Source organism: Rutilus rutilus (assembly GCF_951802725.1).
Source record: "Rutilus rutilus genome assembly, chromosome: 19".
Taxonomy (NCBI): Eukaryota; Metazoa; Chordata; class Actinopteri; order Cypriniformes; family Leuciscidae; genus Rutilus; species Rutilus rutilus.
Genome location: NC_140232.1, coordinates 15,545,007 through 15,656,135, shown reverse-complemented (window position 1 = coordinate 15,656,135; position 111,129 = coordinate 15,545,007). Strand labels below are relative to the sequence as shown.

The 111,129-nt window shown below is 38.3% G+C and overlaps 1 protein-coding gene across 3 annotated transcripts; it reads right to left on the bottom strand.

Moving 5' to 3' along the window:
• Window positions 1-4,829: 4,829 nt before the first annotated feature.
• kcnip3a (Kv channel interacting protein 3a, calsenilin) lies at window positions 4,830-67,869 on the bottom strand. Of its 3 annotated transcripts, XM_084390030.1 has the most exons (9): window positions 67,709-67,869; window positions 45,410-45,584; window positions 14,076-14,200; window positions 9,422-9,491; window positions 9,241-9,311; window positions 7,802-7,909; window positions 7,376-7,480; window positions 7,216-7,278; window positions 4,830-6,303 (listed from the first exon to the last, which is right to left on the bottom strand). In XM_084390030.1, exons 1-9 carry the CDS (start codon window positions 67,712-67,714, stop codon window positions 6,256-6,258), a joined length of 771 nt encoding a protein of 256 aa, XP_084246156.1. In that variant the 5' UTR covers window positions 67,715-67,869; the 3' UTR covers window positions 4,830-6,255. The 3 variants fall into 3 exon arrangements, with proteins under 3 accessions (XP_084246156.1, XP_084246157.1, XP_084246155.1); XM_084390031.1 differs by lacking the exons at window positions 45,410-45,584; window positions 67,709-67,869 and adding an exon at window positions 23,957-25,266; XM_084390029.1 differs by lacking the exons at window positions 45,410-45,584; window positions 67,709-67,869 and having other exon boundaries at window positions 14,076-14,757.
• Between the last annotated feature and the right edge of the window lie 43,260 nt (window positions 67,870-111,129).

The window sequence follows — 111,129 nt, the reverse complement described above, 5'->3', positions numbered from 1 at the left end:
CAAAACAAAATTTTGATGCGCTAAGAGACGGAAAATATATGTAAACATATATATAAATGACATAAACATACCTCTAACGTTATTAAATAGAAATAACGATATGTTAATGAAAGAAGCACACAGTTTCACTCAAGGCCATCCGTGGTGTTCCTTGACGCCCCCTGTCGGTCTTCAGACTGCACTGCGTCATTACTTAATTGACCTACATTCGGTCAACTACATAATGACAAGGCACCAATGATATGAGCCGCATTTCACATTATAAAATTAGTAGGAAAGCATCTCTTAGTTTTAAAACTTCGAGCTATATGAGTGCAGTTTTGAAAATAACAACACGTGACCTGTTTTTCATTATCATCATTATAAAACATTTTAATTATAAAAGAAATGATATAATTAGTGACCAACCCACTAAAAGAACATGTAACGCAGACACAAAGGGAGGTCACTGAGGGACTGTTTTTCTGTTCTTTCTTTTTTTTGCTCAACAGAGGGCCATTGAAGAAGCAGATGAAGAGTTTGTTGTGTAATTCATTCATTGTGTTTTTGCTAAGCTTTTAATGAAGGGTTTAAGAGAGCAGCACAGCAGTGACTAAGCTCACTGACCAAGCTCACTGACCATCTAATCTGAACACATACAATAGCACCACTGAATAAATACAAAACTTGTTTTATGTGCTTTTATTATATATGTTTACTTTATCATGGTAATACAGAGCAAAGTTACTCTAAATGAAAAAAAAAAACTTGGTATAGGTATTGTCTAAATGTAATAAGGGTTTTGAAGCCTAATAATTTTGTTACAATGGCATGTCTGTGATGCACTTAAAATAAAATAAAATAAAATAGATTAGGCTAGTCCTCAAATATGAGCGGACCCAATACACTTGAGTACGGTCTAAAAAAATTCAACATGACTAACTTTGTACTGCCCCCTGATGGTGTGAATAGGCAGTGTTATATAAAATGAAAGAAATTTGGTTTGCAATGAATCCCCCTTTTTCAAATGGTTTTTCCCTAATAAAAGTGTATTGTTCATCACATCCCAAAATGTAAGCCTGAAAATAAAAAGCACATCAAATACATAGCCTCCTTTCATACACCGCTTTGGTAATCGACTAAGGCTACTACTTTTTTTCTTTCAGTACAGTTAAAAAAAAGTTAATTCCCATGGATACAAAAAAGGGCTTTATTATATTCCAATTTGCTTTAAGCAGCAGAGGAGGGGAACAAAAGCATCATCACTTTCTCTTGAACGATCTTTTCTCAGATTGACCAGAGTGACACTGAATTTTGACCATAACTGGAACGGCTTTATAGAAGAAAGAGTAGGCTAACCATGTAGGCCTACATAATTTATAGGTCATGTAACATACTGTACTGTAGCTTATCTTAAAACCTCATGCCTGTAATTTGTATAAATAAATTTACAGTCAATAAGTAAATTGTTAAAAAGTTAATTTAGTTATTTCGGTTTAAACAATTATGTCTGCATTTTACTGCTTATTTTATATGAGTTCCATTGTATTTCTACATTGTCTAAAGCTATACCTTAAAATTTCAACGATGACATCCTCGCTCAAATACTTTTTTGGAAACACTTTATATTACAGTGTCCTTGTTACACGAAGTTACTGCAGTAATAACTATAAATTACATGCGACTAACCCTAAACCAAACCCTAATGATCCTAACCCTAACCCAATAGTAAGTACATGTAGTTAACTGTTATTACTCAGTACTTTAATGTACAGTATAACTACACTATAACACAGACTCAAACTTGAAATAAAGAGTAACCACATTTGTTTGTATAAATCTCACCTGGCTGGCTGTAAATGGCATGAATGCTCAGAAATACACATACGGGAAGTGATGTCACTCCTGGAAATAGCTGCAGGTGAGAGGCAGACCTGAACTGATGCGGAAAGAATCGGAAGTATGTTGTCATAATACACGGAGAAGAGCTAGACAGTGTTGACTCCGTCGTCTTCCTGGTTATTTAAGAGTTCAACGGCCTGAATCAGTAGCTTATCTATGGGTTTAATTGATAGATGTAGGTCAGTGGGTCTAAAGGCCTCACTCAGATTCTACATGTTAACTGATTTCAGGAATCACATAGGCGGTGTCATAAGATAGAAACAAGTTTGAACATATATTATGGGAAATGTGAAGATGAACAGCCAATAGAAAAGATATAAAGTGAAAAGTACAGAGGTTAGAGAAGAGAGATTATATTCCCTAGTTAGACACCCAAAGCAAACAAAATGGAGACGTGTCTCCAGCATGAACCAAAACACACACAGATTTGCATAAACACTGAAAATGGGGATAAACGTTTCTGTAAGGACATGATATTCTATATAAACACATTCTCCTGTTTTGGAAGGCAAATCACACACGTGGAGAGGTGTAATCTGATTTCCCATTTCTGTTTTGCTTGGGTGAATTTTGTATTGTTATAATATATGGGATTTAATGGTTTTATAACTGACACATTTTTGATCACACACACCTTGAAGGTTCAACCCTTTTTAGGCATTGTAGGTGAACACACCAACAAAATTGTGGACATGATTTGTGAATGCTAAATGATCTTGAAAAAGTTGTCAACTTGTAATGTTAGCTGTAAAAAAAAGAAAGAAAAGATTGTCATAAATCAGGAATCTATGGTTTATTGTTAAAGTTGAAGTTAGTTCTAATATTTTTTTAAATATTACTATTTCTCTCTCTCTCTCTCTCTCTCTCTCTCTCTCTCTCTTTCTCTGACATTGACAATGACATTGACATTGATTCTGGGTCCGTATGGATTGCCATCTCGTTCAGTTTGTTTTTTTGTAGCATCATCTTTAGAGTCCCATACTTACATTATATGGACTCACAGAGATGGATTATTAAAAAAGAATTGTTTTGTTCATCTGAAGAAAGAAAATTCTATACATCTGGGCCGGCATTAGAGTGAGTAAATGTACCTTAAACCCTTGTGTGACCTTATGGACATTTTTGTCTTTTTCAGGGTTAAACATTTTTTATTTTTTTATTTATCATTTTGCCTGTGTTAATGCCAACTGCATAAATTTTGGAACAAGTGTGTATTTTTATTGGAATTTTACTATTTACTTTAACCCTCTGGGGTCCTTCGTTTAACAGTCACACTCAGGACCTTCGGGTCCAAATGGACCCGGAGGGCGGGATTAATATATATATTAAAAAAAAAAATGATTTTTTTTTTTTTACTTGTTTTTTTATAATATTTTTTCTTTTCTTTTTTGGTGTTTTGAGATAATTTTATGATTTTAATTAATATTTATGCAATAATTATGACCCATTTTTTCCCATTGAATATAATAGACATTTTTTATATATGTATTTTTTTATTTTATTTTTATAAAAAAAAATGTGTGTGTGTGTGTGGTTTTTTTTGTACTCTTGATGTTTTAGAGATTCACCCCTTCACTGTTGAGTCCTTTTTTTCTGCATCCTGGCTGATTTGTAGATTGTATGCACAAAAAAATTCTGTGTTTTCATATTTTTGACAATTTCCCATTCATTTCCTATGGGGGTCATTTTTGACCAAAGAACAGAAGTGTGACGTGCTTGGATCATGACCCCAATATTTTTTGTGTGTTCACATACCTAATACCATAAAAGTAACAAATTTTCAAAAAATTCAAAACAGATTTTTGTAATCTGAATTTATTAGTGTGTATGTGTATAAAAGTGTGTTTGTGTGTGTGTGTGTGTGTGTGTGTGTGTGTGTGTGTGTGTGTGTGTGTGTGTGTGTGTGTGGATGTGTCTGTTTTGCACTCTTGATGTTTTATAGATTAACCCCTTCACTGTTGTGTGCTTTTTTTCTGGATCGTGGCTGATTTGTAGATTGTACGCACAAAAAAACTCTGCATTTTCACATTTTTGCCAATTTCCCATTCATTTCCTATGGTGGGTCCATTTGGACCCGAAGGTCCTGAGTGTGACAATTTTTTTACAACCACTTAGACTATTCAAATCCTGTCCCCAATTTTTTTGGGTGTTCATATACCAAGTACCAACAAAGTCACCAAATTTCGGACCATTCTGATGAAGCTATGATTTTTTACATTTTTTTATTTAAACGCTTCGGGTCCATTTGGACCCGAAGGACCCCAGAGGGTTAATAAATCTATTTTACACTAGTAACACAAAATAGTTACACTTGGGATCGTAAGGACAACAATGTCCCCATTGAAACCCATTAAAACTGTTTGGCAAGGCTTCAAAATTGAAACTTTTACTATTTCTTTACCAGATGGTGCCATTTTCTCAGGGTTGGCCTTTATCACATATACTCGCTTTAGTCCTGTTTTAAAAAAAATAGGATAAAACAGTGTGTGTGTAATATTTGAGAGAGAAAAACTCTACAGTACTGCAAATCACAAATCCAAGCACTGTGTGAACCAGTGGAGTTTTGCTGGCATCTAATGGGGAAAATATGGTACTTATATTGTTCATAAATCATTTTCATAAATTAAAACCTCTATATATATATTTTTTTTGTACACTTTTTAAACGGTTTTCTGTCAAGAAAGAAATCTACCAAGGGTCTTCTTTAAAATGAGACCAAGCTTCAAATTTTTATGACAGGTTTTTTGACATTTTTGTCCTCTATGACTCTATGAACCGGTGGGTTTTTTTTTTTTAAATTGACGCACAAGGGTTAAGAATGGCCTGTTTAAAGAAAAGCACTAAGAAGAATAACCACTGTCATTGGCTAAATGACACAACTTCCTGTCTTTCTTTAGAGTGAGTCTATCATTAAAAGCATCCGTAACATTAACAGAAACACACTGGTTTTGATCAAGAGTAGTGCATCTTTTATTCATTAGATCTACATGAATCTGCATCTGTTCCAACCAAATAAACAAAAAAAATAAAACAATAATAGCTTTTACAATTTAGTGTACTAAAAACAGACTTTTAATTTACTCCGAACTTTTAACTTCACGTTAGTTGTAGTATTTGTTCTTCTATAGGTGTGGAATAGTTATAAAAGGGGATTGTTGCGTAAAATTACAATAACTGCCCCATATTCCTGATAATACAACTGTCTAATAAGCAGGAGATGCTCAAAGTTGTCCATCGTGTTCTGTACATGATAAAATTATAATAATATATAACCTTTACAAAACAATATGTAGGCAAAAGAAAAAAATAAAGATAAACAAGACTCTCATACAGTATATTTATATCAGTCTGTTTCAAATATATATATATATATAGCAAAATCCAAATTATTATTATTTTTTTAAATAAGCATAATAACATTTGTAAACCACATGTTTAATAACCTGGACATGTCCGTTCATGCCCAAACCCTGCATTCCATTAAACACTGCCTGACAAATAAATACATTCCTGAAAATAAAACACATACTTCAATACTTCTAAATCGCCTATACTGTAAATATAATTTGTATATACCTCATTTCTGTGCAAGAATCAAATGTGACCAAACATATGATCCTGGCCCCACTGATATGTGCAATACAGGTTTGAGCAGAACTTATAAACACTGGCACACTATCTAACTCCACGCATACAGTTGCTTTAGTTTGCTTACAGTTTTCTGTGGGACCTACTGGCTTACAAGGAAGAAAATGTACAACTTTTGTCAGTCTCCATGCAAGAAAAATCACAAATATCTCACATATCTGGACAGGCATGCTTCAGGTTGTTCTTCATCACATTTATTTTGCTCTTTTGGTGAGTATTACGTGGAGTCTCATGTGCTTCAAATCGTCATTGGTGCTAGACGCTCCTTTGGGTCCCTTGAAATCCATAGTTGCTTTACTCTCCTTCAAACTATGGTGTCTTGGAAGGTTGAGATTGAGTCTTGTAATGTCCCTCATTCATAAGGCAGAAGGAAGCAGTCCGGAGTGTTGGAGACTCCATTGGAATCCATTAACCAGTGATGCAAAATGTGGCTTTGCTTCTTTATTCAGATCAGAAAGTTCCGCCAGTATTTAGCAACAGGAAGGATCCCAGCCGTCCAGGCTTTTCTTATTAAAAGTAGTCCTGCTGTGAAGTACAAACTGTGAAGCCATACCGTAGGCTATGTGTTGGTCTATATACGATTCTACGGAGTGTAGCAGGCATGGGAGTAGTGCTACAGGACAAGACAGAGAGTGACTGCTGTGCTAGTTTGGTATATAGACATGTGGAGAGAACTGGTTTGGGACATTGAGGGCTGTATTAGCTTTAGATTGCTCCACACCCGTCCTATATCACGTTTTCAAAGAGCTGCATTGAGTTCATGATGTTTTCGTCCTGGAAAGCAGAAAGAAACATTTATGACCGTTTGTAATGGTTGGCTGGCATCAACCCTAAACATTTCCCTGCCATTGACGTCATTTTCCGGCTTTCACTGTTATACAGTAGGGGGCATACTTACATTCAAGTGTTGATAAAAAAAAAGAATGCACGAAGAATAACATGTTTTTGTTTGTTGGTTTAAAAGCAGAGGGCCTGTTTTTTCTTTTGACATATTGCATGTTTAGATATTCATTCATTCATATCAACAAAATATTCTGGAGGCCATATAAGTTTTGTGAAAATGATCAAAAATGCTGGTGGTGGCTGGCAACTATTTACATACATTTGAATTGAATGTGATCATTTACATAAAAAATGGTTATAATATACAATTTTGCACTAAATAATGCAAACATTGATATCTGAAGGGATTTAGGAATATTTACATATTTTTTTCGCACTGAACTGAATGTGATAATTCATTTTGACATTGAATGGAATTTGATAATTTTCATAAAATGGATTTACAAATATTATTTTAAAATTGAAATGAATGTGATGATATAAAAAAGATTTAAGAAACATTTTACGTACATTTTCACATTGAATTGGAAGCAATAATTTACGTATTAAACTGTTAACACATTTTTGCACTGAATTAAATGTGATCGTTCACAAAGAAATAGTTATATGAACAATGTACTGTACGCAAAAACTTAAATGTGATCATTTACATAAGCATTTTACGAGCAATTCACATGAATTTTCCATTGAACTGAAAGCGATCATTAACATGACACTGGTTTTACTAAATTTTCGCGTCAAATTGAATGTGATAATTTAAAGAATACATTTTTTTTTTTTATGTAAGAATGGTTACACACATTTCAAGCCAAAATTTGTGAGTAAATACTAATATCAACTTACTTTCTGACAGGTCTCAATAAACTCCTCAATGGTGACCACACCATCTCGATTTCTGTCCATTTTCTATAAGAAAGTTATAAAGTGTAGACGATCTTAATGCTCTAGTAAGATTGTGCGTGTTGAGTGTCTTCATATGCATAAATGTGCTTGTTATTGGTACCTGGAAGAACTTTTCCACATGTTCAGATGGAGCTTCATCTCGCACACTGGGGTATGTGTACCTGCCCATCATGTCGTAGATTGACTTCATGATTAACAGCATCTCCTACATGCACACAAACACACACATGCCACTTATTACTCTTTGAGTCCGCTTGACACACTGTAAAAAAAAAATACATCCCCAAGTCAAAAATTTCAAGTGACCGATAACATCTAAATTTTTCAATTAGTCTGACGTATTATTTCTCATTGAGCCAAAGTTAACAGACTATTGCAACAAGAATTTCACTTGGGCCAATTGAAAAATTTAGATGTTATCGGTCACTTGAAATTTTTGATTTGGGAGGGTTAGAAATTTTTTACAGTGCAAAAGTATCAGTGATAGAACCTCTGGAGCATTACAGCATAGAGGTTTGGTGAGCACCTCTTTAGTGATGTAACCATCCTTGTTGATGTCGTAAAGGTTGAAAGCCCAGTTGAGCTTTTCGGTGACAGATCCTCTCAGCAACACGGACAGACCAATCACAAAGTCCTGCCAATGAGAGCAGCCGAGTCAGGGAAAAGGTAATGAAAGGTAATAAAGAAACACTATAGCCCCTTTCACACAGAGCGTTGATCCCAGAAAATTGCTGTAGAAGTGCCTTCTGTGTGAACGTGAACACGTCCCAGAATTGATCCCAGGATGGGGACCTAGTAACATTGCTGGGATTAGTCCCAGAATGCGCCGTGTGTGAACAAAAGGCAGGACCAATGCCGTAATGTCGTAGTGATGACGCAGAAGCTGAGATTGTTTGCCAACCTATGTAACGATACGCTATTATATGATCGAATCAGAAAAAAAAATGCACAAGCGTGAAATCGCAGATAATAGGCAAACTTAAAGTCCCCATGAAATCAGAATTTAAGTTTTTGGGCTTTTAGTATGAATATGTTAGCCTTACTGTTATCTATAAGCTAGTGTGCTTCCAAAACAATGACAAAATTCACATTTACAAGATATAAGCATTCAACACTTACAGTCTCACTTCCGCCAATATGAATCAATGATTTTGATGACATCACTCTGCACTTCAGCTTCTCATCAGACTTTCTGTCCAATCAAAATCTCTCTAGAATCTGAAGAGTCCCGCCCACTCCATTATAAATAGACGCTGAAGCTGCGGCTGAAATCGGTCACTTGTTTGCACATTTACTATTTTCTACATGATGAATGGCACATAGTACACTATATAGGGGATAGGGAACGATTCAGACAGTGTAAATATGCTTTCCATAGGGGCGAATGAAGTCTGGTTTCACGTTAGTGTCACACGAAACGCCGCAGCACACACAGTCTGCTCTGGTTCAGAGACACGATAGCACAGAGTGGATCATATTATCAAGTCGGCGCAGACCAGAAAACCCATTTGAATTCTGCTCAGAATGCTATACTTTAAAAGTGATTTGGAGATTAGGATAAATGGTTAGAGATTAGGAGGAAACTGCGGTTTTACCGAGTTTAACGGCTCCGGCCGAGCAGTGATTGGCCATTTTAAAAAAAGGGGAGGAGTTTTTCGATATGTCCCGCCCTGTTTTCCTGTTTCAGTTGAAATTACGTCAATACATTGAATAATGCTGTGACATTCAAAGCAATTCAGCAGGCCTTTAAGCTGCTTCGGAGACATTACACATCACACCCTGATGTCATGTGTCTTTACGGGATCTTTACGGGATGTGTGTGAACGCATAAACAGATTCCAGAAAATCTCTGGCAGTGTGAATTAACCAAAATCAAACGATCCTGGGACAACTCCCGGGACACATTAGCAGTGTATTTTCCGGAATCTCTGTGTGAAAGGGGCTTATGAGTGAAGAAATTCTTACCTCAAAACGAATGGAGCCATTTCTGTCAAGATCAAATGCATTAAACAGGAAATGGGCGTATGTGGTAGCATCTGAGGGAATAATGAAAAATAGATCAGTAAGATATAAAACTTCAAATTAGTCTCCAATCTGAATTCATGCTAACCAATATACTGATTTAGTGAAAAACATTTGTATTTACCCCCTTGGGGAAAGAACTGAGAGTAGATGGTCTTGAAAGTTTCCTCATCAACCAAACCACTTGGGCACTCCTTAAATGGAAAGAGAGGCACATCTAATTAAACATCTAATTAAACAGATAATGGACTAATTCTCACTGTGCCACATCGGAAGCTCATGAAGGCTTTAAATAAGAGCATTGTGCTAATTTTCTGCCCTATATTGTACACATCTGCTTATGCAAACAGAAAGAACAACATTTTCAATCCCAAAGCTTTTCTTTAAAGATGAACTGTCATTTTTTTTAAATTAATTATACAATTTGTGCTGCAGACATGAATGATAACTAAATCGTGCTGCTTGTTGAGGACAGGTGTGCTAATACTTTTTAAACAACCTGGTTGAGTTATCACCTGCTGGACATGTTAAGGGAGGAACTCAAGTCCATAATATTTTGGTGTAGATTCTTTTGACTTGATGGGTCAGTGAGAAACCACCTAGCAAGCAACCATCCAGAATACTTGGGAAACAACCTAGCAGCCTAGCAACAAACCAACAACCACCCACAGTACCCTAGAAAATACTTGCCCTGGCAAAACCCCAGAATATGCAAGAAAGAAACCACCTAGCGATTCCCTTGCAACCGCATAACAAACTAACAACGATCCAACACAAACACCCTAGAATTGTGGTCGCGAGTTGAGTGGTTAAATGTGAAAAATCTGGATTTTTTGCAGTTCTGTTCAGAGTTAGTCATACAAAAATGAAATCCTTTTTCTTTAAACTTAGTGCTTTGTTAAAATATAGAGCTAAACACATCACTTTTTCCATATCATCGATTTTATTCCCAGCTAACTGGGTGTTTCTCAAAACTTTGGCTAATGTTCTGGCAAGGTTCTCTCAAAGTGATAGCAAACATTCTTCCAGTAACATTAATAGAACATTCGTTCAGAGTTATCTGATATCTTTAATAATATTTTCAAAACGTTAGCAAAAAAATTAAAATAAAAACCATTAATCATGGAACATTTCTTTTCTGAAACGTTTTAGTTGGACATTCATCGAATGTTTTTTTAAATGTTACTTCTGTAATGGTTACTGTTTTATTATTGAAATTGCAAAATGGCCTATAACTAAATAAACTGCAAAATTGTAAGTTTTCTAATACATTTATTTCATGCATGGATTTGACGGCGCTTTACGAGCTTGCAGCGTCATCTGCGGGACAGTTTGCCAGGGTTCAAAGCGCCAAATTCGAGTAAAATTTGTCATTGAAATGTGTTACTCGCCAGTTGCCCGGTAAAGCCAAAGCACAGCATTGTGTTTATTTTCAGTTTCAATTCACAGTAAATGCTAGTACTTCTCTGCAAGTGTTGTGTGTTTGAGTCACTTATAATTTGCTTTTGGGAACCCAACATGCACCAACAATCTTCCCAAATTCATAATGTCAACAAAGAGAAGTGTTAAGGTCTCCCAGCGGGTTTCTGCCAAAATAAAAGCTCAATGGTTTAACGTTTGAAAGCAAATAAATTAAGACAACCATACATTTTAGTATTATCATTTTACTGTTCTGTAAAATAACTCAAATATCAAATAATGATAATAATTATTTTTATTGTTATAAAAAACTACAATAATAATAACAAATCCACTAATACTTTTAATTCTTGATTTCACAGACAGAGCTTAGATTAAGCCAGGATTAGGCCTTAGTTCAATTAGGGCATCTAAGTAGTTTTTATAAACATGCCTTAGAAAAAAAACATTACTGGTGTGCATCTTGAGACAAAACAATGGCAGTGACATATTTTAAGATATTTCAGTGTAAATTGCTTTCAGTTAAAACAGCTCAAACATGCATTTTAGTCTGGGACTAGGCTTAAAGGGGTCATATAATGGCACATGCACTTTTACAAGTTGATTGTACTGAAATGTGTGTTGGCAGTGCCTGTACACAACCATCATAAAATGATAAAAATCCATCCAGTGTTTTTTTTTTAATCGTCTTATGTTTTCCCCTGTCTCAAATCAAGTTGTTCGATTTTGTGACGTCACACGGTCGGACGCCCCTCCCACGATTGTTGATTGACAGCAGCGTTTCAACACAGACCCGCCCTCGCTCGTAAGCGAGCTGTCAATCATAGTCCGCGCGGACTGGCGCGGTCATTGTTGATACGCTGGAGCAGAATGGCGTCTAAGCGATTGAGGTGTTCTGTTCTTGGGTGTAATAAGGAACACAGCAGTCATTTTGATGTTCCTAAATCCGAACCGCTGAAGACACAGTGGCTGAGTTTGTTTTCGAGGGGAATATTCCCCACGATCAACGTCAATACTTTCATGTTTGCGCGAATCATTTCACACACCAGACTGCTTTACAAACGAGGGTCAGTATAAAGCTGGTTTTGCTAAGAAGCTGCTCCTGAAAAAAGGATCGGTACCAACTATTCATGTTCCTGCTGCACCTCCAGAAGAACTGAAGTGAGTGTAACGTTTTATTAACCTTTATATTCATATTTATATTAATCTTTGCAAATCGCTAGCACGCTTCACGATGAATGCGGCTGTTTACACTCAGAGTACATTACGGCATGTTTTCTATATACGACGTTCTCAATATAATTCATAATCCCACGTTTATAATGAACAACGCGTTATGGTTGTGTTATTGTGTTATGGTGTACACACAGAACAGAGGGGCGGGGTGAGCAAAGCTCATTATCATTTAAAGACACATGCACTTAAACGGCGTGCTGAAAACAGAGCTGTTTTTGACCAGGTAAAATTAGTGTTTTCTTACAATACTAATGAGAATTTTTAATTAAAGTATATTACAAACTTTTAATTTAGACCCTAAAGAATCATATTAGCTTGTACAAAAATGGCATTATATGACCCCTTTAAGGCCGCATGTCCACTTCTGCTGAAAACGCCTAGCTGTGGGCACTTGAGAGAATTTGTGGAGCGTTTTTTTCAGTTGAGACCCTTTCTTGCTATGATACGGAATATCCGTGGAAGTGTTACTAATTTCTCATTGCACAGATAGTTTGTTTCTGTGTTTCTATATAGTGTTTCTATATAAAAATGTCTATACAATGATATGGGTCTAAAATCATTTCAGAACATTAAAGCTCAATATAATTTACAAGGTACATCTTTTTATATTGCGAATAAGATCGGCCCTTCGGGCATTTGGGGTGCCTTGGGACTCCCATTTACCTATTCACCCACTGCACAAATTAATCCTTCCTTCTGAGAGATCTCCCTCTTCTGTTTCGGTTATTTATCGGTATCTTCTTGAGCATTCTTACAAACCCTTATCTGTTACAACTGTTTGGGCCAAGGATCTTAATGAAGATGTGCATGTTTTATTTTCGGATCAGGTATGGAGGATGTTTAAGCGGTCTTCAAAGAACCCCAATCATCAAATGATACACTGGAAATTACTATATAGGGTTTACTTGACTCCTATGAAACGTTTCTATGTGAATCTATCCTCCTCTCCCAAGTGTGATCTTTGTTCTCAAGGATCTCTAGGCACGTACTTGCACTTCTTTTGGTGACTCTCACCTTTTTGGACCCAGCTCTCACAGGATTTATCATATCTGTTGGACACTGATATTTGTTTGACCCCACACCATTTTTTTTAAACGATTTTAGGGACCTTACCTTTTCCATTCAACAAAGATATTTACTGTTAGCTGCTCTCACAGCGGCAAAAAATTTTTTAGTTAACCGCTGGAATCCGTCGAATTGGACAGCGTCTTTGCTGGACATTATATCGATGGAACTCTCAACTTTTCGCATGCAATGTTAAGACTGTGAATTCATAGCATGCTGCTTTTGATATTGTGTCAACTTTTTTTAATTTGTAAAAAAATTTTTTTTTGGGTCTACATTCTATGTTTGTATTTTTTTTTTTTTTTTTTTTTAAGTCTGTCAGGGGTGGGATGGGGTGAGTTCTAGAAGCTTTTAACACAATCACAATTGTTGGCACATTTGCGACATCTGGTGTTCAGACTTGTTTTGTCCACCATATGATGTTTTATTAACAAAGTTCGGGAGGAGCACGTTCAAATAATAGATCCAATTATCACATCATTCCAACCAGCTGTCAACAATCAGTAATCAACATGTCTATCCAATCAGCATGAGTGGAGACCTATATATACTCATTTGACTCACCAATGTTTCTCGACAGTTTTTCAGCATCCCTCCACCCACCCTGTCTCCTCACACTCGCCTGGTTACTTCCTAACCAGCAATACGGGGGGGGTACTCTGAGTTTGGGCCCAATATCCGAGCTCGGAGCCCTCTCCCCGGACAGCACGCCAAATATACCATTTATTTGATCTAACTTATTTGTAAGTGTGAACTCGTGAAATCTAACAACTCATTTCAGCACCAATTTTTTTCAAATCAGCTGTTCAGACCTTCCGATACCGCATGACATTCAAAGCTTCAAATGTCATTAATCACGTGGTATTGTAAATTCGATACAAGCCTCGGTACAGTTTGTGATTCAATAGTTCTTTGAAAACTGTGTCGGAGCCCAGGTATCAACCGTCCCATCACTATTTGCAACAGTCTTGATAGTTTGACCGCTGACCAAACACAGTAAATACTGAACTACCTCAACATTAACCCTTATTTTCCCCCTCTCCTTCACAGACACTTACATTTTTGAAGCCTCTATAAAGGGACTGCAGCTCCTTCTTGGTGAATTTGGTCTGAGCCTGCAGCTGCTCCAGACCCTCAGGCTGATGTCTCACCGTGGACAGCTCTAGGTCACTGTCACTGCTGTCTATGGGAGAGAAAGAGGAAAAAAGAGAGAGAGGAAGAAGGGGAAAGCAGAGAGAAAAAGAGGGAAGGGGTCGGGAAGGGGGTGAGTGTATGGGATGCAGGGTGGGATGGGGTGAGAGAGCATTTAAAAGTGGTTGCGAGGAGAGAGAGAAGAGGAAGAGGGGTGAAAGCAAAAGAGTTAGCATAAAAGTCAAAGACAGGCAGGAAGAGGAAAGAGATGGAGGTTTGAAAGGGTAGCACTTTATTTTTCAATGTGATTGACTGCTGATGTCAATGTGAATTACTTTATTTTAAGTGTTTCCATTCTATGGCACTAAAGCAATTATAATGGGTGGATTTATAATTGGTGGGTTTAACTATTTGTTTCTTCTCAGCTCTGCTAGTGTCTGGATATGAGTTAGCATATAGTCATCAATCACATAATAAAGAAAGAGCTAAAGAAAAGAAGGTAGATAACTTAAATAATAGGCCGATGCTTACACTCACCGTCTTAACAAAAACAGACAAAAAGTGAGATAGGGTGGTAAGAGAAGGACAGAAAGGGAGAGAAAGAGAGAGAAACAGAAAATTAAGAATTAAAATAAAAAATTAGAACAAAAATCACACAAAAAAAAGGTCTTCAAATAATCAGTGTTGTTATTGTTAACTAAAACTAAAAATCTATGATCAATAAGTTATGACAACAATCATCAAAATAAGTTAAGCAATTTTCAACTTTTTTTTTGTTATACAAGATTTAACAACATTTTTAAGCCAGCTTAATGTAATTTAAGTTCAAATGATTTAAATATCCAAGTTGATTGTACTTAATGTAAGGCAGCAACTTTTTTTACAGTGAAAATGACTAAATTCATTCAAAATATTAATAAATACTATAAAGTATATAAATAATACTACATACTAAAATAATACTAATACTAAAATATCACTGCAAATAATGAAGCTATAGGGAACAAAAGTAATTAAATTACACCAAAATATTCGCTTTTTAAGCTTCAATCTAACAACAAATTGTGAGATTTATGCTTATTACAAGAAAAAAATGTGTTATGGGGTAAGAAAAATCAACTAAATTCAAAACAAATTCTCTGAATATTATATGCAATTTTGCCTCTCAAAGTAATTCTGTTTTAAGGAAGTTTCGATATTTTGATAAAATGCCAAATTTAATCAAATTTAACCCAGAATATTCTTTCAAGGTCATGTTTATGACATATAAACAATATCAAAAGGCTCCATTTTCAACCAACCCCTGAAATGACGTTTGCTAGCGACTCTCTCTCTCTTACCTGTCTCAGTTATGTCTATGAGTCCGAGCAGATGCATGAGTTTGAGAAACATTAAGACCAGGCAGACGATGCCCACGGTCTGTAACCCCTCTGTCTCCCACCTCACACTCATCCTGACACTCTGTCCCTCAACACTCTTTCACTGCACGTCTTCCAACACTTGTTCTTCCAGGTTAGTCCTGTTTTAGACTGTTAATTCCACAAGCTTCATGAATGAATCATAAAAATCCTGTAAAGCCGATAACATATTTGAGGTACGAAGACGGGCAGAAGTCCCGTGGTCCGCTTTTCCAAAAAGTCAATAAAACATGGATGAAACAAAAATATGACACTTATGGTGTCATTTTGTCTTAGCCTTGTGTCCAAAATTACTCTGAAGTCCAGATATATGCTGGTAACTCTCATCTCTCATTATTTCTTTGCCTCTACTCTTCTCACGTCTATTTAAAAGTTCACTCTGACACAATTTTCAGAGGGAATTGAGAAAACTCCCACTCAGGAGACAAGTTTGTCCCAATTAGATTTAGACACAACCCTAACATGAATCTTGAACTTTGACATGATGATAAAAAATATGCTTTAAATGAATAAATAGACTACACATGGTAAATCTTTCAAATGAATGTTCCCTGACACAAGTAAAAAGGTTTTATGCTTTTGATAGGCTTTTATTCTGGAATGGAATTTAATATTATGCCCTTTTACAAAGTCTTGATTTTGATTTGGGGTCTACTAGAATAGTATACCCTGCTTTCATGCTTGAATGTTCAAAAAACACATTATTTTTCACATATTTTACACTGTTGCAGCACCTCTGATCCCTGTCTGTCTGAAATGCTCTGGGATGCATTTCCCAAAACAAAGAATCCTTAGCCAACTATGATTGCAAGTTCTTTCATTACCAATATTCTGTCATTAACAATATATCAATGATTTGGTGTTTCCTGAATCCATAGTTCCAATGAACGCAAACAGCATCACAAACTTACATGGTTGGAACTACAGCTCTTAAGCTGTGGTTAGAAGCATATTTCTTGTTAAAATGACATATGGACTTAAATAGACCATAATCTTGGACACTAAGTAAGCAAGTCGTACTATGTTGGTTAGGCAGTGAGTTACGTGGTTGTATGGGAAACGTAGCCCTGTTTAGTTCCTGTTACTATGAAGCCCCTCCTTTTGAAAAGCGCAGTGTGCTCTGATTGGTGGGCTGGATCAGTGTTGTGATTTGGTCTTTGGTTTTGGAAATGTCACGCCCCTAACCATTACCACAAGACACTACTACCACAACTCAACCAGGCCTTGTTCCCTTTATTTTGCATATTCCTTGGGCTGGAATTATTTAAATGAGGAATATTGTGAAACTGACGTTCCCGGAAGAAAACTCAACAGGCGAGGCATTTCAGGGAGTTCAGAATCAGAAGCAGTGCTTACTGATATAGAGAATAACTCCCTTTGTAACTTTGCAGACCTTTTTCATGCTCACACAGTAACATTACAGTAAAGGAAGTTGAAAATGTAGCTCTTTAATATTTGAAGTTGTTGGAATAGATACACACTCATAAGGTGCCCTAAATCCTGCTTCCCTTGCCTTGTGAACCAGTTTCCCACAACTAATTGTTCGCTCTGCATTTCAGCCTTTGTGATATGACGGAGATCTACAGAGACCGTTCTTCATTTATCCTCCTACTCGCAGCCTTATTCACTGCTCACTTGCCAAGTGTGATCTTTAAGATTTTGTATTGCACAACTAATTTATGACAGCAGTGCAGAAAATGTCAATTTTCAGAGGGAATTGAAAAATACAGCTTTTAAAGTTTTCAGTTTTGTAAGCTCATGAACAGTGTAAATGTATTTTAGAGGTCAAAGTTCAATGAATGTTTACCATTAAGGCCCATTAACACAGAGAATGATAACTATAAAGATAACAATATTAGCGTCTACACCAGCTGATGATTTCGTTCTGTTTATTCTAAGCGCAAGCTTGTCTTCCGCTTTAAATGCTTGAGCTAGTTATAGCAAGATTGATTCTGATTGACTGCCAGTTTTCATTGTTCATCAGCTGGATGAAATCGTTCTGAAAGTGATTCCAACGAAATCGTTTCTCTGTGCCGTTATCGTTATAGCTGTGGTGTGAACTCTGCTATTCTTTAATATTGAGAATGATTTTTAGAACTATATCTTTATCATTATCTTTACAATTATCGTCCTTGAACGGGCCTTTAGAGTGCAAATATGGTCCAGATGGGTCTTGAACTGAGCCCTTCAAGTAATGTCATCAACTATGATATAGGGGTCTTTCTAAACAGAAGGGCTTACAACCATGAAAACCAAAATATATTTTGAAAGCATGAAAATAAAAATAAAATGAATTCAAAATAATTCAAAAATAACGCTATATATTACATTTGTAATAATAAATATAGCCGCAAGCGGCAATAATCAGAGTCCAAGCACTAATGGTCTACAACTCCATTTCCAGAAAAGTTGGGATATTTTGTAAAATGCATTAAAATCAAGAAACTGATTTGTTAATTCTGTTTAAACTTTATTTAACCCACAAAAGTACAAAGAATAGATTTTCTATATTTTCACTGGTCAACTTAATTGTATTTTGTAAATATAAACAAATTTTAATTTTGATGGCTGCAACACACTTCAAAAAAGTTAGGACAGAGGCATGTTTACAACTGTGTCACCACCTTTCCTATACTTTTTAATTGTTCGGGAATTTAGGATACTATATGTAGCAGTTTTGCTAGTGACATTTTTGGCCAATCTCGTCTGCTATAAGACATCTGTTCAACAGTCCGTGGTCATCGTTGTCTGTTTATCTTTTTTATGATGGGCCATACATTTTCAACAGGAGACAGAAATGGATTTAAGCCAGGCCAGTCAAGCACATCCATTCTATGGTGTAGAGTGTCTAAGAAACCACATGCAGAATGAGGCCTGGCATTATCTTGCCTCCCAGGAAAGATGTCATCTTGATGGCAGTGTATGTCTCTGCACAATCCCAATATATACCTCCACGTCAATGATACCTTCACACATACGCAAATCACCCATGCCGTTTGCAATGATGCATCCCCATACCATGGCAGATGTTTGCTTTTGCACCAGTCGCTGAAGAAAGTCTGGATGGTTCCTTTCGTCTTTGGGAAGATACACCCAGAACTATTCTAGATTCTAGATCTATTGTATTCTGCTTATGATGAAGTCAAAGAGTGCTGCAATTTGTGATCCCTATACTATAAATCCCATTTGCCATCAATAGAGACATTTTCTAACCATTCTTAATCAGCCGAACTTTAACCCCGTGGTTTCAACTCATAACTTGCAAATTTTCCTCGTCTGAGTTTGAGATCATTTAAAGAAATATCGGTCTGATGGCTGATGCTTTAAATCTGCGGTGCACTATTTGCATTATATACTATGAACAGACACAAGGAAGTTGAACAAATAAGAGTTGACAGATCAAATTCCTCTCAGAGCCGGCACATATTGATCATTAAGCACGCTTCCCTTCACAAGTAATGCTTCACCGTCTCTGATTGCGTATTAGATTCACACAACCAGAAACCCAATCAGAAACCCAAAATAAACTTCACCCTCCTGAAACACGGCGTTCAGGAATAGTCAGAGCTGTAGTAAGTGATGCCACAGAGCTAAAAATAGTCCCCTGCTGATCCGTTGGGTGGTCCGGCTCAAGGGCCAATAATGGACAAAAGATTTATGTATTGATTACATGAGGCACTCAGACCCTTCCAGCTGATGAAGTGTTTATTTGCATAAAAATCAGGCGACATGTTGTATCACTGGACGAATATATGACCTTCCTAGTGCCTATCCTGTATATCCCTGCAGAAAAACGGCAGAAACCAGCCTAAATTGGTTTGCTGGTCTCAGCTGGTATTATCTGGGCTAACCTGATTTCCCAACCTGACAGCTGACCAGTCGCCAAACCCCCTTGAAAATGGGCAAACCATTCCAGCCTGATATGGTTTGGAGAAAAGATAAAACCAACAAACCAGCTTAAAGGATTAGTTTACTTCAGAATTGAAAATTCCTGATAATTTACACAATTTACTGACTTTCTTTAGTCGAAGGTTTTTGAGGAAAACATTCCAGGATTTTTCTCCATATAATGGACTTCAACAGTTATCAACAGGTTGAAGGTCCAAATTGCAGCTTCAAATGGCTCTACACGATCCCAGCCGAGAAATAAGGGTCATATCTAGCGAAAATACTTTTTTTTTTGCAACGCAGGGTGAACTCAAGAAACGAAGGGAGAGCTGGATCCAAATGCAAAGTTTAATAAGAAAATAAACATAATACCATAACAGAGACCAGGGAACCGAGAACAGAATGAGACACACCAAAGTACATGTAGGACAAGACCTGACAAAGAACCCAGCAAACACAGAACGTTGGCACAATGTACCCAACCTTCTAACAATGCTTTAACAACATGGCCAAAAGGTTTATATAACTACGTTGTTGTGGTGAAGGTTGTTACAGCTTTGTCATTGAACCACCGTTCAGGGCCATTGCTTAAAGTTGTGCCGAGGGTGTCTGGACAACCACTGGACGACATATGTACTCGTCACTGCCCCGAAGCGCAAAAATCAGCCTTTTAAATTTCAATCGACCGTTGGGCTCATTGTGTTGTGTCATTCTTCAACAAGCAAGGATACAAGAGAATTGCATTTAATTTACCTCAGCAAAATAAGATACGTAATTATACAAACACAACCTACAACTTCCTTGTCTAATGTGACATTTATTTGTTCAGTCTAACTGAAGGGACAGAATAACGTTAGCTGATAATTCATGGAGTTTGCGATCTTGTGTTTACAGTAGCTACTAGTGTGTGCTAGCTATATTTCTTTAAGTATTCATCCTTTAAAGGCACACTATGCAAGATTTGTACCTTAATATAACAGCTTCGAAATCATTTCGATGGTAAACAAACTTGTAGTAGGGCGAATCATCCCGATAGAAAAGCAGGGCAATGCAAGTTTGAGAGGTGGCGCCCCGCCAAATGGCACATACAGAGTCGATGAAGAAAACACGGTCGGAAGAGTGCAGAGACGGCTCTGCGTGAGTGGTATTTACGACAGTAACGTTAAATACAAGTACTCCACAGCGACTCTAGGGGGCTCTGTTTGAGAAAAAACGAAACTGCATAGTGTGCCTTTAATTCTTACCGTTAGGAAAAGAGTTGAACATCTTCTGGTCAGGTATGACAAATATTTAAACTTTATGCCAAAAGTTATAAGCCACAATGAAACCAAAATTACTTTAATGATGAGTAATTGACATTTCAGCACTCCTTGAATAGACAGCGACTTTTATTTTATTTTTTGAAAACGAGAAAAAATTGTTTGTAACCGCTGGCAAACCTGTTTATTTTTTCCTTTGATTTGTCTGCTATTTATGCTAGCCTTTCATGTCTAATAAATCATGTTTTAATAAAGTTGAATTAGCTAACCTTCTATGTCATTTTTACTTTTCAAAGTGTACACTTGCAGGTGTTGATTATAATTAATTTACTGTTAGGCCCATTAATAATAATAAGGATTAACAATATTTAAAATGTGTATAATTATCGAACTAATTAAAAATGAACCGCAAAACATAACATGATAAATGGGGGATATCTATATCTAGCATAAAAAAATGTAATTGTCAGAGTGTCGTCTCTCAGTTGCTGAATGTCGCGCAACAACGTTGCTACAGCCCTGTCGCGTCTTACAATTCTACGTTGTTACAATTTTGCACGCACATAGACAGCGACGTTGCCATAACAGAAATGCAACGTAAATGTGTTTGCTGGGAACACAGGAAACACAGGGGTTTAAATACACAGGCACAAACAAGCTTAAGAAGTTAACAAGACACACCTGGGGAAGACTAATCAACATGAAAAACTACAAAGAACTACAAAACGTGGCACAAGACAGGAACTAACAAAAGGTCCACACAAGACAAGGATGAACACAAGACAGGAATCATGACATTTTTAACGCACGTCCCCGACTTCACGCATTGCGTAATCACGTTGGAAAGGTCAGGCGGTAACCTGACGTAGACGGAAAAAGGTATAGGGTAGAGCGAAAAACTCCATCTCATTTTCTCCTCCAACTTCAACATTGTCCGACATCGATGTTTTACCTTTTATTTATGTATTCTTTTTGTAAATGCCGTTTGACTTTATCTTTGCACATTCGCTTTGTAAATACTAGGACAGTAATTACGCCTACGTCATCGTGTGAACACGATTATGTAATGTGTGGCGCGTCACAGCTAGTGCAAGAAGAGCATTTGTGGTTAAAAAGTAAATAAATGTTTTTATTTTTTTATAAAATGACCAATTGTTTCGCTGGATTAGACCCTTATTCCTCGGCTGGGATCGTGTAGAGCCCTTGGAAGCTGCATTGAAACTACAATTTGTATTGAAACTACTGAAGGGAGCTAATCCTTTAAGCCACAGACAGTGATCAAAATAATTATTGCAAAATTATGTATGAAATTAATCTAGTTTTATTTTTATCAGTACACTGATAAGACTGAATTGTTCTGATACGAATGTTCATGATTTTAATCAAAAGTGCAATTCAATGCACATTTCAATAATGCCGTTGATTTCATTTGTAATTCTTTTTAAAGAAAAGAAATTACTGAGCGTATCTTTAATAATTAAAATTGTAAATAAGTTTAGATTGATGATTGTCAATAACAGTGACCAATTACTTATTTTCCTGAAAGTCAAACAGAAGAGACACAAATGTCAAGACCATTTAGGGATATCGATCAAAAATAAACAACTGTACCAACAGATCAACCAGCCAATAATATGAATGTTAAAATATGACACACAGATGCTAAATATTGCACATCGTACTAGGCCAATCTTTTCATTACTCTTTATGTCTTGATAGTTTGAAGTAATTCAAGACAACAAAAATGCGACATGACACAAAGCACGTCCACCAGACAACAGAAAAAATGTGGAAAACTGGAGAAGATAAAAATATCTCCAATATCAAACTTTGTGACTCCAGAGCAAGTGCATCTATATGAAGGCGCTGACTCTGATCTGTACTTTTAGAAATGTATGATTGGGTATGATCTTGTGATGAAGCGAGGGGTGAGAGGGAAATGGACAGTGCCCTTCAGGACCAGAGACCAACGGACCCATTTTTAGGTAACCGTAAAGAAAGCCTGTTCGATAAAGCATACATAATGAATGAAGGGTAATGTTAGACTGGGGTTTGATTCAAAGAGAGAGAGAAAGTGTGTGTGTGTGTGTGTGTGTGTGTGTGTGTGTGTGTGTGTGTGTGTGTGTGTGTGTGTGTGTGTGTGTGTGAGAGAGAGAGAGAGTATAGTATTTCTTAACCAATATAACAGTCTCAATAAGTTCCTTGTCTTTGAGTATGTTGTAAATAAGAAAAACATACTAGCACATCATAAACCTAAACAGTAAAAGTGTCCTAAAACACGTGTCATTAATAACAGACACACCCAAACATGTATAATCAGCTATTTGTTATTAGCACATACATGTCCATGAATACATTTTCAAGATTTTAGTTTAAATTTTAACAAATGTATAAAGGGAAATCTGTATTTCTTATATATATTTTTTCTTATTTAACTGGGCACCATCTCACAGTTTTTCCACCATTTTAATCACCATTTGGCCATCCTTATTTTACATTTTACATTTTAAATGCAGTTTAAATGGTCAAGTGCAACATTTTAAGCACAAATAAGGCCATACAAACAGCAAGCATGTTAATTATGAAAGAATAGACAAAATACTGTTAAATTTTTTTTTTAGATGTGTAGCATTTTCACTTTTAAAGTCAACTACTAAAACAACATACTACTTAAGTGAGGACATGTGGCCTTCAGGTGTTTTATAAATACAATAATCTAATTAATAAGCAAATAATACACGTCAATTATGATTAATTAAAAAAATATATATTATGAATTTACCTTTTATTAGCATTTAGGAATTATTTGTGCATTTGAGAACATCCCAAACGGGAGGTTGTCAGATTTTAACACATTTAGGACAGTTTTGTTCCCACCCGGTGCTGCAGTCCCACTTTAACACATGATGTAACAGGTATGTGTTGTGCTCATATTTGCCCACAGTAGAGCGAAAATTGTCATAAAATGCTTCAAACTTCAATAGATCGCCTACCAGCCAAATAAGACCCAGTGACCTTCAAAACTCACAAGCAGGAAAAACTCATCAGGAACAATCTATTATTGCATTCTGTGAGAGTGCAATACCTTTCCTTCACTTTAACACAAACATCACAACATCAGATTTGTTAACGCTATCTATCATCAGGGTGCACCTGACGCAACCCCGGCCCCAAGGGCCTCATTGGTCAAGCATATCACCATGACAACAAAGGGGAGGACCTCAGTTCTAGAATGCTCCTTACCTTCCAGCGACATGGGCTCCAGAATGCCGAACTGTTTGAGAACAGCCACAAACAGAATGATGACCACTCCGATGGCAAACAGCTCCATTCCCTGAATACCCATGGCTGCAATGAATTACGATTCTTGGCACAAGAACTTCTAGAACTACTGGAAGTGAAAGTATTAATCTCTGTACTAACACGGGACAAAGCCAACTGGCCGTTATAGCATGGCGCCAGATGCAGGACGTCTCAAAAGGAAAGATTAATTTCAGTAGTTCCTCTGAAGAATATTTAAAAGAAAAACCAGGGGATATTTTTGGCAGAACGTCAAGCTAGCAGTGTGCATGGGAAAAAGAGTCCGGTCTAGTTACACTTATTTTGGAGGTGAGAGGAGAAGTCAGTGTTTCCATGTTAGGTCATTTTTTTCTTGAAAGCCCCATCGCATAAATAAAGAGCTGGATTGCAGTTTTCGTACACAGTCCAGATGTGTAAAAGCCATCCTTGGCCGCAAATGTTATTTGTAAGTGTCAACAACAGACAAGAGCATTTTAAACTCTGTCGTGACGAAGTGCTGTGGCGACGCTGTGATATTCAAGATTGTTGATCCAAAGGTGTAGGTTGCGGTGTAAAGCAAGAGGCACAAGAGAACGGAGATTCATTCCACAGATCCAGACGAGTGCAACGTGGAATTGCGACTTGGAAGCAATGGACTCATTTAGCTGTTAAAACGATCATATTTCAGTTCAAGTCCTAAGTGGCTCTTAAATCCGCATTTTGTAGATGCTGACATGGAAATATGAGACTAATGGGTACCCTACTGCATCAAACATGAATAATAGTCCATGCAGAATTAATTAAAGAAAAATCCGTTTAGTTATATGCAGGATCAACATCTGGCACTGCCTCGGTCACTGCGACAAGAACTGAGGTGGCATTTCGAATCCTGGTCCAAAGCATTCGGCGGTCTCCTGCGTGTTACACCAGGCTGGTGCAAAATCAGCAAAAAAACTAAAAAACAAAGAAGAGAAAAGAAAAGCTCTAAGTTGCTTCCTGTGGCAGCAGTAAAAATACCCCAATACTTTGCAGATTGGGTGGATCTGTCTTTAACTAGGTGCAAATCCAGTGAAGTTCACAATTCTTGACCCCATCAAACCTTTCAAATGGCCCATTAAGTTCGTGATATGTCTTGGGAGTGGTCCCGAAGAATGCGGTTTCTCGTCTCTCCTCCTTCTCGGGGGTTCTGCCGTCAGTCAAGCGCCCTCATCTTTTCCATCATCTGTTTCCTCAGAGTCAGCATCAAGTGCTTTTGTCTCTTCTTTCAACTTGCACTGTACAGTTCAGGTTCTTCCTCCCTCCCTCCCTCCCTCCCTTGCTTCTCTTGCCCTCTCTTGTCCCGTAATAATCTGCAATGGGCAGTTTATCTTCACCTCTCTGTCCATCCCACCCCTCCTTCCGTGTCTCTTCCTCTCTGCTCATCTATGACCACTCCATCCCTTCTTTTATCCATCGCTCACTTTCCTACCCTTACTAACCCTGACTGCAAAGTCAAACCCCTGTGACTACTGGTCCTTTTTCTCTGACCACAACTCCCTCTCTCACTCTTTTCCTTCCTTGCCTTCTGTCTGGGGACTTGGGGAAAAGTCACATTTCCAAACAGGGCAGAAAGCCGAAGAGAGGGAGAGATACTAGGGGGATCAGATTCCAGGGACGCCCTCCCCTGCCGATTTCCCAGCCTCCATCCACCCACATATCTGTTCCATCTGGAGCACTTTCCCTCTCTCTCTCCTTCCTCTCGAGTGAAGCAGGGCAAGGCCTCTGCATGGAATGGGACAACCAGAGAAGACAACATTAGCTCACAGGTTTTCCTGTTTATAGCATAGCGGGAGAGAAGAGGAGAGAGCTATAATGGCTCAGTTAGATAAAGGAATCAATAAAGTCTTAATGGTAGCTTTAAGTCAACCAAACACAATGTGAGATCAAACACTGTTTCTACTGCCAGCATCAACTCATCTCTCACACCTCCCCCTCCATTTTTTTATTATCAAATAGCTGTTTTTCTAGTTAAAAGAGCCATACAAAGATTATAAATGTCAGACATGACAACAGGACCAGACAAAAAATAGAAACAGTGCTACAATGTAGATATTTAAAATGTAATGGTAATCTCTGGGGAACATCTAAATGTCTGAAATGTCATCTTCAAATTATAATGAATGTTACACCTCAAACCGAAATACACCCTCCAGAATACAAAATTCATAAAAATCCTAAAGGAATGCCAATGAATCATGATTTGGAAACAATAATATGAGACCAACCAACCAACAACAAATAAACATGAATTTACTTCATCCAGTAGAATCCTAGTGGATTATTATTTGATCCATTTTTATTTTTGGATTAGTTCCAAATTATGATAGAAATGACATTAAGATTTTGATAAGAGGTTACCCACATAAAAATAAATAAAATAAAACATTACATTTCTATCATAATTTGGAAACAATAACCTGAATTAGTGAATGAATTAGTGAATGAATGAATGAATGAAATAGTGAATTAATGAATGAATGATTCACAACAGAAATGTTACTTTATTTATCAGAATCCCAACGGACTCTTACTTGTTCCATTTTTACATTTAAATTTATCCAAAGCGACTTACAAATGAGAACAATAGAAGAAGTTAAACTAACAATAGGACAACAATATGCAAGTGCTATGACCCTTCCCAGTTTAATCTAATGCAGTACGTGTAGTTAAAAAAAAAAAAAATATATATATATATATATATTATTTTTTTTATAACGATAATAGATATAGAATAGAAGATAAAGTGTTAGTATTAATAGAGCAAATGTTGCCGAAAAAGATGCGTCTTCAGCCGTTTCTTGAAAATGGCCACGGACTCAGCAGCTCTGGTTGAGTTGGGTAGGTCATTCCACCACCATGGAACCAGAACCATGAAGGACCAGAAAAAGGTCAGAGAAAGAGATTTTGTGCCTCTTTGAGATTGCACCACAAGACGGCGTTCACTTGCAGAGCGCAAGTTTCTGGATGGCATGTAAGTCTGAAGATTTGATGCCAGCGGCAACTGGCAACCAGTGCAATTTTGTGAGTAGAGGAGTGATGTGTGCTCTCTTCAGCTCTTTAAAGACCACTCTAGCTGCAGCATTTTGGATCAGTTGCAGAGGTTTGACAGTGCAAGCTGGTACACCTGCTAGGAGAGCATTACAATAGTCCAGTCTGGATAGAACAAGTGCTTGGACAAGGAGTTGTGTAGCATGCTCTGATAGGAAGGGCCTGATTCTCCTAATGTTGTAAAAGGCAAATCTGCAGGACCGGGCAGTTCTAGCAATGTTCCAAGGTTCCTGGCTGACCTTTATGGAGTTATGGATGACGAACCTAGCTGAATGGAGAAGTTGTGGTGTAGTGTTGGGTTGGCAGGGACCACAAGCAACTCTGTCTTCGCAAGGTTTAGTTGAAGGTGGTGGTCCTTCATCCAGCCAGAAATGTCTGTCAGGCAGGCTGAGATGCGAGCAGCAACCGTCGGATCATCAGGCTGGTATGAGAGGTAGAGTTGTGTGTCATCAGCGTAGCAGGGATAGGAAGCCATGTTTCTGAATCACAGATCCTAGTGATGTCATGTAGATGGAGAAGAGAAGTGGTCCAAGCACTGAGCCCTGAGGCACCCCAGTAGCTAGATGTAGGGTCTTGGACTAGTGATGCGCGGGTCGGCTTTTTTTCCAACCCGCGGGTCCCGCTTTTATGAAATTATTTGGCCCGCCTCAGCCCGCCCCGCACCACTGTATCTATTTTTACAACCCGCCCCGCCCCGCACCCGCGACCATTAAATAGACAAACTAGGCATTGTAATGTAAAAGAAAACAGCCTTTATTTCAGCCTGAAAGTGCTTGGAAACATCGCCCTGTAAACTGGCAATAACAGACGATTCTGAATATGAACCATAAATCAGGTCATATTAATAAGATAATGATTTAAACATTTTCAATATTTACAAAGCAGCGTTTGTATTCATCTAATTCATCATTCACCTTTTTTTCTTTTAATTATGTAAAATCCCGACCTCAATTTCTCCCGCACCTCATATTCCATCTTCACTTTTATTTCTCCGTCTTTGTTGTTGTGGCTGGCGGCGGGAGCTACTTGGCGCGAGCTGCTTTGCGCGAGCTGTGTCACGTGACGCCAAAGGTTTGGGGAAATCACGCAAGTTGCATTGCTACGGCCTTATCAAATAACCTACTAAAATATGATTAGATTGATATTCCCAAATATTTAATATAGGCTGGACATTGCATGCAACATATGGATTTTTATTTTATTTTGTTTAATGACCCGCCCCAACCCGCCCCGCAAATAAAGTGACAATTTTTTGACCCGCCCCAACCCGACCCGCGGGCTACCCGCGGGGCCCGCGGGTTATGAGACGACCCGCGCATCACTATCTTGGACACCTCACCCCTCCACGACACCCTGAAGGTCCTACCTGAGAGGTAAGACTTAAACCATTGTAGTGCGGTTCACGAGATGCCCTTCGTCTTTAACATTAACAGGAGGATCTGGTGGTTAACTGTGTCAAAGGCGGCAGACAGATCCAGCAGGATGAGAACTGAGGATTTGGTAGCTGCTCTTGCCAGTCTCAGTGAAGAGAGGTGTTTATGATGTGCGTATGTGAGGGTAACACTGAGGAAGAAATGGCTAGAAGTAGATGGTAGTAGCGGACAGGTAGTAGGGCATACTACCTTTCCAGTAGATTGGAAAGGAGTAGTTTGGAGACTTCTGCCTCTGAAAGCAGAGAGAAGGAGGGTAGAATGTGTGTGTTAGCTGGTAAGATGTGTGTGTCAGTTTGTGGTTTGGTAAATTGGCTGCTAATGGTTCTTTTTTTTTTTTTATGAAGAATGTGGCGAAATCGTCTCCTGTTAGGGTTGATGAAGGAGGAGAAGGAGGAGGGTTGAGAAGAGAGGAGAAGGTTTTGAAAAGAATGCGAGAGTCAGAAGAATTGTTAATTTTGTTGTGATAGTAAGTCATTTTAGCAGTAGAGATATTAGCAGAGAAGGAAGAGAGGACGGATTGACAAAGACCAAGGTCAGTAGGATCTTTCGATTTCGCCACTTCCTCTCTGCACCCCTGAGTTTAGAACGATGTTCGCGGAGAACATCAGATAACCAGGGGGCAGAAGTTGTCCAAGCAGGATGTTAAAGTGGAGAAAAGGGTATCAGTTGCACTGTTAGCATCTAGTGTTGAGAGCTGATCAGGTGGAGGAAGTGTGGATGAGACCAAAGAGGATAGGCGAGAGGGTGAGAGGTTTCGCCGAAAGGTGACCTGTTGTCACACAGAGGTGGTAAAGGATAAAATTTCCAATCGTTTGAGATGAGAAGACCAGTACCTCCACCCCTTCCGGTCAAGCGAGGGGTGTGTGAGAAAGTGAAGTTAGTGGAGAGGGCAGCAGGTGTGGCAGTGTCCTCTGGCTTGATCCAGGTCTCAGTCAGGGCCAATTGGCTGAGACCTGAATGACTAGAAATAGATGTAATGAAATCAGATTTGTGTACAGCGGACTGGCAATTTTATTTAAACATTTTAAACTTTGAATTAGTTCCAGATTAAGATAGAAATAAGGATTTTAGATAAGAGGATAAAAAATATTCAGTAAAATCCAATAGGACTCTTATTTGACCCATTTTGATCTTGAAATTCGGAAATAATAGATAAAATCAGATAAAAATCATCCAATCTAAAAATTCTACCAAAAACAAATAAACATATTTTTTTCCACCTGTATTAATGGCTGGCGTGAGTGCTTGTTGTTTAGAAATTAATGTTGAGCTTTTAGGAGGACGGGGCAGGTTCCAGTAATGCCATTAGAAGATGAACACTTCTTAACAAGAGCAAAAGCAGGAGGCTTTTGCTGACAACACACTACGTACTAACATAGCTCATAATTGAACCTAATCATGGAAATCAGGAAAACAATGGTACAATCTGAAATCTTGGCACAGACACTTGGAAAAAAACATATATTTTCTTTTAAAATCTAATTTGAACAAATCCATCCATCTCTTTTAATTTCATGCATTAAAAGAAGGCGTGCTTTCGAGTATTAATCCAATGCACTCCGATTACAAATGGCAAAATCTGGATTTATCCATCAGTGCTGTTCATTCACAGCAAACAAACCAGCATAAGGCTATTACTACGGAGGAATAGTCTGGCAAAGCGATCCGTCAATGTATACAAACACTGCACTTCCCTTCTACATGTTCAGTAACTCTGCACGTACAGAAATGAAACCTGATATAAGGCAGCCGGCCCTCTATCTAATACATAAGCACTCTGAAGCCAAACCCAGCCCTGCTCTTTGAGTCCTCAGACTCGACAGAAGTGCTCTCTCTGTCTCTCCCTCTCTCTCTTAATGAGGTGTGATGGATCGACTTTTTAATGATAAAAACACCCTGGAATGCACTGACGAAATAGGGTGAATTCAGGTTGATCGGGACACTTTTCCCCAGTCATCTCAATGACAACAAAAAATAAATTTCAGGAATAGGGGATGGACTCCCATTGGTTGGAGGAAATTACTAATCACTACAGATAAGCCAAAGATTCATCCATTTCCAGTGACATTTTTCATTTCAATTTGAAGGATCATCGGAAGCTAGACCTTCATTCAACGAATTTTGAAGGATGCATCAAGTGTATTCTTCGCATCCTTCAATCACCCAGAATCCTTTGCACACATACCAATTCTCAGAAAAGAACTGATGGAAAATTAGTCGGCACTGAGTTCATCTGAGTTCATTATGAAAGCAAGACAAGGTAAGATCGGAGATGAATGTTATCTTTTGTTTAGATGAAAATGAATCACTAAAAAAAACACTGATAAAAATGATTCTGTGGTAAAGTAAATACTACAGGAAAAAAACCAAATTTAATTTCTGTATACAGGAAAAAGTTAGTTCGGGTAAGAATTTAAAACAACAAAGTAAATTCTATATTAGTACTCACTTTAAGCTTGTAGAAATGAAAGCGTAGAAAATTAAGTTTAATAAAGTCAAATCTACTCAACTTTCTGATACTGGAGTTCCTGCACTGGGGCATGAATAATTCATAAGGTTGCATTTGTTACTGTTTTCTAGCTGTATTGACACGATTTTATCATTGCGTTTGTTGTTAGGTTTAGTAACTTGCTGTTTTGTGACATCTGGAGTTGACATCTCTCAAAATGACACGTTCATACTTTCATACGTTCATACACGTTCATACTTCAAGTTTTCTCAACTTAAATTATCACGTTTTTCACAATAAAACGTGATAATTTAAGTTGAGAAAAATTAATTTCTTTAGGTGTTACCAATTGAAGTAATTTTTTAAAGTTGATCCAACTGTTCACTTTTTATCTACTGTATTAATAACTTAGATTTTTTTTTAAGTAAAGCATGTACTTTAAAAGCATGATTTAATTAAGTTATATTGTTTGAGGTTAATGTGCTTGAAACTGAGAATTGCAAAGTAAACTTCAACTAAGTAGAAATTACTTTACTTATTTAAAGTAGCCAAATTAGTTACTTATTTTCTTTGTTAATTTTACTCAACTTAGCTAAGTAGATTTGACTTAATTCCATATGTGGAATTTACTTAAAAATATGAGTGCAAATTATAGATTTTTTCATTGAATAATGTTAGCCACTGGGAGACAGCAGATGGTTGTCATTCACTGTATTGCATTAACAAAGCCAGTTATTATAATGATTTTTAATACAAGGTATTTTTCCAAAATTAAGTTTTGATAGCATTTTTGTGCCGTGACCATGGGGCCATGCACACATAGACCGTCTCATAGTGTTTAATTCTGAGGAGGACTGGACTAAGGGCGCAGCCTCAGCCTTCCATTTGAGAAGAACCTCACTTCAGATGACTGCGTATGCACAGGGCCCTCTGCTGGACAATACACTTCACTGTGCAAACCTTATCTGTCTGTCTCCCTGTCTGTCTGTCTGTATTCAGTGAGTGCTTTAAGGAGGAGTCTCTTTTTGCCCAAGGGCAAAAAGCCCCTTTGAAGCTCGTAAGAAGCATTGTCAGCATTACCTAAATTTCCATTCGCAAGTGAGTAGCCATTATTTTTGTTCAATAATTGTTTTTTTTCTTCTTCTAAATATCTTCCAATGAAGCTCTAGTCCCAAAGTATGAAATGCTGCATGTATGCTTGTTCTTATGGTTGGTTATGCTGATATACTTGCTTCCGTATAATTTCATAGATTGCAATCTGCAGAAATATCCAGAGGATTTCTTACGTTTCAAGAAATGAACACCTAAAAATACTATTTACTCACCTTTATTTTGTTTCAAACCTGCCTTTCTTTCATCTGCGAAACACAAAATTAAATATTTTAAAGAACGTCAGTGTCCAAATGATATTGACTTTCAACAGCAAGGGGGAAAAAAGAACAACATTGTTTTTCAAAATATCCTATTTGTTCAAGAAAAAAAAAAAAAATGTCATACAGGTTTGGAACAACAGTAGGGTGAGTAAGTGACGACATAATTTGTATTTTTGGGTGAATTATTTATTGTTCTCAAAACGTGATATTTGCTTGATTATCACTTTAAAAACGGTGCATTTAATTTTTGTTTATCTTAATTTTTTGCATATCTGCTGCTTTTCCTCAAGTGCTTTGGACAAGAGAGGCACCAGCATTTTACATCAAACTCAAGAATCAAACTCCATCTGCACACAATGATGCTTTATTAGGGATACGTACGTACATACTCATATCACCTGTCATTCTCAGCTCAAAATACTTTATAAGCGCTCTGCAGTATTTTAAGAGCCACAGTCTTTTGAAATAACACTGAACTATGGTGAAGATGTTGATGCACTAGTAGGGTACAAAAGGCCTACTTATTCATTGACATCATAATGCTTCTTTGTTTGACTTTTTAACGATTAAAATACGGTATATTGATTGTATAACAAGGCCATGAGGTTAAAATCACGGCTGCAATAATAATCAGTTTTATGAATTATTATTTTCAGAGTGGATGAATTATGTGCTATACTGCATCTGTGCTGTGGTGGTGATTGTGTTTTTGTATCATTGCTTTCATGGATTCTACAAGAAATGCAGGCAAACAGGTATAATATTATTATAATAATTACGATGATTAACGTAAACCTTAACACAATATAGTAAATAACTATTCTTTCGAACAGCAGAAGTCACATGGCAGGTGGGTGGCACTTCTAATCCAGACTGCAGCACAGAAAACACGAAGGCAAGAGTCTTTAACTTCAAACTCATATAAACTAGAGTCTGTGGGATTGATCGGTTCTCTTGTGTTTAGGATCGGCGCCACTCATCGTCAGCCGTACCCCAAGAAAATAACAGTGTCAGGATGAGCTCGGTCTACCAGAGCCTCATCCCCTCCTCCTCTGAGAGACAGTCAATCTATGAGTGTCTTGATCAAAACGAAACTCCATTTACAGACATTTATGAGAATTTTGAGTAATGGCAATGCACAGACCCAAATGGCTTATTGCTTTCATAAAACTGAAGCAACAGCAAACATAGATAAAAGACATCAATGTTCAACTAATAGCCAAATGTATCATAAAGAATTATCAGAATAAACTTTTCTTCTGAAAGTTAGCAAGAGTCCAATGTATAATGTGCTGTCATGTGTGCGTTTAGTCATTTTACAATTGACTGTGGCTCAAAACGACCAGTTTTACAGCTAAATACGCATGCAGACCATTTTTAATACATCGTTTTATATTTATACAGTAATTGTACTAAATTAAAGTGTTAAATTAACAGCCTAGTTATGGCCCATAAATATATTTCTAGAAAATGCTACTTCTATTTGGGTGGTAGACAAATAAATCCCGGATTTTTTATTTTTCCTTTTCCACATCAAGAAAGTATTTCATTTACATTTTTTAAATCATCTTTTTGCATGTGTGAAGGAATTTTTTTTAATGAATTATAACTAACTTTCCTTTTTCTTGCAGGATTAAAATGTATATGCTTTTCTAAATTTGCACTGAGAAAGGTCACATGATGTGACCGAAACGTTTGCCATTAGAACAGTGGTTTTACCTCCAAATTTGTTAGTCATTTTCTTCATTGATAGAGTGATAGAGGCGCTTTTTTTAATAATTTCCCTTTTTTGGTCTACGCACCTCACATGGACAGTTTTTAAGGAGCGGTGAGTTTTTGGCCCTTTTTTTCAGTTATGCTTAATTATAACTAAATGTCCCCAACAATCAGCAATAATCTGATGAGTGTCTTATTAAAAAAGGTCTGTATTCCAAAGCATTCATGAATTACAAACATTTAAGTTAAGATCTATGATTTAAAAATGGTGACAATTAACTAAATAACCCAGTGGTGCATGTGACAAATATTTTTTTCTCAATGAATAATTCTCTCTATTAATACTAGTTCAAACAGCTACATGCATAATAATAATATTAATAATAATAACTGTTATCGCAACTTATTTTCTTGTGTCAAATCAACTTAAATGATTAATGTGGTTCAGATAACATAATATTTTGAGTTTCTATTCATTAAGCCAATCTCCTTCATTGGATTAACTCAAATTTGTAATTAAGGCAACCAGGTAACTTACATTTTTAAGTTAAACCAAAAAATTTTTTTTTTTTACAGTGAGCAAGCATGATAAGCTGCAGGACGCTGCTTGACTCCATGTCAGCTATGTATCTGCATTTCATCTATATTTATTCTATGTAATAACCTGTATACATTTACAATAACCACCAGAAAAAAATAAAGTTTTCTAATAACTTTACAATGGAAGTAACACTAATGGGTCTTTAACATGCCAAACTGAACGGGTTTTGGGTATCAAACGATTAAAAGTGAAAAAACACAGACGGCTCAAAGACAGAGTGTTGTTTTGATAAGCGTTACCTGAGCGATGATAGCGAGCCGTACTGTGGCGACAGTCAGCCAGGAAGCTGGGTCGAGAGAAACGCCGACGCGCTTCTAAAGAAAGCGTAGCCATCACGCTCCCCATTATAGACTGATATAGAAACCACACTAGATATGCTAAAAACAGGAACCACAATGAGCATGAACCAACAGCTGTTCTCCAAGAAACCAGATGACAACCTGTGTGTGTGTGTGTATAGTGTGTGTCTGGTGCAAAAGCACATTGAGCAGTCTGTTTGGTGACTATGGGTCAGACACTTCAAAGACTAAGTGCTACAATGACCTTTCACTTAAAACATAACACACTCTTTCTCTCCTGTGGCCTGTGTTTGAATTTTTTTCCCTCTCACACCGTGACCACCCCACAGAGGTGAAAATATTAATATGAGTTTATTAATAAAACAGATACGCTTCAAGACCCCTGCGTTGAGCACAGACCAAAGCGTATTTAAAAATGTGCATAGGCGGTCCTCAACAAGTGATCTGCATTGCAGTGGTAGCCCATACCATATACTGTATACTATCCATACAATGGATAATATTCTGAATGTTTCAATCCAATCTGCCTGAATCATAACCATACACTATTCGTTCGTTGACCAGAGGAGAACTGCCCCCAGAGGAGAGCTTGGGTTCTCCCAAGGTTTTTTTCTCCATTCTGTCACCTGATGGAGTTTTGGTTCCTTCCCACTGTCGTCTTTTCCACTTTTGTTGCCATTGGCTTTTGGCTTGCTTAGTTGGGGATATTTAATTTAATATTCAACAATAATATTGATCTACCTGCATTGACACCATGAAAACTGAACTGAGCTGGATGATGACATCACGGTTTTCTCCAGAGTAGCTATAGGCCTATATAAATGTATATAAACTTTTTTACAACAAAAATTAAATATCACTGAACTTACAGTATATATAGGGTAGAGTGGGGGAAAACGCCCCCCTTAAGGAAAGTGTGACGTTACAGTGAAACAAAACATAAATGTGACTAGAATTGCCATCCCGGTTTTGAGTGACTATGGCAGGAGTTATTCACCAAATATTAAAATTGCTCAGCCTTCATAATTAATTAGTATTTTCACTGAAAATATTTTTGTACAAAGGGGGCGTTTTGCCCCAGCGGTGGGGTAAAACGCCCCCCAAGGTGGGGTAAAATGCCCCCTTTCTTACCAACCAGTTTGCTTCATAGATCAACAGCAAAATTAACAGACAATAGTTTTTAATCTCTAAAAGTAAAAGGCAAGTAATGTATCAACATGTATATATATTAATATTTATTTCAGCAATGTCCAAAATAGCCAAATTTAACTACCTTCCATCAGTGAGCTAACTTTGCTAGCAAGCTAGCTAGTTAATGCTCACTTGAGGTAATTTTTTCATGTTTTGTTCAAATATTTAGATTTTACCACCTAGTTATACTGCATTAAGTGTAAAACAAAGGATTTGATAGACATAAATATTTTATTATAGTAATTATGATAGAGAGAAACTATGCCCCCAGGGGGGCGTTTTACCCCACAAGCTATGACTTTTTAAAAAAATGTTTAATTTTTTAAATATAATTATATTCCTTATAAATACCATATGATCTCAAACTACAGACTTCACTGTTCATCTATCATACATCACTGCGATATCCTGCAGAACAATATTCTCTTAAACACTTGTTTACTAATATCTGAAAATTATAGCATTTACCATGTAATCCTCTTATCTTCAAATGTGTCGCTGGTGTCAGCTTCTCCATAGAGATTTGTATATCCCCGTTATCAACGTAGTGCATAGCAACAGTAAAAATGTATCTCGACTACTTTTAGTGATCATTTTGGGAAAAACAGGTGGGGGGCGTTTTACCCCAGGGGGGCGTTTTCCCCCACTCTACCCTATTTGTATTTCTTGTTAGCTTTGTTATTTCTATTTACTTTTACTAATTTTTTTTTTGTGCACTAGCGCTGGAATATTTTTCAGTCTTTTAATAATATACAAAAATTCAAAAGTATGGGGTCAGCAAGGTTTGATTAATGTTTTAAAAAGTTTTTCCCCCCAAAATGTTCAGCATCATTCCTCCAGTCTTTGGTGTCACATGATCCTTCAGAAATTGTTCTAATATGCTGATTTGGTTCTTAAGAAACATTTCTTAATATTATCAATGTTAAAAATAATTGTGCTACTTCCCTGCTAACAATTTTTGGTTCCAGGAATGTTCTGGGAATCCAAAACGTTCCCCTAACCTTCCCATAACGTTCCCTTAATGTTCTATTAACCCTTTTTTCACCATATTTATTTTACATATTCTCCCACGTCCCATAGGTATAAACCAGTGGCATGAAAGACGGATGAATTGACGTCAATAATCAGTACTACAAACCATGTCTTGTTTTGAACAATTGTAATAGAAAAAATCTGAGCACATAAACCATCATGGAGGATTAAATAAGATTGATTTTGGCCTGGTTTCACACACAGGGTTTAGATTAAGCCAGGATTAGGCCTTAATATTTTAGTGGAAACCAAGATATTTTTTTTTAGGATTCTTTGATGAATAGATAGTTAAAAATAACAGCATTTATTTGAATTTTATAACATTGTAAATGTCTTTACTGTCACTTTTGATCAATTTAATGCATTCATGCAGAGTAAAAGTACTAACTTCTTCTAATTAAATCTTACTGACTCCAAACTTTTGAATGGCAGTAAACTCTTGACAGAAATAGTGTAGTGTAATGGATTGCACTGTCCACTGTGAGGCGCTAGTGGATGCTGGTTTGTGATACATTTACGACAGTCACAAGTCTCTTTCCTGTCTTGTGTGTCCTCATTGGCTGACCTGGCTGAAGGCCACAGAAACATGAGACAACAGATTGAGTCGATCTGACTATTTAAGGCACATATAAATGCTTAATTAGCAAGACTTATGATCATATTCCGTTACTAAACCTGCACTGCCCCTGCTGATGTTGCAATTTATTTTCCTGTCGCAGTCTTTTTTTAAAAGTTGACTTGCAAGCAGTCAAGAGAATATAGCTTATATCAAACAGATATTTGTTAAAAATTAAAATATTATCAAACAGATTCTTTCTAAGATTGTCCATGACTCTATTATCTTTCCATCTTGTAAAAACCAGACCCTTTTTATGCGAACAGAAAATGTATTAATAAAATTTTCAGTCAAATAGTCATGGGATTTTAATGGAACGTTCACAGAACTTTGGCTAACGTTCAGGCAAGGTTCTCTCAATGTTCTTCCAGTTACGTTAATAGAACGTTCCTTCAAAGTTATCTGATCTTTATAATGTTATTAAAACTTAGCACAAAACATTATTTACACGTCAATCATGGAACTTTTCTTTCTGAAACTTTTTTAGTTGGACGTTCATCTAACACTTTTTAATGTTACAGCTTTATGCAGAACGTTTGCATAATCAAGAAAAATGACTTTTAAAAAACTGGATGTTTTGAATGTGCAGAGAACATTCAGAATGAATGTTTTCATGACTTCATGATAATGCTGGCAAAACATTCTTAGAACATATTTTTGTTTGTTAGCTAGGCCTGATCTATACAGAGCTTAAGGACACCAAAGTGGAAGATTTGTGAAATGTGGCTAACATTTTCTGAAGATTTATAATAATAAGGCCCAATATCATTCATCACCATTTTAACACATTGTACCATCCAAAATCCATTCCACAGTCTTCTGCAGATTTTCCAACACAAAATCAGAGAAGAAATGACCAGTTTCTGTCTTGGCTTGGAAATGATTCATTCCCTCCTGACCCTGGAGTTCACGTCTCTATACGAATGTGCAAAATGGAAATGAAATAGATGGATTGTTTAACATAATGAGTTTTCTCTGAGCTGGTTTTCATTGGAAAATAGTAACGAGAACACTATTAGCCAAAATGTATCTTTTTGTATTCCTCAGAAGAAAGAAAGGAACCGGTTTGGAAGAACATGAGGTTGAGTGAGTCTCAGTAGTGTCAAAGGAAAAGACAGGACAAATTGAACAGGACTAATTCAATTATTCACCTGGAAGACTAGAGCATCTGTCCTTTGACCAGCAGTGAGACAGAACAATGTTTTGGTACTTAGTGAAAGTTAAAGGGCTTGTATTACACACACACACACACACACACACACACACACACACACACACACACACACACACACACACACACACACACACACACACACACACACACACACACACACACACACACACACACACAGTGTAACACTGCAACAGCATAACTGGCAGACTGAGACTGTTTTACACTGAATCAGAGTCCAGTAGAAGAATGGACCAGCACAATTACTCCATTAGCAGATAAAAACATCCAATAAAGTGATTATAGACCTGCCTGTCCAGAAATAATGTGTTCATTTTATCTCATGCAACTACACCCACCCTAAATGAAAAGTCCTGATTAGTATGTTTTCCACTTAAAAACAAAAAAAATGTTTTGGCAAGAGGGTAAAAAACGATTTTTTTTTTTCTCAAGTAAATGTATCTCAAGGATGTTTAGACATTTTCACTCAAAAAAAGAAAAGAAAAACAAGATTAAACATGGCCTCTGATCTGTTAAGGAGAAACAATTGATAGCTACCAAACAACATAAAACTTCACTTCTGCAGCAACTTCATAAAGTTCAGTATAAAAGATTGAGGAGTCAAATCATTTTAAAAGAATGTAAAAAGACAGATCACAGCAAAGGAAGTACCTTGGGCAAAAGAGCCGGTGATCAAGCCGAAAAAGCAGCTCAGCATGCTGGTCAACTCCCTCTGACAGTCATTCTTAAAGTCGTTCACCGCATCCATGTCTCTTGTCCTTCAGTAACGTTTCTCGAATGTCTCAACAGCTGATCGAACAGTCACTGTTAAACTACTGTAACTCACACAATGGAAAAAGTCCATTAAACCATCACCAGAAGATCTCTAATCTCTAAAACCTTCACCTCAAAAACAATATGACATCAAACTTCTTCCTGACTTAAAAGAGAGTTCCCAGATCACAGGTTTTTCACAGTCAAGATCAAATTTAGAAGAGGAGTTTCCTTTGGGCTGCTGTGATTGTCAAATTAGTCTTTATCCATTTCTTTCTTAATGAATCAACAAATCCATACTAACTGAGATCCAGTACTGGAGGGTTTTGCTGCGAAGTGCAGAAAAGTCTCAATGTGACCCTATGTAGAACACACTGCTGATTTGCTATCTGGATAACGTTACACCTCCAAATCCAGACGTGGACAGTAATCCAAACCAAACAGCTAGTGAGGTCTTCAGTGTCCTGACAGAGTTCTTCTGTATATATCTGAACATATCCTGGACTGTAGGAATTAAAGCTATGAACAGGAAGTGTCACTGATCAGAGAGAGAGAGAGAGAGAGAGAGAGAAAGAGAGAGAGAGAGGGGGATGATAAGCAGAATGCTCAAGTTTCGCAGGAAGCATGTACAGTATGCTGTACAGTCAGAAGACATCAAATAATCTAACAAAGTGGATGATGCGAAAACCTACTTTTAAGTCAATTTCCCTGAAGTTCAAACAGGTGTCCTAGCAGAGTTCACATTGAAAATGAATTTGATCCACAGAATGTTGGAATTTTCCACATACCAAATACTTATATATACACAAACATTAATCTTACTTTAAAGGGGTCCTATAATGCCCTTTTACGAAATCTTGTTTTAGGGTTGTCCCTGGATATATTTTCATGCTTGATTGTGCAAAAAACGCATCATTTTTTCACATATTTTACATTATTACAGCTCCTCACTCCCCAGTCTGTTTTTTTCGATGAAGCCCCTCTTTCCGAAATACGAAATGTGCTTTGATTGGTTAGCTGGCCGAGTGTGCCGTGCTTCAGCACATGTTCGGGAAATGTCACGCCCCTTCTTAACCGTGAGCTCTACTCAGATGTAAATATTAACAATGGTATCAATTTCAAACCATTTCGAGCCCAATTCAGACCCTGACAATGTTAACAAACAAGAGGATTGTGCTGAACGGATTTCAAGTCCATGGACTTTGCAAGCACGGATTTCACAGGACGTTTCAGAGTAGTATGTTTTTTTGTAGTATTTTCTTATAGATATGTTGTTTTCCACCATTTCATCATATTTGTCAGAAAACTATGGTAATACAAACAGTAATCGATCACAAAATCATGGATAATTTTCCTAGGGTGGCGGTGAACAGCATTGAACCTTGAGCATCGTAACTTTGCAGATGTTGTTTATGCTCAAACAGCAACATTACACTCTAACTTAAGTAAAAAAAAAAAAAAATTATTATATCATAATCAAGGACCCATTTAATACTTTATTACGTTCCCTTGCTTTATTATGTTGCTATTTCATGATCTGATGTATTGATACATTTTTAAGTGTGGTTTAAGCGTCCAAATAGTTTTTAGGGCTACTGTAGATACAAGGCCACTAGTTTTATTCTGAGACACATCTCATCCTTCGTCTCTTATTTCACTCTTCCTATAGCCCTCTCTGATTTCCCCATTTGCAAGCCAATCTCTGATTTCCTGATTCTGCTAATAGAGAGCCAATTTTTTTAATGGTGCCACAAACTGTTTAAGTGTCTCTTTCAACACTCTTAATCACTTGAGTGATTCTCTCAGCTCTTTCAGCAATCTTGAGAGCTAAAAAAACGAATAAATCATTATAGCATAATGACAAACACTTACTACTTATATATCACATATTAACACTTCATTAAATATTCATAAGCATTCATAAAAGCATTGTCTTCAAAAAACGATGTGTACAACATGATTTGTTTCAAATGAGCTAATGCATTACACAAATTTGTTTCCCCACATAACCACTAGACGGCACCAGCCGAGCACAGTGAAGAACATAATGATATGCAAAGTCTGGCACTGGGCATGCCACCTTTAGTGTGGAAAAATAAAGGACACCCTTGATTTTAATTCATTTTAAAGTTCACATTTAATGACTCTGAAAATGTAAACATAAACGTGAAATCGTACTCATTTTTAAAAATGTTTTTTTTTAAATAGTTTTTTCAATGTAAGTTTTTTTTATATCATGAATAAGTCATATGTATTCAAATTATCTGATATTATCTAATACAAAACTTTGTATTAATATATATTATTTCTAAGAAATGCCAACACTAGTGGAAAAAAAACTTTACCAAAATGTATTTAAAATACATTTATTTCATACTAAGTATACTACAAAACTATTAACATATTTACTGACATATCACTTGAGACTTATACAATATTATAATTAAACTTTATTTGGAGTATTTCTTTATTGCACAATGTACATTTGTTAATATTAAGCCTAAAATGTGTTTTAATATCACTATTAGTAAGAATAGTATGACCACTGTATAATATCAGTCTTTAAATGCAAGATATTTTAAGTGTGCCTAAAGTATACTTGCAATAGTTCAACTTTAGCACAATCAAATATACTTAAGTATAACTTTAGTTGAACTTCAGCACTATTTTCGGATAACTAAAGTGCATAAAGTACAACATTAGTTGTTCCAATTTAGCAGACTTTAAGTATACCAAAAGTACAATAGTAGGGTATTTTTATTAAGTACATAAATATGTAAATGTAGTATACTTGCATTTCAAATACTTTTTAGTATATTTATTTTTCACTATAGGTAAACCATTTAAATTACATGTTTGTCTTTCTTATGATATCAGGACATGTTTGACTTTATGTCCCAAAAAATATTAAATTATGTTTTATTAAAATTCGGGAGGAGCCCGTTGAGATAATCTACCCAATCAGCAAGAAGAGGCCAATATACAGCATATATCGCCGACTCACCTCTGTCCCTCGACAGTTCTCCAGCATCCCTCCACCACCCCAACTTCCTATCCCAGCCAGGGATATCGGGGTAGTACTCTGGATTCGGGCTAAAATTCTGAGCCCAGACAGTATGCCAAATGTGCTTTACTCTATTCGATTATATGTACTCGTGAACTTGTGCAAATGACATAGAAGAGGTTACAATAGTCACTGTAGAACTGCATGCCATTGATCCATAATTTAAAATAGAACAACACATTCACATTAAACAGATTGAAAAACAGAACTATAACCCCTATACAATACAAACATACAATATCTAAACACACAAAAATACAAAAACTGTATACAAACCCTACTGTCAATCATGAAAATCAGCTCCAGATTATTGGAACCATCAAGAAATGTAAGATATCCAAACCTGAACTTGTAGTATTACTGTATAGAAGCTAGACAACTGCTCTGCATTCAGAGCTGAAACTGCTAATAAAATCACCAAAGTTTGAACAAGCAGTACTTTTTAGAAGGTTGGCTTTAACCTCTATTTTGATACAATCTCATTTATGGCCCACAGAGGGCTAGCTTACGTGAAGAGAGTGGCAACACAGATCGATCAAAACCGAATCAACCTGAATCCATTCCCTGTGCCATGTTCAACAGAGACACTTCTGCTGAGGTCTGTTTGATCAATGTCACCCTCTTGAGGTCAAGGCTCAACATCTGTGGTTACAAGCTGCCTCGGGACTCATTTACTAATGGAGATGAAGTGATTAGCAGGTGGAGGATGTCATATATAAAGATTGCATGTATTTGCATTCTCTGCTGGTAACGATAAAAACGCACCATAAAAGTATAATTAAAGTGGTTCGTATGACTCATTTTCCAAGTATTTTGATGCTTGAGGGACAGACTGAAATGAAGTTTGTACTGAAATGAAGCCCCACCTTGGCTTGATATGCTTTTGGGAAACACGGACCTGAATGATTTGTTCATGAATCAGATTGATATGGTTCTTGAGTTCACAGCAGTTCTCGAGTTAATATCTCACTGGAAAGGACGATTTTGAGTGAATTTCAGCTAAATGTTGGTTTGCTAATCAAAGATAGCTATTGTTTCTCAATTGACAGTCTCGTATCTTAGGCATGGACATTTCTCTTTCCATTCAGGTCTAAATGGATGACGTTTCTGGTTCTTTACAGGTGAAGCAACGTGATCAAAAGGCTTGCGCCCACTGTTTAAAAAATGACGTTATTTAAAGGCACAATATGTAACTTTTTTGCTTTAAAAATAGCAAAAATCACTATATCTATGTTATATATATTTTTTTAGTTGTGTACTTACATTATCCCGACAACAACTTTCAAACCAGGAGAAATTTGTAATTTAATTCGAAGACACGTCACGTTTCTTTATTTCCATAGCAACCAGAGCCCTCTGATAGTAACCAAGGCGACTGACGTGGACAACTGTGTAGTTCGCAATGTCTATTTGCACGCTGTTGTTGTTTCGTTCAAACATTATGGACCATGGCAAGCAGACTTTGGATAAAAAAGGAGAACTAAAACGAGAATCAATATCAGCGCGGTGTTTTCGAGATGCCGAGAGCTCCACGTCCAAGACTTCGACCGCTCCTACATGTACTTTATTAAACAGGTGAGCACATTTACATAAAACTAATCAATGTTATATAGTTCAACAATGATAAAATGTTAGAATATGATCTGTATGTTATTCTAATGTTGATCTAGCTTACTGCTAGTCTCATACAGACAAACTAATACATTTCAACACATTCAAATGCAGTTTAGTGTGCTAGTGTAATGTTAGACCAAGTGAAACAGCGCTGCGTTACCTCACAAGTTTAATTTGTCTAATAAACTGACCTGTGAGTTGTAATTCTGCACTTGCGTGTAGTTCGGTAGAATGAAATGTCCATATTCCTTTTATATCCGCGGGACTCGCGTCGTGTGTGGAGCTGATAGCTGTCTCTTAGCAATCCCGACCTGCTTCATATCACAGTCATGATAAAAGCATCGATGTATTCAGTCATCCATAAACATTATTAGATCGGTCGGCTTGACGTTGACGACAAGATCCATAATTCTTAGCAAATGTTGCATCATCAAACTACGCCTTTGTTATTGTAAGAGGTTAGCGACCCCTAGCGGCGAAAAATTCCATACTGTACGTTTAATTAGAAATTGTTGTATGTCCCACGCAAGCTAGGAACTACGTATCAAGGATGTAATAGCGAACCAATCGGAGCACGTTACAGGAAAACCCTGAAAAGAATTTTGCATAGCCAGGTCTAAAGTATGTCATCTTTGTATTAACATTACACTGACAGTTTTTGATTTTATCAGACACTTAATGTTCTTAAAGGCTGAATGCTTCAGTCATCATTCATAGCAACTGCATTGAAAAGAGCAGTACAAAAGTTCAAAATTGTGATCATCTAGTAATTAAAAGGATGTGCTCAAAAGTTATTGTGCAGAAGCTTAAAATATGCCATCAATTTCTCTGCATTTCTCTTGTAGTAATTCAATTTATGTTCTTTTTTGGACCGCATGTGTCCAGCGTGTCCAGCATGTGACGTGTCACACCGTCAAATATGCAGAAACACTCCATCAGCAGGCCTTCCTAAAACCTAATTTCCTCCTGTGCCTTTTCCGCCACTTCCCTGTCTCACCTTGCTCTTTGGGTCCGGTGCTGGCGATGATCCATTTGACCAGGCAACACCTCATGAGGGCTTTCCGTGTGAAGCGAGGCCTCTGCCATTTGCCACTCTCCTTCTGTCGGCCTGTGCCAGGCTCCAGCCCATTGGCATCACCCAGCAGACTGCCATCCCCCAACTTGCCATCCTCCTGGGAGAGAAAGACAATGACAAAGAGCCTATATTTCTTCTCACTCAGCTGATCCAATCTTGCAAGATGTGTGTATGTGTTAAATTAAATTCTACTCAGCACGAGAACAGCAAATGGTAGAATGTGTCTTGCTTATATAACAACGTGGTCTTTGACTAAGTGTTGAAAGTACATCGGAGAAGACATAATTGTCCTCAGGGGTGTGAATATTGCATATGTAAACAGATGGTATTGCTGCGTTCAGAGGACAGATTTTGAAGATGACATCACTCAAACATGAATCGCTTTATTCGCTTTTGAGTTCCCTGTTTTTTTTATCACAACTGCCAACAAAACAAATAAACAAAACTAGATTTTCATTTGCTAAAGAAAATACTAGTGCTTGCAAGGCAGCCAAAGCATAAGGGAAGATTTTAAGGTTTTAAAGATGTTTTTTTGTAACCTAAAACACAATAAGCCTACATTTTTCTTCAGGAGGTTGTCATGTTGTTGCAATGGAGATGTGAATAAATGAGGTTTATGTCAGTCTATGAATCTAAAATGAGCTTTTATTATCCTCCGGTTGTAAATAAAAGCGAAATGACAAATTATCATGGGACATGTGCATATGGCAAACATATATAGGCTACATGTTTCATATCAGCCTCTGAATCTAAACTTAGTCTGCTGCAAATATACAGGCATGAACCATAAAATATGAAAAAGGTCATGCAAAACTCTGTGACCTGCCTGACTATGACATAATCAGAAATTATGTCACAAGATTATCTGTCATTAGAGATTATATCATGCCTTCCTAGAATCCTGTCATTAATAAGAACTAGAGTTAACATTCAAATCGATTTTTTTAAATATCTGTTTTAAGCCTGTAACATTTTGAACTATAATAAAATATTAAATGATCATTTGAGCTCTGTAAAAATGACAAAACTGCATCATAGCAAACTTCTGTCAAAAATATCTTAGTTATTATTTACAATAAAACTGTAGTAACTTGGTATCAGCCACAATCATCATATAGTTAGACAGTTTACAGGTGATCCCATTTTAGTTTAATATTTTATATAGTAGGCCTAGTAACAATTATTACAGTAACTATGGAGAAGGAAAATATGGTTACACTATAATTCAGTTTATGTTTCCTTCTTGCACAGCCTCTATTTCATCACTAATACCAACTCAAGCCAAGACTCATTTCAAACATCTCGACAAGTGATGAAAACCAGTTGTTTCTGAAACCATATCAGCATTGCTTTGAACAATGATTTCATAAAGCATATTATTGGGTCACATGGCCCTGGTGGAGGCCATGATTACATTTCCCACTGACAGAGGAAATATCTTATGACAGTCCCCAATCCCCCATACATACTTGTGAGCATACTAGTTTCTACACAATGATAAGATCCACAAATTCAACTGTCAAGCTGACCATTATCTTCACACTGTTGTTGCCTGTTTATCTAGGATTGGACAATCAAAAATTAATCACACTTTTCCACTGTTGAAGATCTGCTCTACGTCTTGTTTTGAAAGAACTGATGCTGTTTTCTCTCATGCTGTGGGTGCTGTGTGAAGATGTCTTATTTTGTTATCAATCACGACTCATTGCTTTGTGTTTGCACGCATAATGCACTTTTCGTGCTGCTCACTCTTATTGATGGTTTGTGTAAAGCTGAGAGAAAGAAATGTAGCATATCGCTGCATATTATGTCATGTTTGACTACTCGGCTTAGTTACTGAATATGTTTTGGTTTTATTGTTTTGAGAGAATGGATCATCATTTTAGGAAAAGTACTCCCATTTTCCGTGTTCATTAGTTTATGATCTGTCTAACAGTCCTAGCTAACACGTTATTAAATAGAACTGTTATCCATAGAAAGTAGACAGTATATGAAATTATATTAGCATATGCCGTGTGGTTGATGTCCAATGTCGCTAGCTGAGAAGAAAATGTTTTGCGTGCGTTTGGCCAATCAGCATACAGTAATGTCACTGGTAATTCCTATAGTGCTAGTTTAGACCCTACTCTGAAGTACGAGCTAAATTAGTTCCTCCAAAAGGAGTTCCTAGAACTAAAATCGTTCCTAGTTCCAAAAAGCGGGTACTTCCGCCAATAGTTCTAGAAACTATGAAAAGGTTCCTCCGGTGCGAAAGCCCCTATTGTAACAAACAAAGCGGAGACATGATGTAAATAAAAGATTCATTGTGCAGTTATGACAGATTCATTGATTAATGAGTTTGTGGCGAACTGACTGACAGCTTCAGGGATGGAAGCGCTCTTTACTCCGGTCTAAATTCATTCACAATTTGAAGAAATATTTAATTTTTTCATTAGACTGTGACTTTCCCTACATTAAATTAGTTAATATTTAGACGTTTGAGTTTGAAGTGCTGTAAAAAGTTGGAATGTAAAGTAAAATTGGATGATGTCATCAGAGTCTACCATACCTTGGCTTTTGGTGAATTGACGCCACTGACAGTAAAGTCACAGGAGTAAATTACACTTTAAAATATAGTAAAATAGAAGACTTTTTAATTTTTCATCAAATAAATGCAGCCTTGGTGAGCATAAGATACAGCATTTTGAATGGTAGTGTAACAGCAGGGTGAACTGAATTAAATAGCAATGTGTGCCTCTTGTACAGTCAGTATAATATTTCTTATTGAAGAATAGTGACCGGAAGAACCTGTACTTGGGCCATATAATACGGAACACAGCGCTTGGTTTCAGAATGACCTTTGCCAAGTGAAGAAATATGGAGAAAGTTGAAAAATGCCAACATTTGAGCAACTTATTGGGACAATGTGGCATTTCACTGCTCCCATGAGTTATTTCAGGCCATCGCAGGATCACCTGTATGGGAACCAACAAAACCTGGACTGGAGCAAACTCATATGGAATAGACTGTGTAAACAAACTGCCAATAATTGTAATTTGGTGGCGGAAGCATTTCTGGATCTTTCCAGGTCATTTAAACATCTGCCTTATCTGTCAACACCAAACTTTAAAAACCAGGAGGGGTCTTGTTTACTAAAGGAGTCCCCCTGACACGCACTGTACCATACCTCGTTCCTGCACAGCACAGCTCCGCTCATTCGTCTTTCAGCACTCATTTATTCAGACTCTAACTCTATAAAAACCCCATCAATAAAAGATCGGCAGAGAGAGAGCGAGCCTCTTTTACGAGCACACACAAAAGCATGGCAGGTAGAGGTTTGGAGAGCCGCCTCGCTCTTCATAAACTCACAAAGGAGCCCGTCATCATCCTGAGAGGGCTTTTATAGAGATAAACACAGACATTGATTAGGCTCTCAGGGAGAGGTTGGTTTAGGCCAAGCTGTAAATGCTGAGCAGCATGAGCCGGGTCGAAACACAATCGCTAGAAACGGAGCTAAATGCCAGGTGAGAGAGGGACTGTCAAAGAATATGACACATCAGAGGGGGGGCTCAATCCTGACAGTGAGTGTAATCGGCTGAATTAAAAATGGAAGAGCCGCTGCTCTTGCCGCATAAAGTCTAAGGAGACTGAATTAAAAGTATGGTTGGGATTAATGACTGGGTGTGTGATAAAAATGGCAAATTAGGTATTAGAACGACTTTGAATTAGGATAAAGAGACACATTTGCATCATATTTGTTCTGCTGAATTAACACATTTAATGATTCAGACATTTCCCATCTGAGACAGCAACGTTTTTACTGATTTTAGTGTACTTAATTTTTCACTTTGTTCTTTCTTTTTACCCTGTCTTCTGTTTGCCATTTTTGTGCACTAGAGCTGTGCAAAAATACCCCAATCTCAACATTTTTCAGTCTTTTGATCAACACACTCTGGGTTGCTGGGTTCAGCCTGTTGGGTTATTTTAAATATTTTTACCCAGCTAGTTTGCTGGGTAGTTTAACTGTAACTCAAGTTGATGGGTCATTTTTACTGTCAATAAAATGATGAACCCCCTTACATTCCTACCCAGCGCTGGATCAGTGTAACCCAATTCCGGGTAGTCTGTGCCAAACAGGTTAAAACTGGATAGATTTGTCAACAGTCATTTTGTGTCCTGTTCTGAGAGAAAACTTCCAGAGGGGAAACGTCCTGAATGAAATTAAGGTTTGTACATTGTATTCCTATCAAAATATTACTGTACAAATAGGAAACCGTCTGTAGTCTCACCTTTTACTTTTTTTACATGTAAGTCGTAACGTCTGCTTGGAATACTAGCCCTCTACAAACGCAGCATATACCTAAACTACACTCAAAATAAACATTTTGCTACCTCCCATTAAAACAGTAGGTAGCACAATTCGACAGAGAAAAATGTTACCTGTCAGATTGTGCTACCAGCATCATATTCATGAGGTTTGAGGCTTTATTATTAACGTCGGTAGCCAAATAACAGTCACAATTTTTTTTTTTTTTTTTTTTTGAGTTTAGAGTGTTTGGTCTTACTGTTCAAAAGTTTTGGGTCTTTAATTTTTTTTTACATTTTTATGTTTACTAAGGCTGCATTTATTTGATCGAAAATATAGTAAAACAGTAATATCGTGAAATATTATTATTAATAAATCAAATATTACTATTATACATTTTAAAATGTAATTTATCCATGTCGTGACAAAGCTGAATTTTCAGCAGTCCAGTCTTCAGTGTCACTCGACCCTTTTGCTGATTTGAAATTTGCTTATTTGATACACAATAGCCTAAATATTTATTTGGTTCCACTTTATTTCGATAGTCCACTTTAGACATTCTACAAACTATAAGTAACTTTGCAACTAAATGTCATTTAACTCTCAAGAGTATTAGACTGTAGTAGTGTCAGGGTTCTGTCACTTCTGTCTAGTGTATTTCTTGGTTCTGTGACAGAGCTCTGACAGTCCTGTTTTGTCATGACTTTGTGTGGGCGCGCGGCTTTGAGCTTGTCTGTATGCCTTGTTACATGTGCGGGGCGCAGTGTTTGGATCCCAGCACATCTGTCTAGTTTGGTTTCGGTTCTGTGTCGGGATTCGGACATTCATGCTCCGCGTGCCGTGTTTGTCCTCTGTTGTGAGCACACAGGATGAGCTTTCTCTCGTTCTCGTGCGCTCTGTCTTCTCGTGTGAGCGTGTGGTTTCGAGTTCGCTCGGACCGTACTCCTGTCCGCATCTGTTGTTGTGTTCAGTGTAGCACGCGGTTCATGTTTTCATCGGCCGCGTGCTTTCATGTCATGTTTTGTCTTGTACTGTGTAGCACGCAGCTTGTGTTTTTCACTAGCTGTGTGCTTTCATGTTGTCATGCTTTGTGTGAACAAGTGGCTTGAGTGTTCTCATTGGCTGCGTGTTCATGTCTCGTTTTGTGTGAGCACATGGCTTGTGATTTGTTTTACTGGCCATGTGCTTGTGTTTTTTGTCATGTTTGGTGTGAGCACATGGCTTGTCATGTGTTTCCTTGTGCCATGTGCTCTCCAGTCGATTGTCTAACCCCGCCCACCTTGTTATCTGATTATTGATTAATTTGCCCCACCTGTCCTCCCTTGTTACCTGCTTTGTTTGCTCTCCCTTTTTATTCTCCCTGTGTTTGCAGTCCTGTGCTGGTTTGTTGTTATATGTACGTCATTTGTTTACCCTTGTGTGGTCTTCGTCAAGTCTTCGTCAAGTCTTCGTCAAGTCTTCGTCAAGTCTTCGTCAAGTCTTCGTCAAGTCTTCGTCAAGTCTTCGTCAAGTCTTCGTCAAGTCTTCGTCAAGTCTTCGTCAAGTCTTCGTCAAGTCTTCGTCAAGTCTTCGTCAAGTCTTCGTCAACCCCCTCGGGGTAGTTTTGTTTGTATTTTGTTCTTTGCTTAATAAAAGCCTTTATTTCTTCTGCGTTTGAGTCCTCGCCTCATCTCCTCAACCCCCAACCGTGACAAGTAGACTGTTAGGTAATGGTTAGGTGTTTGAGTTAGTAGAATAAATTGACTTGTAGTTGCCAACTTACTTATAGTCAGTTGAATGTCTGTTGGGGGAGCATCACAATAAAGTGTTAGCAGATATTAAGAAGACAGTCTGCTAATACTCTAATGACAGTTAGTTGACATGTAGTTGCAAAGTTACTTATAGATAGTACAATGTCTAAAGTGGACTCGAAATAGTGTCACTATTTATTTTTATCAATTGTGCTGCTTAATATTTTTGTGGAAACTGATACATTTTTTTTCAGTAATATTTGGTAAATGGAAAAACAGTGTTTATTTGAAATTTAAATCTTACAATTACAAACTTACAGCACATTCAACATATACAATTTGTATCTGCATGCGTGTCAAGTCACCTTTTTTTATGCAGCGCTTTATACAATACAGATTGTTTCAAAGCAGCTTTACAGTGATAACAGGAAAATTATGCAATTTGGCTGTTGTTCAGCTGAAGTCAGTTCAGTGTTGATTCAGTTCCGTTGTAAAGATAATCAAATATTAAATGATTTCATCTATAAAGCAGTTCTGCAAAAAAAAAGAAAGAAAAAGATCATCGCCCAGCTCAGTTCTCATACAACAGCGTCAGTACAGTCGGATCAATAATATTGTTGAAAATTGACTTGACACTTGCATGTGTCATTATTATATTATTAACATTTTACCAAAATCAAGCTCAAATGGAGTTGCAAGGTTTTTGACCAGCAAATGTGGGATAGTATGTGTGTTTTGTTCGTCATTAGAACGGCCACATCTGAGGCAGCAAGTGCATCACATTATGTTTTCATCAACTTACATGTAATAAAGTTTACTGTAGCTATGGGGACTCAATTTCTCTTTGAGTCTTATTAAATCTTATTTGGCCAAAATCTCATGTTATAAAAGATGAAGTGCTTCACACAGGCAATTTAGGACAGTATTGGTAATTGACAAAACACTAATTTCTGCTCCTCAAATATATAAAACATTAGCCTTTATATATATATATATATATATATATATATATGAAATTTTCTTCAAGAATGATCATTTTTATCAAGCTTGTATATTTAAGTTCAGTAATTACACTTAAATGACAACTAATAGGTAATTTTCATTGTCATTTAAGTGAAATTACTGAATTTAAATATACAAGCTTGATAAAAATGATCATTCTAGAAGAAAATTTCAGATGGTACTTAGAGGCTTTTGCATCTGAACTCTTCATATATATATATATATATATATATATATATATATATATATATATATATATATTGTATGGTGTTTGTTGAGTAAAGAAAATGTTGTACATATTTAGACAGCCAGTTCTTTATTTACCCTTGCATTGCAACCAAACAGTCATGCCAAAAAAGCTCATTTGTATTTGATATGAGACAAATCGTCAAGAGAGGCGAACCCATGAAAAATGTGTGGGCCATTCAGAGCTTATTGTAGCTCCATCCACTCAGTTATTTTTTTCCTAAACCTTCCCATGATGCCTCAGTCATGGAATAATCACAGAACTACTTGCCAATGATAATCTCTCTCGATCCCTCTAATTGACCCAGCACTGTCTGACTCGCTCCCCCCCCCCCCCCCCACACACACACACCCACCCACCCACACACTATTCAGTTCATCCATGCTGTCATGCTGTCAACCACAGACATGCATATGGGCACGTTTGCACACAAACACACACACGTACGCTTTAATTCCACACAGAATATTGATCAGCATTTGACATCTCCGGCGACCACCGGAAACGGATGGAATGCAGAATACACTCGTGTAAACGAGAGGACAAAATGAAAGAGCAATCCAGGTTTGTTTTTTATAAGGGACAGGAATGAAGGATGAGAAATACAGAGAAAGAGAGGAGGCAAATAGAGTAGTGTAAACGTTCTAACCAAACACTCCCACCACGCTGAGATATAAATAGAAAAGGAGAGAGAGAGAGAGAGAGAGAGAGAGAGAGAGAGAGAGAGAGAGAGAGAGAGAGAAGCAGCATAACAGATATAGAGTAAAATAAAGAAAGAAAAAAACCACTGGATTTTGTTCTTAGATACACTGACGCCAATTAGCATTAATGAGCACAGAAATACAATAAAAGAAAGGGAAGACAGAGCGGAGGAGTGAAGAAAACAGATAAGAGGGGAAATGAAGGCAAGAATGGAGGGTTATTAGAAGATATAGAGACGATATGAAATCATTTTGGAAGGGGGAAAATCTGCATAGCTATTTCTGTGCATTTCATTGGGGAGGGAGAGAAAGAAAGAGACAGAGACAAATAGAGAGCAGGGAAAGAAAAGGAGAGAGAAAGAAAGAGCAATGGATTCACTGAGGGATAAAATAAATCTAGAAATTCGTCAAAAGGTAATTTAATGCAAACTAAAGCAAACAGAAAGAAAAGGTGTGAAGTTCACAATGTACTTTACTCTTCTATTATGCCTTTATTTGAGAACATTCGTCCTTTTTTCGCTATAAAAAGTAACAGCCATTTAATGTGTTTTAATATGTTTGTCTTTCCCAAGGTTACATAATTGCAGTGATAGGTTACCCTGGAAATCCAGAGTTCTCGCGAGAGCACAATTTGAATTTGCTCAGCGAGTTACTCTGGCATTGAGTAATGATGCTCATTAACTATGCCCTTGTAGCCAAGCTGCACCAATCACATCGGTGTATCTAATATAGGCGGGCCATAGGCGAGCTAAACAGATGACGACAGCGCTAGTGACAGCGCAATCACGACAGTGATTGGTCATAGTGTTATCCAATTGCGTGCAGTGAGATTTTGCATGCTTGTTGCCGCCCTTCGAGTTGGGCGATTTTCATTACTCAATGCCAGACCCTTAATCTTTCAGATTTGGGTCTGGATTTCCAGGCTAGTAATAGGTAGCAACAAGGAACTCTTTTGTGCGTTATAAGGTAGAGACTGCATTATTTAATTAAATAGTTTGTTAAAATACGTTGTTGGTAACAACCTAAACAAGTCTTTTTATCCTTTATTAAAATGTTTTGACCAAAAAAAAGTCCATCAACACCGACAAAGTTAGCACAGTCGTTTACCTCTTTGTGGTTCTGACATTTCATTCGGTAAAATTAGGCAATTTTGATTTATATGCTGTTGAATGTTTGGTTATCACGTTAGCTTGTGCATAAATAGCTACTATCCACCCCTTGTTGTTTTCAGAGATTTGTTTTTGAATTTTGCGAAGCTGTACTATTTTAGAAGTTCTGTAACAGCGCCCCCTACCATATAAGATTGAAAACATGGATTGCCAGAAAGACTCGACAATGGCAAGGAAGCGTTGTGTCATAAATGACGGGAAATCTTGTCAATGGCAGGGCAAAAGGCAAGAACTGTTCACCGAAATGTTTTTTTCGGAACCCAAAGTGGATCTTCTATGACTTCACTGCAAAAACTTTAAGACCCTTTATTTTTAACAATATGCATATCTATTTTTTCTTCCGTTTTGTTCAACTGCAGGACATGGTATGGAAAAATTCAACTGGTTCATGATCAACAGTCAGTTAGTTATGATGCCATATTCATTCACTAATGAAATGCTCTTTTCACAGCCTGCACTCGAATGCTATTTGCTCACACATTGAACATGTTGTTCACTTAATGAACAGGTTGTTCACTTAAAGGTTCACTCAAAAGCTCTGATTCATTCATAAACAAAACTACACTAATAGCACTGAGCTGGAAACCACCGACAACACCTCATCTCAGTTTCTTACTTACATACTTTCACTCAACAAATACACACTAATTCCAGCCACTCTTCCATTCAGTAATTTTACGAATATATAAAACATGTCCTTGTTTAGCATTTAATGCCAGAGAAGCAGACAGAGCTGTATAATTAAAGCCTGAGGGAAATTATTTATTTTCAGATGGAAGGGAAGATCCATGTGTTAGATCAGGTACAGAGTCACAATTATAAAACATGAACTGAACAAACTAAATCCGCTCACGATCCCACACACAAAGACACATTTAAAAACAATGTTTCTAGAAACACCAAGGTCATGGGTTTGATTCCAAAGGAATATAAGTTAATTTAAAAATATAAAATCTTCTGACAAATGCATAATGTAAAAGACTCAATCCACCAAGCACATAGAGACTACTGCATGTTGTGTTCAGAATAGGATACTGAATACTGTGCAGTATACAGTACAGCCTACTATTGTTAACAATAATATGTTAAACAGAATGTATTGTGCAATAAAAATGGTTAATACTTCTAATTGAAAATGAAAGGTGAAGTCGAGCGCATGACATTGTCAGAGTTACTGCACATTTGGTATTCTAAGCATACAGAATATTAACAATATTAGCATGGTAGTATGCTACTCTAAACAAAAACCCAAGACACTGCTGTTTAACCTCGTGTTATAACCAGTGCTTAGTATTGATCACAGATAGATTAAATGCTGTGAAAGCTGCATAATTAATGAGAGTGGAGCCACACGTGTTCTGGGGAGGAGTACCAAAACGCTAGATAAGACCGTGTTCTCCATTAAAACACCATCAAACATGTATAACGCTCTCTGCCCTTGAGTCTGCTTCCATGAGCAGAACGACAGCAAGACTAAGAGCATGTGATAGGTTTCCTTTTCCTTTCTCCTATGATATAATCAAATATAATATCGTTATAATCAGTGTCCCTTGGCCCAACATTGCTGTATAGGAAAGATTAGCTTTAAGGAAGCAATTCAAACATTCATTTTCTGCAAATATAGATTGATAACCTATAGTGTAAACCTATATAATTTTTTTTTAGTTCAGATTTAATATTCAATTTCCAGGTGATAAAACTATATTACCCATAATTCTAAAAAGACCTCCATCAATCAGACTTCTTGTTGTCTGCATCCAAAATCGCATACTTCCCTAATATAGTAGGCGGAAAACTGTATGTGACAAAAGAAGTACGTCTGAATTCACAGTACTCATAAAAGAGGAAGCAAAATGTACCCGGATGACCTACTACTTCCGCCCGGGATTCTGAAGTGCATATGATGGACACTTTACAATCCCAGAGGATTTATGAATGGCAGTGAAGCGACGTAGCTGTGGTTGAGTCACGTTATAATGACAACATGGCAGATGTAGTACGTCCGGATTACACTCATACTAAACACAGTCATACTATATAATATACTTTTTAGTGATTGTAAAGTTATTACTTATTCAAAATAAGTACCTACTCAAGAGAGTATGCGATTTCGGACACAGCCACTGTTACCATGGAAACGTCCACCCACTTCCATGAAGCTCCATAAATGACTGAGGTCACTGGCACACTGCAGCTAAATTCAGTTGTCAATTCATCCTTTAGTGCTTAATCCTGTTCTGTACACACAAAGTTCAGAAATGTACAGGAGTGACAGCAGCATTTAGAAAAATCCGTATTTACAACAGCATTAACAAAGTTCTATGCAGTGTGTTACAGAACCAAAGTAATCAACTAGTTGTTAAAGGGGTGGTATAATGCCCTTTTCACAAGATGTAAAATAAATCTCTGATGTCCCCAGAGTGTGTATGTGAAGTATAAGCTCAAAATACCCCACAGATATTTTTATATAGCATGTTAAAATTGTCAATTTTTGAGGGTGAGCAAAAACGCACCATTTTGTGTCTGTTCCTTTAAATGCAAATGAGCTGCTGCTCCCAGCACAGGGGGCGGAGCTTCAACAGCTTGCACTCACACAGACATGCACTGAAAATTTCAAAAACTTTTAGCCTTTTATGTTTAAACCGGATTCAGAAAATGATGGAGAGACTCAAGAAGAAGTGACAACATGTAGAATGCAACAGGACATTTCTGAATGGTTAGTTGATGAATTTATGTAGCTTAACATAACATCTTGATAATGCATAAATCGTGTTCTGGGGGCGGGGTTTATGTAAATTTTAGGGTTGGTGATGTCACTAACCCGGGAGGAATGTCCTGTAGTCCCTACCAGCCGTTTGTTGTAGTCCTTAAAAAGCGATTTCTTTAAAAGCAAATCTCCCTTTGTTTTGATCTTTGAGTATTGAAGCAGCCTTCCAGTCATAAACAAAGCACAACGCTTCTGTGAATGGTGGTTTTGGTGGTCAATGGAGTCTTTGGTCGCTGTAATACTAGTTTGGTCAAAAATAGTAAATGCGCGAGATTCCAGAACGTTGCTTTACAGTATACAGTATATCAGTGCCACAGTGTCAATCATCATTGTCTTTTCATTTAAGGAGTGAGTCAAGTTCCATACACACAAAACACAAATTTAGGCGAGTCACTCCCATATTTAAATGCAGTTTTCACTCCTGAAACAAACCTGAAAAAAGTGAATAGTGTGTGTGTGTGTGTGTGTGTGTGTGTGTGTGTGTGTGTGTTAAAAGCGATTCATATACACTGTAGAACATGAAAAAAATAATGGAGACCTTCAGAAGACATTACTGTAAGATGTGGCATCAAATGTAATCATGCATGGTGAACCATGTCCTTGAGAGGAAAGACAAGCCCTTATGTAACCACTTGTCAGTTTGTTTATATTTGTACAGCAAAAAAACAAAACAAAGATGGGCAGAGGAGGGTAAATAATACAGTGGTGAGGGAGATAAAGAGATAGCTCTACTCTGCCAGGCATTATCAGTCAATGTAGCTCGTAAGAAGAGGTTGGCTTTTATGTTCTGTCTTAACACACCACAGCCCCTTGACTCAAGACAAGCCTAAAGGCTTCAGTCTTCAAAGAGATGCTATGACTTTTACCTATAAACTACTGAGGAGGAGAGAGAGAGAAAAAGTGAGGAAGGAATGTTGCTAGATGAATCAATTATTCAGTACAAGTCAAGGGACCTGTGATATACAGTAAGTGCTTCTTCAGATAATGCATGAGATATTCACCACCACCCCCCACATAAACACGCGCAACCATACTACAACACACTATTCCTCATACTGCACTATAAGAGCTAACCTTTTTTAAAGTTGGCATGAAACAGAAGTTGCAATATACTTTTCTTCTCAATTGTGAAGTATATCAGAGTGAAACAGCTTCTCAAACAATAAAAAATGGAGAGCGGGACTTGATTTTGTCCACCGGGAATTGATTGGATTGTTGGATCATTGTGGTTTTGCTATTGCTGTGACCGCACTGTAAACCCTAACGCTCAAAATAATTAATTGGTTTGAGTTGAGCAAACTTAGATTAAACAAAATAGTTCAAACAAAGGAACTTTTATGAGTATTTAGAACTTTCTTTTGATTTTGAGTTCACGAAACTGACACATTATAAGTAATAATCAGAATTTTCTGTTATGTTGGGTTTTTGGGGGGCTTCCATCATGGTGACAAGTGGAGCATGAGCTTAAATGCTAAATGTTCTATATTGTCTTACTCATTCAGCAATTGCAATGCAAAATCAAAAGCTGTGCCAAATTAAAGCATTGTGTTACCAATTAGAGCATGTTAGCATTTACGGAATTAGCTAGTTATTGCGTAAGACGGCACGCCCACAGACCGTTGGCTGAACGTCTGATGCATAAGGCACACAAAATAGGAAACATTTCAGGAGTTTCGAAGTCGTCATCTGATTGGTTGAATTGTACAGTATTTCCGGGAGATGTGTGTCGCGTTCTTGAACGATCATGCCAAACCCCCTCATGGAAGAAGAAACTAAATGCTGTATTTTCAAAAGTATGTGAATTATGTGAAGTTCTCATCATATACTTTTTAAAATATGTCCAAGAGTTTTACACACTCTGTTAGGGACACAGGCGTTATATTTTCACGCCCCTAAACATGATGCTGAACAAAACAAACTGTGATTTGTTGATTTACATGTCACTCAAACGTCTTTCTTGGGCGGTCCTCGGCCAATGAAAGCAGTGTTGGAGTCCAGACCTTCTGTCGTCAGCGAGACTAAGCTAGTTATAGCTAGTTATGTTTCCACTACTAAAGATATTTAAGTTGAGATTACATGATAATTCTAAGTTATGTATGAGCTTACTCAAATACTTTAAAGCAGCATTTCACCCGTGGGAACATTGATCTTTATTGAAAGTGGGTCATATATGTAGTCGAAATGTAAAATAAATTTCGAATTTGGTGCCTTCTTGACCGAAGAAAGACAGAAAGTAACTTTAGGGCGCATTTGTATGAAAGACAACAACTCTCACAATGCACCACATTGCACAGCTCCGCAAGCCACTCCCACTAATCCAGAACAGCATATGAGGTATCCGCCTATAAGAGAAATCACTCTTCCGTCTACAAGGCTAGCTACCACCAGAGCTTGAAATTCATTTCACACAAAATGTCTAGTTAGTTGGCGAACTCATTAGTGAATAACTCCTCTTCTTTCGAAATGGTGAATTATTGCATGGTACCGGGATGTTCAGTCAGAACATATGCGGTGCGAAACTAGGATGGTTCACAACACAAACGTCCGTGTCCTCATCTGATTCAGAGATTTCGTCCAGGAAAAATTGCCATCGTTGAAATTCTTTGCAGCAGACGGACTCTATCTCTGTGTCCGTAGGCGCACAGTGAGAGCACAGGCACCACCAGTCCGCCCCAGCTCGAGCCAGTCCGGGCTCCTCGTCCGCGACAGGCAGGTCTTCTGCCTCCTGTTCCTTCATCAGCCTCCGCTGCTCTTCGCTATATTGCGAAGTAAGAGTAGCCACGAACATCTGATTCGAGCATCAGACTTTCGAAATCATATTGAGTACCCTCTGCTATTGTCGTAACTTCACATCTGGCTCCATATCGCCTGTGAGCTTAGCTTCCAAACAAGATGGAGGATATTGCTTTTAATTTCTGCAAGTGAAGTCCCACCCACTGATCTGTCATAGGTCTGTAGCGTGAGCGGGTCCCACCCCTGGGAAAGATGAGGAACGAGTGTTTGTAGTCTCAACCCCTCTACAAAGATATGGGACTTCCTGCTTAGAATGACGCAAAATTACGATTTTTGCGTCATTGTAAGCAGGAACTGCAACACTGAAATCCTTATTTCTCCCATCTCAGGGGAAAATGAGGGAATAATGCACGACCATTCAAAAATATGACTGGGTTTCTAACGATACAAGGCTTGATGCCAGTGGGTGAAGTGTCCCTTTAAGTTAAGAGCAATTAACATGTATAGTAAAACATAAAAATCTGCTAGTTCTGCTTAAACTTTGTATTTCTTAACTTAAAAAATTTGAGGTAACTGATTACCTGAATTTTTGAGTTTTGCCAACTTATTTGGAGCTTATTTACAGTGGGGTGAGCACGCTATCAGAGAATAGAAAAGATGTCGCTGCAAGAGGGTGGGGAAATTATTTTGATTAAAGATTAAGAGGGCACATAAATGTTTAAAAATAATGATGTGCATGGATAAAGAATTTATAATCAATCCTGTAATAGTCCATTAAAAATTAAAGAATGGTCAATTTTGATTTCATGGTGACTTTAAAGGATACATGGTGATCAAGTGATAAAATGACATACGGACTAATTTGTTAGGTTATTAGTAAACCAATAATTTTTGACTGGCCAATGGCTGTAACTACGCAACATCACACAAGCAAGCTGCGCTAACATTCAGACCAACAGCACAACTGCCAGTGAGATATAACTGTCAATAATTTATAAAAACAATAAGTTAATATTGTTAATAAGGTAATAATATAATTGAGTAGCTTATATTTTAGACATAATATTGCGTTATCTTTGTTTCATCAACGGATTAGCTCCAAACTTTAACAGCGCGGTTTCAAGAAACCAGTGACATTTCGTTCCGAATGATTCTGTGTTTTTGAACGAATCGCTTGGGTGAATTATTCAATGACCCACTTTTAAAACACTTTAATTCCTGAATGATTTAGCTTTTTTTATTTTATTCATTGCTTGAATGAATCCCTTTACTGACTCACTCATTACTGTCTCCACATATTGGCGTAACAATGTAACCTGCAGAAAGATTCATTGAAAAAGTCCCAAATGCTGTTAAACTAATGCTGACTTCACATGCTATCGGAAAGCTGGCATGGGTATCAGCCAATTTTTTTCCCTTAAATTAGCTAAAAACAGGCCTTGCTGATAAATCAGTCTATCACTACTAGCTCTGACTGGCATCTGGTCCTGACTTGTTGCAGCTTTCAGTGAGAGGCCTTTGAGCTGCAGAATGAGTCCCAAAGACACGGAGGAGTTTATTTTTAGCTGACACCACCCTGTGCACATTCTCCCCTGAGACGGAGAGACGAAAGAAAGGCCCCGCAATCAGCTCACACACCTGCTGCTCCTCCATCCCTCCGTCAGTCTCCGTACTGTAAATGATACACTACGCTCATCTTCTTCCCGCAGAGACAAACACTCACATACAAAAATATAGCTGAAAGTAACGCATAATCTTCCCCTATCTATTTCTCTCTCCTTTATTCCTCCTGATACTGCTCCAACTCCATCTGCCTTTCCCGCTCAATATCTTTTGCTGTCAATCTCTCCCTTCCCATAGCTTCCTGTCCTCCCACGCCTGATGTCAGATACCATATCTCTCTATCTTCCCCTCTTCATCCCTCTCCAGTAGTTTCCCTTTGTATTGCCTTTCCTAAAAACCTTCTCCTTTCCTTTGTTACAAAAAAAAAAAAACCTCCCTGTCTCCTTTCCCTTGTTACGAAATGAGAGCAACACAGTGTTTCTTGAAATATCAAAAGCAGAATGTGTGTTGACTTGTTACATCCCGTCTCTTATATAATCCCTATGATCTACCACAAGCACGCTGCCCTGTCAATCATCCCGGCTCAGGACTGCCCAACCAGTAACATATATATCAAAATAAAGCAAAAAACTCCTTTCTGAGATTAAAAATGAAATCGCGAGATCTTCAAGAGAAATGCACTAGAATCAGTTTCCCAGAATTCCCTAAACCAATTAGGGATAAAAAAAGACAGTTGCTGAGCATTTTCATCATGGCTTTTGCAACCTGTAAAATCCCCTTACGAAACATTCGCTCCGTTATACAGCGCAAGTCTATTTCACCCTGCCTCTGTCCTTCAGGATTAGACCAAATTAATCGACATGGAAAGCCTCTAAGTCCTGGTGGTGGACTTTACTGATCTTAACCGATCACTGATAGATTGGACTGAGAGATGTCTGGCATTGTTTCACAAGCCTAAATGAGAGACTGATTGAAAAGTTGGACAGAAACCAGAGAAAACAGGCTCTGCTGATCACAAGGTGAAGATTCAGAGGCACACAGATGGGGACAAAGGCTAGAAAACAGGATTGATTTCAAAGCTTCCTCTCCTCTTTCAGGAAATTCAAACATTCGGATGCCTCTGCGTGCCCCTGCCTCTGGAGAAATGCCTCGTCCATGATTCCACACAATGGGACTAATGACCTTTTCGGAGAGGATCCATCTTGACGTTCCTCCGCTCTTGTTATAATGGACTGGTGTGTCTACAGCAACCCTTGATAGTCAGCAGGAGGGGCGTTGTGTTGCCTCTGTGCGTTAAGGTGCCGGAGATACTATTTGTGGCTGTGTGTCTCTGTGAGGGAAAGGAGAGAGCGCATGCTTCTCAGTGCTTTATGGAGCTGGTTCAACTGTGAGTGGGTGTATGGCGGCTCCATATGCATGTCTGGGTAGGCTGGCAGGTCTGCTAGGGGAGCACATCTATTTAATACAGTGTGTGTGTGTGAGTGTGTGACTGACTGTGTGTTGCTGCAGGGAACAGTGGGGGGCAGTGAAAGCAATTGTTCTGGGCAGTGTACCTTGTTTGTATGCACAAATGGCTCTGAGCGATTTCATCCATTCGTGCATGCATGTAATCCTCCAGCATGTTTCAGCTTCTCATTTATGTCTTTTAGAGAACGACAATATAGTGCAAAACAAATTCAATGCGCATGTGTGACCTGCGCGTACAAAAATCGGGTGGCGCATGTACAGTAGCAATGGGTTATCGTATGATATTGGACTGTTTTTCATTAATCGTGTCGGTTTTATATTTACCTTTGCCATCATAACACTCACTTAAAATTACCCTTTAGTAACACTTATTGTTGGTTTTACCCCTATTTGTTTTAATTTTGTAATTTTATTACTCAGATTATTATTATCTAAAAACCGATACTTACCTAAACATTAGTTTATAGAATCGAGAATTCAGACAGACCGTGGTTAAACACCTCTAATTGGCCTTTGCGTTAAAGGAAATCATTAGATATGTTTGGGATTGTCTACATTACTCAATGCTGCAAATAGAAACATTTGACGCTCTCCAGAGCGCAAACACAGATACAGTACGCACTGGATCACTTGCCAAAACTGTTTTGCCAATATGCTAATATATTGCAGAGAAAACTGATCCTAAACCAGCAGTTATGGTTAGCTTTTCTCTTTAAAATTAGAAGCAGCAGAAGGCAGGGGATGGCTAAAGCCCAAAGGATACTTTGAACAGTATGAGCGTACTGTACGTGCGTCACCCGAATTTTGTACGCGCAGGTCACACATGCGCATTGAATTTGTTTTCCACTAATCAACAGTTCCTCAAGGTGGCAACACTGCCCCGGGCCGTTGTTTCACAGTGGCAAACTAAAGACACGGAAGAATACAGAAAACAAAGACATATTTATCGGTCATCATAACTTCTGGAGAAAAATAGCACAAAAACTAGACAAAGATGAGACTTTCTAGAGCGCATGTGTCGACCTCCTGCCTTCAAATATATCAAATGGAGTATACTTTGAGTTTACTTTGGGCTTAAGCCTTTCCCAGCCTTACACACGCTCCGACTATGCTTGCACATGTAAATCGGTTTTATTTTATTTGAGTTGTTCTTATTGCTTTTGTGCAATAGATGAATAACAATTTATTTGTTTTTATATATTTTAGTTTTAATTATTTCTATTTTGCATTGGAATATTTCTAAGTCGGGTCCCATGGAAGTGGTATGTGTGTGTGTGTGTGTGTGTGTGTGTGTGTGTGTGAAATTGATAATGTGTGTGAACAGATAGATAGATAGATGGATAGATCGATAGATAGATAGATGCCATCAACTAACATTCACTTATTTTGCTTATTGGCTTAAAGTATTAATATACAAGGCAGAATTTTAATATTAGTGCATCCTGAACGTCAGTCATATTTGATCACAAATAAGTCAGAGCACACATTTTTACATGAAGAATGCAAAATGTGCACATCAATTTGAACTCTATGCATGTTTGATGCAAAGCAAATGGTGCATCTCTGAGGAATGCATTTTATTGAATAACAGTACAAAAAAAACCTGTTTTAATAATGCTTTTGGCTTGCTGTCTCTGGCTAGCTGTACGCGCAGGTCTGTTGATAATGGGTCTACAGGGACAGGTTAAAATCAATGGAGAACGAGCACCATTTCTCCTCTGCTGCTAACAGCCGGCAGGTTGGTGCTCCCACATTAAAAGACTACAGACTATGGAGATTTTTATGTAACTTGAAAATATGAGACATTTGATTTGTTTGATCCAAGTACAGTAGCAATTTTTCATCATTAGTGACACATGGCTCATAAAGCTTCACTCACTGTCAGACCATCTGGATAGCAAAGGAGTAATGTAGTTGTAATATTAACTTGAGCATATACCGCATATATTTGCCATATGCATGCTCTGGCTGTGCAATAAGCACATTGTCATCATTACTGTCAATTAACGGTGTGTTGCATCTTTACTGAGTTACTCTACAGTATTTCACATTGAATAAAACATAATTAATTCATGAGGCCCTCCGGACTACACTGCACAAGGTGATAATACTTTTAGTATTCCGTCTACATTCTTCCAATTTATGTTTCTTGTTTAATTCAGGACGGTGTGTATCGCTGTTCCAGGTTCTAGGCTTACACTGACTTAAAATTCAGAACCACAGCCTGATTAAAACTCAGAGAAGCGATGCCAAACAGTGCACTGCAGCCAGCCAACTCAGTTACGGGTGAAGCAGGCCAAAGGAAAGTTCTCTTTCAGTTTAATCAAAGGACTACAATATTGCTCTCCTACTTCGTGACTCTCAAATAGCAGACTGCGATCTTTTTTGCTGCTGCTACCTCATGACCACATGCTCTTGCTTGTAAACAGAAGGAAAAGCACTGACCTCGCACTGAACACTTTCAATCACGCTCATCAGAAGATAAATGAGCCCTGCCGGTGTCGGTAGCACCAGCTCTGGTTCACTGCAGCACTGTGTTATTCTGTTCCCCCTTTCCAGGCATTTCCTTTCCTTCTCACTTTAGCGGTAGTGTGGATTACACACCACTCCAAATTATTTATTATTCAGCTTTCACTCACCTGGACCCACTGTGCTGTTGTGTGTGTGAGGGGACATTGAATTACCCTTAATGAAAGAACCTAATCTATACCAATTGATTTGGTGCGAATAGCTGAGGAATGGTGTTTGGTTTCCATATAACTGAGGGCACCACGGCCCTGACATCCACTTTTAAATTTAATGGACACAAACTAAAGCGGTTATGATTATCGATATTGCTATGAGCACATAGCCGGGATGGAGAAACGACAAAAACAAAATCTAAATATTCACTCATGAAAGACACTGAGTTACATAATTAACCAATAGCTGGATATGGTTTAACTCTTAAAGAAACAGTTCACATAAAATGAAATATTCATAATTGGTGTCGTGAACCAATATATTTTGACATCGCTGATGTCAAACCTATTTTTATTTTTTTCACAAACTCCCAAGCACTCACTTCTGGTCACTCTGGTTTTGTTTTTTGTATTCCTTTCCCTTTTTGGGTGTTATTTGATTCTGTAAAACTCCAGCATGGATATTCTTCAAAGCATCTAATTTGGTGTTTCAAAGAAGTCATGAGGATGAGTAGATGGTGACAGAATTTTAATTTTTGAATTTCTATCTCAAATCCAGTCAGTGAAGAATTGACGAAATCAGACAAGACAACACATGATAAAGGAGTAATGCTATTATTTAGAAAATGGCCATACTTAATGACTCACACTTGGTTTAATATGAACATTTTGTCATTTATGCACCCTTCAGAAACAATACAGATGTTTCAAAACATCAGGAAAGCATAACACTTATTATCATCATGCAGAGAACAATGAGCAAATCTAGTTTTTACATTCAGATCAAACACGGTTAGATCAAAGCTCTGTGAAAGTGCACCGGACTGCCCCCCAGAGTACAACCACTCATTTGTCAAAGTGAGGACGGGATTCAATCCATGTCATTATTTCAAAGCTGACATAAACTAATACATGAACCATTTAAATGCCAAACATTTCATGCAGTGAGAGAGAAGGATTCTCACAGCTTGAAGCCATCATACACCACAAGATTCAAAACTCACCATCTGACTCATAAACATGAGTCAACAGCATGAAGCCACCCGTTCATCATATTAGATATTGCCCCCAAGCTAAATCTGCAATCACCCCAGTAGTTGAAAGATGAACAAATTTGATTTTAGTCTCGTAAAACGTTCAAAGCATTAGGTGTGCTCAGATTCCCCAAACCAAGAGAAGATGAAAACAAGAAAAAGGGGAAAATAAATAAACTGTGAATAAGCCTCTTATCTCCAGAGGCTCGCGCGCAATGCTCTCTAAATTTACGCGACCTCACTCGACCCAGTCGTGCGGTTGTTTCTGCACAACTTTTCATCCCTTCTTACTCCCCGTGTTTTTCCACTTCACTAAAAGAGCATGTCATTTCATTTGAAGAGGTTTTTCACCCATGAGTAGGCTATTACATAAGTCTAAATTGCACTCGGCGGGTTTGAAGCGCGCGCGAGAAACATCAATTCTGTAAAGGTCTCTAAGTGCGGTGGAGAGTCCGTCATTGTCACTGCCCGACCTGGTAATGATATATTTATTATATGTAATAATACGCATCATATATGGCACATTAAGTCACAACAACGAGGACCAGATGATTGACACCGCGACCTCTCGCGCTCTAAGGACGCACGATCTACAGTTCGAGTGAAATTATGTAACTATCGTCAACTCAGTCTCTTACACGGCGATGGTCGTGTAGAAGCCACAATTATGCATGCAAGCATATTTGGAATATCATTTTTCACATTTATTATATTTATTTCATTGTATCGTATTAAACGTTGTTTTGTTATTCTTACTTGTGGCTCCTTGATGCCACAGCGTTTATTTTTCAATTTTTTAAAGGCATCCGTTAAGAATAAAAGTGATATGATCAATTCCTCACCTGCATTGTGTTCTTGTGATGAATCCTCCTCAAGCGCTGAGGAGAAATGTCTGTCTTGCACTCACTACAGGAGCAGCAGCTTCAGCGTGCAGATCTGTCAAGTGGAATGTGAGGGAATGCCCAAGCCAGCCTCTCTCCTCTCCTCTTCTCTCCTCTCCTGTGTGTGTGTGTGTGTGTGTGTGTGTGTCAAAGAGAGTGGGCGCCCAGACATATTGGATCAAATGTGTGTCTGTGGCTTTATCCATTTTAAGTCATTTATTATCTTGGCAGATTAAAAACCTCACATAAACCTCCGCTGGCAGATTAGGATAATAGAGAAGCTGCTATGTCGAGACCGTAAAGTGGCAATAAAACGACCTCTAAAGTTAAAAGAGCTGATTTTCTCACTTTCTGCATTATGGGAAAAACTCCATTAGTTTTCCTGTAGATTAATCAGCATGGTATTAGCAACGCCAATGTCATGGTTTCAAATCTCAGAAGGAACTGAAACTAAATTTTATCTTATGCAGTTGCTTGGTTAAAGCCATGCACCATGAAATCAAAATTGACAACTCTTGTTTTTTATGGAACATTGCAGTATTTAAAACGAGTTATCCATGCACATCGTTTTTATTTTTATTTTATTCATGTGCCTTCGTAATCTTGATTCTTAAATTAAAAAAACTTGCTCTCCCTCTTGCAGGACATCTCTGTTTTTCTCTGATGACGTGTTTACTAGCGTGAGGGCGGGGGAACCTGTCCATCACATAAGATCACATAAGGTCCAATCAATTCCCGATGTTCAAAATCAAGTCCCGCCCTATCCTTTTTCTAGTTAGAGTTTAACAGGGATAGGCTATATGTCACAATAGGGAAGAAAAAGCGATGGCAACTTCCTTGTCATGTTGATTTTAAATAGAGCTTCCTACTCACTGAATACTGCACAGTGTACACTATAACAAAGAAAACAGTATGCCATAATCTTCAATAAACTTCAAACAGCAGTATAGTGTTCACATCTTTAGTTCAGTACGCTTGTCACATGACTGATTTCGTTTCATGTTTAATTCAGCAGTTGGCCTCCTGTTAACATCTTGGAAATAATAACAGCTGTTCGCATTTTTTATCTTTTATCTTTTGTCCAAACGTTCAGTAATCACATAAATCGTCTAAGAATAACAATACTTCAAGTTTATTTATCACACTGGAAATGGAAGATCAAGTCCATTTTGCAGTGTGTTCATTCATAACACTAGAAATGGAAGAGTGCATTGCGGGATGCAATTAGTTATATACTGCTTATTTTTGGCAAGCCATCAAGATATTCTATGCATAAAAAATGTGCATAATATACTCCAGCAATATGTATAAGGTGCTATTCAGTGTTTCCTTTGTCACTACATTGACCAAAAACTACAAGTGGCAAGACCAGAGGCATTTCTCAGTCTTGAGGAGATTCCTCTGTGCAGTAATGAGTCAGTTAATCAATTTGCACTGCCTCCACTAATAGCATGTCTGGATGCTTAGACATGGCTGTGGATCTGCAGTCTGTCTCACACACAATCTGTGATGTTACATGCACTCTCTGTCCTGTAGGACATCAGATGCACTGTCAGCCCCTGTGACATCACTTGCACTCTGCCAAGGAACAAGAAGTACATTGCAGTCAGTTCTTGTTTGCAGGTGAAAAAGCAGTATAATGGAATAGCAGATATATACAGTATTTTAGATAGAATTATATACACATTTCATTTCATTTTGTTCATGAATTCAATTTTGGCTAGAGAAATATGTTTAATGTTATAAGGGTTATCTAGTTATCCATCCAATCATCAGCGTCACATTTTCAGCAATGTTTTGAGCTGAAATGCATGACTAATGCAAAAATGTCACAACCCAGTAATCTCTGTCATAGTCTAACACGCCAGTGTCATATTTTGATGTTACATAAGATGGGAGCTGTATAACACCTTCAGCATATTTCTAAGTATAGGACAACCGGAAACATGTAAATAGACTTCTATAACCAGAACATTGTTATTACAATTTGGCAAATAAGCAGATACTTTGGGGCTTCTGGACCAATTAATCACTTTCTCTCTCTGTCTCATCACACACAAACAAACACACATCAAAATAAACTGACAAATAAGGAAAACGGAAGAGTGTATGGAAGAACCAGTGCAGGTTTTAGTAGATTATATTAAAAGATTTGGCCTGCAAACAAAAATGTTGCTGAACACAATTCTGAGTTACACAAGGCACTATAGCTTCAAGGGGACTTTTCATGCAAACTGTGCACTTCAAGGTAAAAACAATATAAAAATGTGAAAATATCAAGGAAGTACATAATGCCCTAAAGTGTGAAGCCGTTTCGGCACTAAACTGGCACATTTATATGTAAATTCCTGTTACTGTTGAGCTTGATATGCAGTTAACGCCTGGAGATGAGTTAATCACTGTGAACCCTGTAATGTGCTGCACTAGTGGTTATATTTACTTACATTTTCATGATTAGTTCTAACTACGTATTGTACAGCAGTAGTGTATATGTAGTGTGGTTAAAAAGATCAATATGATTTATGCAATACTAAACAAAATGGTATGTGAGTTTATTGTTGTTTTGTTGGTTAACTGGAGAAAAATTAATTTTAATTCAAGAAATGCCCACTAGGGGAAAATCAAAGGCTGCAGGGAGTAGCTGACACAAACTACGTTGTGTGTCACAAGCCAATACAGCTTGACGCACAGAGAACAACGAGTCCGTGTCTTCTCCTTTATTAACGTCTATTTTCCCCTTTTCCAGGGGTGCAATATTTTGGAGGCCCCAGCGAGGAGGATGGTCCCTGGTCCTGCCGATCGATGTAGTGCCAGATGACAACATTCCACCTTGCAACCACAACCATCATGATAGAAGGTCGCGGTGTGCAGTAGTCTCACTACTGGACAAGCAGAAGTGCGAGTAATCTGAGGTTCCTTACCCTAACCAGGAAAAGCTGCAAGTTCTTCCTGCCCAAGTAGACATTCTGCTTTACACTGACACTGACCATTTATTCACAACCAACATGGACACGCTAGAGGACTTGAAACTTTAAGTAGTTAGGACACTTTATACACTGAGTAGTGATCAGTTGATTGCAGGGTGTAACTTTCTACATATTGTTGGTACTGAACATGAGAATGTTTTGGAGAAAAGTCGTTCATTTCTAATTGCACATAGAAAGAGATGAGGTAGAGGAACTTGAGGACCAAGGTATGTCTCTCCTCGTTAACCTGAAAGACAAAATTGTTGAAATTCAACTACCAGTTCAGCCCGCAATTCAGAATTCTGTAGAGCCGCCACAAGTAGCTCAGGTTTCAGAACAGGAAATGCTGCAAAAACAGATTGAAGCACTGCAGTTAGCTTTAAAATGATCACTACAGCAAACACAAAGTGAAACGAAACATGAAGTAAAGACAGTGAGTCAAACAAACCAGAACAGTAATCCCATAAGAGATCTCACCCAACCATTTGTGTGGCAAAGAGAGTTAAATAGCTGGCAAATAGCTGGCCAAATTGGAGAACCAGGACAAAAAGATAAACTTAGTTTCTCCAGCCTGGCTCATCAGATTGAAAATGGAATAAAGAAAACGTCCCTGAACACGGAATAGTCCATGCAGTCATCAAAGCAATCGCACCTGTCATGCAACTACCCAGTTACTTAGAGGGCAAATGCAATTTAACGTTACCTACCTTGAGAAGAATCCTTCGCTCACATTACCAGCAGAAGGGTGCAACCGAACTGTACAAACAACTCATGTCAGAAGCCCAAGACAGCAAAGAAACCCCTCAGAACTTTCTCATTCGTGCATTAGATCTGAGGCAGAAAATTCTTTTCGCATCACAGGAAGCTGAGTCTAGCCTCAAGTACGACCCTATTCTGGTGCAAAATATGTTTCTTCATACAGTTCTTACCGGTCTGCAAAACGATTACATCAGGGGTGACCTCAAGCCATACCTGCAACAAACAGACGTGAGTGATGAACTGTTGTTAGAGAAATTGAATATTGCATGCATGACTGAGGCAGAGAGACAAAGTAAAACAAAAGCTGCAGTTCAACATCGGCCGATGGTGCACTCCGTTGAATACACTGATGTTCCAACACCTGCAGAGAAGAAAGGGAAAATGTTACTTCAGGAAAATCAGAGTAAGCGCAGTCCTGACTTGCTAAATGAACTCAGAGAAATCAAATCAGACATGGCACTATTAAAGAACCTTAGTGCTGAAGTGTCACAAATCAGAGAGTCGATTCAACTGCCTCAAGCCAGTGCAGCACAGAATTTGTCTTCACCTGGTTTACAAGATGACATACCAGCTAATCAGTTTAAGTATTCATCTCCTGCATATTGGCCAAAATACAGCCCAGGACAGAGAGGAAGGACCACTCAATTTCAACAAGGATTTACTTCACAACGTCATTTCATGCAGCCAAGGGGTCAACCTAGGAGATGTTTAAACTGCCAACAGAGTGAAATCGATACTTATTGTACACACTGTTACAGATGTGGGTCCTCCACTACGTCCATAGAGGGTCACGGTGGCGTCTTGTTTACTCCGAGAGCATCACCGAGAGCTCAATTCCAAGCCTGTGGACAGCTGCTAGCACCGGCGCACACCAACGACATCATCGGATGCGTCATCAGAGCGCCCGTGGTTCAGGTCTAAAAAACTACAACCGACCACACCCAGGCCCCCTGCTGGAGGAACCACGCACTGCGCGCCCTGGGAAACGCGGAGTGGACCCTACTGTGCTGCGCTCTCTGGTAAAGTGGGCTCCATCTTCAATGATTAAAATGGAACTGTTAATCTCTTACCAATAAGGCATCCTTTATCCACAACTATATATTTGATCAGAAGCTTGATTTTATGTGCCTCACTGAGACCTGGCACAAATCAGAAGTGTACTCTGCACTTAATGAAGCGTGCCCCCCTGGCTACACATATCTGGAAAAAGCTAGGGGCAATGGACGTGGAGGGGGTTTGGTGGTTATTCATTGTTCTGATTTGCACCTGTCCTCTGTGACCTTGCCAAACCTGTCATCATTTGAATGCTTGACTTTTACGTGTGAAAAACCCATCCCACTTACAACCATCCTTATATACCGGCCACCTAAACCACACCCACGTTTTATTTCAGAATTAACTGAGCTACTCTTGTCAGTGTGTACCACATCAAACAATGTGGAAATTCTTGGAGACTTTAATATCCATGTTAATTTTCCCACAAGTCTATATACTACAGAACTATTACAACTTCTTGATACACTCAATCTCAGACAACTCGTGACAGTCCCTACCCATAAAAAAGGGCACACATTGGACCTCATTATAACAAATTTTCCTGTTAACAATGTTCATGTACATGATTTAGGCATATCTGATCACAATGCCATATCATTAGACTTTTCATTCCTGACCTCACTCAATAAGCCTAAACACAAAATCTGCTTTCGCAAAACAAAAGAAATCAACCCTGAACACCTGTCTTACGACCTACAAAACCTGGCCATATCCGCCCATCACTCTGCTCCTGACGCGCTTGTCGACCATTACAATACTGGACTGCAAGAGATACTTGATGCTCACGCGCCCCTCAAGACACGGACTGTAACATTTACACACTCTGCTCCGTGGTACACTGGTGCGCTGCGTAGACAGAAAGCGGCTGGGAGGGTCCCTGAGAGGCGCTACGTTGCCTCTGGGCTGACTGTCCATAAAACTGCTTATAGAGAGCACCAAAGATCATATTCCAAATCACTCAGTCAGGCACGGTCACAATACTATTCCAACATCATTAACAATAATCCAGGAAATTCAAAACAGCTCTTTAAAACAATAAATTATCTTCTCAGTCCACCAGCCCCGAGGCAAAATAACAGTACTGACGACCAGTGCAATAAATTCCTTGATTCATTCACCACAAAAATAACTACCATCCGCTCTAACCTAATACCCGGCAATGTCATTCCATCCATCCCCCTAACCTCAGCACCAACATTCTCTCATTTCATTCTCCCCACATACAGACAGGTTGAGACTCTCATACACAGCATGAGACCCTCAATGTGCTCATTGGACTCCTTTCCTACTGCCCTGATCAAATCAAATACTACTTTCTTAAGCCTTCTTATCACCACCATCATAAACTCTTCCCTGCAATCTGGCCATCTTCCAATCTCTCTGAAAACTGCACTTATCAACCCTCGGCTTAAGAAACCCTCCCTCGATCCTGATATTTTATCAAATTGCCTGCCCATTTCTAACCTCCCATTTCTCTCCAAAGTCATTGAAAAATTCATTGTCACCCAAATCCACAACCACCTTCACTCACACAGTCTTTATGAAAAATTCCAGTCTGGTTTCCGCTCTGCCCATAGTACAGAGACAGCCCTGGTCAGGGTCACAAACGATCTGCTTGTGGCTGCTGACCAGGGCTCTCCATCGATCCTCCTGCTCTTGGACCTCTCAGCCGCCTTCGACACTGTTGACCACGCCATCCTCCTCCACCGTCTGCAACACTTCATCGGCCTTTCACACACAGCATTTCAGTGGTTTCGGTCCTACCTGACTGATAGAGTTGCGTATGTGGCCCTGGGGGGAGCCAGGTCGAGGCCCCACACAGTTACATGTGGAGTGCCTCAGGGTTCGGTCCTCGGCCCCACCCTTTTCTCCACTTATATGCTCCCCCTGGGCCACATCATCAGCAGGCATGGAGTTGCTTTCCACTGCTATGCTGATGATACTCAGCTCTATGTCAGGTTGGACCCCACATCCTCCGTATCATCACTCTCCACTCTAACTGCCTGCCTGGAGGAGACAAAGGCATGGATGACTGACAACTTCCTTCAGTTAAACAGCCCCAAAACTGAAGGTCTCCTCATTGGGACCCCACACCAACTCCGATCCTCCCCCCTGACCGTTTACTCATTTGCTGGCCATGACATTCCTCTCACATCCTCTATATAACAAACCTGGGGGTTCGATTTGACCCCCACCTATCATTTAACACCCATATCCAACTTATCTGTAAGACTGCATTCTTTCACCTCCGGAACATCTCCAAACTCCGCCCCTCCCTCTCTCTTTCTGATGCAGAGAAGCTGGTTCATGCCTTTGTCTCCTCCAGGCTCGACTACTGCAACGCACTCCTCACCGGGATCCCTGGCAGGAGCCTACAGAGACTGCAGTACATTCAGAATTGCGCTGCCAGGGTCCTGATGAGGGTGCGCAAATTTGAGCACATCACACCCATCCTCCATAAACTTCACTGGCTTCCTGTTAGGTTCAGGATTGAGTATAAGATCTGTCTCCTGACCTATCAGTGTGTCTACGGCAGCGCACCATTGTATCTCAAAGAACTCATCAATAGGCATAACCCAACCCGACATCTCCGTTCCTCTGACAGCCACAAACTCCAGGTCCCCAAGTCCAAACTCCGCACTATGGGAGATAGGGCCTTCCAGGCGGCTGCGCCTCGACTGTGGAATGCCCTCCCCAACCACCTGAGGGCGCCACAGTCTATAGAGGTTTTTAAAAATAAATTAAAGACTTACTTATTTTGTACTGCATTTTCTTAATATAATTTTGTTTCTTGCTGTTTTTGACTGTTTTTATGTTTAGTGTTTTTACCTGTGCACCTGTAGCACTTTGAGATGTGTTTTTCACGTGTAAAGTGCAATACAAATAAAACGTATTATTATTATTATTATTATTATCTCCTCAACCTCAGGGGGAGGGGGGCTGATGAGAGCTATGTTGGGCTCCAGCTCTTGCTCTCTCAGGGAATCGCTCACTGTGTCCTGTAGGAAGCAATTCACTTCCTCTGTTGAGCACTCAAACCGACCACTGTGCTTATCCCCGAACAGTTGTTTTGTGAAGCCGAAGGGATTTGCAATGAAAGCCGCTCGCTTCCTGGCTTTCTCTCTCCGTATAGTAAATATTCAATACTTCAATATTTAATAAATATATATATTTTCCAATTATCATATACTGTAAATTTACATTAACATTTTCCTCAAGATGGGATTTTACCTCTGTTATACCTTATATTCAACTTATTATGGTTTACAGTGTAAAAGAAAACCATAAAAGCTTTACATCGTGCTCATAAAGAAGATTGAGCAAAAAGGAGATTACAGCTACATAATGTGGTTTTGGTGAGTCTAGATGGATTATATGGTGTTGTTATAGATAAAGGAAATTACAGTGGTAGCAGAGGTGTTGGTACCTTAATGAGAACTCAAGAGATAAAATTCATGCAGAATGTCAGATACTGCTGACCTGTGAACCGAAGCAAACTCTGTCAGCATTGTTACCTTGAGTCAGCCAATTAACCTCAGGTTAAAGAGAGACTATTCTTGCCATTAGTGTAGTTTCTTTTGATAATAAGCCATTTACATTAGTGAGTAAAAATAGACAAACATTACTTCCAGTTAGAGCTATGGCCCAAAAATTGTGCAGTAGCACTTTGAGCAAAAATGCATGCCCTAACTAAAAAATCTGCCTCCAGAAACCAATGAAATAAATGCATTGGATTAGTGTAGATTTTTTACATCGGCTTGACAAACTCCTTTTAACTTTTAAGCTACATCCACCAAACTCAGCACAGAGCTTCATTCTGTTCTCACTCGGGTTATTTGATCTTTTCTAGCAGATCAGACTTACAGTTTTTGTAGTGGAAGATCAAACATCCTATAGACTTCTATTGATGATTTCTGACTGTAATTTCTCAAGCTATGTCCATCTGTCTTATCCAACTCCTAATGTTTACCTTCAAGGCTTTAAAAACTCTTTAAAGGGGGGGAAAACTGTTTCAGGACTTTGTCAGAAAACATCAAGGTTTGTCTTGACAAACTGTTCTTGTCTAGTTCTGGGTTAGACTTCTAAGTCTAGACTGATGGTTTTATAGTTCTAAACCAACTGCATAGACTGTTCAGTTAATACATTTCTTTGACAGAAACTGCAGATCCATTTCCAACATTTCAATTTCCCCTCAACAGATATTATAGTATATTTCCATTTGTTAATAGTTCTAAATGGTTAATTATACTGAAAAGGTACAAAGAAGAGGTACCTCCTCTGCCTGTTCTGAGTAAATCTAGTGAATTGTTCCTGCTTGTCCTGTATCTTCTTCTTTTAGTTTCTTGGCAGATTGCATCGTTCATTTGTTGCATCCCGCCACCTACAGTAGCCACCTACCGTACACCTACTGTACAGGAGTGTGTAGAGTATTGCAGTATAGCATCTTCAATCAAAAGGGGCCAAACTAAATCTATAAAAAAAAAATCTGCCAAGGAGGCCAGATTTACAGTGTTTATGTGTCCAGTATCGGCCAGGGAGGCCATATTGTAAACCCCTAACTGCACTTCCCAGTCCTTCAACCCTCTCATCACTGTCTCACATCAGCCCTGCGTCTCCTTCCACGCAACCTGTCCATCACATTGTGGATCAGCCTCGAAATGTTAGCTCACCAGCTCAGCCATGGGATCACGATTCCCGAGCTCCACCTCGAACCTCCAGGCCCGTAACTCCAACTCGGACTTTCGAGCAGACATCTCCGCCTTGGCTCCTCTCTCCATCAGCTCCACCTGGGACCGTCGTCCCTACGGCTACACCTTGGTCAGTCGTCGCTCTGCCTGCACCACGGACTCCCGGGTCCGTAATGTAATGTAAGGGATCCTCTGTGTTTCATGTCTGTTTGGATAGGTTAGCACGTGTTTAATTCTGTGTTCTGTGTTTTTGTTCGTTTCTATGGTTTCTCATTGTTTGATTGTCATTTGCACCCATTGTCCATTTTGTTGATTGGTTTGTCTGTGTATTTAAGCCCTGGGTTTCGTTCCGTTCATGGTCAGTATATCAGTAGTTTTGTTTCATAGTGTTCTTAGTGTTTTGAGTTTTGTTAAATAAAGATCCACACTGCTGCGAATAGATCCTTCTCACCTTTATTGCAAACGGAACGTGACATTTATACAGTAATTTTTTCCACCATTTTCAATTACCCGAATATTCATTCATTCAGTCAGTCTGTTACGTCTTGTTTTGGTCATGTGTCCTGATGTCATGTGAATCCCTGTTATAGTCATGTGATCCTGCCATGTGTTCCCTTGTCTAATGTGTCATGTTGTCATTGGTTTAATGTTTCATTGTTCACAGGTGTCCCTTGTCCAAATTTCAATCTAATTATTAAAAAAATCATCTTAGAATATAATAGAATCTTTTCCCCTTTCTTGTTATACAATCATCATAAAGCTCTGAAAATGTTCAGCCAATCCAATGTCATTCTTGCACCAGCACATGCAACATCTTACTGACAGGATTCATGATGCTTATTGACAATGATCCATTTAGCTATGAGATACTGTACGGTGTTAACAGAGAGCTAGTCTGCAGCTTTGTCTGTCCTACACCATGACATCTCACTGCCCTTTACGCTGCGTTTAATGAGTCCGCTGGACCGACTGAATGAGCTTTAGTTTTCTCCCTCACTCTCTCATGCTCTCTTTCTACTGTCTGAATGAACATTGCCAATTAAACTTTTTCTCAGGACAGCCTCACTATCTCATGTGCTGGGAGCACAATTCTCATGGTAACAAGTTGAAACCATAATTTCTAAGAATATCCTGTTTAAAAACAAAAACATATTTAAAAATACGTTCAAAATGCACTACCACTCAAAGCTGAATTTTCAGCATCATTACTCCAGGCTTCAAGGGTTAGTTCACCCAAAAATGAAAGTTCTGTCAGTAAATACTCACCCTCATGTTGTTCCAACCCAGTAAGACTTTTGTTCATCTTCAGAACACAAATTAAGATATTTTTGATGAAATCTGAGAGCTGTCTCATTCCTCCATAGGCTTCTATGGGATCGAAACTTGCCGGCCCAGAAAAGTTAGTAAAGGCATCGTTAAAATAGTCCAAGTGACTACAGTGGTTCACCCATAAATTTATCAAGCGACAAAAATACATTTTGTGCGCAAAAAACAAACAAAAAGAACGACTTTATTCAACTATTAATTTTCTTCTGTGTGGGCCTGAGTGAATTCACGTAGTGTAACAGCGCAGCGCTTCTGTGTTGTACGTCACCACGTAGGCTCACTATTGGCTGACGCTGGTCATGTGTGTGATGCGTGGTCTTACTGGGTTGGAACAACATGAGGGTGAGTAATTACTGACAACATTTTCAGTTTTGGGTGATCTAACCCTTTCAGTGTCACATGATTCTTCAGAAATTGTATAATATGCTCATTTTCTGCTCAAGGAACATTTCTTATTATTATCAATGTTAAAAACATTGTGCTGCTTAATATTTTTATGTAAACTTTTTTTCAGGAATAGAAAGTTCAAAAGAACAGCATTTGTTTGAAATAGAAATCTTTTGTAACATTATAACTGTCTTTACTGTCACCTTTGATCATTTTTATTGCCAATGTGTCAACAGCTTGTAACGATCTTAAAAATGAGACCTTCCCCAACTAACTAGGTTGTCAGTGAAAGCCTGTTGACAGATTTTTATGTGAAAGACAAAAATTTTGCCAGGAAAATCAAGGGGATGTGACGTTTAAACGCGCTCTTGCCGAGAGCCTCTCTTCCGTTCTGATACATGAAATTAATGCATTCAGTATGCTTATACAATGTTCAGCATAATGCCGAAAGAGCTATTCTGTACTGTAATGTAAATGTGTCATGCAAAGAAAAGGGATTAATTCAAACTATAGTCTCGCATAGCCAGATCTATATGCTGCCGTGCAAAGGCAAAAGACCGTAACTTCGTTTTTGGTCGAAAATGAGTTATTTATATTTTTGGCACATTCAAGACCTCCTTTATCATGTGGATGAGTATCTTGAATCAATTCCGTTGTTTTTTCGAGAAAATAATGAGTTGTCTTAACAGTAACTTCCAAAAGCCCATGAGAAACAAAGGTAGAACACCGTAACATCAGTTACCGCTCTTTGGCTTTGTTTTGGAATGCTCAAATGGAGTTACGGTGCTCTGCTTTTGTTTAGCCGCGCGTCAATATGAAGTTACTGTGCCGGTGTTCTATCACATAATGCTACCTACCAGATTGTACGGTTATCTGCCTTTGTTTTACTGTCCATTAAAATTAAAATTACAGTGTAGCCTGTGTACTTTGTACAGCTGCCATCAGTCCCTGTAACTTCTGATGTCCTCAGAGCTTTGTCCTGCACAATTGCGGTCAGAACGTTTAGTATGGTCTGAACCCGCTCCATCGACAAACGTGCGTTATCGATCGTGAAGGATCATGCAGAGTTGACAGAAAAATGTTACACATTGCCGTAGCAGATGAATACAACCAAGAACTAAAGCCCCGCCTCACCCAGTTCGGGTACCGGACCTGGTTGAAACACTCATGCATCTAGCTGGCAGAGTGCCAAAACTTCGCCGCCGCCTTCAGCACCGCCCTAAACGCGGTCGAGCCAACGCTGGACTAATATATCTATGGAGGTATTTTGTCATGTCTAATGTATTAATAATGTCATCAGAATGCAACCAAAGCACAGGATAGCAATAAGTAGATGGCTGTAAATAATTGTAAATCATACAAAATAAATGCCATGATGACTAGATTTTATACAGGTGTTACTATAATGATTTTGTTAATGGTGATCAGCAACCAAATATTGATAATGTGGAAGTTACTGCCTTTTGCCTTGGCATGACTTTTCACTTTTTGCTGACAATACAAAGGCAGAGTACAGTAACTTTAAAATAGTGGTCAAAAGTCAAGTTTGAACGAACTGAGCGGCTCTGATAATCGGCGTCTGGATGTTCATAAACAGTATATTTTTGCAAAGGTATTTCCAACTTCTTTTTACTTCTACGCAAAAAAGAGAAAAAACAAAAAAGAACTTCAGTGTGAATATATCGGTACCTTAAGCATGTTCACTCTCTTGTATGTTACGTGTACAGAGTGCGAGCACGAGCAATAAGTTGTTGGCTGCAGTTCACTTAACGGCCACCGGTGTTGCTAAGAACAAGGGTTTCTGAATTCTACATAGAGCCCCTTTAATGCATCTTTGCTGAATACAAGTTTTGAACTGTGGTGAATTCGCAAAAAATCTTAACAGATCTTAGCAAATTGATCTTGTTTTAAGTATGTTTAGATTTTTGTTGTTAATAGCAGATGCAAGCTTTATTGACGAGGAGATTGTAATGAACATTGTTGTGGCTAATGCCACTCTCTCTCTCTCTCTCTCTCTCTCTCTCTCTTTCAATATTATAGGAGCTTTAGTATGCCCATGTCCAGCTGGGGACAATAATCACAATCGGCGAAATATTATATTGTTCATCTAGCCTGTGTTACAGTATGTGTTAAGAAGGTTATGTTCTTGATTATTCAGTACAATATTGTGTTGTGAATTAAAATTAAATGAGAATCAGAAGAACAGCTCTCTTGTTGCTGTAGGCCTAATATGGTAAATGCAGTGATGTTTGTCACTATTATTATGATATAACTAACATAATTCAGTCAAACTACCACTCAATTCAATGTATGAAGCACAGGTGCTGCATTGATATAATTTGTTTTTATGAAGAGCTGCACATCTAATTTTAGATGCATTTAAAAATAGCAGACTTTTCACAGGCACGATTTGCATTCCTCACACTTGATGGCTGATTTGCTTTCTCTCGGCAGACATAATCCAAAGAAAATAGATCTCATTCATTGGATATGACTTTATCAGTTTGCAAACCAACGCTGTAAACCACCTTCAACTTTTTACTTCCTGACACAATGAGATGGTTGAGGGTTTGATAAGTTAAACAAAGTCTTATAATAATGAAGAAAAACAGAGGCAAAGTAAAACAAGACGAGGAGGAGAGAGCTGAATTTGTTGTCTTGGAGACTGTTGCTAAGTATCAGTATCAGGGAAGCATAGTTACAGTGTGAGCTAAAAGGGAGAAACACTTTTTTTGAGATTGTGATTTTAAAAATGTGCAATACATTTAAGAATTGTAACATGGCAGGAGTGGTTTCACACTTTTAAGGAAATGCGTAGCTCGTGTGCACTCATGAGGGTGGGAGTTAAGTCTAGACTTGAATGACCAAAATTATTTTTAGCCCACCTCAAGCAGTGAGAGACCCCTGGAGAATGGGAGCATTAATTATGGCAGAGTGTGTGAATGTGTGAGGAAGAGAGAGAACAAGCGAGCAAGACTGATTTAATCATCAATACACACAATTAGCTCAAAGGACATATAAAACTGTGAATCAGAGAGGCTATATTCGCTTTAATTGATCCAGTGGTGGATTAGATTGCTTAAAATATGTAATAGAATACATAATGTTGTGTGTTCAGCTGTGACCGTCATCCCACTTCCACCCAAAAACCATCCCCAGGCTTATAAGTAATTTATGGCACACTTGGGGATATTTCTTAATAAAAATAGACACTGATGACTCAGACATGTACTATATATTAACTGACATGCAAATCACAGACTGTGTGGTTTCAAATAAATGTACTTTTTTTATTATTGCTTTATACTATTCTATGTATACTATATGCTATGTTTTGTGAAAGTGTTTTTCCGGTTTTATTTTGTAGAAACTTTGGAAACACCAAAGACCCTTTAATATATGTGTTTTATTAGATAGGTGAGCAACTATTTGATGTTGTGCTTGTCTCTCAGTAGCAATTGACCTATGGCTAAGCCACGCCCCCAAATGCGATGAGCCAATCACAGTGCGCATAGCTAACCCAATACACTCGGACATTCTCTGCTTCCACGTCCATTGAAATGCATTGCAGTTAGTCAGTTTTCATTCGTTTTTATATGTTTTTTCTTGTCATTTTAAGTTTAAAATGGTCAAACGGTGTGCATGGGGTACATGCAACTCCGACACTAGGTATCCTGAGAGGCTGGGCTACGGTGTATATTTTTTACCCTTTCCCAAGCCACATCTCATCCGAGATAAGTGTCTGCTCTGGATTAAAGAGGGGCTCAGTAGTTTCGGGATTTCTTCGCTGTATTCTCACTTTTTGCTCGCAGGTTTCTCTCTAGAGCTCCCCCCACAGCTTCGGAATAGATATTTGACAACACTGTTGTAAAAACTCGTTGGCGATTCTCAGACACCAGAGGCTAGTAGATCAACGACATCAAAGCAGATGGGACATTCTTTAAAACGTCTTCTTCATTCTGGGTCGAACAGCGTGAGGGAGCGCAATAATGACAGCATTTTAGCAGATTTCTTTTGGCCGTAAAGCAATTGTTTACATCGCGAGACCTGATATCACGCGATACTTCCTGACGCGGCGGCCGGCGGCCCGCCAGCTCAAAGTTGCAAGTGCGGATTTTCCGCTCACGGGCACCAGGGGGGTGCGAAACGACCACCATTCAACCCGAAATAAGTAATATAACCATTCCAATGACTCCGAAGCTGTTCAGTTAAGGTAAAAAAGTTACTTAGTTCACCTTTAAGTTATGCGGTAACTTAGACCACAACACCAACTAAACGTGGATAAATTAAACAAGGATGTCTACATCTGTTCTAAGGTAAGTCAACAACGTATTTGAACGTTATCTTTAACGTAACGTTAGCCTAGCTTCTAGCTGAACAAAATGATGGAGTATGTTTTTATGTTTCCACTGTTCGATCGCGCCCGCGCCTCTCTCTCTCTGACACACACACACACACACACATCAGCATTGCAATCTTGACATCGCAGCCTGTTCATTATGCTGCGTTCACACCAAACGCGAATAGAGCGTCAAATTCGCGCGTATCACGTCTAGTTCGCCGCTTGAACATTTTGAATCCATTAGCGTCCAAAGCGAATAGGACGCGCGTATAAAGCGAGCATTTAAAGCGAAATAGCACCAAACTATAACGTTTACACTGTGACCTGTAAATCTTTATCTGGAGCTGAAGCTTTTCATCGACCTTCTCAACAATAAAATTATTAATATAACCCTCCAATGCATAGTTAAGGCCCTTTTGGTAACTTCGAGATGATATATAATCTTTCTGTCTCCAAAAATCATCAATTGCCTCCTGTGAAATGTCTCCTACTGTGAGAGCTGCCAAAGCGCCTGTTACCGAATGTTGACTGTTTGTCCGAGTGAGTGGAGGGGGCGTGGCTTAGCCATAGGTCAATTGCTCCAGTGGCTTCTTCCGCTGGCTCTCCATTCATTCGATTGGACAGTGGAAAAAAACACGATGACGTCGGGTGCTTTTTCCGCTCAGAGTTGCTTTTTTTTTCAACTGCAAAAACGCAAGGCACAGAAGGCGGTAAAACGCGAGGCGCCTGGGGCGCATAAACAGCGGGCAGAACGCTCAATGCCATAGGGAAACAGTTTAAAAAAGGCGCCTCGCAAAAAAACGTTTTGGTGTGATCGATGCAGGGTCCCATCTCCACGATGGTGGTCCACAGATTGATGTCCATTGGGTGGTACATCTTTCTGGCCCACATTTCCATCTTGTCCTTGATTGGTCTTCATGACTTTCCTTTCTCTCTGAAGTAGAGCCGTTAGCCCCAGTAAACTAAGTAGACCTACCATTTTAAATTGGTTTACTAGGCTGTAAGAATTGTGAATAAGTTAAAGGTGCTCTAAGTGATTTTTTTTGTCACACACAGCAAACATCTCCTCACTATCCGCTAGCTGCCTGTCCCCTGAACACACTGTAAAAATACGCGGTCTCTCTAGACACCACAGGCTCCACAAACGGCAACAAAAACAAACTGGGCTCACCCGCACCACGAAAACATAACAAACCGTGCTCCAGCCAATCACTGGCAAGAAGTATTTGAGGGTGGGGTTTGGGGGGTTAATGCGCGTACACATGGAAGTGCGCATGCGCATTAGTTAATTGCCCATCCTGTCTGTGTGCTCATCTCCCGCCAAGTTGTGAGTGTAAGTTCATTATACTCAACAGAGGTTTATTTAATAAACTCGTTTGGCTTGGATTAAAATCACGGACTCCTCACTCATTTCTACAACTAGTAAATACACCAAGTTTCGTCATGCTAGCATGTGTGGAAGTATTTTAAACCAGTGTGTTACAACTAGCCTCGTGTTACGGTGTGCCCCGCTCTCCACTACAATGTTCTGCTCGTTCATCAACTAAAAATGACTGACTTTAAGTATTGATATTCCTTCATAAAAATAAGAGGCGAATTGAATCTCTAAATATTGACGGGACAGTGACTAATAACCCTCAAGAAATTGCATATTTCTGTGCTGATTTTTACTGTAATCTTTAACCATCAAAATTATTCTGAAGAGGCAGTTTGTACTTTTCTAGAATCTGTTAAAAATTGCAAGACTATTTTGGGTAATGATAGAAACCTCTGCTATAGTGAAATTACTTTATTAGAAGTTAATAACTCAGTTATAGACCTTAAAAACAATAAATCACCCGGAACTGACGGGCTTATCGCAGAGTTCTACTAACAGTTTTCTAAAGAATGATCACCTTTTTTACTTAAAGTCTCACTGAAGGTTTAATTACTTTAATCCCGCAACCCAAGAAAGATTTACTTTTAATTGACAACTGCGTCCTGTATTTGTAATTTTATAATCATTGCTCAACAATGATTATAAAATTGTAGTGCTTATATTTGCTAAAAGACTAAAGTCGGCAGTGACTTCTGTAATAGATGAGACACAATCTGGTTTTATGAATAAAATACATATTGTTAATAATATAAGATTGGTTCTTGATTTATTAGATTATTCAGAATTTATACAGGAGTACAGCTTCATTATTTTTATTTAATTTTTTTCTATAAGGTGTTTGATTCTTTAGAGCATCAATTTATTATTAAGTCATTGCATAGATTTGGTTTTGGAGATATGTTTTGCAAAGTAATTAAAACCCTTTACAATAATGGAAGCTTTTGGATTAAATTAAAGAATGGCACTTCCCCAAGGTTTAGTTTATCTCATAGACTGTAAAAAAAGATGGACTGCAAATGGTAAATGGACTGCATTTATATAGCGCTTTCACAGACCCAATGGCCACCAAAGCGCTTTACAATATTGCCTCACATTCACCCATTCACTCACTCATTCATACACCGACGGCGGTGTCAGCCATGCAAGGCGATCCAGCTCGTCGGGAGCAGCTGGGGTTAGGTGTCTTGCTCAAGGACACCTCGACACTTGGTCAGGTGGAACCGGGGATTGAACCACCAACCTTCCGGTTTGTAGACAATCTACATGAACCACTGAGCCACTGCCGCCCCCTGGCATGGACGACGCCCCTTCGCTCTCTTCCATTGATGAGAACTGAAGCCGCCAGAGTCCCGATATGGCGCCGCTGACATATTGGAACTTGAGTCTGCGCAGTAGCGATCTCGGGACCAGACCTGCGCAGTAGTGAGCAGGAAGTAAAGCCGCGAAATCAACGCTCCGCCCTCACTCTCGCAGAATGCACTCAGGGAGAGTGGATTCTGCACACTTTTTAAAAAAATGATTGCAGTACGACAAGAGGCTTGTTAAAAAAATAAAGTAAATACAATCTCCTCAGTCCTCCGAAGATCCCGAAAAAAATGTCCGTTGGTGCTTCAGTGACTACTTCGCTCGAGAACCTGTCAATCACAGCTGTCAATCATGACGTTACACCACCGCATCACGTAACTAACTAAAAAATTGTTTAGTTGGTCTCACGTCCCGTTGAATAACATGGGGAGGCGGGGCTTATGACCTATACTAGGAGCAGTCAGTCACCGGGGGGGCGATCGAGACGTTTTGGATTCACTTTTCAGGGCTTGTGCGGCACGCTTGGTTTATCTAGAGGAGTCAGACAAGGGTGTCCCATTTCTCCCTATTTATTTTTACTTTGTGTGCAGCTACTCTCAACGTTTATCTGTGAAAGCGGTATTTAGGGTATCCGTATAGAGGGTTTTCACGACGCGTCATCAATCCGGAAGTCGGCCATTTTGGAGGTACTGAACGTAAACAGTGCCATTGAACTGAACGGACTCGCAAATTTGGCTGATTATTGCTTCTGAAAAATGGTCAAGTTTTGGTCTGTACTCATCGGTCGCACCGAGAAAAAACATTTCTAGTTCTATAGACTGCCGAAAGTTAAAGAGAAGAGTGCAAAAAACTGATGAAAGATGGCGTTTGTGGTTGAGAGAGGCACAGCATCAGCCACATGTGTAAATGAAGCGTTAACTATGGCTAAAATTTTGACGTATAATAGTTAACTATGGGTACATACACACTGTCAATCCGATTATCTTTGTATCCGATTGGAATATGATCTAAAATGATGTCCACACTGTATTGCAACTGTTCAGAACCGATTTGTGTGTCCACGCAGCTCTTTGACAATATGGCAATGATGTTGCGTTGATGGAGAGGTTTTCATTTGCAATATAAATGTTTTCTTATTTAAATTTTACAATATGGAAATGTATAGCCGCCGCGCTGGACTACTGTGTCTCGAGCTGCAGAACTGTTAAGGCTGGTAGGTTACTGTATGCACAACTCTTTTTCATCCGCGCCGGTTTCAAAATACTTTTCAAAAATAATAATTTTCTGCTCGTCCTGCGCTTTGCAACAACACAACCTTGTTTCGGCAGCGACTTTCAGCATGTTCCCTATAACAACGTCTGATGTTTATATTTTACGTGGCGTGAGAAAGTCACATAAACCACGAGAAAGAGCGTTCAGACTGGTGGATTTCCTGATATGTGATTTGAATAGGATATTAAACCACATATGGATAGCTTGAAACGGATTTCATGTGCTTTTTTTTTGGACTGACAATCTGAACGTAGCCAATGTCGGGATACGAAAAAGAAGTAAGGACTAGAGAAGCTAGCTCGTTCAGATCTTTACCACATATTACCTTAAGTTTGTCAAAATGCTGAGCTCTTTCCTGCTTACCAAGTCCTTCTCTATATGATTTCGCAGCTTCCATGTGTTTTTAGCAGATCGAGAAGATATTATTAGCCAATTAGCAGATGACACTCCCTTATTTTTAAGAGATGCTTCCCAAATCCCTATAGTAATTGATTATATAAAACTGTGTGAGTTAATGTCTATTAAAGATTGCACCGCATCCTCTTTTTATAATATTCCAGTTAGATCTGAAGTTACATATTTAGGCATTGTGATCACTAAAAACCAAGATAAAAGTATACCTTGAACTTGATAATAAAAAGCCCAAAGAAGATTTAATGCATGGTTGCAGAGAGACTTGACCTTGAGAGGCAGAGCACTGTCGATAAAACCCGATTAAAATTTTATTGGGAAAAACAAAATATCTTTAGAAGTCTGTAATAATGAATACATACAAGGATGGTGGGTTGAATTTTCTTGATTTCTCATCTCTGAACAACACTTTCAAAATGAATTGGATTAGACAGTTTTTGTGTAATCCAAATTCAATTTGGAATTGTATCCCTAATTACTTATTTTCCAAATTAGCTGGTCTCCCTGTCCTATTGATCTGTAATTATAATATTGCTAGAATCCCTTACAACTTATATAAGTTCCATAAGCAAGCATTACTTGCATGGTCTTTCCCCCTCACCGGTACTTTATTTGGAACAACCGGGATATTGTATATAAGAATAAGTCTTTGTTTTTTAGTAATTGGTTTGAGAAACATATTTTGACTGTTTCTCAGTTATGAAATTCAGAAGGTCTTACTTTAAATATACTTTATTATTAATCTATTATTGCTCCTTGTAAAATTTCACATTCACCGCTGTAAATTCTCTCTTCAAAATCCTTTACTCATTGTTTTTAGGAGAGAGGTCTAACCAAAATATTTCATCATCCAAGAATCTTAAAGCTGTTAATACAATAACCTTGTTTCAACCTTTTAATTTATTTCATTAAAGTTTTCTGTTCTGTTTTTCAACGTATATATGTATAAATTATGAATTTTTATCATTTAATTGTATGTAACTGCTACATTTTACATATTGTACTTGTTCTATTATGTACTTGTATTTTTGATACCTTGACATTAAAAATAAATAAAAATATGGTGGATAGAGGACCTGCCCCTCCTGAAGAATACAGAATTTTTAACATATAAAGATAAGAGTGTTTGGAAAATGCTGAGGTGCAATAGGTGATTGTCTACAAAAAAAACTAAAATTGTATTATGCTGGTTGAAAGTCTCCTCATATCCTGATAGCAATCGCAATGTTAAGCGGTCTAACACACATACCATTTCTCAAAATCAGGTACGCCAATATGGTTTATATAAAATATTATTTATTGAACAATAATAGTTAATTATACAAGAATACAAAGTTTGTAGAATAGCAAGGCAAGGCAAGTTTATTTACATAGCACATTTCATACACTATGGCAATTCAAAGTGCTTTACATAGAGAGGAATAAAAATAAGCACAAAATAAAAGCAAGGAAAATTCAAACAGTTATTCAAAAGCTTTACATAGAAAGGAATTGTAATAATCACACTATAGCAATTCATAGCGCTTTGCATAGAAAATAGACACAAAATAAAAGCAGGGGAAATTAAAACAGTTATAAAAGGAATTAAAAAAGATAAGTGATACCGTTATACAATGAATTTGAGTAAAATGAATTAAAATAGTAAATAAACTTCTCATCTGGCAAAACACCAGTGTATCTTATTTTGACTCTGAGATTTCCCCATGACGGTCGGTATTCTTCTGTGGATTTTCATATACCGTGGATTATCTGAGCACACCAGATAAGTAATCTGTACCAATCAGCAGATATGCTTGGTGTTAAAGATATAGCCTTCATAAATAGTCAGGCTTGGGAGGGTTACTTTAAAAATGTATTCCGTTACAGTTACAAATTACTTCATAAAAAAAGTATTCAGTAACGTAATCCAAGTACTATAATATGAAAGTTATGTAACTGATTACTTTTGGATTACTTCAAGGTCACGTATATAAATAAAGTCAAGCAAGAAGAAATATTATAAAAAAAATAAAATAAAAAAAAAACATTAAGAATTTGGCCTTAACACATTAACACAGGCCTGAATAGAATATATTTATGTAAAGGGCTATACAGACATCTAGTGGCTAATGTATGGTATTACAGATTATTTTGTTTTATTTTTAACAAATAATAAAAAAAAAAGCACAACATTTTTACACAATCTACATATTAGTTTATTTTAAAATAGGCCTACATGTTGACTAAAGCCGTGATCTTTCTTAATTTGCCTGACTGAACTTGAGACGTTGGCATTGGGAGTTCCCCTACGTTACCTAGACAGCGAACATCCCGTTACGCGAGAAAAGATTAAGAAAGGACATTTTGGGTACTAAAAAAGCTACTCTCCTAATTTCTACAAAATAGCAGCGGAATTTCCATGAATTAAAAGCGATTTTACCCGCAGGCAGCATCATTTCTACTAGCAGCAGTGATTCAATCTGCGTCTGAGGAGATTGTAGACAGCTGTTATTTGCAAATGCACCAGCATGAGTCATTACTGGCAACAGAACCAGGAACTACTGTAAGTAGCGCGCTCGTCTTAATATAGTGTTATTATGCCAAAATACTTATTTATTTCGTTTTAAATGAAACCATTGTAATCCTGAAAGTATTCCCCCTTTTTTCAAAATGTAACTATAATCTGATTACTACGTTTTTTGACATAACTGTAACGGATTACAGTTACTGGATTTTTGTATCCTGATTACATAACGCCGTTACATGTATTCCGTTACTCCCCAACCCTGTAAATAGTACACTAGTGCTCTCTCTTCTTGACAGACACAGATCTAGCTTCAATGACAGGAGAGATCAATATATCAAAGGAACTACAGAAATGATCAGACAGTGCTACATCCTTAATAACAATCGATGAAATGTTTAGACCCTTACTGACAAGTAATCTAGAGTGTGTCCACGATTGTGATGGTGAGGAGACCAGAGTCGGCAGCAAGCAGAATGTCGTTGGTGATTTTGAGGAGGGCAGTTTCGGTGCCGTGTTTAGAGCGGACGCCAGATTGGAATGGTTCATATAGATTATTGCAGTTGAGGTGTGTTTGAAGTTGAGTAGCAACAGCGCGTTCCAGGATTTTGGACAGAAATGGGAGGTTTGGTTTGCTATGGGCTAGTTGATTATGGATGTTGTCGATCTTGGTTTTGAAGAAGGAAAGAAACAAATCACACTTAGAGGTGGTGAAGGAGTTGGAGATTGTGTCCATGGGTTTCAGAAGTTTGTTGATTGTGGAGAAGAGGGTCTTGAGACTGTTGGAGCCGGATTGGATGACAGAGGAGTAGAGGGAGGAGCGGGCAGAGTTGAGGGCGTCTTTGTATTGTTGTCTGTGAAGTTTGTAGGCTTCCAGGTGGACAGTAAGACCGGGTTTATTGGTGAGTCGTTCCAGTTTTCGGCATTTGGCTTTGAGGAGGCGGAGTTGGTTAGTGTACCAAGGGGCGGAGTGTGTGAAGGAGACAGATTTGGTTATAAGGGGGGCGATGGTATTGAGACAGGATTAGAGTACATCATTGTAGGCGTTGACGAGGACAATTGGGGACCTGTTTAGGGGGTCAATGGATTTTGCAATGATGGTTGTCAATATGGAGGAGAAAGATGGTTGCAATGACCAGGGGTTTGACGTGTAATAAATAAGCACCAGATTAGTTGGGTTTGCTGTATGGCTATTGAAGGCCTTAGACTTTCTATCACATAATAAAACAGCAATAGAGATACAATAATACAGGCACACTGGGTTCCCGCTTGTTTTGTAAACATTTGAGAAAGTTACTGTTAGCGGGGACCCGACACATATCACTGAGAGCTGGTATCAGTTGCTTTTGGTTCACCTCGAGCAGATGGGGGAGGGTGTGGGCCCTGGCGTTGTGGCAGAGGCCGAATAGCTCTCACAGGAGGAGGGCGAGGGCTAGGGCGAGGGCGAGCTGGGCCCGCAGGCTTTGGTGTTTGCGGGGCCTGATGTTTTTTGGTTGATATCTGAGGGCTCGCAGCAAAAGAGTGGGATAGTTTGGTTCCAGCATACACCAGTTCTTCCATTTTCTCTGAGAAGCACAGAAGTGGAGATGCTGGAGAGAGGGATAATGTGTCTGGTGTTATCGGAGGCTGTGATATGTTGTCCTGGTTTTCCTGGCTGTTTTCCAGGAAGTCGTCCATGGGTGCTGAATAGCAAACAGACAAGCCAACAATTCTTTCACAGGAACTTCTGGGAGGAATTCTGACATGACATGCAGCTCTGACATTCCTCTTCATGTCTTATTCTGTGACCTGAAACAAACAAACAAAAAAGGTTACAGTCATAGATTACAATTAGAAGAAAACATTGAACAAATGAAAAGTGAATATAATCTTCAAAATCATTTGTAGCTGATCTTAGGCTCATTACCTTAAACCATTCATGTCGAAGGATTTTCCTCAAATAAATCCGTTGTCTTGGGCTTTCCTTCAGGAGGGATCGAATCAGGAGGCAGCATTCTGTGCAGAACGATAGAAGTGAGTCAGATTATTACCTTAAACTTTACAAACCTGCTGTCTTTGTATTAAGCTGTAAGATTCGACTATCCCATAAAGTACGGTCAGAAAAAAAATCAGAAAAAAATGCTTGTATTATCCAATACAGTATCTATCTTTTATACAGCCACTTGGCTCAGGTGTTACTTTTTCGTAATTTCTTTGTTTTTTATGATTTAAATTACAGTTGGTCTTCTTTGTTGTGATGAATGCCATCTTACCGTTTGACAAGCCAGGATCAGACCAGGTGTCTTCATCAATCATTTGCCTGTCTCTTGGTTCTGGAAAGCGTCCACACACCAACAGGAATAAGAGCACTCCCAGAGACCACACAGTAGCTGGTCTCCCGTGGTACTTGCCCTCTGTGAAGTACTCAGGTGGGCAGTAGAGTCGAGTGCCTGCAGAAAAAAGATTTGTCTGATGGGTAAGTACCATAGCATGAAATACCATAACGTGGTAAAAACACCTGGTGTTTTTAATAAAACAAAATGCTGCCTCAAATGTGAGATATGGTTTAATATGATACCAATTCAACTAGTCACTAGAACTTAAGTCCCAAACTACACGTTTGATTCATAATTCATACCACTGAATCTTTCATAGCCAGATTCCTGCAGGAGATCCCCGCACCCGAAGTCAATCAGTTTGACCTCAAGCGTTTCTGTGTTGATCAGCAGGTTCTCCAGCTTAACATCACGGTGAAACACTCCACGGCGACAGCACATATGAGCAGCCATCGTTGCCTGCTCCATAATAAAGCGAGCTGTGTCCTCATTTAGGATGCCTCTGTGACGTTTCCAAAAATGCCGCAGATCTTCGCAGGGTGAGGGACGCTCCAAGACCATGATATATTGGTCAGGCTGGTCCTGCCAGTCCAGCAGCTCAACGATCTCTGAAACTTTGGGGCCCCTATTAGCAAGGATTAATAGGCCGACCTCTAATGGCAATTGTCCGGGATGACCAGGCTGGAAGAAAGATCATTGTTATATGAAGGGGTTGTCATTATGTTTACATATTTTAATTTGAAAACAACATAGTGAGTGTAGCCTACTTACAATGTAGATGTACTTCATGTTCTGTGGCTTTCTGGCAATTTTCACTGCCACCTGATCAACCAAAAAAAAAACGTTACATTTCTAACACGTCAAATGCAGTAAATAGTGGAAAAAATACACACACAAAAAAACTCGAAATGGATATAGTGAGACAACATAATTTGTTGGCAAAATATTGTAAGAAAATGACGCTACCTCAAGGCCATCCTCCAAGCGTTTCCCTTCATAAACAGAGCCGAATGATCCCCGACCAAGCATTCTGCCCATTTCATACCGGCTCAAAATGTTGTCTGCAAAAAGATGATTCATTTTAGTTGCATGGAAAGCAGTGAGTTTAATGCTTGAGGTCATGGCCGTAAACTCACCCTCAGTTGTCTCGTCCACTCTGTTGTTGTGACCTGGTGCTGGACTGACTGGACTGGGATGGACTGGAGCTGGAGGGGTTTGAACCTGATGATCTTCAAGACCACCGGATAGAGCTTCCTGAAGACCATGATCCTCTGCAGCACGGGCACTGGACTGTAGACAATTTTGATCTAAAAGCAAGGAATATCAAACAAAAGCATGTTTAAAAGCAATCCAAAAATAATTAGTCAAGTCAAGTCACCTTCATTTATATAGCGCTTTTAACAATGTAGATTGTTTGAAAGCAGCTTTACAGTGATAATAGGAAATTAAAGTAGCAGAGATCGTTTTGGCTTTATAGCAGCTCTAGAATAAATCTATTGTCCAGCTAAAGTTAGTTTTGATTGATTCACTTCCGTCGCAACGATCATTAGTTATTAACTTAGGGGCCGCTAACACGACACCATTTTAACAGAAAACTCTTAAGCTCTCTCTGCGCAAACTTTAAGAACGCGAACCTGTGAGGACGCTGATGGCGTGCACATGCGAGTATTACGAGTTTAGTCTGTAGGTATGCGCGTTTGAATATATATGTGCGCAGGCGTGCAGTCCTTCTTTACAAACCAACCCTCAACAAACTACTTGTCTAGCCATAAAATTTATGATACAAAATACATTTATAATGTTAATTAAATAAATAAATGATTAAATTCAATAAATTATGGAAATGATGGAAAAAAATCATAACTTTGATCGAACTTTGGGATTTTGATATAGGTGTGAATTTGTAACATATGGTAATTAATGGCACTTCATCCAAGGGAACAGAAAAATTCCCTTAATTAATTAAGTTCCCGTGAATGACACGTTTCCATTAATGTATACTCATATCTAGCTGAAAATGATATAGACTTTATGATGTACAGAGCACTAATAAACAGAGCATTTACACATTGTCAACTGGTCATTGGATTTACCCTCAGCGTGTCTCTCACTATTGGTTGCGGTGGTCTGATCCTCCTCTTTCTGACCCTGACCTGAGCCACTGCTGTGAAGAGAGAGATGCTCTCCAGAACTCCAGTGAAGAGTGAGCAGATCTACAGACCTACTCTCCTTCCTCTGACTCTCCTGACTATCACTTTCCTCACTAATAGGCTGATGATACACATAGAGCACATAGAAGAGATTTGAACCTGGTTTCTTCCCATATCACAATAAACAAAGAACATTTAAAACAAATGCACAAAGAGGTGTCAAAATCTTCCAAGTATTAATATATATTCAAAATCATTTGTAGCTTATTAGGGCCAATACCTCAAACCAATTCCGGAAAAGTGCTGGACTGTGGTGGACTGGAGCTGGAGGGGTTTGCACCTGCTGGTCTGCAGGGGGAAGAACTTCAAAAATTATATTTTGATATAATATGGTGTGGTCAAATATGGTAATTATTGACACTCCAGTGATATTCTCCAATGGTCATTTGTTTTACCTTCAGACGTATCCATCCTCCTCCTCTTTCTCATTGGCATCTCATTTTCAGCGCTCTGATGGGAGTCGTACACCTGAGCGCTAGAACTAAGCTGTCTCTTCAGTGGACGTCCATCATCTGGGCTCTGCTCCCTGTGAGCCGGACCTGTGGGCACAGAAACATGTGAGCCCGGCATCCTCCTTCAAACTGAAGGACAATAAAAAACAATACAAATACAATACAAAATACAATACAATGCTCCTCAGAAGTAGGCTACCCCTCCCAAAAAAATTAATTAATTAAATAAATAAAACTCCAAACTCCCTCTAAAATAAGTAAAAAAGATACAACGATGTAACGTTAGGGGATAACGTTATATTATCCGATCTCCTTGTAGAATAAAAGTCTCCTCAGTCTGAAATCCTGCGAACAGCTTCAAAATCTCAAGATCAGCAGAAGAAAATATCAGCAAAAGCCTCTGAATTCGCTTCGTCGAGTCTCAGCAAACAGATAGCGAACAAAGTGTTGATATTTGCAGTCAGAATTCATAACACGCGTCCCCGTCGCCATAGCAAATAAAATTCGAATCACTCATATGCACGCACGCACGCGCACCCGAAGTCGCCGGCGTGAGCAGAGCGCGTGAGCGCACATCGAATCTGCAAACAAACCGAATCTGTTCATGCAGGACTTAATGTAATTATTAAGTAACCATTTAACAAGTGATATTATGATGTATAATTACTGCTTAGCTACAAAATGAAAAATCATTAAAAAATGTAATCGTTAAAAAAAAAAGTATCAGACATTTATGTCAATTCGACTCAGAGTTGAGTAGCCTACTAATGTTGTCCACCCGAGGGAGCCACAGAATAGCAAATCCTTTAAGATCAAAGTTAATAATAATTAAGTTATAATGCTAACTTTGTTTTAAATGGTTGATATAAAAACTTTTAGATTGTTAGATTTATTCAGATATGCAGAAAAAGAAATGTACATATAATGAATATGTAATATAGTGTCTAATGTAATTGTCTAATGAGTTTATTGAATGACTTTTATGAGGTAAATGTAACATTGCTCTCAAGCTTTCTTAGTTTGAGTGATTACATGAGACATGATTAGTTTATTCATGATAGTTTATTTAGAAATTAGTAAAAAGTAAAAAAAGGTATTCAGTCAATAACCGCTTGAACTGAGGAGCTACAACACGCGACATTAAAAAACGTCAAAATGGTATTTGTTTACATTTGATAATAATATTGACACAATTTGAAATCTGAAACTTTATAACAAAGCACAAAAGCAAATTGCGATTTATTGGATAGAAGGTGCACTAGGGGAGAGCAGGGCACAAAGAAACGCTTTTTGACTTTCTCGTTTTGTGTAAATGTACTTAGGGTTCAGAGTATTCATTTTCCCCCCACATTAATTTCACACATGTCTAGTACAATTATGTGGCTTTGTTTTTTTAATACAGTATACACTTTTTTCTGGAAGTGACTTGTGACAACATGCCCCATAGGTGGGGTACATTGTAACATGTGATGGGTTCATAGTAACATGACCATATGCCAGCTTAAAATGCTATCTGATCTAATCAAACAAACATACAAGACAAACTAAAATATTTTCTCAATAAAATACAATTATTAACTTTTTCATATAAAATAATGCATTTTTTTTATTAATTAAATATAAACTCATTTTTGAGTTTTGACTACGAATACAGGAAAACACAGCTATACAACATACTTCAAAACAAATGAATAATTAGTCATTTCTGAGCATTGACTCTCAGTCTTTATTCACCTTTTTCTCATGTTTTCTCAAAAGAAAAGTATAAATGGTTAGAATAGTTCTATTCTAAAAGTATAGAATAGAATAGCATATTTCTAATAGGGGCACATTGAAACGCAGTGTGACAACATGCCCCACCTGCACAACTGGGATTTAAACCCTGCTAGTGTCTTCTGCTAGTTAGCGAAGCATTAAATAACTATATCAACCGTTAAATATCATATTGGAGATTAAAATAATATAAGATTTGTCTCATTTTAAATAAACACTAAAAATAGAGATTAAAAATTAACTTAAGAAAGAAATTTACTTTTGCTATGGTTTAATAAATGTCTATGGATAACTATGACGCAATTTTTTCTCTATAAAGTGTTGATATGGCAACTAGTGTAGATCATTCTGGTGAATGATCGTGTTTGCGTACTGTATGGACACTACAAGACACCGTACCTGAGGAAGTGCGCATGCGCATTAGTTAATTGCCGTCCTGTCTGTGTGCTCATCTCCCGCCAAGTTGTGAGTGTAAGTTCATTATACTCAGAGGTTTATTTAATAAACTCGTTTGGCTTGGATTAAAATCACGGACTCCTCACTCATTTCTACAACTAGTAAATACACCAAGTTTCGTCATGCTAGCATGTGTGGAAGTATTTTAAACCAGTGTGTTACAACTAGCCTCGTGTTACGTTGTGCCCCGCTCTCCACTACAATGTTCTGCTCGTTCATCAACTAAAAATGACTGACTTTAAGAATTGATATTCCTTCATAAAAATAAGAAGCGAATTGAATCTCTAAATATTGACGGGACAGTGACTAATAACCCTCAAGAAATTGCAAATTTCTGTGCTGATTTTTACTGTAATCTTTAACCATCAAAATTATTCTGAAGAGGCAGTTTGTACTTTTCTAGAATCTGTTAAAAATTGCAAGACTATTTTGGGTAATGATAGAAACCTCTGCTATAGTGAAAATACTTTATTAGAAGTTAATAACTCAGTTATAGAACTTAAAAACAATAAATCACCCGGAACTGACGGGCTTATCGCAGAGTTCTACTAACAGTTTTCTAAAGAATGATCACCTTTTTTACTTAAAGTCTCACTGAAGGTTTAATTACTTTAATCCCGCAACCCAAGAAAGATTTACTTTTAATTGACAACTGGCGTCCTGTATTTGTAATTTTATAATCATTGCTCAACAATGATTATAACATTTTAGTGCTTATATTTGCTAAAAGACTAAAGTCGGCAGTGACTTCTGTAATAGATGAGACACAATCTGGTTTTATGAATAAAATACACATTGTTAATAATATAAGATTGGTTCTTGATTTATTAGATTATTAGAATACTAGATTTATTTTTTTCTATAAGGTGTTTGATTCTTTAGAGCATCAATTTATTATTAAGTCATTGCATAGATTTGGTTTTGGAGATATGTTTTGCAAAGTAATTAAAACCCTTTACAATAATGGAAGCTTTTGGATTAAATTAAAGAATGGCACTTCCCCAAGGTTTAGTTTATCTAGAGGAGTCAGACAAGGGTGTCCCATTCCTCCCTATTTATTTCTACTTTGTGTGCAGCTACTCTCAACGTTTATCTGTGAAAGCGGTATTTAGGGTATCCATATATAGCAGATCGAGAAGTTATTATTAGCCAATTAGCAGATGACACTCCCTTATTTTTAAGAGATGCTTCCCAAATCCCTATAGTAATTGATTATATAAAACTGTGTGAGTTAATGTCTATTAAAGATTGCACCGCATCCTCTTTTTATAATATTCCAGTTGGATCTGAAGTTACATATTTAGGCATTGTGATCACTAAAAACCAAGATAAAAGTATACCTTGAACTTGATAATAAAAAGCCCAAAGAAGATGTAATGCATGGTTGCAGAGAGACTTGACCTTGAGAGGCAGAGCACTGTCGATAAAACCCGATAAAATGTTATTGGGAAAAACAAATTATCTTTAGAAGTCTGTAATAATGAATACATACAAGGATGGTGGGTTGAATTTTCTTGATTTCTCATCTCTGAACAACACTTTCAAAATGAATTGGATTAGACAGTTTTTGTGTAATCCAAATTCAATTTGGAATTGTATCCCTAATTACTTATTTTCCAAATTAGCTGGTCTCCCTGTCCTATTGATCTGCAATTATAATATTGCTAGAATCCCTTACAACTTATATAAGTTCCATAAGCAAGCATTACTCGCATGGTCTTTCATTTTTGAGCACAACTTTCCCCCTCACCGGTACTTTATTTGGAACAACCGGGATAATATAAGAATAAGTCTTTGTTTTTGAGTAATTGGTTTGAGAAACATATTTTGACTGTTTCTCAGTTATGAAATTCAGAAGGTCTTACTTTAAATATACTTTATTATTAATCTATTATTGCTCCTTGTAAAATTTCACATTCACCGCTGTAAATTCTCTCTTCAAAATCCTTTACTCATTGTTTTTAGGAGAGAGGTCTAACCAAAATATTTCATCATCCAAGAATCTTAAAGCTGTTATTTCAATAACCTTGTTTCAACCTTTTAATTTATTTCTACCAGAAAGACTCGGGAGATAAAATGATATAACAAGAGTAAATTTATTAATAGCTCAGCAAGCATAGTCTTTGGCGTAGGCCCCGTCCTTAGCAAGCAATGCGAGGGTAACGGAATCTGCAAATCCCGCCTGAAGATGAAGGCAGGGGCGCAGCCGACCCCCTGGAGGTAAAGGAAGGGACCATCCTGGTGGTGGTGGGGAGGATGGAGGGAAAGGACCATCTTGGAGGTGGTTGGGGAGGATGGAGGTAATTGGCGCCATCAGTATCTGCGAATTCTTTTATACTGAGAGTGTTAACACATGATTGGTTAGAAGTGAGATAATTCATGACGCGCTGATTGAGTCTTCCTGGCAGAACTTAACGCTAAGCTTACATTTCATTAAAGTTTTCTGTTCTGTTTTTCAACGTATATATGTATAAATTATGGATTTTTATCATTTAATTGTATGTAACTGCTACATTTTACATATTGTACTTGTACTATTATGTACTTGTATTTTTGATACCTTGACATTAAAAATAAATACAAATATGGTGGATAGAGGACCTGCCCCTCCTGAAGAATACAGAATTTTTAACATATAAAGATAAGAGTGTTTGGAAAATGATGAGGTGCAATAGGTGATTGTCTACAAAAAAAACAAAAATTGTATTATGCTGGTTGAAAGTCTCCTCATATCCTGATAGCAATCGCAATGTTAAGCGGCCTAACACACATACCATTTCTCAAAATCAGGTACGCCAATATGGTTTATATAAAATATTATTTATTTAACAATAATAGTTAATTATACAAGAATACAAAGTTTGTAGAATAGCAAGGCAAGGCAAGTTTATTTACATAGCACATTTCATACACTATGGCAATTCAAAGTGCTTTACATGGAGAGGAATACAAATAAGCACAAAATAAAAGCAAGGAAAATTCAAACAGTTATTCAAAAGCTTTACATAGAAAGGAATTATAATAATCACACTATAGCAATTCATAGCGCTTTGCATAGAAAATAGACACAAAATAAAAGCAGGGGAAATTAAAACAGTTATAAAAGGAATTTAAAAAGATAAGTGATACCGTTATACAATGAATTAGAGTAAAATGAATTAAAATAGTAAATAAACTTCTCATCTGGCAAAACACCAGTGTATCTTATTTTGACTCTGAGATTTCCCCATGACGGTCAGTATTCTTCTGTGGATTTTCATATACCGTGGATTATCTGAGCCCACCAGGGGTGCGTTTCCCGTACAACTATATAGCTCGCTGCTTAACTACCATAGTACGATGCATCGATGGAGAAATCAACTAGCTAGTCACGACTGTTTCCCGAAACCGTATGTCGCAAAGTATCGTTCAACCACGTTGGTTTATGACGTCTCGCACGTGGTGGACTAATAACTTATTTTAATTAATCTGTTTGAGATCGAATTAACGCTAGATTTTGTCATATAAGCTACAGACATGGCATCTGAAGACCATTTCTAATTTTTCTCAGTTATTTTGCTTTATTACCAGACTCAATATTTGGCTCGTTCTTACATAGTAGAGCACGTTCGCACATGCGCAGTCTTCAAAAACGGTGCTTTAAATCTCTTGACAAACTAAAAGACGTAAATTACATTTGTATGTATTCTAAATAAATAACACGGGTTGTACTGAATGTCAGCTTGCTTATTTTGCTAAAGATAAGGATTTATTCAGTCTACATCTCATGTAAACTAGAAACTATGCTTCTAACCACAACTCGAGAGCTGTCGTTCCAACCACACAAGTTTGCGATGCTGTTTGCGAACGTTCGTTGGAACGATGGTTTCGGGAAACACCAAATCGTTGAACTATGCTGATAACAACGGAACTTGCGACCATAGTTGGCTAACGATGCTTTCGGGAAACGCACCCCAGATTAGTAATCTGTACCAATCAGCAGATATGCTTGGTGTTAAAGATATAGCCTTCATAAACAGTACACTAGTGTTCTCTCTTCTTGACAGACACAGATCTAGCTTCAATGGCAGGAGAGATCAATATATCAAAGGAACTACAGAAATGATCAGACAGTGCTACATCCTTAATAACAATCGATGAAATGTTTAGACCCTTACTGACAAGTAAATCTAGAGTGTGTCCACGATTGTGATGGTGAGGAGACCAGAGTCGGCAGCAAGCAGAATGTCGTTGGTGATTTTGAGGAGGGCAGTTTCGGTGCCGTGTTTAGAGCGGACGCCAGATTGGAATGGTTCATATAGATTATTGGAGTTGAGGTGTGTTTGAAGTTGAGTAGCAACAGTTGATTATGGATGTTGTCGATCTTGGTTTTGAAGAAGGAAAGGAACAAATCACACTTAGAGGTGGTGAAGGAGTTGGAGATTGTGTCCATGGGTTTCAGAAGTTGGTTGATTGTGGAGAAGAGGGTCTTGGGACTGTTGGAGCCGGATTGTATGACAGAGGAGTAGTGGCAGGAGCGGGCAGAGTTGAGGGCGTCTTTGTATTGTTGTCTGTGAAGTTTGTAGGCTTCCAGGTGGACAGTAAGACCGGGTTTATTGGTGAGTCGTTCCAGTTGTCGGCATTTGGCTTTGAGGAGGCGGAGTTGGTTAGTGTACCAAGGGGCGGAGTGTGTGAAGGAGACAGATTTGGTTATAAGGGGGGCGATGGTATTGAGACAGGATGAGAGTACATCATTGTAGTAGGGCTGGGCGATATGGCCTAAAAAAAAAATCCCCGATTTTTTCACAAAAAATCCGATTTACGATTTAAATCGATTTTTTTTCCTTCCCCTACTTAAAATCAATCTGCAGATGACAAAGAAATTGTTCAAAACAATTTTTAACTTTATTTTGTTTTGATTTTCCCTTCTGGGATTTGATTTGGATTTTCCCCTTGGGGTTAAAGTGCAATCAGAAGCAACAAGCCAAAAAGACAAGATGGCAGGCCCTGCCTTTGTAAACAGTGAAAATGTAACATAACATAACGTAACATAACATGAAATGGGTGGATTGGGATTGGTGGGGAACGTGAAAAAAAAAAAATGTACATCACAATAAAGTGTATTGTGATTGTCAAAACATTTGGTAACTAAACAGAATTTTATTAAGTTTAGTGACAACACAATGTTTACATGGTACAATGACTGGTATGCTACTGTTTTTATTATTGCTTTCACAATTTCAATTCAATTCTTGTGATTTGATTCTGATCTTGATTCAATATCGATTCCTTTGGATAAATACTAGGTACAGTAGATACATGTTAATTTAAAGCCCTGTCAGCTGGTATTATTATTAAAGGTTAAAAATAACATCTCAAATGAAATATTATGCGTTTTTTTATAATAACAAGTTCAACATTATAATATTTGAATGATAGCCTATGGTAAAAATATAATAAATATGTAATATAGTTATCATATTTAGCAAAATACTACTCTCTACAGCAATTATTTTAAAGTCCAACTAACGTGCTATGGTCATTAATGGGCTTTCCAGAGGTAAAAGTAACTTTACGTGACGTATTGTCCTCTAGCTGTTATTATAGACCTCTTTCCGCAGTTGTAAAACACAGATCGATCGATTTTATTTCATTTCGGTAAGTTGAACTGTATCTTTTAAATTACCTATTGATCATTCGTGTTTATTTAGCCTACTATTAACTAGTAGGCTAGTAAAGAGTAACAGATGATCGGTTCACGTGCCGCTTGAACTCTGTCAGCGATCTGTCAAGCGCCAAAACGGTATTTATTGTTTGAATTTCGTAATTAAATCGACAGAATCTGAGAGCTGAGAATTTGTTTCATAGCAATAGTAACCTTCTCTGTCTTGTCTGTCGGTGTCAGTGTCCTCTTTGCTTCGCGACTTTTCTCTGCGTGAGAAAATGGATGTGTGGCGTGAGAGCGTTTAAAAAGTGACGATTGCGTGAGTCTCACGGTGAATTCGTTAGAGTTGGCAGCACTGCGGATTCAGTTTGTAAGACTGTAGGTTGTTTTTTTGGCGGGTGTGTTTGTGCTGTCGCGGTCTTGCCGTGTTGTTTGTGTATCTCTATGCCAAACGCGCGGGGGAAGAGCTGAGCCCGTTCGGAGCTACGGGAGCCCAGAGGGGAGCGTCTGCGAATGTTAAAGAGAAAACCGATTTTCATTCAAAAAAATCGACGTAAACTGCACATTCGAATTAATCGATAAAATCGATTTATCGCCCAGCCCTACATTGTAGGCGTTGACGAGGACAATTGGGGACGTGTTTAGGGGGTCAATGGATTTTGCAATGGTGGTTGTCAATATGGAGGAGAAAGATGTGGTCTCGATGAATTTGAGGTTCCTGAATGTTATTGTGCGTTTTTGCTTGGTGGGTGGAGATGGGATGTCGATGTCAATGGTAATAGCCAGGTGGTCGGAAATGGTGAGGTTCGTTTGGGTTACACTGTTGATGGTGGTACCAGATGAACAAACCAGGTCAAGTGTGTGTCCTTTTTTGTGGGTGGGGAAATCAATATGTTGGCTGATATTGAAAAAGTGTAGGATGTCCAGGAAATCGGTGGTTGTTTTGGAGTCTGTGGAGTCAATGTGGATGTTGAAGTCACCTAACAGAAGAATGGATGGTGATATGGCACAGAGTTGGGATAGAAATTCGGATAGATCAGAGAGGAATGCAGGGTTTGTTTTGGGGGGGGCGGTAGATAGTTGCAATGACCAGGGGTTTGACGTGTAATAGGCACCAGATTAGTTGGGTTTGCTGTACGGCTATTGAAGGCCTTAGACTTTCTATCACATAATAACCCATAATAGACTGGGTTCCCGCTTGTTTTGTAAACATTTGAGAAAGTTACTGTTATCATAACGGGGACCTGACACATATCACTGAGAGCTGGTATCAGTTGCTTTTGGTTCACCTCGAGCAGATGGGGGAGGGTGTGGGCCCTGGCGTTGTGGCAGAGGCCGAATAGCTCTCACAGGAGGAGGGCGAGGGCTAGGGCGAGGGCGAGCTGGGCCCGCAGGCTTTGGTGTTTGCGGGGCCTGATGTTTTTTGGTTGATATCTGAGGGCTCGCAGCAAAAGAGTGGGATAGTTTGGTTCCAGCATACACCAGTTCTTCCATTTTCTCTGAGAAGCACAGAAGTGGAGATGCTGGAGAGAGGGATAATGTGTCTGGTGTTATCGGAGGCTGTGATATGTTGTCCTGGTTTTCCGGGCTGTTTTCCAGGAAGTCGTCCATGGGTGCTGAATAGCAAACAGACAAGCCAACAATTCTTTCACAGGAACTTCTGGGAGGAATTCTGACATGACATGCAGCTCTGACATTCCTCTTCATGTCTTATTCTGTGACCTGAAACAAACAAACAAAAAAGGTTACAGTCATAGATTACAATTAGAAGAAAACATTGAACAAATGAAAAGTGAATATAATCTTCAAAATCATTTGTAGCTGATCTTTGGCTCATTACCTTAAACCATTCATGTCGAAGGATTTTCCTCAAATAAATCCGTTGTCTTGGGCTTTCCTTCAGGAGGGATCGAATCAGGAGGCAGCATTCTGTGCAGAACGATAGAAGTGAGTCAGATTATTACCTTAAACTTTACAAACCTACTGTCTTTGTATTAAGCTGTAAGATTCGACTATCCCATAAAGTACGGTCAGAAAAAAATGCTTGTATTATCCAATACAGTATCTATCTTTTATACAGCCACTTGGCTCAGGTGTTACTTTTTCGTAATTTCTTTGTTTTGTATGATTTAAATTACAGTTGGTCTTCTTTGTTGTGATGAATGCCATCTTACCGTTTGACAAGCCAGGATCAGACCAGGTGTCTTCATCAATCATTTGCCTGTCTCTTGGTCCTGGAAAGCGTCCACACACCAACAGGAATAAGAGCACTCCCAGAGACCACACAGTAGCTGGTCTCCCGTGGTACTTGCCCTCTGTGAAGTACTCAGGTGGGCAGTAGAGTCGAGTGCCTGCAGAAAAAAGATTTGTCTGATGGGTAAGTACCATAGCATGAAATACCATAACGTGGTAAAAACACCTGGTGTTTTTAATTGAAAAAAATGCTGCCTCAAATGTGAGATATGGTTTAATATGATACCAATTCAACTAGTCAACTTAAGTCCCAAACTACACGTTTGATTCATAATTCATACCACTGAATCTTTCATAGCCAGATTCCTGCAGGAGATCCCCGCACCCGAAGTCAATCAGTTTGACCTCAAGCGTTTCTGTGTTGATCAGCAGGTTCTCCAGCTTAACATCACGGTGAAACACTCCACGGCGACAGCACATATGAGCAGCCATCGTTGCCTGCTCCATAATAAAGCGAGCTGTGTCCTCATTTAGGATGCCTTTGTGACGTATCCAAAAATGCCGCAGATCTTTGCAGGGTGAGGGACGCTCCAAGACCATGATATATTGGTCAGGCTGGTCCTGCCAGTCCAGCAACTCAACGATCTCTGAAACTTTGGGGCCCCTATTAGCAAGGATTAATAGGCCGACCTCTAATGGCAATTGTCCGGGATGACCAGGCTGGAAGAAAGATCATTGTTATATGAAGGGGTTGTCATTATGTTTACATATTTTAATTTGAAAACAACATAGTGAGTGTAGCCTACTTACAATGTAGATGTACTTCATGTTCTGCGGCTTTCTGGCAATTTTCACTGCCACCTGATCAACCAAAAAAAAAACGTTGTTACATTTCTAACACGTCAAATGCAGTAAATAGTGGAAAAAATACACACAAAAAAACTTGAAATGGATATAGTGAGACAACATAATTTGTTGGCTAAATATTGTAAGAAAATGACGATACCTCAAGGCCATCCTCCAAGCGTTTCCCTTCATAAACAGAGCCGAATGATCCCCGACCGAGCATTCTGCCCATTTCATACCGGCTCAAAATGTTGTCTGCAAAAAGATGATTCATTTTAGTTGCATGGAAAGCAGTGAGTTTAATGCTTGAGGTCATGGCCGTAAACTCACCCTCAGTTGTCTCGTCCACTCTGTTGTTGTGACCTGGTGCTGGACTGACTGGACTGGGATGGACTGGAGCTGGAGGGGTTTGAACCTGATGATCTTCAAGACCACCGGATAGAGCTTCCTGAAGACCATGATCCTCTGCAGCACGGGCACTGGACTGTAGACAATTTTGATCTAAAAGCAAGGAAGATCAAACAAAAGCATGTTTAAAAGCAATCCAAAAATAATTAGTCAAGTCAAGTCACCTTCATTTATATAGCGCTTTTAACAATGTAGATTGTTTGAAAGCAGCTTTACAGTGATAATAGGAAATTAAAGTAGCACAGATTGTTTTGGCTTTATAGCAGCTCTAGAATAAATCTATTGTCCAGCTAAAGTTAGTTTTGATTGATTCACTTCCGTCGCAACGATCATTAGTTATTAACTTAGGGGCCGCTAACACGACACCATTTTAACAGAAAACTCTTAAGCTCTCTCTGCGCAAACTTTAAAAACGCGAACCTGTGAGAACGCTGATGGCGTGCACATGCGAGTATTACGAGTTTAGTCTGTAGGTATGCGCGTTTGAATATATATGTGCGCAGGCGTGCAGTCCTTCTTTACAAACCAACCCTCAACAAACTACTTGTCTGGCCTTAAAATGTATGATACAAAATAAATGAATAAAGTTAATTAAATAAATAAATGATTAAATTCAATAAATTATGGAAATGATGGAAAAAAATCATAACTTTGATCGAACTTTGGGATTTTGATATAGGTGTGAATTTGTAACGTATGGTAATTAACGGCACTTCATCCAAGGGAACAGAAAAATTCCCTTAATTAATTAAGTTCCCGTGAATTACACGTTTCCATTAATGTATACTCATATCTAGCTGAAAATGATATAGACTTTATGATGTACAGAGCACTAATAAACAGAGCATTTTACACATTGTCAACTGGTCATTGGATTTACCCTCAGCGTGTCTCTCACTATTGGTTGCGGTGGTCTGATCCTCCTCTTTCTGACCCTGACCTGAGCCACTGCTGTGAAGAGAGAGATGCTCTCCAGAACTCCAGTGAAGAGTGAGCAGATCTACAGAACTACTCTTCTTCCTCTGACTCTCCTGACTATCACTTTCCTCACTAATAGGCTGATGATACACATAGAGCACATAGAAGAGATTTGAACCTGGTTTCTTCCCATATCACAATAAACAAAGAACATTTAAAACAAATGCACAAAGAGGTGTCAAAATCTTCCAAGTATTAATATATATTCAAAATCATTTGTAGCTTATTAGGGCCAATACCTCAAACCAATTCCGGAAAAGTGCTGGACTGTGGTGGACTGGAGCTGGAGGGGTTTGCACCTGCTGATCTGCAGGAGGAAGAACTTCAAAAATTATATTTTGATATAATATGGTGTGGTCAAATATGGTAATTATTGACACTCCAGTGATATTCTCCAATGGTCATTTGTTTTACCTTCAGACGTATCCATCCTCCTCCTCTTTCTCATTGGCATCTCATTTTCAGCGCTCTGATGGGAGTCGTACACCTGAGCGCTAGAACTAAGCTGTCTCTTCAGTGGACGTCCATCATCTGGGCTCTGCTCCCTGTGAGCCGGACCTGTGGGCACAGAAACATTTGAGCCCGGCATCCTCCTTCAAACTGAAGGACAATAAAAAACAATACAAATACAATACAATGCTCCTAAGAAGTAGGCTAAAGTTACCCCTCCCAAAAAAATTAATTAATTAAATAAATAAAACTCCAAACTCCCTCTAAAATAAGTAAAAAAGATACAACGATGTAACGTTAGGGGATAACGTTATATTATCCGATCTCCTTGTAGAATAAAAGTCTCCTCAGTCTGAAATCGTGCGAACAGCTTCAAAATCTCAAGATCAGCAGAAGAAAATATCAGCAAAAGCCTCTGAATTCGCTTCGTCTAGTCTCAGCAAACAGATAGCGATCAAAGTGTTGATATTTGCAGTCAGAATTCATAACACGCGTCCCCGTCGCCATAGCAAATAAAATTCGAATCACTCATATGCACGCACGCACGCGCACCCGAAGTCGCCGGCGTGAGCAGAGCGCGTGAGCGCACATCGAATCTGCAAACAAACCGAATCTGTTCATGCAGGATTTAATGTAATTATTAAATAACCATTTAACAAGTGATATTATGATGTATAATTACTGCTTAGCTACAAAATGAAAAATCATTAAAGAATGTAATCGTTAAAAAAAAAGTATCAGACATTTATGTCAATTCGACTCAGAGTTGAGTAGCCTACTAATGTTGTCCACCCGAGGGAGCCACAGAATAGCAAATCCTTTAAGATCAAAGTTAATAATAATTAAGTTATAATGCTAACTTTGTTTTAAATGGTTGATACAAAAACTTTTAGATTGTTAGATTTATTCAGATATACAGAAAAAGAAATTTACATATAATGAATATGTAGCCTAATAGTGTCTAATGTAATTGTCCAATGAGTTTATTGAATGACTTTTATGAGGTAAATGTAACATTGCTCTCAAGCTTTCTTAGTTTGAGTGATTACATGAGACATGATTAGTTTATTCATGATAGTTTATTTAGAAATTAGTAAAAAGGAAAAAAAGGTATTCAGTCAATAACCGCTTGAACTGAGGAGCTACAACACGCGACATTAAAAAACGTCAAAATGGTATTTGTTTAAATTTGATAATAATATTGACACAATTTGAAATCTGAAACTTTATAATAAAGCACAAAAGCAAATTGCGATTTATTGGATAGAAGGTGCACTAGGGGAGAGCAGGGCACAAAGTAACGCTTTGACTTTCTCATTATGTGGCTTTGGTTTTTTTTAATACAGTATACACTTTTTTCCGGAAGTGACATGTGACAACATGCCCCATAGGTGGGGTACATTGTAACATGTGATGGGTTCATAGTAACATGACCATATGCCAGCTTAAAATGCTATCTGATCTAATCAAACAAACATACAAGACAAACTAAAATATTTTCTCAATAAAATACAATTATTAACTTTTTCATATAAAATAATGCCATTTTTTTAATAATTAATAAACTCATTTTTGAGTTTTGACTACGAACACAGGAAAACGCAGCTATACAACATACTTCAAAACAAATGAATAATTAGTCATTTCTGAGCATTGACTCTCAGTCTTTATTCACCTTTTTCTCATGTTTTCTCAAAAGAAAAGTATACATGGTTAGAATAGTTCTATTCTAAAAGTATAGAATAGAATAGCATATTTCTAATAGGGGCACATTGAAACGCAGTGTGACAACATGCCCCACCTGCACAACTGGGATTTAAACCCTGCTAGTGTCTTCTGCTAGTTAACGAAGCATTAAATAACTATATCAACCGTTAAATATCATATTGGAGATTAAAATAATATAAGATTTGTCTCATTTTAAATAAACACAAAAAATAGAGATTAAAAATGAACTTAAGAAAGAAATTTACATTTGCTATGGTTTAATAAATGTCTATGGATAACTTTGGCGCAATTTTTTCTCTATAAAGTGTTGATATGGCAACTAGTGTAGATGATTCTGGTGAATGATCGTGTTTGCGTACTGTATGGACACTACAAGACACCGTACCTGAGGAAGTGCGCATGCGCATTAGTTAATTGCCCGTCCTGTCTGTGTGCACATCTCCCGCCAAGTTGTGAGAAGGGGGTGTGGAGGAGAGAGAGGCATGAAGAGGGAAGTTTGAATAATGGCCAAAACACGACCAAAGAGACGACGTTCCGATGAACAAATTGCAAAGAAGAGGGACAAGGATAAGGAACGCGCAAAGTCTTACATCGGAAAAACCTTCGAAAGGTGGGAGAACTCCGCCGGCAGAAGGGCTTCCAATCCGACATTCAATTGCTGTTTTCCATTTTTCTTTCTAAATTGACGTTCAGGTCCGCCAAACCAACACAAGGATGTAATTAGCTAGAACTATGCAGTCAGCGTTAACTTTGGTGAATACAATATATGTTTCTAGCAGCTAGCGATCAATCTCTATTGTAAACGATCAAGCAAATTCACAGTAGGGTCTACGGAGAGCCTGCCCACTCCCTATTAAGTCCTATTGTACCGAATTTTGGTTGTAGTTCCACCAGAGTTCCACTGGGGGCGATCGCCCATGAGTGCAAAATGAATGGGAGTCTATGGGGCTAGACGGCTAAATTTGTCTCTTTCACCCGATTGCCGTTGAGAAATCTCAGATTCAATAGTAGGTTTTGCAAGTTCAACATGGGTTATAGGTCGAAAGTTGAATGAACGAGTACTTATGTCCTTTTGATTTCTTACAGGTTGAGTTGTTGTTGCCCATAACACGCTAGCATTCTGCTAATGAACGCTGATTGGTCAGTGAAGGACTGATTACGACCAGAGATACCGCTTGATGGCATCGTGGCATCCGAAGTGGGACCAGAAACAAACAAAACAAAAACTCGTCTAGCACGTGTGTTTACCTGTGTCAGCTGTGTTGTCGATGCCTCCAGAGAAAAGAAAGTGCAGAGCGCGAAAGCACCAGAGTGACTGAAGGATTGCCGTAAAGCAGTATCTCTGGTCGTACGATGTGTATGACGTCATTGACACTTTAAAAGACTTTTTAAAGCAAATAAGTGACTCTAAAAAATCTAACACCCAGCAATGTGTAATTTCTTTGCATCTCCTTTCGAATACAATATTCAAATTACTAGACAAAAAATTATATCCTGAGAAAAGTGGATTTTGATGGGTATACTGCCATAGACCTC

Excerpts from the sequence above, each read along its gene's own strand:
- kcnip3a (XM_084390029.1), bottom strand. The coding sequence starts at position 14,384 with ATGCTAACTCTTTTGCTTTCACCCCTCTTCCTCTTCTCTCTCTCCTCG. Across the intron at positions 9,312-9,421 it reads TCAGTTCTTTCCCCAAGGGG|ATGCTACCACATACGCCCAT; the intron begins GTAAATACAAAT and ends TTATTCCCTCAG. Across the intron at positions 7,481-7,801 it reads ATGGTTACATCACTAAAGAG|GAGATGCTGTTAATCATGAA; the intron begins GTGCTCACCAAA and ends GTGTGCATGTAG.